This window comes from Coregonus lavaretus (genome assembly GCF_964263955.1).
Source record: "Coregonus lavaretus genome assembly, contig: HAP1_SCAFFOLD_740, whole genome shotgun sequence".
In the NCBI taxonomy this organism is placed as follows: domain Eukaryota; kingdom Metazoa; phylum Chordata; class Actinopteri; order Salmoniformes; family Salmonidae; genus Coregonus; species Coregonus lavaretus.
Genome location: NW_028160820.1, coordinates 7246 through 140000, shown reverse-complemented (window position 1 = coordinate 140000; position 132755 = coordinate 7246). Strand labels below are relative to the sequence as shown.

The 132755-nt window shown below is 45.0% G+C and overlaps 1 pseudogene across 1 annotated transcript; it reads right to left on the bottom strand.

The window, feature by feature from the left end:
* Positions 1-24600: 24600 nt before the first annotated feature.
* LOC311121412 lies at positions 24601-94401 on the bottom strand (annotated as a pseudogene). The gene is made up of 17 exons: positions 94321-94401; positions 94089-94161; positions 93823-93900; positions 93552-93646; positions 93140-93252; positions 92398-92533; positions 91945-92050; positions 90071-90154; positions 67476-67605; positions 28873-28948; positions 28641-28713; positions 28375-28452; positions 28100-28198; positions 27692-27800; positions 26950-27085; positions 26497-26602; positions 24601-24726 (listed from the first exon to the last, which is right to left on the bottom strand). The product of its transcript is annotated as an uncharacterized misc_RNA (transcript).
* Between the last annotated feature and the right edge of the window lie 38354 nt (positions 94402-132755).

The following is a 132755-nucleotide window of genomic DNA, read 5'->3' as shown; positions in this document are numbered from 1 at the left end:
TAAACATTGTTGTGGACATAGAACATCCAATTGTGCTATTTTGCTATTAAAAAGGTGTACTTTTGAGAGCGAAAACCTGCCAAAACAGGGACAAACGGTCAACAGGGAAATCTAAACGGAGAAAAGGGAACTTGGGAATTAACGGAATCAGGCAAAACATTGAAGGGATTTTATAGTGCCCTAATGGACTACAGACATTGACTGTCTCCTAGACTAAAAACAAAGGCTGCATGTACTGCCTATATTTTGAGGGAAACGCACTGTCCATTATTTGATTTGATTTGATCAGGGCAGGGCAGCACACAAACTGCATTTAGTCCAATAACAATCCATGATATTATTAGGGTGATAAATAAAAAGCAGTTGCTCCATGACACAAGAGCACGCTCTACTGGGACAAAAAGCTTACAGCACCTGGTATTCCCAGGCGGTCTCCCATCCAAGTACTAACCAGGCCCGACCCTGCTTAGCTTCCGAGATCGGACGAGATCGGGTGTATTCAGGCTGGTATGGCCGTAAGCGAGGGAACAACTCTTGGTACACTATATAAAGTCAATGTGTCACTCACTCTGAAAGGGACACAGAAACGTATCCACTTTGTGACACAAACTGAAGAAGCTCAACCCTTGCTTACATTTCCAATATATATATATATTTGAGTCTTGTTGGGGGGGGGGGGAAGAGGGCATATCCTATGTTGATTTATGACAAGTTCATTGACTAGGGCCCTATAAAATAGGCGTTGCGGACCGAATCACGGAATCCAGACATTAAACCGAAATTCAACAATATTCAAACATTTATTGAACTTAGTAAGAAATCAACTAAATCTATTCAACTTGTTAGAAAACGCATTCATTTGCCCAAGTCAATCATAAGACATGAACAAAATGCATCAGTGATTCGTATTTCCATGAACTTTCTGAAACGGCACAGGAATGCCCCTGTCTGTGTGCATGTGTGTTGTGCGCGCGTATGTCTACACTTTGTGTAGCCGTTAGCGATGATGCTAATGATAACCTTCTTCTGGTAGGGAAGGAATGGCTTTCCCCAAAACCTTCGCAAGTAAATGTTAACTACAAAGTAGCCTATGCCTGCCTGGCAGAATTATACCGTGATCATTTGCATCACTCCAGTGGCCATTTGTTCTACAGCAACACCGCTTAACCAAACAAAGGTCTCTTCCTGGTGCACGCTTGCATTTAAGGGTAACTACACCCCAAAATCTAAACCTCTTACATTTTTCCCAGACCTCACAAATGGTCACCTGATAGGGTTTAAACATTGTTGTGGACATAGAACATCCAATTGTGCTGTTTTGCTATTAAAAAGGTGTACTTTTGAGAGCGAAAACCTGCCAAAACAGGGACAAACGGTCAACAGGGAAATCTAAACGGAGAAAAGGGAACTTGGGAATTAACGGAATCAGGCAAAACATTGAAGGGATTTTATAGTGCCCTAATGGACTACAGACATTGACTGTCTCCTAGACTAAAAACAAAGGCTGCATGTACTGCCTATATTTTGAGGGAAACGCACTGTCCATTATTTGATTTGATCAGGGCAGGGCAGGGCAGCACACAAACTGCATTTAGTCCAATAACAATCCATGATATTATTAGGGTGATAAATAAAAGGCAGTTGCTCCATGACACAAGAGCACGCTCTACGTGGACAAAAAGCTTACAGCACCTGGTATTCCCAGGCGGTCTCCCATCCAAGTACTAACCAGGCCCGAACCTGCTTAGCTTCCGAGATCGGACAAGATCAGGCGTATTCAGGCTGGTATGGCCGTACAGAGGGAACAACTCTTGGTACACTATATAAAGTCAATGTGTCACTCACTCTGAAAGGGACACAGAAACGTATCCACTTTGTGACACAAACTGAAGAAGCTCAACCCTTGCTTACATTTCCAATATATATATATATATATATTTGAGTCTTGTTGGGGGGGGGGGGAAGAGGGCATATCCTATGTTGATTTATGACAAGTTCATTGACTAGGGCCCTATAAAATAGGCGTTGCGGACCGAATCACGGAATCCAGACATTAAACCGAAATTCAACAATATTCAAACATTTATTGAACTTAGTAAGAAATCAACTAAATCTATTCAACTTGTTAGAAAACGCATTCATTTGCCCAAGTCAATCATAAGACATGAACAAAATGCATCAGTGATTCGTATTTCCATGAACTTTCTGAAACGGCACAGGAATGCCCCTGTCTGTGTGCATGTGTGCGGTGCGCGCGTATGTCTACACTTTGTGTAGCCGTTAGCGATGATGCTAATGATAACCTTCTTCTGGTAGGGAAGGAATGGCTTTCCCCAAAACCTTCGCAAGTAAATGTTAACTACAAAGTAGCCTATGCCTGCCTGGCAGAATTATACCGTGATCATTTGCATCACTCCAGTGGCCATTTGTTCTACAGCAACACCGCTTAACCAAACAAAGGTCTCTTCCTGGTGCACGCTTGCATTTAAGGGTAACTACACCCCAAAATCTAAACCTCTTACATTTTTCCCAGACCTCACAAATGGTCACCTGATAGGGTTTAAACATTGTTGTGGACATAGAACATCCAATTGTGCTGTTTTGCTATTAAAAAGGTGTACTTTTGAGAGCGAAAACCTGCCAAAACAGGGACAAACGGTCAACAGGGAAATCTAAACGGAGAAAAGGGAACTTGGGAATTAACGGAATCAGGCAAAACATTGAAGGGATTTTATAGTGCCCTAATGGACTACAGACATTGACTGTCTCCTAGACTAAAAACAAAGGCTGCATGTACTGCCTATATTTTGAGGGAAACGCACTGTCCATTATTTGATTTGATCAGGGCAGGGCAGGGCAGCACACAAACTGCATTTAGTCCAATAACAATCCATGATATTATTAGGGTGATAAATAAAAGGCAGTTGCTCCATGACACAAGAGCACGCTCTACTGGGACAAAAAGCTTACAGCACCTGGTATTCCCAGGCCGTCTCCCATCCAAGTACTAACCAGGCCCTATCCTGCTTAGCTTCCGAGATCGGACGAGATCGGGCGTATTCAGGCTGGTATGGCCGTAAGCGAGGAAGCAACTCTTGGTACACTATATAAAGTCAATGTGTCACTCACTCTGAAAGGGACACAGAAACGTATCCACTTTGTGACACAAACTGAAGAAGCTCAACCCTTGCTTACATTTCCAATATATATATATATATATATATTTGAGTCTTGTGGGGGGGGGGGGGGGGGGGGAAGAGGGCATATCCTATGTTGATTTATGAAAAGTTCATTGACTAGGGCCCTATAAAATAGGCGTTGCGGACCGAATCACGGAATCCAGACATTAAACCGAAATTCAACAATATTCAAACATTTATTGAACTTAGTAAGAAATCAACTAAATCTATTCAACTTGTTAGAAAACGCATTCATTTGCCCAAGTCAATCATAAGACATGAACAAAATGCATCAGTGATTCGTATTTCCATGAACTTTCTGAAACGGCACAGGAATGCCCCTGTCTGTGTGCATGTGTGCGGTGCGCGCGTATGTCTACACTTTGTGTAGCCGTTAGCGATGATGCTAATGATAACCTTCTTCTGGTAGGGAAGGAATGGCTTTCCCCAAAACCTTCGCAAGTAAATGTTAACTACAAAGTAGCCTATGCCTGCCTGGCAGAATTATACCGTGATCATTTGCATCACTCCAGTGGCCATTTGTTCTACAGCAACACCGCTTAACCAAACAAAGGTCTCTTCCTGGTGCACGCTTGCATTTAAGGGTAACTACACCCCAAAATCTAAATGTCTTACATTTTTCCCAGACCTCACAAATGGTCACAAATGGCTTTGTAGAGCAGTCTGTGCTGTGCTGTGGTCGGGAGAGGTTGTGTTTTCTCTAGCAGGAGGTAAGCTTGAGGTAAGCTTGGCTTCTTATATGGTGTTGAGTAAAGCTTAAACCATGCATTTGATCGTAGGTAGGTAGTTGTAGTTAGGTATTGTAGGTACATTATTTAGGTAGTTATTGTAGGTTTCCGTAGGTAATTATTGTAGGTAAGTATTGTTTACGGCGGAGCCCGGAGAAAGCACGAGGCTAGCTAGCTAGCGGGTAGCTACTGGTAACGTTTAGCAACGGTGGAGAGTTGTTTCCAATGTTAATGTGCTAGCTAGCCAACGTTTAATTTTTGCTGCGTTATGAAAGGAACTAGACACGGACACGAATTATCTGTTTAGTGTGTTAACACACTATTGGTAGTTTGTTGTAACCAAGTATTGGTGCTAAACTGTGTGTTATTGGATGCTAGCATGCTAGTTAGCCATGGCGTCATAGTTAGGCATCGTGGGCTGTTGTGGGTAGTTACTGTAGGTTAGCATTGTTTTTCGGCGGTGCCGGGTCTAGCACGAAGCTAGCTAGCTAGCCGTTCTTCAAACAAAGTCAACACAGTGGCCATTGCTAGCTAGCCAACACGACCAGCTAACTGTACTGTAGTAGCTAAATACAATATACTTATGCTAGCTAGCCAACCTTTAATTATTGCTGCGTTATGAAAGGAACTAGACACGGACGCGAATGATCTGTTTAGTGTGTTAACACACTATTGGTAGTCTGTTGTAACCAAGTATTGGTGCTAAACTGTGTGTTATTGGATGCTAGCATGCTAGTTAGCTATGGTGTCATAGTTAGGCATCGTGGGCTGTTGTGGGTAGTTAATGTAGGTTGGCATTGTCTTCGGTGTAGCACGTTACTGCTATCTTCAACTTAATGGTGCCCACTTTATCTGGGATGGAGTCTCCTCTCCATCTCTCCAAATTTGACATCACACTGGCTAGAGGAACCTGGTGTACCCGCCACCCGCCAGTAGCTGTCATTTGATTTGAACTGTCTAATCAGAGACTTCAACACATTAGTTCCCACAATGAGTTCATCAACCTGCCCATCAACAATAAGCACTGGGACTACATAACAGAAGCCATAAAGTTGAATTTTTAAGTCACACATGCCCACTGGGCTAGTTTGTTCCCACCACAACCCACCAGGATGATGTCTGAAGGAGCTAGAAAGTTCCCCTCTACCACTCCTGCCTCCCTCAACCGAGGTACAATATCTGCGTGCAGAGTAGTAGCCATGGACCCACTATCTAACATCCCCTTCAGCTCAACTTTATCCTGTACTAGCACAGTGGTGTAAAACAAACTGTCATTCTGATTGTGTTCTGAAAAATGACTGTGTTGTTCTTGGGTACTGACTCACAAAAGTAAGAATAAACAGATTGGATATCATCATCAGTGGAGAAAAAATAAGAATGCCCCACATTGCCCTCATTTAGCAGACGCTCTTATCCAGAGCGACTTACAGTTAGTGCATACGTTATTAATTTTTTTCATACCCCCCGTGGGAATCGAACCCACAACCCTGGCGTTGCAAACACCATGCTCTACGAACTGAGCCGGCCATTCCCTCCACTACCCTAGGCGACGCTGGTCCAATTGTGCGCCGCCCCATGGGTCTCCCGGTCGCGGCCGGCTACGATAGAGCCTGGATTCGAACCAGGATCTCTAGTGGCACAGCTAGCACTGCGATGTAGTGCCTTAGACCACTGCGCCACTCACAGACTGAGTATTGCTGACCAGAGCCTTCTCTAACAAAGTCAAAACTTTCTTTAACGTCCCACCCTCAGATACAGATGGTACCTGGTCTGGTTCACGGCCACATTGAGAAAAAGATGACACATTAGGTCTTTTCACAGGACCCACTCCCTCCTGAGGGCAGTCAAAAACAGCAGCAACCTGCTGTGAAAGTTGTGTTCTACATGCTTTACGTTCCCTTAACAGTTCATCCAACCGATCCTGTACCTCACTGGCTGTCCAGTCACGAATGGGTTTGCTCTTGAACACTTGGGCCAACTCTTTATCAGGACAGTTGCATACAAACATGACTGCCAACTCTGAGCACTGATTGGGTAAGGTCCTGCCCTCACTCACAAGGTACTGTTCGGCTGCCTCTGCAGCTTTGTTAAGCCTAATCCAGAAATCTATTGGACCCTCATTAGCATATGGTTTGATTGAATAGAAATCAGCTAATGGCATACCTGAGCAGACAGTATCCCCAAAGTGTTGCTTGAAAACACTGAACACCGCCTTAACATCTGTGACAACAAGGTTGTTACGCTTCCAGACTTTGGTCACATCCCGTGCTCTCCCCATGAGCCTAGACATCACCTCCCCAACATTCCCAGACCCAGTGTAACCCCTCTTCTCTAGGTAGACTTCCATTAACTCCTCCCACTCCAGGACAGAGTACTTATCTGAGCCATCACCCCTAAAAAGAGGTGGAGCACTAACATCTGACTTCACAACCAGATTCAGCTTGGACGCATCAATAAAGGTTGACCCACACTGCTCAGGCAGGGGAAACTGCTGGGGTTGGTGAGGGGGACGGGCAGGAGAAAGACTTGAAACCCCAGGCTGCAGTAAACTCGCTCTGATAGATTCTCCTATCTCTGAACCAATCTGCTTAATAAGGTCACTAAGCTGACTCGGAGGCGTCCCATTATCACCGAGTACTGTGGATGATGGTACATCAAAAGACAGAGGTGGGATACCCTGGTCAGGTGGAACAAACATGTAGCATATTCATTAGATACAGGTATTCGTGCCTCCCAGTGCTTGCAAACTCAGGACTAGCAAACGCTCTACTCCCAGGAGCTGACTGTACAATTGGTGTAAATGGAAGGACACCCCTCCCTCTACCCACACTAAAATCCACAGCATAACACGTCTTATGGATTTGAGAATCTTCCATGGCTCAACAGAGCACTAAAATACAATGTAATTTAGTGCATTCAAATACCAAAAAAAATTAATGCAATAAACAAATTCATCCAAAACATACAAATAAGCACGAATACCTGTATCTAATGAATATGCTACATTCACTTTCACTGTTTACAGTATATATTCACTTACAGTAAGCCATCAACAAATTCACATGCGCAGGTCGTGCACCTCATCCACATGCACAGCTCCGGCGGTCGGCTTGAGCTGACCAGTCGGCAGGTCACGTAATTAGGACACTGCCACAACTGGAATTCTGATGGTTGGATAATTTTTATTCGACCTGCACACGAAGAGACAACACACAATATGTTAGCTCTTGGTGCAGCCACAGCTCTCGGGCACCTTGCTAGTTGAAGGTCAGGCAAAAATGAACAGGTGCTGCATGCACACATTCAGTGCCTAACAACACACTATACAATACAAGTAAAATGATATACAACATAATTCTGACAAAATAAATGACATACCTGTACACGAAGAGACAACACACAATAGCTTAGCCCTTGGTGCAGCCACAGCTCTCGGGCACCTGCGTGAGCACATAGAAACTCACTCAAACACTGACCCAAATACTCCCGAGTTACAATAGGTACCCTAATTAGCGAGCTCGGTGAAAGTTGTTAACATACATCTTTATATTGTCCACATTGTAACAAAACCTGTAGTTGCGTAACAGCACTTTGTGTAACTTTACCACAGTTTTATATCGACAAATTACGGCGCCAAGGACAACATACCTTGCTAGTTGAAGGTCAGGCAAAAGAGAACAATAAGAGGGTACATAAATACAGATAACCCGCGATGGACCAAACCAAAATATACACAACTTTTACAATTAGGTGTATTTGCAATATAGATACATAAAAATGTTTGCACACCAAAAAATAACATTAGCTATGCAGCTTTAATTAAATAAAGAAACCACATTGAATTATTATTATTATTAACTTATTAACATCCCCTCTTGACCTGGCCTACTTGAACTGTCCTTGTGTGCAATTTGGTGCATAATCTAGGGGAACAACATCACACTACTACACATATAATTCAAGTCATACCTTTATTGTCATTCATGCTCTTATTTTTAACCTAGTAGTTTTGCAAAAGTGTAACCTGCGTCAATTCTAGGAAATATTGGAATAACGTGCTTAAGAGGAGCCCTGACACGCACAACAGGATAACACAACTACCACATTTTCAATTGACAATCATTGATTTAAATGGATGTGGTCAATAGATTTGTATAGGCATATATACTAATTTAATTTAACTTGTAAGCCAAGGTTGGATTAGTAGGTCTATGCAACATGCACCTGGATAACCGCGTCATGAATCGGAACGGGCTCCAACGTCCTCATATACACATTATGACAAAATAAAGATCTTAATATTTCACGAAATAAAGACATAGAAGAAAACAGGTTCTAGAAACTCAATTTCTCCATGGCAATAGAATGTAAACATGTAAATTGCGCCAAACATATCCAAATATCGCCTACAACTCAATTCTCAGCGCAGCATATTGGACGACTCCACAGGCATTGATCATTCGCGACTTTAAGTCATTCCTGTTATCTCTAGAGCATCCCGTATATTTATAGCGCTGCATTTCGTCCCCCTCTGACCATGGATAGGGTTGGGAGCATTCCTGAGTTCACTTATGGTCCCACTAAGGTAATCTTAGGAGATATTCCTTTTGGCATACTGTAAATGCCTGTGCATAATGTACCTAATAAAGCATAATTGTTTTAATTATCTTCAAAGGAATTCTGTAGAAGCAGCCTTTATTTTCAGACTCTGCAGGCCTGCTGGGAGGAAGCATCTTACAATAAACAGGTAAGATTCATCCCACAAAAAAAGTAACCACAGAAAAAAAGAGATAGATTTAATCCCAAAACAAGAGTTTTATTTCAAGACAGTTTAGAGAAGATGGTCATAAGAGTTTTTAATATCACTTGCAAATTGTGAGACATGAGCAGTTGTGAAATGTTGCGAGAGGCCCTTCTGAAAGCACATTATATGGTCTTTAGTGGCACGGTCTCACACCTTACCTCATCTTGCAGAAGAAGTTCATGGTCCACTATCTGCTGCTCCAGAGTCGAGGCCAGGTCTCGCCCCATGTCACCATGGAGCACATGAGCGACTGGCTGGTGTCTCAGGGCAAAAAATCCCTTAGGGAGAGGTGAGTACCACGTCAGCTCTCACCTTCACTGCCATTCTCTGTCACCAGCAGCACTCCAGGAGGTGTGGGTAAAATAAACAACAGATAAATAGGAAGCCAGGAAAGTTGAAATGCTTTGTGTTTTATTTGAAGGGTGTGGAAGGAAACCCTGGAGGAGGGGAACGAACTCGCTCGGCTGGTAAGAGAATGAGAGTTAGAGACTTAGACTATCAGTCAGTGAGCTCCTTTCTAGCCTTTCAACAACTAGTCAGTACAGCAGAATATATCTGTTGTGAAATTACACTAATGGGACTTCCTGTTTCCTACGGCAGACCTGGGAAGTAAACACCTGCCTAAAAATGATTGACATGGAGCACAAGGCTGTCTGCAAGCTCCGCCGCTCTATGCACACCACCTCTCCAGCTGGCGCTGACATGTGAGTTCCATGTATTGCCCTGCATACAGCTTGCTCCATTCATCTACACATCTGGAGCTATGCAGAAAATAACTAGGGCAGTGTTCTCTGTGTGAACATTGCACATCGTTTAGCTTTCTCTGCTGCTTTTTGTTGATTTCAGCGACCCCAAGGTCCACATCATCGTGGAGAGAGCTGTGAGGAGCATTCTGGACAAGCTGTCCAATAAGCCCTGTAGCAACCTGCTCAGCCCATCCCAGGTGGTGGTGGAGCTGGTGCCTAGGATCCTCCTGGCCCTGTGGCTTCAGCCAGAGGAAGGCCATTCAGATCACCCCATCCTCCTAAGCGGGATGGCTGTGAGTATGGTGGTGGCCGTAGGGGAGAAGCTCTCCAACACGTTGAAGGCCTCTTCTCCTCACACCCCTTTCTCCCGGGCTGCTGCTTTTGACTCTGTGAGGTCGATCCTCGGGAGAATCAGCCAGTCCTTCTCCCTGGATGACCTCAAGACCCCTTTTTTTATGAGCTCTGTCTGTGCCTTTGTGGCGGACGAGGTGAAAAGCTACTTCCAGCCTACTGCAGACACCCTGCGAGTTCCCCCTGTCCTAGTGGTGGCCTTCTCCGCCACACTACCAGCTGATATCCAAGCAGGTGAGTAGCACTCATAGAAAGCACTCTGACAGATGCCTTTTGTCATGACATCCTGGTGCCTTGTAGTAGTAGAGCCAATCAGGATTTTAATTGTCACCCCTAACACAGATGCAGACCAGGCTTCTTCCCACCTGGAGGTTGTGGAAATCCCCCATAACAAAGAGGCAGACCCAGCTTCTTCCCACCCGGAGGTTGTGGACATCACCCCTAACACAGAGAAAGACCCGGCTTCTGCCCACCTGGAGGTTGAGGGATTCACCCCTAACACAGAGTTTGACCCAGCTTCTCCCCACCTAGATGTTGTTGACATCACCTGTAGCAGAGAGGAAGACCCGGCTTCTTCCCACATAGTGGTTTTGGACATCACCCCTAACACAGAGGCACACCTGGCTTCTTCCCACCTGGAGGTTGCTGACAAAACCCGTAGCACAGAGGCAGACCCGGTATCTTACCACCTGGAAGTTGAGGACATCACCCCTAACACAGAGGCACACCTGGCTTCTTCCCATCAGGAGCTTGTGGACATCACCCCAAACACAGAGGCAGACCCGGGTTCTTCCCACCTAGAGATTGCGGTCATCAACCCTAACAAAGAGATACACCTGGCTTCTTTCCACCTGGAGGTTGTGAACGTCACCCCTAACACAGAGGCTGAGGCGGTTTCTACCCACCTGAAGTTTGTGGACATCACCCCTAACACAGAGTCAGACCCTGCTTCTTCCCACCGTATGGTTGTTGACATCACCCATAACTCAGAGGCAGACCCAGCATCTTCCCACCTGGAGGTTGTGGACATCACCCCTAACACAGAGGCAGACCCGGCTTCTTCTCACCTGGAGGTTGTGGACATCACCCCTAACAAAGAGGCACACCTTGCTTCTTCCCACCTGGAGGTTGTGGACATCACCCCTAACAAAGAGGCACACCTGGCTTCTTCCCACAAGGAGCTTGTGGACATCACCCCTAACACAGAGGCTGAGACGGCTTCTACCCACCTGAAGTTTGTGGTCATCACCCCTAACAAAGAGTTAGACCCGGCTTCTTCCTATCAGGAGGTTGTGGAAACCACCCCTAACACAGAGACAGACCCGGCTTCTTCCCACCTGGAGCTTGTGGACATCACCCCAAACACAGAGGCAGACCCGGCTTCTTCCCACCTAGAGATTGCGGACATCAATTCTAACAAAGAGGCACACCTGGCTTCTTCCCACCTGGAGGTTGTGAACATCACCCCTAACAAAGAGGCAGACCCGGCTTCTTCCCACCTGAAGGTTGTGGACATCAACCCTAACACAGAGGCAGATCCTGCTTCTTCCCACCTGGAGTTTGTGGACATCACCCCTAACACAGATGCAGACCCGGCTTCTTACCACCTAGAGGTTGTGGACATCACCCCAAACACAGAGGCAGATCCTGCTTCTTCCCACCTGGAGCTTGTGGACCTCACCCCTAACACAGATGCATACCCTGCTTCTTCACTCTTGGAGGTTGTGGACGTCACACCTGAAGAAAAGCCTCTCATGGTGGCCGTCTACGCCACTCTGCCATCTGACATCCAAGCAGGTGAGTAAGACTTATAGAAAGCACTCTGACAGGTGCCGTTCATCATGATAACATGTAAAGTGTTGGTCCCATGTTTCATGAGCTGAAATAAAAGATCCCATTCAACTGGCCAGTGTTTAGAACCTACGGTTTGCATTTATTTACATTCTGTCCCGCTTTTGTCCCTTTCCAGAGGATGATGCTGTGGTCACCCTGGACGTCACCCCACACGTCACCAAGGACGTGACCCTGGATGTTCCATCCAGGGCGAGGAAAGGGGCAGTCCAGCGTTTTTTTTGCAGGCTTTGGAGGGCAGTGTGCTGCTGCGCTTGCCACAAGGAAGAGGAGGAACAATATTAACTATTCATTAGACCAGAAACAGGATTGAACCATATACCATTAAATTCTTTGCATTATAGTTGCCTTCAATTCTGATTTTCTTCTGTTTAATTCTTAATTAATTTCAGAACATTTCTCTAAACTTTGTGGAGTAGGTTGTATAAATAGGTGGGAAACATCCCAATCCCAATTTTAATGCTTTTAATAATTAACTTATTACATTTTTTTTAGATGTATTATTTGACAAAAAAGTGGAGGGCGCGACAAAAAAACTTTAATCATCATAGAAAACTCTTGCTCACTATTAAAAATGCATTGTTTTATTTAAGCAAGGTTAAAAGATTAACGTTTCGGCCTAGTCTATGACAATATGCAAGTTGTGTTTGCCCAGTTAAAGGGGGACCCAGACTCACCCTGGTTCTTGAGGGTTGCAGACACTGAATAATTATCATTTGAAATAAATGGCACTTTTCAAGTCTTGACTAAAAATCTTTAATGAATATGAATTTAAATACAATTGACTTGAGGATCAGAGCAGGCAGGCTGACTGGCTTGCCCTGAAGGCCCTCTGCCTCTACCTCTGTGTGGTTAATCTCAGCCAAGAGGTTGTATGGGTTGTCTGTCTCTCTCTGGGTGTGAATCACTATCACTATGACCTCTCGCTCCGCCTGCCCGTTGGCCTGATTAGAAGGCTTCCCCTCTCATTCCTTGTTCACAGGAGCAGGGGTGATGGCATCCGGGGTAACCTCCTCCTCTCCTGTATCTAACCCATCTTTCTGGCTGTGAGTTCGACTGAGGTCACTCGTTCTCTCTCCCAGGGTGTTGGATAGTGGATGAAATGGACATGGAAAGGTAGTGGAATGATAGTGGTCCTGTAATGGACAGATAACAGGGGTAATGAATATGCACAATATCTGATAGCACAAGTAGAGCAACAACGCTATTAACAAAGGAAGGGCTGTATTAATGGCATAATGCTACCTGCGGAGTATTACACAACACAGTAAAACACAGAGAGGCAACTTACAATAGGCAATGGTAGTAAATATAAAGAACAACAAGTAAGAATGATATACATGTTACAAACTCACTTTGTGCACGTACACTATCCCACGGTATATCTGTGCATTCAAATTGTCATCGATAAATGCAATTGTGTTCATTGTCTGTAGCTTATGCCTGCCCATACCATAACCCCACTGCCACCATGGAGCATTCACAACGTTGACATCAGCCAACAGCTCGCCCATACGCTGCTTTACAAGTGGTCTGAAGTCGTGAGGCCAGTTAGAAGTACTGCCAAATTCTCTAAAGCCGCCTTGGCTTATGGTTGAGAAATTAACATAAACATATCTGTTAACAGCTCTGGTGGACATTCCTGCAGTCCGTAAGCCAATTGCACGCTGCCTCAAAACTTGAAACATCTGTGCATTGTGTTGTGTGACAAAACTGCACATTTTAGAGTGGCATTTTATTATCCTCAGCACAAGGTGCACCTGTGTAATTATCATGCTGTTTAATCAGCTTCTTGATATGCCATATTTGTCAGGTGGATGGATTATCTTGGCAAAGGAGAAATGCTCGCTTACAGGGATGAAAACAAATTTGTGCACACAATTTGAGAAAAATAAGCTTTTTGTGCGAACAAAATATTTCACGCTTTTATTTCAGCTCATGAAACATGGGACCAACACTTTACATATTGCGTTAATATTTTTGTTCAGTGTAGTTATTAGGTTGGGAGAATGGGATCCTATCTGGGCTAGCTAAAGCCAACTTCATGGTTAGTAGTATGACAGAGAAAAAATAACAAGACAAATTTAAACATCACAAATCTGAGGGGGCAGGTGACCCTGTGCCCCCTTTGGGCATGACGTCTCTGCTATCAACCACATCATTCTGTCTCCGTGAATATTCAAAACAGACACATTCATTCAGGTCTGGTACAGTTCCTACCATATAGATCAGGGATGGACAATTCCTGTCCTTGGGGGCCGGAGTGGTGTCACACTTTTTCCGCACACTCTAGGAGCTCAGATGCAATAATTTAATAACCTAATAACCAAAGTTTCGACAGACAAGCTGTCTTCATCAGGGTATCCTGACGTTGGTTATTAAGTTATTAAATTATTGCATCTGAGCTCCTAGAGTGTGCGGCTCTCCTTTTCTTTTTCAAGTGTTCTACTCCGATAGCCAGCATCTCGCCTAAATAGGTGTGCGTTTCTTTCGCCTCCATATTAATCTGGTACTGGTCCTACCATATAGATCAGGCATGGACAATTCCAGTCCTTGGGGGTCGGAGTGGTGTCACACTTTTTCCCCATCCCTAGCAAACACAGCTGATTAAACGTATTGCATTCTAAACTGAAGCCCATGAGTAATTGATTATTAGAGTCAAATGTGTTAGCTGGGGCTGGGGAACAAGTGTAACACCAATCAGGTCCCGAGGACTGGAGTTGCCCATCCCTGATATAGATGCTCTGTTTGCACACATCGAGGGATGTGGTGACAGTGGAGACAAGGGAACACACATAAACAGCTTTGTCCTTTTAGAAGGTCGTCATAATCCTTACATAAATATGATGTGTATGCAAGAAATGCAGAGCCACTTCCAAAAACATATTGACAGAGTCTAGTATCTAGTAATCTAATCAATTAGTTTTCAACCCCTTTGTTATGGCAAGCCTAAATAATCTCAGGAGTAAAAATGTGCTTAACAAGTCACATAATCAGTTAGATGGACTCACTATGTGTGCAATAATAGTGATTTTCAAATGACTACATAATCTCTGTACCCCACACATACAATTATCTATAAGGTCCCTCAGTCCAGCAGTGAATTTGAAACATAGATTCAACCACAAAGACCAGGGAGGTTTTCCAATGCCTCGCAAAGTAGGGCACCTTTTGGTAGATGGGTACAATTAAAGCAGACATTGAATATTCCTTTGAGCATGGTGAAGGTATTAATTACGCTTTGGATGGTGTATTAATACACCCAGTCACTACAAAAATACAGGCGTCCTTCCTAACTCAGCTGCAGGAGAGGAAGGAAAACTATCAGGGATTTCACCATGAGGCCAATGGTGGCTTTAAAACAGTTAGAAAGTTTAATGGCTTTGATAGGAGAAAACTGAGGATGAATCATCAACATTGTAGTTACTCCACAATACTAACCTAATTGACAGAGTATGCACTCACTAACTGTAAGTCGCTCTGGATAAGAGCGTCTGCTAAATGACTAAAATGTAAATGTAAAAGAAGGAAACCTTACATGCATTGTGTTTGCAATAAGGCACTAAAGTAAAACTGCAAATAATGTGGCAAAGAAATTAACTTTATGTCCTGAATACAAAGTGTAATGTTTGGGGCAAATCCAACACAACACATCACTGAGTACCACTCTTCATATTTCCAAGCATGGTGGTGGCTGCATCATGTTATGGGTATGCATGTCATTGGCAAGGACTAGAGACTTTTTTAGGATAAAAAGAAACAGAATAGAGCTAAGTACAGTCAGAATCCTAGAGGAAAACCTGGTTCAGTCTGCTTTCCAACAGACACTGGGAGACAAATTCCCTCTTCAGCAGGACAATAACCTAAAACACAAGGCCAAATATTCACTGGAGTTGCTTACCAAGATGACATTGAATGTTCCTGAGTGGCTTAGTTACAGTTTTGACTTAATTTGGCTTGAAAACTTATGGCAAAAAAAAAAAATGGCTGTCTATATAATGTATATTGCATATATTTTACAATCCAGTTGTGCAAAGCTCTTGGAGACTTACCCAGAAAGACACAGCTTTAATCGACTCAGGGGTGTGAATACTTATATAAATGAGATATTTCTGTATTTCATTTCCAATACATTTGCAAAAATTTCAAAAACGTGTTTTCACTTTGTCATTATGGGGTATTGTATGTAGCTGCGTGAGAGAAAATATTATAATTGAATCCATTTTGAATTCAGGCTGTAAGAAAACAACATGTGGAATAAGTTAAGGGGTATGAATACTTTCTGAATGTACTGTATATCTGCAAGAAAATGATAAATATGTGAATGTTTGAAAGGGGGTCATATAAACATTGCCTTATTTATATTTTTACAGACAATATTAAGTGAATTCTGTCTGAAATAGTCATGCTATAATGGGCATAGTTTCTCAGACCAAATTTCCATTCTGGCTGAAACAAAGCAATCTGATCATGCTCCAGTCAAATATAGCTATAGGGAATGCCTATACATTGTCCAATCTCCTTCCACACATTGATTTCATTCTTCGCATCTTTATTCAGAAACAAACAAACTTGAAATTAAGTGCTGTTTCAGTGTCTTGTTGCAGGTTGTGCAATGTTCAAAAGTGTGTGTGATATTAGCATTAACTTGTGTGTGTGGTGTCAAGTGTGGATGGTCCTATGTATGCAAATAGCCGAGATTGGATATTTCAGCACCATGGACAGCAGCGACATTGGGATAGCGAGATCTGTAATTCAGCAACACATGACACTGGATAGCGGCTGTCTCAGGTGAACTTGGCATTGGGAAAATCCCATCTAATAGGAAACGAGGCATAGGAGGCAAAAAGACTGAAGGAGAAGACTCCCACAGGAACTCTATGCTTAACTGTTCTGCCACATTCATTTCAAATGTTACATTTTTCGATTTGTAAATAAAAGGGAACACATCTGCAAATAATGTAAATTGACTTTTCTAACTACACTGTACAGCTTTAGTGTGTCTGTGTGTCATAGGTACAACTGCAAGCAATTCGCTTCTCAAATCCTTCTCAAATGTCTGTTTAATGTGAGAAACTAAATTAAAAACAACCGTTAGACTAATACAATGCGTACTGTCACAAATTATTACTATTCCCAACAAGACAACGAAGTGATGGTCTTTACCCACCATGGAGACTTATAAAGTCTACTTCCCCCCCACCAAAAGTTCCCACGCAGAGCGATGTTGTTTACTACATCATTATGCATATGCAGCGTGGTTCGTTCTGCGTTGTGTACTTTTAATTAGGACACTGCCACAACTGGAATTCTGATGGTTGGATAATTTTTATTCGACCTGCACACGAAGAGACAAAAAAATGATGTTAGCCCTTGGTGCAGCCACAGCTCTCGGGCACCTTGCTAGTTGAAGGTCAGGCAAAAGAGAACAGGTGCTGCATAAACACATTCAGTGCCTAACAACACACTATACAATACAAGTAAAATGATATTCAACATAATTCTGACAAAATAAATGACATACCTGTACACGAAGAGACAACACACAATAGGTTAGCCCTTGGTGCAGCCACAGCTCTCGGGCACCTGCGTGAGCACATAGAAACTCACTCAAACACTGACCCAAATACTCCCGAGTTACAATAGGTACCCAAATTAGCGAGCTTGGTGAAAGTTGTTAACATAAATCTTTATATTGTCCACATTGTAACAAAACCTATAGTTGCGTAACAGCACTTTGTGTAACTTTACCACAGTTTTATATTGACAAATTACGGCGCCAAGGACAACATACCTTGCTAGTTGAAGGACAGGCAAAAGAGAACAATAAGAGGGTACATAAATACAGATAACCCGCGATGGACCAAACCAAAATATACACAACTTTTACAATTAGGTGTATTTACAATATAGATATATAAAAATGTTTGTACACCAAAAAATTACATTAGCTATGCAGCTGTAATTAAATAAAAACCACATTGAATTAATATTATTATTATTATTATTATTAACTTATTAACATCCCCTCTTGACCTGGCCTAGTTGAACTGTCCTTGTGTGCAATTTGGTGCATAATCTAGGGGAACAACATCACACTACTACATTCACCCCTACTGTTTTACACTATATTATAAACACAAAACAAAACACATAACCTCGAAGGTAACAAAGCAAAGAAAGAAAAAAAACATTCCACACCCACAGGGCGACAGAGTAACCCAGTGTAGTCCCTTAATTCTAGACCCACAAATGGTCGATCAGCTGGAAAGCTATCCCGTGAAGGATTAGGAAAAATAAGAGGTAGCTAATCCCTTATTCAACCCTATACAAAAAATGCCAAATACATTTTATGCTGATGAACTACACACAAAGTTACATGAATTGTCAAAAATATTAGACAAACCCACAAATCACTCTAAGACCCACTTAGATTACCACATACACACAACAAAGAAAAGGTAGGCAATATCCTACCATCACTGAGAAACCAAGAATTGTTTCATTTCCTGTGTAGACATAGTTTGGATTAGCCTATTCACTGGATTAATAAATCTACCTAGTCTAGTCCGAACACCCTCACCCAAAAACCTAGCAGGAATGTCACGGACAGCACCAACCGTGCTCAAAGGTCTAACCTCAGGTTGGGGAGTACTACAGATCAGCATATCCGGAGCCAGCACACTTTCAATTTCCGACTCAACACTAGTAGTGTCAGACGACTGATCAGAATCCTGGTAGATTGTCACAGACCAGACTGACAAAGCATCTTCAACCAAGTTAACAACATCAGGCACAGCACCATCCCAGCTGAGTGGAGTTTCACTATCAGAATTCTTGTAGGCTTTGGGGATCTCAGCCCCGAAACCTGAAGGATCTGGAGAAGGTCTGTATGGAGGAGTGGGCCAAAATCCCTGCTGCAGTGTGTGCAAACCTGGTCAAGACCTACAGGAAACGTATGATCTCTGTAATTGCAAACAAAGGTTTCTGTACCAAATAATAAGTTCTGCTTTTCTGATGTATCAAATACTTATGTCATGCAATAAAATGCAAATTAATTACTTAAAAATCATACAATGTGATTTTCTGGATTTTTGTTTTACATTCCGTCTCTCACAGTTGAAGTGTATGTATGATAAAAATTACAGACCTCTACATGCTTTGTAAGTAGGAAAACCTGCAAAATCGGCAGTGTATCAAATACTTGTTCTCCCCACTGTATGTACTGGATATCATTTTTATTTTACATTTTTAGTCATTTAGCAGATGCTCTTATCCAGAGCGACTTACAGTTAGTGAGTGCATACATCATTTTTATTTTTCATACTGGCCCCCCGTGGGAATCGAACCCACAACCCTGGCGTTGCAAACGCCATGCTCTACCAACTGAGCAACATCCCTGCCGGCCATTCCCTCCCCTACCCTGGACAACGCTGGGCCAATTGTGCGGCGCCCCATGGGTCTCCCGGTCGCAGCCGGCTACGACAGAGCCTGGATTCGAACCAGAATCTCTAGTGGCACAGCTAGCACTGCGATGCAGTGCCTTAGACCACTGCGCCACTCAAAGGGTGCCAGCTTTGCAACCCATCTCTGCTCGCATGCATCGTCTCAGCTTTGTAAGAATATATTTGAGTGGATCGTTGTCGGTCCACACAGTAAACGTATGCCCTCGCAGCCAATGGCTGAATTTATCATGAATGGCCCATTTCATGGCTAGAAATTCCAGCCGGTGAGCAGGATACTTGGATTGTGCATGATTAAGAGATTTACTAGCAAAAGCTATCGGCCTGGCTATGTCCTTCCCATCTTGCACTTGTGATAGTACAGCTCCCAAAACACTAGTAGATGCATCCACGGAAAGTAGAAATGGCTGAGAAAAATCTGGATGAACCAGCAGTGCCTGGTCAACTAGTGCTGATTTCAAAGCTTCAAAAGCGAGTCGACATTCGGCAGTCCAGTCTGCAGCAGTGAGCCTGCGAGGGGGACCAGGCCTCTTCCTACCCTTGCCTCTCCTAGGCTTCTTCTGACCTGTAGTTAGCTGAAACAATGGCCTAGCAACCATGGAACAATTCTCAATGTAGTGCTAATAGTATACTACCATACCAAGGAAAGAACCTATTTTGATAGGAGACGGTGTGACACCATCAGCTTCACTCTCAGCTTCACTCTCAGTCACATTCAAAATGGTTTGAACTTTAGCAGGGTCAGTGGCTACACCCTCCTGAGAAATGATGTGGCCCAAAAACTTTACAGACCTCCTCAGAAACTTGCACTTAGACGGAGACAGTTTAAGGTTGTGCGCCTGCAACCGCTGAAAAACCATCTCAAGTCTCTGCAGACTCTCTTCCTCCGTCTTAGCAAAAACCATCAGATCATCCAAGTAACAAAGGAGACTTAGAACGTTTTGGTCACCAAAGATGGTCAGCATCATTCTCATAAAAGTAGCCGGGCTGTTGCAGAGGCCCTGAGGTAACCGATTGTACTCGTGCAGACCTAAAGGGGAGGAAAAGGCAGTGTATTTCTTGTCCTCTTCATGCAGTGGCACGTTGTAATACCCTGACGTCAAATCCATTGTGCTGAAGAAGGCATTACCTCCCAGTGCGGCCAGTACATCAGCCTGATGAGGCAGGGGATGAGCATCCTTTACTGTGCGGGCATTTAACCACCTGAAGTCAGTACATAGGCGCAAGTCCCCATTCTTTTTCCATACCAGCACCAATGGTGAGGCATACTCGCTGCTGGATTTTCTGACGATTTCCTTTTCCTCCATATCATCCAGTGTTTCCCTGAGTTTTTGGTAATGAGCTGGAGACAGCCTACGATAAGGTCATCGAAATGGGCGGTCATCAGTCAGCCGTATGCGAAGGCAGAACTCCTTTGCCTCGCCACAATCTAGGCTATGTCTAGAGAACACTGTGTCATACTTCCCAATTAAGTTGACAAGTTTATCTTTCCAGAACTGTGAAACTGGACACTCCTCAACAGACAGGCCTTGAAGTCCAAGATTCCTCAGTGTACTGTTGCCATTATCTACACTGCCACCAACTGAACTCTTAGCTGTCAGACTGCCATGTGATCTGTCACATTGAGCCTTTGCCACATTCTGATGAGCTGCTTGCTGCTTGACATCATTAAAATACTCCAATGCAATGCAAGGGTACACATCCGCCACTTTAGCATTTCGTCTCAGGGTAACTGCCGATGTTGTTGGATTCACAATCTTCACAGGGAGCCATCCATCCCCCCACAGAGGCGTAACTACTCTCCCCACTAGTATGTGTCGATTCACACAACGAGACGTGCTGGGCTCGACAACAACAGTACTGCCCACAGAGAGTTTTGTCTTTGGCGGTAGGCGGCCCCACACCAGATGCTCACTCATGGGTTGGAGCGTTACTGCTATCTTCAACTTAATGGTGCCCACTTTATCTGGGATGGAGTCTCCTCTCCATCTCTCCAGATTTGACATCACACTGGCTAGAGGAACCTGGTGTACCCGCCACCCGCCAGTAGCTGTCATTTGATTTGAACTGTCTAACCAGAGACTTCAACACATTAGTTCCCACAATGAGTTCATCAACCTGCCCATCAACAATAAGCACTGGGACTACATAACAGAAGCCATAAAGTTGAATTTTTAAGTCACACATGCCCACTGGGCTAGTTTGTTCCCACCACAACCCACCAGGATGATGTCTGAAGGAGCTAGAAAGTTCCCCTCTACCACTCCTGCCTCCCTCAACCGAGGAACAATATCTGCGCGCAGAGTAGTAGCCATGGACCCACTATCTAACATCCCCTTCAGCTCAACTTTATCCTGTACTAGCACAGTGGTGTAAAACAAACTGTCATTCTGATTGTGTTCTGAAAAATGACTGTGTTGTTCTTGGGTACTGACTCACAAAAGTAAGAATAAACAGATTGGATATCATCATCAGTGGAGGAAAAATAAGAATGCCCCACATTGCCCTCATTTAGTAGACGCTCTTATCCAGAGCGACTTACAGTTAGTGCATACGTTATTAAATTTTTTCATACCCCCCGTGGGAATCAAACCCACAACCCTGGCGTTGCAAACACCATGCTCTACGAACTGAGCCGGCCATTCCCTCCACGACGCTGGTCCAATTGTGCGCCGCCCCATGGGTCTCCCGGTCGCGGCCGGCTACGACAGAGCCTGGATTCGAACCAGGATCTCTAGTGGCACAGCTAGCACTGCGATGTAGTGCCTTAGACCACTGCGCCACTCACAGACTGAGTATTGCTGACCAGAGCCTTCTCTAACAAAGTCAAAACTTTCTTTAATGTCCCACCCTCAGATACAGATGGTGCCAGGTCTGGTTCACGGCCACATTGAGAAAAAGATGACACATTAGGTCTTTTCACAGGACCCACTCCCTCCTGAGGGCAGTCAAAAACAGCAGCAACCTGCTGTGAAAGTTGTGTTCTACATGCTTTACGTTCCCTTAACAGGTCATCCAACCGATCCTGTACCTCACTGGCTGTCCAGTCACGAATGGGTTTGCTCTTGAACACTTGGGCCAACTCTTTATCAGGACAGTTGCGTACAAACATGACTGCCAACTCTGAGCACTGATTGGGTAAGGTCCTGCCCTCACTCACAAGGTACTGTTCGGCTGCCTCTGCAGCTTTGTTAAGCCTAATCCAGAAATCTATTGGACCCTCATTAGCTTATGGTTTGATTGAATAGAAATCAGCTAATGGCATACCTGAGCAGACAGTATCCCCAAAGTGTTGCTTGAAAACACTGAACACCGCCTTAACATCTGTGACAACAAGGTTGTTACGCTTCCAGACTTTGGTCACATCCCGTGCCCTCCCCATGAGCCTAGACATCACCTCCCCAACATTCCCAGACCCAGTGTAACCCCTCTTCTCTAGGTAGACTTCCATTAACTCCTCCCACTCCAGGACAGAGTACTTATCTGAGCCATCACCCCTAAAAAGAGGTGGAGCACTAACATCTGACTTCACAACCAGATTCAGCTTGGACGCATCAATAAAGGTTGACCCACACTGCTCAGGCAGGGGAAACTGCTGGGGTTGGTGAGGGGGACGGGCAGGAGAAAGACTTGAAACCCCAGGCTGCAGTAAACTCGCTCTGATAGATTCTCCTATCTCTGAACCAATCTGCTTAATAAGGTCACTAAGCTGACTCGGAGGCATCCCATTATCACCGAGTACTGTGGATGATGGTACTTCAAAAGACAGAGGTGGGATACCCTGGTCAGGTGGAACAAACAGCCTACCCCTCCCAGTGCTTGCAAACTCAGGACTAGCAAACGCTCTACTCCCAGGAGCTGACTGTACAATTGGTGTAAATGGAAGGACACCCCTCCCTCTACCCACACTAAAATCCCCAGCATAACACGTCTTATGGATTTGAGAATCTTCCATGGCTCAACAGAGCACTAAAATACAATGTAATTTAGTGCATTTAAATACCCCCAAAAATTAATGCAATAAACAAATTCATCCAAAACATACAAATAAGCACGAATACCTGTATCTAATGAATATGCTACATTCACTTTCACTGTTTACAGTATATATTCACTTACAGTAAGCCATCAACAAATTCACATGCGCAGGTCGTGCACCTCATCCACATGCACAGCTCCGGCGGTCGGCTTGAGCTGACCAGTCGGCAGGTCACGTAATTAGGACACTGCCACAACTGGAATTCTGATGGTTGGATAATTTTTATTCGACCTGCACACGAAGAGACAACACACAATATGTTAGCTCTTGGTGCAGCCACAGCTCTCGGGCACCTTGCTAGTTGAAGGTCAGGCAAAAGAGAACAGGTGCTGCATGCACACATTCCGTGCCTAACAACACACTATACAATACAAGTAAAATGATATACAACATAATTCTGACAAAATAAATGACATACCTGTACACGAAGAGACAACACACAATAGCTTAGCCCTTGGTGCAGCCACAGCTCTCGGGCACCTGCGTGAGCACATAGAAACTCACTGTCTAATCAGAGACTTCAACACATTAGTTCCCACAATGAGTTCATCAACCTGCCCATCAACAATAAGCACTGGGACTACATAACAGAAGCCATAAAGTTGCATTTTTAAGTCACACATGCCCACTGGGCTAGTTTGTTCCCACCACAATCCACCAGGATAATGTCTGAAGGAGCTAGAAAGTTCCCCTCTACCACTCCTGCCTCCCTCAACCGAGGTACAATATCTGCGCGCAGAGTAGTAGCCATGGACCCACTATCTAACATCCCCTTCAGCTCAACTTTATCCTGTACTAGCACAGTGGTGTAAAACAAACTGTCTTTCTGATTAATTCTCATTGTGTTCTGAAAAATGACTGTGTTGTTCTTGGGTACTGACTCACAAAAGTAAGAATAAACAGATTGGATATCATCATCAGTGGAGGAAAAATAAGAATGCCCCACATTGCCCTCCTCAGAACGGAGGCTTTCTAGTTTTCCTGAGACCTGCCAGTCTGTCCACATCCAGGGTTCTGTCGCTGCCCAGCCTCACTACAGTCAAAGCTCATGTGGCCCGGAGAAAAGCACTTGACGCACAGCTGGTGCATCTGACAGTGAGCTTTGGTCCAGTGATTAGTGCTTCCACAGTCAGCGCACTCATGCTGACGTTTGTGGAACTGTTTACGGGGCCCTCTACATTTAACATGTTTAAGTCATTTAGCAGACGCTCTTATCCAGAGCGACTTACAGTTAGTGCATACGTAACTTTTTTTTTTTCATACCCCCCGTGGGAATCGAACCCACAACCCTGGCGTTGCAAACACCATGCTCTACGAACTGAGCCGGCCATTCCCTCCACTACCCTAGGCGACGCTGGTCCAATTGTGCGCCGCCCCATGGGTCTCCCGGTCGCGGCCGGCTACGACAGAGCCTGGATTCAAACCAGGATCTCCAGTCCCCCAGGACTGTGTTGTGTTACCTGCTTGACAATAGTATTGATGTCCCCCAGGAGAGCAGCAGCAGGTTGCACGTTGTTCCCCATCTCCTCAGCACACAGATCAACCTTGACATTGACCTTGACATAAATAACGTATGTGGAACGTTACTACAACATACCAGCAACGACACGACAGGAAGAGCGCCGTGCGTGACACATGTAACAGCAGCTGGAGGAGTGGCCAAACCTCAAGCTAAACACAACAGAAATAACCAGGCACCACCACATAATGCTAAGGCTGACACACACACGTTCCCTTTTATAAACCGGGTGACTCGAGCCCTGAATGCTGATTGGCTGAAAGCTGTGGTATATCTGACCGTATAACATGGGTCACGTTGAGGGAGGAGGTCAGAGACCTGGCCGTGTTGTGCCAGGATAACAACCTCTCCCTCAACGTGACCAAGACAAAGGAGATGATTGTGGACTACAGGAAAAAAAAGAGGACTGAGCACGCCCCCATTCTCATCGACGGGGCTGTAGTGGAACAGGTTGAGAGCTTCAAGTTCCTTGGTGTCCACATCACCAACGAACTATCATGGTCCAAACACACCAAGACAGTCGTGAAGAGGGCACGACAAAGCCTATTCCCCCTCAGGAGATTGAAAAGATTTGGCATGGGTCCTCAGATCCTCAAAAAATTATACAGCTGCACCATCGAGAGCATCCTGACTGGTTGCATCACCGCCTGGTATGGCAACTGCTTGGCCTCCGACCGCAAGGCACTAAAGAGGGTAGTGTGTACGGCCCAGTACATCACTGGGGCCAAGTTTCCTGCCATCCAGGACCTCTATACCAGGCGGTGTCAGAGGAAGGCCCTCAAAATTGTCAAAGACTCCAGCCACCCTAGTCATAGACTGCAAGCGGTACCGGAGTGCCAAGTCTAGGTCCAAAAGACTTCTCAACAGCTTCTACCCCCAAGCCTTAAGACTCCTGAACAGCTAATCATGGCTACCCGGACTATTTGCACTGCCCCCCCACCCCATCCTTTTACGCTGCTGCTACTCTGTTAATTATTTATGCATAGTCACTTTAACTCTACCCACATGTACATATTACTTCAACTACCTCAACTAGCCGGTGCCCCCGCACATTGACTCTGCACCGGTACCCCCCTGTATATATAGCCTCCCTACTGTTATTTTATTTTACTTCTGCTCTTTTTTTCGCAACACTTTTTTTGTTGTTGTTTTATTTTTACTTTTTTGTTTAAAATAAATGCACTGTTGGTTAAGGGCTGTAAGTAAGCATTTCACTGTAATGTCTGCACCTGTTGTATTACGGCGCATGTGGCCAATAAAATTTGATTTGATTTGATTTGAAATTTATTTTGACTGTTCAAATTACGTTGGTAACCAGTTTATAATAGCAATAAGGCACCTCTGGGGTTTGTGGTATAGGGCCAATATACCACGGCTAAGGGCTGTATCGTCAAGGCACTCTGCGTTGCATCGTGCTTAAGAACAGCCCCTAGACGTGGTATATTGGCCATATACCACACCCCCTCGGGCCTTATTGCTTAAATATAGATGTACTGTACAGCACTAAGACAGCCATGACATTATTTGGAGAGACCACAAAGACTTATAGAGAAGCTATATAATTGATAGACTAAATCCAATAGACTGAGTCAAATACCTTTATACCTGGTTACAATGAAATGTAGTTCACTATGAAATGACCTGTGACTAGGGTTGCAAAATTACAGTTACTTTCCCCAAATTCCCAGAAATCCCTGTTGGAAGATTCCAGAAATCAGAACGGAATAAGCAGAAAATCTGGAATCCGAAAAAAAGAAGGAAAAAAAAGAAACCCTACTGGTGACCTTTGACCTAGCTGGATGACCTTTACTTGGGTGTCAAACCTGGGGGGAAGGCCAAAGTGCAGGATCCAGTTGAGTCTGGCACCAAGTAGGACCACAACATCAGACTGGAGCAGAGCTCTGCAGTCCCCACCAAGACCATAGAACCAGGAGGATAGGAAGAGGAGGAGGAGGAGGAAGAGAGGAGGAGGAGGATAGGAAGAGAGGAGGAGGAGGATAGGAAGAGAGGAGGAGGAGAGCAGGGACAAAACAAAATGTAATGAAAAGAGGCTAGTTATAGGAGTAGTGTAGTTGTTTGATTGACACCAGTTTACATTGACATGACCTGGCCAGGAGAGACTAGTTATAGATAGGGATTTCAGGAGTTTCGTGGTCCGTTCAAATGGTCAGGGAAATTCTTGGTCCTACTTATACAGTCAATGGTCTGTACATGAATATGATGCCAGCTGAGAGAAGGAGAGGCTGACCTGGAGCGGGCAGCAGCAACACAGTTGGGGTGATCGTCAGGCAGCACCCCTTTACCCATGGGGGTGGGCAGGAAGGGCAGGTCACACCCCTCCACCAGCTCCTTCAGAGCCCCCTCTGCTCTTCAATGGGCTGCACCTGCAGAGGGACACAGACAGAGGGCACTGCCACACGGATTTCAACAGACTGGTCTTCACAACTGGGATGCATTCAGCTGAGCAAAACGTTGTGCAACGTTCAGATAGAAATATAGCATGTAGAACGAACGTGCCTCTCAGACAGGTAGAATGAGAAATCATGTCAACAACATTTGTCGACTGAACGTGGCCCAGTTTTCAACTGAACCGTGGTACAGTGCTATATGTGTTACAGTGCGTCTCAGCTGGCTATTGATCTCTCTTGGACAGACGCACGTAACATAACTGGAAGTAGCGTCTGTCAACAGAATGGGATGTGACAACTTTGTTCCGGTACGCTGATTTTTCACCACTAATCATTTGGACAAATCCCGATTTCGCAGGTGCTCGCATCTTTTCAATTTCAGAACGGGAGGGGACATTTGGCCCATAAACTTGCCGGAAACTTGCAGAGAGTTTCCGTTTAGGGGGGTGGAGAGTTCGCAAGTGGCGTTAGTATCTTTCTCTTAACATCTCCCCAGACCTTATCCAAGTATCTGACGCAATTATGCAAGATTTTAGTTCTGTTTCCCCCAGATTATCTGGCTATTAAAAAAGCAATGCCTACCTTTGCCAATGATGAGTAAAGTCCGTTTGGCTCCTTTCAGGACCGCCAGTGCTTCTGTGATCACCATATGGTCAGCCATACTCACAGGAGGAGGTGGACTACAGGGCACCTCTCTGACAAAGGAAATAATAAATAATAGGTCAAACATTAAACATGTTACCTAGCAACTTTATTGCATATGTAAATAAACCATGAAGGTCTATCGAGGCTTATTGCTATTCTCTGATGAGAATATTTTGATATAGTGCTATATTTTCTAAGTAATTTAATTTCTGGTTCACTTCAGACGTTAAAAGGTATAACAAGATAAAATAAAAATGACTACGGTGATGTGAATTCAGAGGTATACATATTCAACAGTAACACATTAGTATACATTTTAAATGGATGAAAGACAGTGATGGCCACTAACCTGGCTCTGCTCCTGTCCAATTTAGCATTGACCATGTCCCCAGATATGTCTACGTATACAGCACCTGGACGTCCATACATGCTAGTGCGTGCTGCCTTAGACATACCAAACACCCTTAAATTCAGATCAATTAAGGCTGTGCTGTGCTCTTATGAAGCAGTTAAGGTACCTTGCTAAGCTGGAAAATTAGAGGTCAGAAAAAAGACAATTGCAGGTGATACCAAATGATATGAAGAGGACTACACAGAGGGAGTCAGAGTAGACTGTATACCTTCTCTACCACTGAGGAGATCATATCCAGACTGCTAGACCTAGCAGAGAACTTACTGTACAATCTGCATGCCTCCACCTGACAGAGAAAGAGGACCACAAATAACAAATTATTTCCTCTTTCAGCAATTAAACTGCTAGGGCCAGTTTCCCAGACAGAGATTCTCTATTGAGTTTGCTTTTTAGGCCATGACTAGGCTTAATCTGTGTCCTGGGAAACAACCCCCTAATGTTCAAAAGTCATAAATATCATGGTTCAATCGGTACCTGTGGAAACTCTTGAAACGCCCCAGTGGTCTCTTGGTTTTGATCGGAGGAGCCTCCAATAACAATCACAGGCCTACAGAGAGAGAGGTATCACACAATGACATCAACTGACAATCTGAGATAGTTTGGAGTCCTCAGATCATTTTTTGCAGTGTGCGGATAGCATCCCTTCTTTTGAAAGGACCACTGAACATGAGTAGTAGGGTCTTCTGTTTGTGGAGTTCTAGCATACCAGCAGTTCATGTTAGCGTTGGCCATTCCACCAAGTGCATGGATGAGTCCCGGTCCAGACACAACCAGACACGCACCTGGACTGGAGAGGAACAGACAGACAGAGGGACAGACAGGAAGACAGGCAGACAGACACACAAAGGGTCAGACAGACAGGCAGACATAATTAGCAATGCAAAAAAGCTATGAAACTGACCCTCACACACTACACGCTCCTGTAGTCTATGTACGGGTAGTTAATATCACATGATTTGGGGAGAGCTGGTTTAGTAATAAAAAGGTGGCTTATGGCTTGTTCATTGCGCATTCCCACATACTTGATTCCTGAGGCTTGAGCTGCCTTAGCTACTTCAATGACTGGAACACCAACTATTCCAAACATATATTCTACATTCTGTAGAGAGTTACATGTAGATACAGTATATTTACCTTTTTTTAAACATTTTTAGTCATTTAGCAGACGCTCTTATCCAGAGCGATTTACAGTTAGTGAGTGCATACATTTTCATACTGAATTGTATATGAATTGTTACAATGTAGTTTAGATTTTCTTTGCATTGACACACACATTGGCATGCATCAACAAGGGTGTTAACATATACTATTCCACATAAACATCTAAATGTTTTTCTACAACAATATTAATAGTTAGCTATACCAGTGCAATGACCTATGGCACACTTTCACAACTCATAGTGTTACATTCTCACTGCCAAGGACATGATCAGCGACTAATATATTATTAGCAACACGGTTACACAGTATAACACTGTTTTATATATATTGCACACACTTCACCTGAGCTTTTAGTGCCTCTGCAATGAGCTGAGCCCCAGTCACATCTTCCATTATTATTGTCGAGAAATCTGTTCAAAGTGCAAACGCGGTTAGCAATGATTTCTTGGACTTGTTGTTCAGTAGCTTATAAATCGTGTTTAGATCTCTTGCAAATCATTAGTTTTGTCTGCTTTCCAGCATGCATTACATGAGTAGCTTTTTCTTCTTCAGTGGGGTTTATAGGCAGTTGGCATCCAACGTTATGGTGCATTACTGCCCCCTATTGTACAGAAGTGTGGACATGAGCCGTGCAATAGCAGTCATGAATATTTAATAAACTAGTAGCATTTTTCTTTTTTTATTGCAAGAAATACATAATAAGCCCTCATTATGTGTTTATAACTGCACTTTACTTAACACTTAACTCAGTTAAGTCATTATGAGTGTATGACAGTATGAAAAAAAAAATGTATGCACACACTAACTGTAAGTCGCTCTGGATAAGAGCTTCTGCTAAATGACTAAAATGTAAAATGTAAATGACTTGAGTGTATGCATTATAGATATAGGCTTCATAGAAAGTGTTACAAATGTTCTCCTGTCATCTTATAGGAGATCCATTCATGGATTTAGTTATGGCTTGAGAATGTGACTGGTCTACGGAGTTCTCCTTTATGTCTGTCTTTATATGTGACAACAACTTTTCTGTATTATGTGTATTTCCACAATCAATAATCATAAACGGTACTTCACTATGAATACTTTTGACTATGTGGTTTGAAGTACTTTACCGTTATCTTGCACATACATGAAGACTACTATAGACAGAAATCAATGCAGTAATGTTTTATTAAATAAAGGCTCTGATTAAAATATCATATTAATAAAATCAGGCATTTGGCTAATTCTTCTTCCCAGAAGCTCCTGTGAATGGTTTGGAGATGGCTCTGGAGAGAGCGTGTAACACCCTGACTATGAGTGGGCGTTTACGGGACTGGGACTCCTGGGGAGCAGGGGCCGGTGTGGTTGTCAGGTCCTCCTTGGGTGGGGAAGTGGATGGAACCTCTGGAACCTCACACTCAGCATCTGTCATGAGAACATTTCATAATCAGAAAATGAATGTGTGTGTTTGTGTCTGTCCGTCTGTCCGTCTGCCTGTCCGTCTGTCTGCCTGTCTGCCTGTCTGTCCGTCTGCCTGTCTGTCCGTCTGTATGCCTGTCTGCCTGTCTGTCTGTCTGTCTGTCTGTCCGTCAGTCTGTCTGTCTGTCTGCCTGCCTGCCTGTCCGTCTGCCTGTCCGTCTGTCTGTCTGCCTGTTTGCCTGTCTTTTTGTCTGCCTGTATGTCTGTCTGCCCGTCCGTCTGCCTGTCAGTCTGCCTGTCTGTCTGCATGTCTGTCCGTCGGTCTGCCTGTATCTGTTGTCACTGTTTTAACAAGCTTGTCATAGGGTGATACATCAATATGACATTATCGATGCTTATCACTTACCCTGTGAAATATGAGTCTCTCTGAGATGTTTGGTAGGCAGCGCATCCTGTTCAGGGTGTCTCTTCGGTTCCCCTTTTGTCTTGAACAGCTGTTGACAAAACACATCAGGACAACTGAGCCTGTGTAAAATACAGAGTGTGCATCCTAAAAGGCACCCTATTCGCTACGTAAGGCACTACTTTTGACAAGGGCCCAGAGAGCTCTGGTAAAAAGTCGTGCACTATATAGGGAATAGGGTGCCATTTGGGACTCTCCCATGTGTATTAGGATTGCATTACAGCGTCCTCACTCAACCTCCTAAAGACAATGACAACAGTTTTGTTCTAATGCTGAGAGACAATAGGGGTGTAGTGAATCTGTAGGGTAAATTTCAGCCCTGCCTTACAGAGGTAATCTCAAAACACAGAGCACCCTACCTTAATCATGATCTTTGGAAACTTATGCATTTTCGGTAGGAAACGCCACTTCCTGTTCTTCTTAGTCTCTTCCCCTCTGGCAGAGGGAAGACGGGCCATGCCGTCAGCCTTTACATCAGCCGGGCTAAGGCTCCTGGCAGGGAATTCCTCAGTAGCATTAAGGTCAGCTACAACACCATGAGTGATGTCACTTGTGGCATTGCTGGTGTCTGAGTGAGAAGAGCACGCTAGTGTGACCGACCTGTGTACAATAACTGGGAGAAGAGGACGCAGCCATTGAAGTCAGTCACTGCATCCCAAATGGCATTCTCTTCACTTTATAGTGCACTACTTTTGACCAGGGCCCATAGGGTCTGGTCAAAAGTAGTGCACTAAATATGGAAGAAGGTGCCATTTTGGACACAACCAGTGAATTTCACATCATAAAACGCAATGTATTGAGCATCATGTTACAATTAAGTCCTATGCAGATGAAAATAGGTACTTTCACTTACCATCCTCCATTGTAGACTTGGACACATAAGTCAGGCTGTCCATCACCACGTCTGTCATCAACTTGATGACCTGATCCAAAACCATTTCAGCCGATGGTGGCATAGGCCTTCCCATACACTGCCCCAGGAGTCTCCTAACAGAAGTCTGGGCAAAGTTGTAAATGAGCTCTGAGGCATCGTCCTTTGACAGCTTCCTCAGGGCTGGTTTAGGCAGCGCTGGTTGAGAGAGGCTTCTGTGGCCAACCATGGATTGAAGCTGGCGGTTTATGGTTATCTCCTGAATGAGACCATGGACCTTTGCGATCAGGTTGCCAGATGCACCTTGAAGGGCTTCAACTGACAGGAGCCTATCCAGATGTTCTTCTGCTGAAGTCATCTCTGGGTCGTCCGTCTTCAATGTGTCCATTATAGTTTTCACTATGATATTGGTGTCAGATATGTTTATTTCTTGTTGGCTCACAAGCGTTGACCGTGAACCTGTCTCGTCCATTGCGATAGAGGTATGGGATTCTGTCCTTGTGATTTCATCGGCAGCGCTCATGTCAGGCAACTGGTCAAGGCTCTCCAGTACAGAGTCTAACATGTTAGTGGCTATCAGACACTCCTCACTTGCAATCTGCCCAACAGATGAACTCTCAGAGTTGGCCACTCTACACTTGATCACATTTAGGATCAAGCTGAGCGTCTTCTTTGCAGTTTTGCTAAAGCCTTCTTGGCTGACTGCCACTGTTACGTCTTTTAGAGCCACAAGAGGTTTGCAACTTTCACTCAATCCACTGCCGTGGAGAGGAGAGGCTCTCTTCAAACTGTTGTTGCTCACAACTGACATACTCCTGGTGGGCAGAGTGACATCCTCACTGCATGTGTCAATTATATGGTGGTCTGTTGAAGAGCCACTCGAAGACACAAGGGCTTTAGACCTTTTAGCCAAACAGACTTTTGACAAAGGCTTCTCACTTCTCACAGACGGAGGGCGGCTCCTGTCCTCAACAAGAGCAGTGTCAGCGGACTTAGAATGTCTGAGTGTCTCCACAGGGGCGGAGTCCAGCACATATTTGGCTGTGGTGACTGACACTGGTGGAAAAGAGAAAAAGATGTTCAGTCTATCCTTTACTCTGTGGTACATGGTTTGAGCAGCATCCAATAAGTTGTCAAAGACAACTCTGGGTTTGAGCTGGAACTCCAGCTTTTTCTCTCCTAGTGGGAAGGAGTCTGCGTCGTCCACAGTGTACTGGGATACACTTTCAAGGTCTTGCATGATAATATTTACTATATCTTCGGCTGTAGAAACCGCATGGTGTGAGAAGGTGGTGCTAGGCATGCTCTGTAGCAAAGAATGGCTGGCTTTGCTAGCAGCTCTGAGAATGGTCTCACTCACAATGTGTTTGGCCTTAGCTCGGAACTCAGCACTGTGAAAGCTCTGGATGGAAATGTTAGAGGTTCTGCTGGCTGCACTAAGAGATCGCGTGAGTGTGGCAATCTCGGCTGATGTCACATCACTCGAAATGGTGAGGTCCTCCAATTTCGAAATTATCGAGTCCAACTTCTGGTTGAAGTCGAAGGATGAATTTGACGTGCTCTCCCCAACGGAAGCGGAGCAGTCTTCCTTTGAAGTGTCCACCCTCAGCACCGAGATCACCTGTTTGATTACCCCTTTAGTGCAGGTGTCGAGGGTGAGCTGGTAGGCTGAGGCTGGGGACTTAGAAGGGTCTTACTGTCTGTCTTCTGTACAGGAGACACTGCCAAAGTGGCCTCAGTTACAGGAGATTCCTGCACAGTGGCCTCAGTTACAAGTAGTCCAGTTGCAGAAAGCTCGATTTGCACAGGAGTATTTTTTCCCTCAGTGAGATGGTGGGAGGTGAACAGCTTCCTTAGTTTGTCCAGGGTTTTGGTATAAATCTTCTGGGAACCTGAACTCACTTCCACCCAGAACATTTTGCGACCTGATTTCGTACGCATGGAGGCCTTATTGACCTCAGATACCTCATGCAGGTCGGAAATAATTCCACCAAAGAGATCAGAGGATGCCTCCTCAATATTCTCTGAGGAAACATGGACAGATAGGATTTCCGACAGTTTCCCACAAGTGTCGGTTTTATCCAGCGCAGCAGTATATGTCACAGCTGCATCCTGAATGACCTGAGTGATGCATTGCTCAGCTTTGACAATATACTCCTCCACTGGTTGACCATGGAGGATGTCAACTTTATATTGTCGAGGTGGACATCTCTGGGTGCTTTATCACAGCAGCCTCCTCCAAAATGGCCGACGGGCCCTGGAGGATGTCAGAGATATCCATGTCCTCAATGGTCTCTACCAGAGACGATAGTAGGTCTCTGGCTGCCAGGTTGGTAGGTCTCTGGTTCTCAAGCTCTGTTTTGATTGCTTGACAGGCAGTTGCCAGAGCAACAACAGAGCGAGAACACAACTGCTTCAAGGTGGAGTCAGAAAAAGATGATGACAGATCTGTCATGGACATGGTGGAGAGTTGACTCTCAGAGACAAATGGGCTGAGTTTGACAGACACCTGTCTGACCAAGTCCCCAGCAAGAGCTCTCATATCTATTGCTCCACTAGCTGAGTTGTGGGAGCAGGCACTCTGTGGCCTTGACGGGTTCCTGTTATCCAAAAATCCTGTTATCCAAAAAACCTCAAGTACAAGATCCACAACATCGGATGACACTTCTGTCACTCTGTTGTCGGACAGAAATGTACTTGGATGAATGGTGCCTGCATTCACAGTCCAGTCGCAAATGGAGTTGTTGGACTGACTCTGGACTAGTGGAACTAGACAGGTTTCACTTGGACCTTGGCCAAAGAGCTCTGCCATTTTGAGCAGAACTGATCTTAAGACCTTTGACTTGGAAATGTTCAGCAGTGGGTCGTTGTTGGACAGTCTGGTGGATGGTCTGCTAGCCGATCTGTGAACCACTAGGCTTTGTATTTCTGCCGAAATGGCAGTTAGAAAATAGGTCAAGGGGCTGGACGCTCTCCCCTCATTTCCTCCGTTGGCTTTAGCCTTGATGATGCTATCTATGATGATGACTATGACCTGTCCAGCCAGAGGACCCAAGATGGCCTCAAGCTCCCTCTCTAACTCAAGGGGAGACTTGTGGCCGAGCGCAATATGCTCTATGGCATGGGAATACATCTTAGAAGTCGCCATGCTTAGCATCTCTTGGGCAAACTGTTGACTTGCTGAGATACTTCCAGTCAGCAGAACTAGAGTTCCCTGACTGACACTTCGCATTAGCTCAGCCAATCTGGAGTTGAGAAGGTTTATAACCAACTCGACAATACCCATCATAAACTTGCCGTCCGTTGACATTTTGCTAGGTCTGTATTTCTCCTGTCTACTCCGTTTGGGCAGCGGTACGATGTCACCCTGCGACTGGCCGCTCTGGACCATGTCGAAGACAGAGTCCTCAGAGATGCCAAACACAGATCTCAGTGGTGCTGAGTGTTGTCTGTGTCTCATCTCTCTATCGCCACCCTCAGGTGAGGAGACATATCGCTCTTCGTTCTCACTTAGCAAAGAGGTCATGGACCTGCAGAATGCACAACATAAATGAATAGTATATGGTAACAAAATAAAAAATATGATCCAAGAATTTGGGACACAAACTCAACCTTGTTATTATTATTCAAAGGAAGCATTGTGAACCATCTCAAACCACACTCAGAGCAAACATTAACATTCAGAGTAAACGTTGCCTAGCACCACGAGTGGTTGTGTAGTATCTAAGTAGTATTTCTCACTAAGTGGATCTGGAATGGATATTTGTACCTATAACAGGAAATACCTGCAAAAAGAGGAGGGGATAGAGCTAGGTATCTGTGAGAGGAGGGGATAGGGCTAGATACCTGTGAGAGGAGGGGATAGGGCTAGGTACCTGTGAGAGGAGGGGATAGGGCTAGGTACCTGTGAGAGGAGGGGATAGGGCTAGGTACCTGTGAGAGGCGTGGATAGGGGTAGGTACCTGTGAGAGGAGGGGATAGGGCTAGGTACCTGTGAAAGGAGGGGATAGGGCTAGGTACCTTTGAGAGGCGTGGATAGGGGTAGGTACCTGTGAGAGGAGGGGATAGGGCTAGGTACCTTTGAGAGGCGTGGATAGGGGTAGGTACCTGTGAGAGGAGGGGATAGGGGTAGGTACCTGTGAGAGGAGAGGATAGGGCTAGGTACCTTTGAGAGGAGGGGATAGGGCTAGGTACCTGTGAGAGGAGAGGATAGGGCTAGGTACCTTTGAGAGGAGGGGATAGGGCTAGGTACCTGTGAGAGGCATGGATAGGGCTAGGTACCTGTTAGAGGCATGGATAGGGCTAGGTACCTGTGAGAGGCATGGATAAGGCTAGGTACCTGTGAGAGGCGTGGATAGGGCTAGGTACCTGTGAGAGGAGGTGATAGGGCTAGGTACCTGTTAGAGGCATGGATAGGGCTAGGTACCTGTGAGAGGAGGGGATAGGGCTAGGTACCTGTGAGAGGAGGGGATAGGGCTAGGTACCTGTGAGAGGCGTGGATAGGGGTAGGTACCTGTGAGAGGAGGGGATAGGGCTAGGTACCTGTGAGAGGCGTGGATAGGGGTAGGTACCTGTGAGAGGAGGGGATAGGGGTAGGTACCTGTGAGAGGAGGGGATAGGGCTAGGTACCTGTGAGAGGAGGGGATAGGGCTAGGTACCTGTGAGAGGAGGGGATAGGGCTAGGTACCTGTGAGAGGCATGGATAGGGCTAGGTACCTGTTAGAGGCATGGATAGGGCTAGGTACCTGTGAGAGGCATGGATAAGGCTAGGTACCTGTGAGAGGCGTGGATAGGGCTAGGTACCTGTGAGAGGAGGTGATAGGGCTAGGTACCTGTTAGAGGCATGGATAGGGCTAGGTACCTGTGAGAGGAGGGGATAGGGCTAGGTACCTGTGAGAGGAGGGGATAGGGCTAGGTACCTGTGAGAGGCGTGGATAGGGGTAGGTACCTGTGAGAGGAGGGGATAGGGCTAGGTACCTGTGAGAGGCGTGGATAGGGGTAGGTACCTGTGAGAGGAGGGGATAGGGGTAGGTACCTGTGAGAGGAGGGGATAGGGCTAGGTACCTGTGAGAGGAGGGGATAGGGCTAGGTACCTGTGAGAGGAGGGGATAGGGCTAGGTACCTGTGAGAGGCGTGGATAGGGGTAGGTACCTGTGAGAGGAGGGGATAGGGCTAGGTACCTGTGAAAGGAGGGGATAGGGCTAGGTACCTTTGAGAGGCGTGGATAGGGGTAGGTACCTGTGAGAGGAGGGGATAGGGCTAGGTACCTTTGAGAGGCGTGGATAGGGGTAGGTACCTGTGAGAGGAGGGGATAGGGGTAGGTACCTTTGAGAGGAGGGGATAGGGCTAGGTACCTGTGCGAGGAGAGGATAGGGCTAGGTACCTTTGAGAGGAGCGGATAGGGCTAGGTACCTGTGAGAGGCATGGATAGGGCTAGGTACCTGTTAGAGGCATGGATAGGGCTAGGTACCTGTGAGAGGCGTGGATAAGGCTAGGTACCTGTGAGATGCGTGGATAGGGCTAGGTACCTGTGAGAGGAGGGGATAGGGCTAGGTACCTGTGAGAGGAGGGGAAAGGCGTGGGAGTGCGTGTGCTGCAGGCAGTTCTGGCGCTGGTGCACCTGCTGGGTCCTCCACTACAGCTGAATCTGACGCTGCGGCCAAGAGAGGTCACCTCTCCTGCCTCATTACTTCCTGATCCAGAAGAGCTTGGCGAATCAGAGAGCTCTATCTGCATGGTGAGGTCAAGGGCGGGAACAACCACAGTGGATGTAGACTCCATCACCCATGCTACAATATCCATGCACTTGGCACTAAACTCATGTCTGCTCATCTGCAATGTTAAAAGACCATACAGAGTTAGTTTGTTAAAGGGGCTGCACTGATATAAAATGTAGAACCATTTACTCAAGCTAGTCAATTAAAGCAGTGGTTCAGGATTAAAGGTCCTGCAGGATTTCCACAAATGAATGTTTGGTCCATTTTACCAACATTAACTACTTTAGAGGTGACTATAACTCACCCCGGCACGCATATTCTCACTCAGCAGATTCCAATGGCTGAAAAGTAAATAAATGCAAGTACACAATGAACTACATGACATTACCTCTATTATCTTAGACTATGTTATGGATGGACATTACCTCTATTATTTTAGATTACGTTATGGATGGACATTACCTCTATGATTTTAGATTACGTTATGGATGGACATTACCTCTATTATTTTAGATTACGTTATGGATGGACATTACCTCTATTATTTTAGATTACGTTATGGATGGACATTACCTCTATTATTTTAGATTACGTTATGGATGGACATTACCTCTATTATCTTAGATTACGTTATGGATGGACATTACCTCTATTATCTTAGACTACGTTATGGATGGACCTCTATGGAACTAGGCCACACCCAGACATCCCTGATTGGTTATTTGGTCCGTTGAGTCCTTTGTATTGGCCCGAGACTATGGGAGACTCTCAATCTCCTCGCCTCCTTCTCAAAACCCATTGGATGAGAAGGTCAGAAGGGCGGGACCTCTGGCTTTCTCATCCAATGGGTTTTGAGAAGAGAGGACACGAGGAGTATGCAATTGAGATAGGGAACATATCTAGGGGATGCATGGGGAAGCCAAAGAGCAACTTACTCGTCCTTCATGTCCTGCACAAAGGTGTGTAGGTCTGGGTAGCTTCTCTTTCCCCTGCTGAGGGTGAGGCTGGTCTGGGAAGTTTCATCCTTGTGGGTCACGGTAGTGAAGGTCACCACTGCAGCCTGATGGCGACAACAGAAAGCAGAGTTAGGCTGTAATTCAATTTTGCGTCATTAAAACACAAAATATCTCAATGAAATGTCATACATGTAATAGAAAAATACATCAAATACATCAACTTGTCCGAGAGAGATTTACATGGTTACAAAAACGTCACGCCACTTTTTTCCAAGATGGCGAAGTAGTGCAGTCCTGTTTCTGTCGTGTGTCTGTAAATAGCCTGTAAATACCCTGTTTTTTGTATTTTTCGTACATATTTCCCTATCAGACTTTTCATCCTTCTACAAAATATACTTTCCTGCAACCCGCCTCACTCAATGTGGAACGGATTCTATTATCGACTTACCTTTATCTAGAATCTAGAATCTCCAGTTGAAACTAGCTAGCCAGCTAACTAGCTACTTGCTATTAGCCACAGCTAGCGGTGTTTCACCCAGAACATTGGATTTTTTTCCACGGGATTAATTTTAATCACTGGACATTGATCACCGGATATTCGGCCAGTCTGCACAGCGCGTTATCGACCCAGAACATATCAGTTTTTCCGCCGGAATCACTGAATCACTGGACCTTTAACTCCGGATTCATCGCTACCAGCTAGCTACCACCAGCCAGCTACAACAAAACGGACGCTGTGGTCTGGCTAATCATCCTGAGCTAGGCCCATCGCCCATCTCCCGGCTATCTACCTCTCTGTCAACCGGACGGGACCACCTAGTGTTGACACGGAGCCCCGCCGATCCTACACGACTGGTCTGCCGACGAAATCGTCTGATGTGGTTACGACGTTAACCACGAAGATTCCATCCATCTGCTAGCCCTGGCCCGCTAGCACACGCTAGCCGTGGCCTCTTACTAGTGCTTCACCACCGGACCTTATGATAACTCAGATATACAGCTGATATCTGCTGGACTGTTCCTTTTTACGGTACTACATCCTGTTTATGTTTAGCCTCAGCCCAAACATGGTTAATTTATTGTTGTTTCGGTTATTTCTAATTGTACTATATCACTGTAGACCCCCCAGCCTAGCTAAACCTGCCTTAGATAGCTCCTTTGCACCTTCCCCTATACACGCGGAGACCGACTCAATTGATGACTCCAGCGATGCTATCTCTTTCATTGTTACCCAACGCTTAGGTTTACCTCCACTTTACTCATATCCTTCCATATCCTTGTCTGTACATAATGCCCTGAATCTTTTCTATAACACCCGGAAATCTGCCCCCTTTATTCTATGTACCCAACGCACTAGAAGACCAGTTCTTAAAGCCTTTAGCCGTATCCTTATTCTAGTCCTCCTCTGTTCCTCTGGTGATGTAGAGGCTAACCCAGGCCCTGCAGCCCTCAGTATCACTCCTACTCCCCAGGCGCTATCATTTGATGACTTCTGTAATCGCAAAAGTCTTGGTTTCTTGCACATAAATATCAGAAGTCTACTTCCTAAGTTTGAGTTATTCACTGCGTTAGCACACTCTGCCAACCCTGATGTTCTAGCAGTGTCTGAATCCTGGCTCAGGAAGGCCACCAAAAATTCTGAAATGTCCATCCCCAACTATAACATTTTCCGTCTAGATAGAACTGCCAAAGGGGGTGGAGTTGCAATCTACTGTAGAGATAGCCTGCAGAGCTCTATCATACTATCCAGGTCTGTGCCCAAACAGTTTGAGCTTCTACTTCTAAAAATCCACCTTTCCAGAAATAAGTCTCTCACTGTTGCCGCTTGCTACAGACCCCCCTCAGCCCCCAGCTGTGCCCTGGACACCATATGTGAATTGATTGCCCCCCATTTATCCTCAGAGTTTGTACTGCTTGGTGACCTAAATTGGGATATGCTTAATACCCCAGCCATCCTACAATCCAAGCTAGATGCCCTCAACCTCACGCAAATTATCAACGAACCTACCAGGTACAACCCTAAATCCGTAAACATGGGTACCCTCATAGATATCATCCTGACTAACATACCCTCTAAATACACCTCAGCTGTCTTCAACCAGGATCTCAGCGATCACTGCCTTATTGCCTGCGTCCGTAACGGGTCCGCGGTCAAACGGCCACCCCTCATCACTGTCAAACGCTCCCTAAAACACTTTAGCGAGGAGGCCTTCCTAATTGACCTGGCCCAGGTATCCTGGATGGATATAGATCTCATTCCGTCAGTAGAGGATGCCTGGTTGTTCCTTAAAAGTAATTTCCTCTCAATCTTAAATAAACATGCCCCATTCAAAAAATACAGAACTAAGAACCGATATAGCCCCTGGTTCTCCTCAGACTTGACTGCCCTTGACCAGCACAAAAACATCCTGTGGCGTACAGCATTAGCATCAAATAGCCCCCGCGATATGCAACTTTTCAGGGAAGTTAGGAACCAATATACACAAGCAGTCAGGAAAGCAAAGGCTAACTTTTTCAAACAGAAATTTACATCCTGTATCACTAACTCCAAAAAGTTTTGGGACACTGTAAAGTCCATGGAGAATAAGAGCACTTCCTCCCAGCTGCCCACTGCACTGAGGCTAGGAAACACTATCACCACCGATAAATCTACAATAATCGAGAATTTCAACAAGCATTTTGCTACAGCTGGCCATGCTTTCCATCTGGCTACCACTAACCCGGCCACCAACTCTGCACCCTCTGCTGCAACTTGCCCATGCCCCCCCCGCTTCTCCTTCACACAAATTCAGACAGCTGATGTTTTGAAAGCGCTGCAAAATCTGGACCCCTACAAATCAGCTGGGCTAGACAATCTGGACCCTTTCTTTCTAAAACTAGCCGCCGAAATTGTCGCAACCCCTATTACTAGTCTGTTCAACCTCTCTTTCATAACGTCTGAGATCCCCAGAGATTGGAAAGCTGCCGCGGTCATCCCCCTCTTCAAAGGGGGTGACACTCTAGATCCAAACTGCTACAGACCTATATCCATCCTGCCCTGCCTTTCGAAAGTATTCGAAAGCCAAGTTAACAAACAGATCATCGACCATTTTGAATACCACCGTACCTTCTCCGCTATGCAATCCGGTTTCCGAGCTGGTCACGGGTGCACGTCAGCCACGCTCAAGGTCCTAAACGATATTATAACCGCGATTGATAATAGACAGTACTGTGCAGCCGTCTTCATCGACCTGGCCAAGGCTTTCGACTCTGTCAACCACCGCATTCTTATTGGCAGACTAAATAGCCTTGGTTTCTCAAATGACTGCCTCGCCTGGTTCACCAACTACTTCTCAGATAGAGTTCAGTGTGTCAAATCGGAGGGCCTGTTGTCTGGACCTATGGCAGTCTCTATGGGGGTGCCACAGGGTTAAATTCTTGGGCCGACACTTTTCTCCGTGTATATCAATGATGTCGCTCTTGCTGCTGGTGACTCTCAGATCCACCTCTACACAGACGACACCATTTTGTATACATCTGGCCCTTCATTGGACACTGTGTTAACAAACCTCCAAACGAGCTTCAATGCCATACAACAATCCTTCAGTAGCCTTCAACTGCTCTTAAACACTAGTAAAACTAAATGCATGCTTTTCAATCGAACGCTGCTAGCACCCGCCCACCCAACTAGAATCACCACTCTCGACGGGTCTGACCTAGAGTATGTGGACAACTACAAATATCTAGGTGTCTGGTTAGACTGTAAACTCAACTTCCAGACTCACATAAAGAATCTCCAATCCAAAGTTAAATCTAGAATCGGCTTCCTATTTCGCAACAAAGCCTCCTTCACTCATGCTGCCAAACATGCCCTCGTAAAACTGACTATCCTACCGATCCTTGACTTCAGCGATGTCATTTACAAAATAGCCTCCAACACTCTACTCAGCAAACTGGATGTAGTCTATCACAGTGCCATCCGTTTTGTCTCCAAAGCCCCATACACTACCCACCACTGTGACCTGTACGCTCTTGTTGGCTGGTCCTCACTACATGTTCGTCGTCAAACCCACTGGCTCCAGGCCATCTATAAATCACTGCTAGGCAAATCCCCGCCTTATCTTAGCTCATTGGTCACCATAGCAGCACCCACCCGTAGTCTGCGCTCCAGCAGGTATATCTCACTGGTCATTCCCAAAGCCAACACCTCCTTTGGCCGCCATTCCTTCCAGTTCTCTGCTGCCAATGACTGGAACGAATTGCAAAAATCTCTGAAGCTGGAGACTCTTATCTCCCTCAATAACTTTAAGCATCAGTTGTCAGAGCACCTTACCGATCACTGCACCTGTACACAGCCCATCTGAAATTAGCCCACCCAACTACCTCATCCCTATATTGTTATTTATTTTGCTCTTTTGCACCCCAGTATCTCTATTTGCACATAATCTCTTGCACATCTAGCATTCCAGTGTTAATACTATTGTAATTATTCTGCACTATAGCCTATTTATTGCCTTACCTCCATAACTTGCTACATTTGCACACACTGTATATATATTTTCTGTTGTATTTCTGACTTTATGTTTTTTTACCCCATATGTAACTCTGTGTTGTTTTTATTGCACTACTTTGCTTTATCTTGGCCAGGTCGCAGTTGTAAATGAGAACCTGTTCTCAACTGGCTTACCTGGTTAAATAAAGGTGAAATAAATAAAAATAAAATAAAAATAAAAGCCTACACGAAATACAGCCCTTATTTTATGTGTTTCTAAAATCGCCTATGGGAAAAATTAATGGTGGAAAAACGATTGGAACCATTTCCCTGTTTGACCGCTAGGTTTTATGGGTATTATCACACCTCCACTGTAACACTCTATAGAGGGGTTGGTTGTTTAGCAACAAAACTGGCATGCAACTATGGGGCAAAATAGACAGGGTTTGACTTAGACAACATGTAAACTATATTTAGTCTCTAAATGTTTAATGCAAACATAAATACATTTGAACAATGAACTCGTCTCAAATACATTGTTACAGTTGTTGTTGGTTAGCTAGGTAGCGAATTCTAGTCATTGCATAGACATGATATCAGTCAAAACACCTCAAAACAAGACATGGTATCAATAACACCATACAACGAGCTGAAACATGCCATAGAGCTACGATTCCCCACATGGCAGCTTGTTGTTAGCTGAGGTACAGAATCATAACAAGATACACGACTTCCGGCCATCGATGCGCGAGCATCATTTTCGTGACGTCAGCCAACCCTTCTATGGCTCCTGGTCAAAAGTAGTACACTAGCCTACATAGGGAATAGGGTGCCATTTTGGACGAATTTATGAAGGTGCTGTCATAACCTTTGACCCCCATTTGACCCTACTGTACCTTTAGCCAACTCTCATGACTCCCCGGCCATATACTTTCTAGTTTGATATTACAGCATGAATAGCACATTATTTCATTTGTTAAACAATATTTAATCCACAGTAATTAATATAATTGAAGATTTAAAAATAAATAACATGTCTACCTTGAACTCTTTATTCTCCATCTCCTTGCAAAATCAGCACATTTCCTTGCCAAAATGAACGCGCATCCAGAGCGAAAACAAACGCAATCCTCCAGCACTAGGGAGGATTAGACTGAACTGCTCCAGCGGTTTTTGATCAGTTTCAACATTTATCAGTGATGACGTAACAATGACCTGTACAGATTTGACACACTTTCGATCTCGTGCTGATGCAACACTCTGTGTTGTTGAAAGCTCATGTATGGAAATCCTGCGAGTTGTAAACAAATGTAGGCTATTGTTGCCCTTAAAACTGTAATGTTGAGGACGCCATGAAAAATAAAATACATAACCCACACCGTTAGGCCAAGGTACATGCAATATTCATCACTTTGCCAATAGACTTCTTGTTCCTTGTTGTATGTAGCCTTTCTTTTGGGATTAGCACCACTGTCACCTAGAAATTGATACTGCGGTTGTCACATAAAACAGATAACCCATAGTTCATTATTAAATAACATAACTCATTTCTTTATTTTATTACTCATAAAATATACAGCAATCTTCAGATACTGAAAGAATTCATGGGAGTTTCGAATTCAGTCACTATTTCATATGTACATGCTAGTTTCATCCTTTTAAAGAAAAAAAAGGACACGAAAAAACCTGTGAACCTCCTGATCCTGATTTGACGAACATAGCATATGTATTGTACATATTTCCAGTTAAAATTATTTTCAAAGAGACAAAAACGGGGGTTTGAACAAGCAATCACATAAAAGGATTGAGTGGTTTCATTTTTTTGAAGAAGTTAAGCAAGCAAAACCTGTCAAAATACATTGATTATAAGACCAAGACAAATAATATATATATATTTTTTTCAACAGAAGAAAATCTAAATGCTGCTGTCCTACCATTGGTTTACAGTGTTTCTCCTCTCCAAGGGAGGCATGTTTTCCCCCTCGTATGCCTCGGAATAGTATCAGTGCTTTTCACAAACGTTGTAGTACTTAGTGTGCATCATTGTTTTCGCTCATACAGCTGCCCCTACTCTCCTAACCTCCCCTCAGTAACTAAAGAAGGCACAAAATGATGACATAAATATCACAAGAAAGAATACATGAATTAATAATTTACTTTCTAAAATATTTTCTAGAGGGCAAAGGACAGGTAGGTTTAATAACGCAAATGTAAAAAGTCCTGTCGCTCACATACAAATGCAAAATCTAAATGGCACCCTATTCTTTATAGAGTACACTACTTTTGACCAGAACCCTATGGCCCTGGTCAAAAGTAGTGTACTATAAAGGGAATAGGGTGCCATTGGGGATGGAAATTCTTTGAAATTACTCATGAGAGCAAATACTACGATTCTTTGGTTCCCACAGAGGGTCAGGAGCTTAAGACATGAATGATTTTATTAAAATGTTTGTTCATAAAAAATAAATGATTTCCCCTCCTCCCACATGGATTACAGACAAGAGGCTAGGTGCGTTCTGACTGTCTTAGTGTGCGGATAAACATGACCATCACTCTCATAAAACTTTAAATGAAACATCACTCCTTATGTTTTTTCTCAGGCCAAAACGCTCAATCCCATTTCTACTGTCAAAACAGGTTTTGAAAAGGCTTCTTCCACATCTTTTGGTCCATGTCTGTTTTTCACTCAGTGAAGTGCTACTATCCCCTTGGACTACAGGTTATTGCCGTCATAAGGTGTCCGTCTGTCTGTTGGCTGGACAGTTTCTACCGTTTAGGACCTTTGTGGGTAAAGGTAAAGGTGGGGTATAGCAGCAGCAGTTCCTCTGAAGTCCAGTATCTGCTGGAAGGACACCTGGTGGTATGAGAGGATGAGTGTGGCCAGCCAGCCTGTTGTGCCTCCCCCTCTCCCTCCCTCCCTCCCTCCATTTCTCTCTCTCCAACTGCGGGACTCTTAAGGCTCCTGTGCGGACTGTCTCGGCTCGTGCCCTCCCAAAGCTGGCTGTGGTGATTTAAGACACGGTGTGTATGTGTGGATTTGTTTGTGGCCTCTGCCCCACTTCACTGTCCATCCGCCTGCCCTTGGCTCCTCTCCTGGGCAGCGACCACCACCCCCCTCAGTATGTCTTTGAGTCTGAGTCGTTGAGTTCCTCATCCTTGTAGAAGCCTCCATCGTGGTCGCGGTGGCCGATGTTGTTGAAGCTGCAGTAGGAGCTGTGCTCGCTGCGCAGCACGGGCAGGCTGTCGAAGGTCACACTCTTGGAGGGGCTGGTGGTGTAGTGGTTAATGGCACTGAAGGACAGGCTGGGCGCCGGGTTGCAGGGGGACACGGGCATCATGGTGGCCAGGATCAGCGCCAGGCAGTCCGCCACGTCTTTGTTGGGGGCGCAGGCCAAGGCAGGCGTGTAACCTGAGGGGTTCAAACAGAACAGCAGAGGGTCACTTCAGGAGCATCACCGTTTACTATAACACTTTTGGTGAAAAACATGAAATAACACCAGGCTAGGAGATACAAAGTTAAGACAATAACCAAGCAGTGGACTAGAGAGAAACATTTGTGGACACATTGAGAAGAGAAGTACAGAAGAAAACGGTGTTAGCGTTATGGATCTTACCATTCTCATCGACTGCGAGCACACTAGTAGCTCCTGAACCACCACCGTCAGACCATTTCTGGCTGCAACGTGTAACGGCCTGAGGAGAAAGTACCGTCAGATTAGCCAGCAGCAAATGAGGATACCTCCCAAATGCCAGACTATTCCCTATATAGTGCACTTCTTCTAATTCTTCTGGCCCAATTAATACAGCTGAACCATACGTACGTCTGTAAGGCTGCGTTAGTCGAGTTGATGAGGTTCCTGTCTGTAATCTTCTCCAATATCAACAAAGCACTGGTTTCATGCCCCTTTAAAAACCAGAGTCAAACATGTCAGACCAACATTTCAACCAGAGAGAGCCAACTGTTCAGATGAACGTCATCTTCATGTGGGGATGCTCACCTTACTGCAGGCCAGATGAAGAGCAGTGTTCTTGACTGCATCCTGCAGGGTGAGCTCTGCTTTGGCACTGCTCACCAACAGCTCTGACACAGACAGAGAAACATAAAGAAACTCAATTAGGAAATTAAGCGACTTATTAAAATGTAAAACAGACATGTTGAACTTAAGCCGGCTGGGCGAGGCAAAGCGGAGGAGAGGGGGCTGCGTACCGACAGCGTTGGTTTGTCCGTTCTCAGCAGCCATCATGAGGGAGGTCTTCCCGGAGGCATCGGGGGAGTTGACCTGGGCGTTGTGGCCTAGCAGCAGCTGAAGACACTCCACGTGGTCCGTGAAAGCCGCCGCATGCAGGGGGGTCCTGGAGAGAGAGGAAACTTATTTCACCGATATCATGTAGGACTGTTGTAAACAAGTTTGTTCAATTAACCCTGTTTATACCATAGAAATATAAAATCACTAATAGATGTATTAAAAGTAATCTACAATCCCTCATCCAACCCCAGAGGTCATTTTATTCCCAAGACAACATTATTCTCCAGAAGAAAAGGACTTTGTCATGTGCTGTAGTTACCGGTTCTTGGTGTCAGTGGCGTTGACAATGGCCGGCCCCAGAGTGTCAATCAGCATCTCTGCAGCCCCCTCGTTGTCATTGATCACAGCTCAGTGGAGGGGGCTGAACGAGTTGCCCTCGGTCTTGTGGAAAACCTCCTGTTCCAGCAGCACCTCTACACACGTGTCATGGCCTAGTGGAAGATTGATTCATACCGGAAAAAGATGACGTCGCTGCAGACCACAACAATACTCTCAGAGAAAGCTACACATCTGACAATGGTGAAGTCACAAAATATGTTTTAGCTACAACATATGCTATGTCAATCCCTGACAAAGTCCTGTTTCAGTGTAAGGTCCTCCACTGAGAGTCATAACCCCTAATTCTGTTGTAGTCTTGTTCATTCCCCCACATGGCTCCGTCCACACCAATCGAATGCTTTTCAAGCCACAAGAGGGAGTGAATGAGTGTACACTTCATGGAGGAGAGAACAGAGCTACAGTCCAGTTAGTCAGTACGTACCGTTGTATGTAGGGGTGTAACGATCCATCTACTACATCGATGTATCGATTTATATTCCTATGATCCAACTACATCGATCTGTGCTCGGCGAGTTGGCCTTTTGGACAACATATATCACTCTAACATCGTTTTAAAATGTAATAAATCGATTGTATCGATACTAGGAAATAACCCATTGGATTTAAGCACGTCAGACTTTATATGGATGTTTTTTCTTAGCACTTTTAATGATAAAGGCTTTAAACATTACTCGATTCAGTCTGCCTATCCGTGACGTCATCGCCCCACGCCAGCAGCAGCGCAAAGGCGCAAAGACAACAAAACATAGCATGGCGGACGACAGAGGAGAAGCCGACGAGCGAGAAATTATCAAGCCACCATTGCGGTCCTTACAAGGAACAGGAATCTAGGAAACTTCACCTGCACTGTCCAGTATCCAGGTATTTATTTCAGTCACACTGGTTGAATTTTTGGCTAAAAGGTTACTGAATCGATTTCAAGTCACTGAATCGTTTCGGATCGTATCGTTCTAAATGAACCAATATCGTCCTTGAATCGTATCGACAACCACGAATCGTGATACAAATCGAATCGTTACACCCCTAGTTGTATGGCCTGCCTAATTCAGGGACATGTTTACGGTGCTGAAGAGAGAAAATCAGAAAAGATCTAGTGTTCCGTTAGTCCAGTACGTACCGTTGTAGCAGGCCCAGTGTAGTGGCGTGTAGCCCTGGTTGTCTGTGATGACGGGGAGGGTCTCCACTGACTGGGCGGCGTGTAGGAGCCCCCCCAGCACCCCGATGTGTCTGGATGCCGCCGCCAGGTGGACAGGGGTCCGCCCCTTACAGTCCCGAACCAGGAAGCTGGCGCTGTGCTGCAGCAGGGCCTCCACACACTCCTCATGACCCGTCAACGCCTGGGAGGAAGGGCGGGGAGACAAGAATGGATTTGAATAACTAATAATCAATGATATAATAATGAATCATCAATTATTACAAATGATGTCTGGAGGCAGGTCCCCCTACAGGGATGAATACACCACTACCCATGGACAACTACTTTTCTGAAGATAATATGTATATTTGAGCCTCCCCGTCTCTTTCTGTGTGTGAGCGTATACAGCCAGCTCTCCTCCTCACCCCTCTGTGTAGCGCTGTTCTGCCCCACTTGTCTTTGGCTTCTACGCTGGCTCCCTTGTTGAGCAGTGAGTACACACAGTCTGTGTGTCCGCTCAGCACCGACAGCATCAGAGGGGTTCTGATACACAAGACAACAAGGTCATATTACAAACTGGTAATAACCAGGCTGAGTCCCAAATGGCAACCTATTCCCTATATGGTACACTACTTTTGACCCGAGCCCATAGGGTTCTGGTTTAAAGTAGTGCACCAAGTAGGGCATAGGGTGCCATTTGGGACGTAGACCTAGTGTCAAAATCTCTTTATTTCAGGAATTGTATCCAAAACCCAATTGACTTACTGTCCATTCCCGTCTTGAACGTCCACTGCACTCTGGAGGTCAGCATTTCCAATCAGCAAACGCAAACACTCCGAATGACCGTTGGTAGCTAGAGGAGGATAAACAGAGAGGATATAAGAATGTGAGATGATTGACCGTTGGTAGCTAGAGGAGGCTAAACAGAGAGGATATAAGAATGTGAGATGATTGACCGTTGGTAGCTAGAGGAGGCTAAACAGAGAGGATATGAGCTGATTGCTGGACGACTATTACCTTCACATGAACAGACAGATTTCTAGAACAGTGGTATTGGTAGATGACATCCTCATGATGTTAACACAGCAGATAATAAAACATTTTGGGGCTGAGGCCCTCGAAGCCTGTCACCTGCTAGCTGTGTACCTGGCTCTGGATAGAAGTCCCCCTGTGCACTGATCTAGGATCAGCTTACCCTCCCCAGATCCTCAGCAATAATGACAAAAAATGACCTTAGATCAGTGTGTAGTGGGCATTTTCACACTATGCTATATAATATCCCTAGAGTGGACATTGGCGTCCTAGCAACATGACCAAACAAATGTCCATCTTGGTAAGGAAAACTTTTGAATTACAGAATCTCTAGGTCTTACGTGATATCCTATGCGTACCTGCAGCGTGGATGGGGGTCCTCTTCAGGGTGAAGTCTTTAACCAGGATGGAGGCTCCCTGGTTGATGAGGACGTCAACACACTCCACATGGCCTTTAAAGGCATTCAGGTCCAGAGGGGTGCGCCCCTGGCTGTTCCTCACGTCTAGATCCAGCAGAGACTGAACCAGGACCTCCATAGCATGGTGGTGGCCGTGGTACGCCTGAATGGAAACAAACACACAGTCTGAAGCAAAGTCCAGTGGTATGCCTGAACAGATATACACTCCTAATATAATCAATGTCCTATAGTAGACCAGTGGTATGCCTGAACAGATATACACTCCTAATATAATCAATGTCCTATAGTAGACCAGTGGTATGCCTGAACAGATATACACTCCTAATATAATCAATGTCCTATAGTAGACCAGTGGTATGCCAGAACAGATATACACTCCTAATATAATCAATGTCCTATAGTAGACCAGTGGTATGCCAGAACAGATATACACTCCTAATATAATCAATGTCCTATAGTAGACCAGTGGTATGCCTGAACAGATATACACTCCTAATATAATCAATGTCCTATAGTAGACCAGTGGTATGCCAGAACAGATATACACTCCTAATATAATCAATGTCCTATAGTAGACCAGTGGTATGCCAGAACAGATATACACTCCTAATATAATCAATGTCCTATAGTAGACCAGTGGTATGCCAGAACAGATATACACTCCTAATATAATCAATGTCCTATAGTAGACCAGTGGTATGCCAGAACAGATATACACTCCTAATATAATCAATGTCCTATAGTAGACCAGTGGTATGCCAGAACAGATATACACTCCTAATATAATCAATGTCCTATAGTAGACCAGTGGTATGCCAGAACAGATATACACTCCTAATATAATCAATGTCCTATAGTAGACCAGTGGTGCGCCTGAACAGAAATACACTCCTAATATAATCAATGTCCTATAGTAGACCAGTGGTGCGCCTGAACAGATATACACTCCTAATATAATCAATGTCCTATAGTAGACCAGTGGTATGCCAGAACAGATATACACTCCTAATATAATCAATGTCCTATAGTAGACCAGTGGTATGCCAGAACAGATATACACTCCTAATATAATCAATGTCCTATAGTAGACCAGTGGTGCGCCTGAACAGAAATACACTCCTAATATAATCAATGTCCTATAGTAGACCAGTGGTATGCCTGAACAGATATACACTCTTAATATAATCAATGTCCTATAGTAGACCAGTGGTATGCCTGAACAGAAACAGTCCTAGACCTCTAAAGTAGACCAGTGTCTCTCAAATCGGGTGCCCATTTTTTCTCCCGCCCAGCATCAACATCGAAGGTCCCTGCCAAGCGTGAGATTTAGAAACAAACACACTACTACTCCTCTGTTGGAGGTTGATTAACTCAAATGGCAAAATAAGGAAATCATCCTCATCATCACCGTGTCAAAATATGCATGTATTTTACACTAATCAGGAACAGATAGGAACATGGTGTGTGAGTGTCTGGACAATCAACTTTTCGTGGAAAAACAACACCATGCCTGCATCCCAGATAGCACCCTATTTCCCATGTAGTGCAGTACTTTTGATCTGGGCCCATAAGGTTCTGGTCAAAAGTAGTGCACTAAATAGGGAATAGGGTGCCATTTGTCATGTGGCGAGACCCCTACAGGAGCAGGTAGGCTTTACTCACAGCTAAGTGTAGGGGGCTGATGGGAGCTCTGACATCAGAGTCGTTCAGGATGTCTGTCCCTGAGGTTTCCATTAGCTGGGGAAAGACAAGGACGGGCCAGTTTAGACTTGTAACATATTTACTTTGAAGGTTAGTCTAGTAGCATGTTTCATGTTGTAAATCTCAGTGACCAGCCCCTGCAGACATACTGGGGTGTTGCATTCGTATCTTAAACAAGCTAGTGTGAGGAAAAGTAACCAACTGGTACTTACCACATCTAAAGGTGTTTCACTTGCAATCTGGAAAAAGAACATCAAGAGTGACGATGCGGCCACGACAAACATGCAACCACACCTTAAAACCTACTGAATATCAACGTCTGTCCCAAATGGCACCCTATTCCCTATATAGTGCATTACTTTTGACCAGAGCCCTATGGGCCCTACATCCATTTGGGACGCAGACAAAATGGTCTGTGAATGCAGGGCGTCTAGTCCCCTGTGGTTCTGACTCACCAGCTCCAGACAGAGGCGGTGTCCGTACGCAGACGCGTAATGGACTGCGTTGTAGCCCTGATTGTCCCTGATCCCTGGGTTAGCGTCGTTTCGCAGCAAATATTCCAGACACCTAGAGGTCAGAGGTCAAGAGTTCACTAATCATTATACCAACATCAAGACAGACAGATAAGCAAGCAGAGACACTTTCCCAAAGGAGACGTGGCCAAGCTTTCACACTGCAGATTTAACACTAGTATGTATTCAAACACGGCCAACAACATACTCTAGACTACAGTGAAATGTGAAAGGTCATGGCACCACAACATACTCTCCAGACTACAGTGAAATGTGAAAGGTCATGGCACCACAACATACTCTCCAGACTACAGTGAAATGTGAAAGGTCATGGCACCACAACATACTCTCCAGACTACAGTGAAATGTGAAAGGTCATGGCACCACAACATACTCTCCAGACTACAGTGAAATGTGAAAGGTCATGGCACCACAACATACTCTCCAGACTACAGTGAAATGTGAAAGGTCATGGCACCACAACATACTCTCCAGACTACAGTGAAATGTGAAAGGTCATGGCACCACAACACACACAACAGTAAGAGAGGTGTGAGACGTACTTTCCGTCTGTGTCGGAGGCAGCAGCGTAGTGGAGCGGGGTGCAACCCCTTTTATCCAGATCGTTCACACTGGCCCCAGACCCCACCAAGGCAAACAGACACTGGTAGTTACAATTGGCTGCCGCATAATGCAGAGGACTCCTAGAAGAACGCACAGAAACCATTCAACATCAACAACAGAAACAACTTATTGGAGCTGTAAAACATTTACATTTTACATTTACGTCATTTAGCAGACACTCTTATCCAGTGCGACTTACAGGAGCAATTAGGGTTAAGTGCCTTGCTGCAGTGCACATAGACACATTTTTCACCTAGTCAGCTAGGGGATTTGAACCAGCAACCTTTCGGTTACTGACCCAACGCTCTTAACCGCTAGGCTACCTGCCGCACAATATTTCCCATAATAATTCCTATATGCCCCTATACTATATTCCCCATTATCATAAAGATCACATATGAAAGTTATTTGATGCCACAGACAGACCTTCCGAAGCTGTCCTTTATGTTGAAGTCTGCCCCTGTGTTGAGCAGCAGATTCAGACAGTCCAGGTTCCTGGTAACAAGATATCAAGTTCAGAAAGGCCCTCGTACATCTGAGCTATCAGGTGAATGGTAACAAGATATCAAGTTCAGAAAGGCTCTCGTACATCTGAGCTATCAGGTGGATGGTAACAAGATATCAAGTTCAGAAAGGCTCTCGTACATCTGAGCTATCAGGTGGATGGTAACAAGATATCAAGTTCAGAAAGGCCCTTTCACATCTGAGCTATCAGGTGGATGGTAACAATGAGAACCTTAAAGAAAAGAGAAACCCGTACACTGCTCTTGCTAGTATCACTGTTTTTATAATGCTAATAAAAGCAATAATAAAAAGTGATACTAGTAAGAGCAGTTTGCAGGTTTCTCTTCTCTTTCAAGAAGATATAAAGACAATTTAGACCAGAGCGCAAGTCAATACCACCATGGCATGGAACCACATTATACAGAAATTATACTGCACTAATGATCTATACGATTTTTTTATACTGCTAAACAATGTGAAATGTAAGAGTGTGAATATGTGTTTGTTCTTTCTGGTGGCTTTCCAGTTCATGAACTAAATATTCCTTGGTGTAAAGCCTGGACCAGTCCACTCACCCAACAGCTGCTGCAGCATGTAAACAGGTCCTTCCAAAGTCGTCAGGGGTGTCTATATCAAAGCCTGATGAGAGGAGCTTCCGACAGCAGTCAGAGAACCCACTGAGAGCAGACAGGTGGAGGCGGAACATCCCATGGACGCCTCGCCTGCAACACATTTTTACATTTTAGACTTTAAGCAGACACTCTTATCCAGAGCGACTTACAGTTGATTCAGCTAAGATTGGAAACAGCACCACATCACAGTCCTCATTAAACCCCACAGCAGATCAACACATCAGCATGCTGCAATGCCCTGTCTATCAACCCCCCACACACCACAATGTGTTGAGCATAGTCTCCAAGCGGGAATTCGGTCAATGACAGAATTGCAGATGCATGTTGCATTTTTGCTGGAAACTGTGTGTGTTCTCACTTGGCTGTGTCAGCTCCGTTCGTGATGAGTGTATTGATGAGTAACTCATGGCCGTAGCGAGCAGAGATGTGCAGAGGTGTGTTTCCATTCTTTTCTTCACAGTCGATCTCAGCACCTACAGAACACACACACACACAGACACACACAGACACACACAGACACACACAGACACACACACATACACACATACACACACACAGACACACACACACGTCAACCACTTGACCCTAGAGGCCTCATGAAGCTTCATGTTCAACCACATTGCAAGTAACATTGCTCTGTGCCAGTGAATCATGGTTTGAAGACAAAAGACAATGCTGAAGAGCCTACTGGTTCATATATATTCAGTTGAGAGCATTCACAGCGACTCACCATTCTGGATGATGGCTTGAGATCTGGAGAAGCGTCCGTGGATGGCCGTCATGTGGAGGGGGGTCTTTCCATCTTTACTCTGCAGATAGAAAGACAAAGATGGTTCACACGGCAGTCTGTGCTGCTGACCACAGGCAAAATCAAACACGTATTGGAGGAGCGCTTGATGGCATTTAGTTTGCATTGTTAGGCCTATTCCATTGGTATTTGAATGTAGACCAGGGCCAAATACTAAGCCATGTGCTGCGTCAGTGTGTGCGTCCCAAATGGCACCCTATTTATAAGTACACTACTTTTTGAACCAAAGTAGTGTACTTATAAAGGGATCAGGGTGCCATTTGGGACACAGGCAGTGTCATCACGGCTCCTTGCTCTATGGGCCCCTGGTCAAAAGTAGTGCACTACATAGGGAATAGGGTGTTATTTAGTTCAGACACAGTGTTGGTCATCCGGTCTCCTCACCTTGATGTTGACGAGGGCCCCGTTGCCCACCAGCAGCTCCAGGCAGAGCGCCCCATGGCGCGAGGCGGCCATGAAGTGGAGTGGGGCGAAACCCTTCTCGTACACCTGGTTCACGTTGGCGCCACACTCGATCAGCTCATTCACCACCACATCATGCCCGTTGTAGCATGCCACGTGGAGGGGGGTGTTACCGTACCCATTGGGCTAATTTATCTGGAGGGAGCAAGGGAGGGAAAAGAGTGGAGAGAGAGAGAGAGGGGGGGGAGAGAACAAAACAATACATTCCTGATCAGGTCACTTGGTTCTGAAAACCCCCTGGTCCAACCTCTCTCTCTTCATTACTTGGTTCTGAAAACCCCCTGGTCCAACCTCTCTCTCTTCATTACCTGGTTATGAAAACCCCCTGGTCCAACCTCTCTCTCTTCATTACTTGGTTATGAAAACCCCCTGGTCCAACCTCTCTCTCTTCATTACTTGGTTATGAAAACCCCCTGGTCCAACCTCTCTCTCTTCATTACTTGGTTATGAAAACCCCCTGGTCCAACCTCTCTCTCTTCATTACTTGGTTCTGAAAACCCCCTGGTCCAACCTCTCTCTCTTCATTACTTGGTTATGAAAACCCCCTGGTCCAACCTCTCTCTCTTCATTACTTGGTTATGAAAACCCCCTGGTCCAACCTCTCTCTCTTCATTACTTGGTTCTGAAAACCCCCTGGTCCAACCTCTCTCTCTTCATTACTTGGTTCTGAAAACCCCCTGGTCCAACCTCTCTCTCTTCATTACTTGGTTATGAAAACCCCCTGGTCCAACCTCTCTCTCTTCATTACTTGGTTATGAAAACCCCCTGGTCCAACCTCTCTCTCTTCATTACTTGGTTATGAAAACCCCCTGGTCCAACCTCTCTCTCTTCATTACTTGGTTCTGAAAAACCCCTGGTCCAACCTCTCTCTCTTCATTACTTGGTTATGAAAACCCCCTGGTCCAACCTCTCTCTCTTCATTACTTGGTTCTGAAAAACCCCTGGTCCAACCTCTCTCTCTTCATTACTTGGTTATGAAAACCCCCTGGTCCAACCTCTCTCTCTTCATTACTTGGTTCTGAAAACCCCCTGGTCCAACCTCTCTCTCTTCATTACTTGGTTATGAAAACCCCCTGGTCCAACCTCTCTCTCTTCATTACTTGGTTCTGAAACCCCCCTGGTCCAACCTCTCTCTCTTCATTACTTGGTTATGAAAACCCCCTGGTCCAACCTCTCTCTCTTCATCACTTGGTTATGAAAACCCCTTGGTCCAACCTCTCTCTCTTCATTACTAAGCTAGCTAGCTAACTCACCTCCTGGATTAGCTGGTGAGTTGCTAATAGCAACGGTTGCAACTAAAAACAATATCCTTTTAGCCAGCTACATTCGTTCGCAGCGACGCCGTTTTTCAAACAAAGTCAACACAGTAGCCATTGCTAGCCAGCCAACACTACCAGCAGGCTGTGGTAGCTAAATACAATATCTTTGTGCTAGCTACCCAACGTTTAATCGTTGCTGCGTTATGAAAGGTAAGCTTGGCTTCTTATATGGTGTTGAGTTAAGCTTAAACCATGTATTTAGATTGTAGGTAGGTATTGTAGTTTGGTATTATAGGTAGCTTACTCAGGTAGTTATTGAAGGTTATTGTAGGTAATTATTGTAGGTAAGGACTGTATTCGGCGGACTCCGGCGAAGCACGAGGCTAGCCTACCCACTACTTGGACCAACAAAGCTAGCTAGCTAGCTAGCGGGTAGCTACTGGTAACTCTTTGCAACTATGGTTAATTGTTTCCAATGTTATTTCATGGTTAAGAGTGCCTGTGATTGAGCCAGCTAGCTGCTACCATTCAGCTGTTTTTCTAACCTCATCCGAGGCATTAACGTTAGGTGGTTGGTAGCTGCTGTACTTAATTATAGCTACTGATAACAGTCTGCTGTAGTTTACAACAATTCTAATTTCTAAAGTGGAAGTTGGGAGAGTTTTACTCGGGTGGTTCAGTGAAACAATTATAGTTTCTGAGGTGGAAGTTGGGAGAGTTATATATATATTTTTTTTTTTGGTGAGGGAGGCCTGCTCTCTCCTTGATGTTTAGTTCATTTCATCCCGATCTCCTCTGCATTATTGTAGCCATCTGCTGCAGCCTGTCAACTATGCCTCTGCCTATCCCTGTTCTCTCCTCTCCGCACAGGCTACACAAACGCCCCACACCGCGTGGCTGCTGCCTCTCTAACCTGGTGGTCCCTGCACGCACCACACACCTCAGGCAGCCTCTGGAACTGCCGTTCTGCCGCCAACAAGGCTGACTTCATCCCAGCCTATGCCACCCTCCAGTCCCTCGACTTCCTGGCACTGACGGAAACATGGATTACCACTGAAAACACTGCTACTCCTACTGCCCTCTCCTCGTCTGACCATGTGTTCTCGCATACCCCGAGAGCATCTGGTCAGAGGGGTGGTGGCACAGGAATCCTCATCTCTCCCAAGTGGTCATTCTCAATTTTTCCCTTAACCCATCTGTCTATCTCCTCATTTGAATTCCACGCTGTCACAGTCACTAGCCCATTTAAGCTTAATATCCTTGTCATCTATCGCCCTCCAGGTTCCCTTGGAGAGTTCATCAATGAGCTTGACGCCTTGATAAGTTCCTTTCCTGAGGATGGCTCACCCTTCACAGTTTTGGGGGATTTCAACCTCCCCACGTCTACATTTGACTCATTTCTCTCTGCCTCCTTCTTTCCACTCCTCTCCTCTTTTGACCTCACCCTCTCACCATCCCCCCCCACTCACAAGGCAGGCAATACGCTTGACTTCATCTTTACTAGATGTTGCTCTTCTACTAATCTCACTGCAACTCCCCTCCATGTCTCCGACCACTACTTTGTATCCTTTTCTCTCTCGCTCTCCTCCAACACTACTCACTCTGCCCCTACACAGATGGTAACGCGCCGCCGCAACCTTCACTCTCTCTCTCCCACTACTCTCTCCTCTTCCATCCTATCATCTCTTCCCTCTGCTCAATCCTTCTCCCTCCAATCTCCTGATTCTGCCTCCTCAACCCTCCTCTCCTCCCTTTCTGCATCCTTTGACTCCCTGTGTCCCCTATCCTCCCGGCCGGCTCGGTCCTCCCCTCCAGCTCTGTGGCTTGATGACTCATTGCGAGCTCACAGAACAGAGCTCCGGGCAGCTGAGCGGAAATGGAAGAAAACTAGACTCCCTGCCGACCTGGCATCTTTTCACTCCCTCCTCTCTACATTTTCTTCATCTGTTTCTGCTGCTAAGGCCACTTTCTACCACTCTAAATTCCAAGCATCTGCCTCTAACCCTAGGAAGCTCTTTGCCACATTCTCCTCACTGCTGAATCCCCCCCCCTCTCTGTGGATGACTTTGTCAACCACTTTGAAAAAAAGGTTGACGACATCCGATCCTCGTTTGTTAAGTCTAATGACACTGCTGGTCCTGCTCACACTGCCCTACCCTATGCTTTCACTTCTTTCTCCCCTCTCTCTCCAGATAAAATCTTGCGACTAGTGACTGCAGGCCGCCCAACAACCTGCCCGCTTGACCCCATCCCCTCCTCTCTTCTCCAGACCATCTCCGGTGACCTTCTCCCCTACCTCACCTCGCTGATCAACTCATCCTTGACCGCTGGCCATGTCCCTTCCGTCTTCAAGAGAGCGAGAGTTGCACCCCTTCTCAAAAAACCAACACTCGATCCCACTGATGTCAACAACTACAGACCAGTATCCCTTCTTTCTTTTCTTTCCAAAACTATTGAGCGTGCCGTCTTTAGCCAACTCTCTTGCTATCTCTCTCAGAATGACCTTCTTGATCCAAACCAGTCAGGTTTCAGGACTGGTCATTCAACTGAGACTGCTCTTCTCTGTGTCACGGAGGCTCTCCGCACTGCTAAAGCTAACTCTCTCTCCTCTGCTCTTGTCCTTCTAGACCTGTCTGCTGCCTTTGATACAGTGAACCATCAGATCCTCCTCTCCACCCTCTCCGAGCTGGGCATCTCCGGCGCGGCTCACTCCTGGATTGCGTCCTACCTGACCGGTCGCTCCTACCAAGTGGCGTGGCGAGAAGCTGTCTCCGCACCACGTGCTCTCACCACTGGTGTCCCCCAGGGCTCAGTTCTAGGCCCTCTCCTTTTCTCCCTATACACCAAGTCACTTGGCTCTGTCATATCCTCACATGGCCTCTCCTATCATTGCTACGCTGACGATACACAACTAATCTTCTCCTTTCCCCCTTCTGATAACCAGGTGGCGAATCGCATCTCTGCATGTCTGGCCGACATATCAGTATGGATGACGGATCACCACCTCAAGCTGAACCCTGGCAAGACGGAGCTGCTCTTCCTCCCGGGGAAGGACTGCCCGTTCCATGATCTCGCATTCACGGTTGACAACTCCGTTGTGTCCTCCTCCCAGAGTGCGAAGAGCCTTGGCGTGACCCTGGACAACACCCTGTCGTTCTCCGCCAACATCAAGGCGGTGACCCGATCCTGCAGGTTCATGCTCTACAACATTCGGAGAGTACGACCCTGCCTTACACAGGAAGCGGCACAGGTCCTAATCCAGGCACTTGTCATCTCCCGTCTGGATTACTGCAACTCGCTGTTGGCTGGGCTCCCTGCCTGTGCCATTAAACCCCTACAACTCATCCAGAATGCCGCAGCCCGTCTGGTGTTCAACCTTCCCAAGTTCTCTCACGTCACCCCCCTCCTCCGCACACTCCACTGGCTTCCAGTTGAAGCTCGCATCCGTTACAAGACCATGGTGCTTGCCTATGGAGCAGTGAGGGGAACGGCACCTCCGTACCTTCAGGCTCTGATCAGTCCTTACACCCAGGCGAGGGCATTGCGTTCATCCACCTCTGGCCTGCTGGCTCCCCTTCCTCTGCGGAAGCATAGTTCCCGCTCAGCCCAGTCAAAGCTGTTCGCTGCTCTGGCACCCCAATGGTGGAACAAGCTCCCTCACGACGCCAGGACAGCGGAGTCACTCACCACCTTCCGGAGACATTTGAAACCCCACCTCTTTAAGGAACACCTGGGATAGGATAAAGTAATCCTTCTACCCCCCCCCCCCCCCCCCCCAAAAAAAAAAAAAAAAAAAAAAGTATAATTGTAAAGTGGTTATCCCACTGGCTATAGGGTGTTTGTAGTCGCTCTGGATAAGAGCATCTGCTAAATGACGTAAATGTGCCCTTGAGCAAGGCACTTAACCCTAATTGCTCCTGTAAGTCGCTCTGGATAAGAGCGTCTGCTAAATGACTAAAATGTAAATGTAAATTACTTGGTTCTGAAAACCCCCTGGTCCAACCTCTCTCTCTTCATTACTTGGTTATGAAAACCCCCTGGTCCAACCTCTCTCTCTTCATTACTTGGTTATGAAAACCCCCTGGTCCAACCTCTCTCTCTTCATTACCTGGTTATGAAAACCCCCTGGTCCAACCTCTCTCTCTTCATTACTTGGTTCTGAAAACCCCCTGGTCCAACCTCTCTCTCTTCATTACTTGGTTATGAAAACCCCCTGGTCCAACCTCTCTCTCTTCATTACTTGGTTATGAAAACCCCCTGGTCCAACCTCTCTCTCTTCATTACTTGGTTATGAAAACCCCCTGGTCCAAATCACTGGCTCTAACCTATCTCTCTTCATTACTATTATGAAAACCCCCTACACATTTGAATGCGTGTTGACTCACATCCACACCAAGGTCCAGGAGGTACTTGACCACACTGATCATTCCACTGGAGGCTGCAGAGTGGAGAGGGGTGTAGGCCTTCTTGTTTTTACAGGACACCTCTGATCCATGAGAGGCCAGCAGTTTCACCACCTCAATGTGCCCTATGGTAGAGAGAGAGGGGGAGGGATAAATAGAGAGAGAGAGAGAGAGAGAGAGAGAGAGAGAGAGAGAGAGAGAGAGAGAGAGAGAGAGAGAGAGAGAGAGAGAGAGGGGAGGGAGATAGTAAGGGGGTTAAGAGAGAAACAGAGATACAAACACAGAGAGATAGGCAGAGAGAGGGAGAGATAGATTAGTTTACAGTGGTACACAGCACCATAAGCAACACCTACATCATGTTAGTACAACTGAAAACATCTAATCAACCTACTTAGTACATGATTCTGACATAATAACACACTAGACGTGGCTCATACAGCTGAGCTGTGAGACTAACACACAGTCCATTCATTCATTCATTCATTGGTATAAAGGACATTAGTCAGAATGTAAATGATGTGGTAAACTCATCACCCATGTAAGCAGCCCAGTGGATTGCTCGGCGATCCTTCTTGTCAAAGGCATTAATGTTGGCTCCTCTGGAGAGAAGCAGCCTCACCATCTAACAGGGAGAGGAGAGAGAAACAAAACACAGGTTGAGGAAAACTAAACAGCAAAATCCGCTAAATCTGGCTTCAAAGCCTTCCCTTTAAAATTATATATTTTGTATTCACAATGAATGAAAGATAACATGTAAAGACATGGTACATTTCTCCCCTTTTAGTCCCCCTTTGACCTCCCCCTCCCCCCAGAATGCCTCCAAACACATTTAAAAAGAAAGGGAAAGTAATTGAGTTACATGTCAGAAAACAAAACAAAAGTATACAACAACGTTACTTCAAGCAAAAATGTAATAGCCTAACAATTTCAGGTGATTAAGTGATTTTATAGGCCTATATAGCAGTAATCTCAAGGTGGGGCCAAGAGTACTAATCTGGAGGAAGTGTTTGGAGCTGTTCAAAATAGGATATCATCGGGTCCCAGGAGGAATAAAATGAGTTGGTTGACCCTCGAATGGTAACTTCATTTTTTCTCATTTTAGGAACAGCTTCAGATCTTTGAGCCAAAGAGAGGCTAAGGGAGGATTGATAGATTTCCAATCCAATAAAATCCTTCTGCGGGCTAACATGGAGGCAAAGGCAATGGCATCTAGCTGTCTATTGGTCAGAGAAGGATTGTTGTTTGGTACTCCAAAAATAGCAATTTCTGCACTAGGCTGCAACTTTATATCAAATGCTTCAGAAAGGGTTTTAAATAGTGGACAAATAATCTGCCAGACGGGGACAGGACCAGAACATGTGGGTCAAGTCCGCCAAGGAGCTTTTACACCTGTCACATGTACCATCAATATTTGGGTAGAATTTGGACAATCTGGCCTTACTGAAATGGATACGGTAAAGTACCTTAAACTGTATAAGGCTGAGCCGGGCACAAGAGGAGCTTCCATTTACCCTCAGTAAGGCATTTCACACTCAGATCGGATTTTATTAAAAGCCTCCTCTGAACAAACTCAAGCATACAACTAGGGCTGTGATGGTCATGGAACTTCAGGTGTCGGTGATTGGCGTGTCTTATGTACGTGGTCATCGACAAAACTGACAGCTGACAGGGGGGCGGGACGGACATTAGCAAAGGAAAACATTAGCGCGTTTAGGCCAGTCTTGCTCTCAAGTTTGGGGAAGCTAATTTTCTCCATGAAAAATATCAAGCATTCCATGCATCATCACATTTGCAAACTTATTTAAAAAAAAAAAAATTGTTCACCTTTATTTAACCAGGTAAGCCAGTTGAGAACAAGTTCTCATTTACAACTGCGACCTGGCCAAGATAAAGCAAAGCAGTGCGATAAAAACAACACAGAGTTACATTTGGGGTAAAAAAACATAAAGTCAAAAATACAACAGAAAATATATATACAGTGTGTGCAAATGTAGCAAGTTATGGAGGTAAGGCAATAAATAGGCTATAGTGCAAAATAATTACAATAGTATTAACACTGGAATGCTAGATGTGCAAGAGATTATGTGCAAATAGAGATACCGGGGTGCAAAAGAGCAAAATAAATAACAATATAGGGATGAGGTAGTTGGGTGGGCTAATTTCAGATGGGCTGTGTACAGGTGCAGTGATCGGTAAGGTGCTCTGACAACTGATGCTTAAAGTTAGTGAGGGAGATAAGAGTCTCCAGCTTCAGAGATTTTTGCAATTCGTTCCAGTCATTGGCAGCAGAGAACTGGAAGGAATGGCGGCCAAAGGAGGTGTTGGCTTTGGGAATGACCAGTGAGATATACCTGCTGGAGCGCAGACTACGGGTGGGTGCTGCTATGGTGACCAATGAGCTAAGATAAGGCGGGGATTTGCCTAGCAGTGATTTATAGATGGCCTGGAGCCAGTGGGTTTGACGACGAACATGTAGTGAGGACCAGCCAACAAGAGCGTACAGGTCACAGTGGTGGGTAGTGTATGGGGCTTTGGAGACAAAACGGATGGCACTGTGATAGACTACATCCAGTTTGCTGAGTAGAGTGTTGGAGGCTATTTTGTAAATGACATCGCCGAAGTCAAGGATCGGTAGGATAGTCAGTTTTACGAGGGCATGTTTGGCAGCATGAGTGAAGGAGGCTTTGTTTGCGAAATAGGAAGCCGATTCTAGATTTAACTTTGGATTGGAGATTCTTTATGTGAGTCTGGAAGGAGAGTTTACAGTCTAAACAGACACCTAGGTATTTGTAGTTGTCCACATACTCTAGGTCATACCCGTCGAGAGTGGTGATTCTAGTCGGGTGGGCGGGTGCCAGCAGCGTTCGATTGAAAAGCATACATTTAGTTTTACTAGTGTTTAAGAGCAGTTGGAGGCTACTGAAGGAGTGTTGTATGGCATTGAAGCTCGTTTGGAGGTTTGTTAACACAGTGTCCAATGAAGGGCCAGATGTATACAAAATGGTGTCGTCTGCGTAGAGGTGGATCTGAGAGTCACCAGCAGCAAGAGCGACATCATTGATATACACGGAGAAAAGTGTCGGCCCAAGAATTGAACCCTGTGGCACCCCCATAGAGACTGCCATAGGTCCAGACAACAGGCCCTCCGATTTGACACACTGAACTCTATCTGAGAAGTAGTTGGTGAACCAGGCGAGGCAGTCATTTGAGAAACCAAGGCTATTTAGTCTGCCAATAAGAATGCGGTGGTTGACAGAGTCGAAAGCCTTGGCCAGGTCGATGAAGACGGCTGCACAGTACTGTCTATTATCAATTGCGGTTATAATATCGTTTAGGACCTTGAGCGTGGCTGAAGTGCACCCATGACCAGCTCGGAACTTATGTAAAATAGCTGACTATTCCTAATGTGATTAGTAAATTGGATAGTCATAATTTAGGCTAATAATATAACTCAATCACAGGCTGTTCAATGCAGCGGGTGGTGGAGTAGGTTTCTTTTCACTGAAAAATGTGGCCTTTTATTATTTTAAAATCACGCAATTCTACTACACTTTATATGACTAGAGAGATTAGCAGAATCTTTTTCAACACGACTTTCAAGTGGCACTGACCCAGTGATAAAGACAGTGAATATGCACACTCACCGGGGATATAGCCGATGCCAATAATACTGTTCCCTCAATTAAGTTGAGGATTTTGATCATTAAAAAGACATTAGTATTTTCATCTTCTTCTCTTTGAAGCAATAAGCCAATTGCTTTCCAAACTGTTTTCCCTCCATTGTATTTTGAAAAATTGCGATATGCCTGGTTGAGCCTCTCTTTCACTGACATTCACAACTCAACAGTCATCTATTTGGAAGCCTATTCGCCGCACCCGCTGCCTTCCGACAGGCTACGCGATTTAAAACAATCCAGAAGAAGCTAATGATCATGCTTTCTGGTATAGTATACACACGTAACATGTAGGATTCCCAGAATATGTTCTATATTCTCATTATTAACTCATTATAATCAGTGGTTTAATTAGAGTATGATTGGCTAAATAAAACAATGGGCCTATGGTAATGCAACATTAAGTGATTCAAGGAAACTAGCCTATTTTGTTTGTTTATTTGCTCGGGCATCTGAATTACAATTATTCATGAACAATAATTTTGCATAGCTTATTCTTTTAACATTGAATAGCCTATAAATGGTTATTACAGCTTAGTTATTAAAACTTCATTTCTCACAAGAATGAGGTTGTGAATTGGGAGGTTCAGCTCGGTCTGGGCCTTACTAGGTCCCTCTTTTAAATCGCCAGCTCTGCTAAAAAGTGCCCACCAGAGTTCTACATAGGCCTAGAACACGGCCTGTGCTCTGGCTTCACATTGATGGTGACAGCGAGATGGAGATTGTGGCCAAAGCAATTTAGCCAAGGCCAGTTCAGTTGCCTCACTTCAGCCACAATGTTGGCCCTGTTGTCTGTGGCGATACAGGACATTAGATTTTCGTCAAGGGCCCAGTCAAGGAATTCCGGAATGTAGGTTGTTTCCAAACAGTTGGATTTCAGTGTCCAGTCTTTCGTCAGATAGTGCACTGTTAGGTTCATGTAAGGAGTCATATTTACACTTGACCACATGTCCATATTCAGTGCAAAAATAAACAAATCTACGTCCTTTAGCTCTGCCTTGTCACGGTGCTGTGTATGGGTGTGGTGTAGAATCAGGCGCAGGCAGCAGAGGGTAAGTCCAACAAGACTTTACTGAGCACGAAAATTAATCCAAAACAGCCCGGAGGCAAAAGACGCACACAGGCGTAAAATACAAGCGCACACACAGGTGCGTAAATCTCTCCTCACAAAACGAGGAGGAAGCTCAGGAAAAATAGCGTACCGACACGGGTAGCGCAACCACGACACGAACAATCACACACAACACAAACCTAACAACAAGGAAACTAAATAGGGTGCTAAATGAGACCTAACACAAAACAGGTGTGACTAACAGACAAAACCAAACAAACAAGAAACATCGAGCGGTGGCAGCTAGAACTCCGGAGACGACGACCGGCGAAACCTGCCCGAACAAGGAGGAGGAGCCGCCTCGGCCGAAACCGTGACATGCCTGAACCTCCCCCTTCACCTTGTTGAACAAGGTAGGGACCGCTGTTTGAGACAAATACTTTCTCCCCGGTAACTCGTATAGTCTGTCAAATTTCCAGAGCATTTATTTGAAGGCGGGTTTCTCCACCGTTCGTAAAGGCACCATTCCTATGACTAAATAACGAGTTCCAGTGTCTGGCAGTGCTCGCCACTTATCGGTGTCCCGTTTGTGGTGCTGGAATTCTTAGTAGGTAGCCTATGGGTTTTGCGCATATTCTGCAAACAGGCTGGCCAAGTCATCTGGTTCTCCATCGTCGTTAGGTGTGAAACTGAAATGTGCCCAAACAGGTTGTTATGTTTTTTTTTTTGCTATGAGAGCCATCTTTTTCACCTCACTCCTCTGATCTACTGTAACAATGAAAAAGGTCAGAGGTGAAGGTCAGAGGTCAGAGGCTACCCACCCACCCCCAGCCTGTAGGCTATAGATCTAGAGGTACTATAGTTACCCCCGGTCCCCACTTTTCACCTCAACCCCCCCCCTCCCCCTCTTCAATTAACCTGAATTGACCTTCAAAGATTCTCTCCTATTCGCGCATAGAGCAGATTTGGTGATTGCGGTGCATCAAAAGATAGTCCATCTATTAAACTGTCTATATCTCCTCCAACTAAGTCAGCAAAACAATACCATATAATCAATAGTTAACACTCCCGCTATGGATAAAGTATATCTACATTAAAATAAAGGTGATAAAACATTTTATGGAGAGAAAATCATACTTCTTTTTGGTTTTGACGGTAATTTTATTTTCATGGTGTTCTTCATCCAAAACCGTCAATGTCACGGTTATCCAATTACCGTCACAGCCCTACATTCAACCATTGTAAGTAATCGGATGCACAGTAAGCTCAACATGGGGATAGGACAGGTATAAAGTGTAGACTACAGTGTGTAATCATGTCCATGCTAATTGCTAACCTCCTGGTGTCCACTGAAGGCTGCATGGTGCAGCGCCGTGCGCCCGGCCCGGTCTGACACGTTCACGTTGCTGAGGAGAGGGACCAGGGCCTCGGCACAGCGGACTGCCTTATTGGCCGCAGCGATGTGGAGCGGCGTTTGCCAGTTCTTGTCCCTGGCGTTCACATCAGCAGAGTGTTTCAATAACACCTGGACAGCCTCCTACAGGAACACAGTTCAAATAATAATAATAATATGCCATTAACAGACGCTTTTATCCAAAGCAACTTACAGTCGTGCGTGCATACATTTTTGTGTATGGGTGGTCCCGGGGATCGAACCCACTACCTTGGCGTTACAAGCGCCGTGCTCTACCAGCTGAGCTACAGAGGACCACAGTCCAAAGTCGAACAAATCATGTTCAACTTTGTTTAAAGTGCATTTAAAAATCACAACACACTTAACAGTCAAACACATATGCACAGGAGTGTGTGTGAGGGCTGACAGTATCACTACACGTACCTCACTGCAGGAAGCCAAGGCCCGGTGCAGAGGAGTGAGCCACTTGTTGTCTTTGGCATTTACTCTGGCTCCTGGGACACAGACAGAAAAACAGGTGACAGACCGACAGGGGGACAGACCGACAGGGGACACATTCAGTGCCTAACAACACACTATACAATACAAGTAAAATGATATACAACATAATTCTGACAAAATAAATGACATACCTGTACACGAAGAGACAACACACAATAGCTTAGCCCTTGGTCCAGCCACAGCTCTCGGGCACCTGCGTGAGCACATAGAAACTCACTGTCTAATCAGAGACTTCAACACATTAGTTCCCACAATGACTTCATCAACCTGCCCATCAACAATAAGCACTGGGACTACATAACAGAAGCCATAAAGTTGCATTTTTAAGTCACACATGCCCACTGGGCTAGTTTGTTCCCACCACAACCCACCAGGATGATGTCTGAAGGAGCTAGAAAGTTCCCCTCTACCACTCCTGCCTCCCTCAACTGAGGTACAATATCTGCGCGCAGAGTAGTAGCCATGGACCCACTATCTAACATCCCCTTCAGCTCAACTTTATCCTGTACTAGCACAGTGGTGTAAAACAAACTGTCATTCTGAGTAATTCTCATTGTGTTCTGAAAAATGACTGTGTTGTTCTTGGGTACTGACTCACAAAAGTAAGAATAAACAGATTGGATATCATCATCAGTGGAGGAAAAATAAGAATGCCCCACATTGCCCTCCTCAGAACGGAGGCTTTCTAGTTTTCCTGAGACCTGCCAGTCTGTCCACATCCAGGGTTCTGTCGCTGCCCAGCCTCACTACAGTCAAAGCTCATGTGGCCCGGAGAAAAGCACTTGACGCACAGCTGGTGCATCTGACAGTGAGCTTTGGTCCAGTGATTAGTGCTTCCACAGTCAGCGCACTCATGCTGACGTTTGTGGAACTGTTTACGGGGCCCTCTACATTTAACATGTTTAAGTCATTTAGCAGACGCTTTTATCCCGAGCGACTTACAGTTAGTGCATACGTTATTTTTATTTTTTCATACCCCCCGTGGGAATCGAACCCACAACCCTGGCGTTGCAAACACCATGCACTACGAACTGAGCCGGCCATTCCCTCCACTACCCTAGGCGACGCTGGTCCAATTGTGCGCCGCCCCATGGGTCTCCCGGTCGCGGCCGGCTACGACAGAGCCTGGATTCAAACCAGGATCTCTAGTGGCACAGCTAGCACTGCGATGTAGTGCATTAGACCACTGTGCCACTCACAGACTGAGTATTGCTGAGTATTGCTGACCAGAGCCTTCTCTAACAAAGTCAAAATTGTATTTAATGTCCCACCCTCAGATACAGATGATGCCTGGTCTGGTTCACAGCCACATTGAGAAAAAGATGACACATTAGGTATTTTCACAGGACCCACTCCCTCCTGAGGGCAGTCAAAAACAGCAGCAACCTGCTGTGAAAGTTGTGTTCTACATGCTTTACGTTCCCTTAACAGTTCATCCAACCGATCCTGTACCTCACTGGCTGTCCAGTCACGAATGGGTTTGCTCTTGAACACTTGGGCCAACTCTTTATCAGGACAGTTCCGTACAAACATGACTGCCAACTCTGAGCACTGATTGGGTAAGGTCCTGCCCTCACTCACAAGGTACTGTTCGGCTGCCTCTGCAGCTTTGTTAAGACTAATCCAGAAATCTATTGGACCCTCATTAGCATATGGTTTGATTGAATAGAAATCAGCTAATGGCATACCTGAGCAGACAGTATCCCCAAAGTGTTGCTTGAAAACACTGAACACCGCCTTAACATCTGTGACAAGGTTGTTACGCTTCCAGACTTTGGTCACATCACGTGCCCTCCCCATGAGCCTAGACATCACCTCCCCAACATTCCCAGACCCAGTGTAACCCCTCTTCTCTAGGTAGACTTCCATTAACTCCTCCCACTCCAGGACAGAGTACTTATCTGAGCCATCACCCCTAAAAAGAGGTGGAGCACTAACATCTGACTTCACAACCAGATTCAGCTTGGACGCATCAATAAAGGTTGACCCACACTGCTCAGGCAGGGGAAACTGCTGGGGTTGGTGAGGGGGACGGGCAGGAGAAAGACTTGAAACCCCAGGCTGCAGTAAACTCGCTCTGATAGATTCTCCTATCTCTGAACCAATCTGCTTAATAAGGTCACTAAGCTGACTCGGAGGCGTCCCATTATCACCGAGTACTGTGGATGATGGTACATCAAAAGACAGAGGTGGGATACCCTGGTCAGGTGGAACAAACAGCCTACCCCTCCCAGTGCTTGCAAACTCAGGACTAGCAAACGCTCTACTCCCAGGAGCTGAATGTACAATTGGTGTAAATGGAAGGACACCCCTCCCTCTACCCACACTAAAATCCACAGCATAACACGTCTTATGGATTTGAGAATCTTCCATGGCTCAACAGAGCACTAAAATACAATGTAATTTAGTGCATTCAAATACCAAAAAAAATTAATGCAATAAACAAATTCATCCAAAACATACAAATAAGCACGAATACCTGTATCTAATGAATATGCTACATTCACTTTAACTGTTTACAGTATATATTCACTTACAGTAAGCCATCAACAAATTCACATGCGCAGGTCGTGCACCTCATCCACATGCACAGCTCCGGCGGTCGGCTTGCCACAGGACACTGCCACAACTGGAATTCTGATGGTTGGATAATTTTTATTCGACCTGCACACGAAGAGACAACACACAATATGTTAGCTCTTGGTGCAGCCACAGCTCTCGGGCACCTTGCTAGTTGAAGGTCAGGCAAAAATGAACAGGTGCTGCATGCACACATTCAGTGCCTAACAACACACTATACAATACAAGTAAAATGATATACAACATAATTCTGACAAAATAAATGACATACCTGTACACGAAGAGACAACACACAATAGCTTAGCCCTTGGTGCAGCCACAGCTCTCGGGCACCTGCGTGAGCACATAGAAACTCACTCAAACACTGACCCAAATACTCCCGAGTTACAATAGGTACCCTAATTAGCGAGCTCGGTGAAAGTTGTTAACATACATCTTTATATTGTCCACATTGTAACAAAACCTGTAGTTGCGTAACAGCACTTTGTGTAACTTTACCACAGTTTTATATCGACAAATTACGGCGCCAAGGACAACATACCTTGCTAGTTGAAGGTCAGGCAAAAGAGAACAATAAGAGGGTACATAAATACAGATAACCCGCGATGGACCAAACCAAAATATACACAACTTTTACAATTAGGTGTATTTGCAATATAGATACATAAAAATGTTTGTACACCAAAAAATAACATTAGCTATGCAGCTGTAATTAAATAAAGAAACCACATTGAATTATTATTATTATTAACTTATTAACATCCCCTCTTGACCTGGCCTACTTGAACTGTCCTTGTGTGCAATTTGGTGCATAATCTAGGGGAACAACATCACACTACTACACATATAATTCAAGTCATACCTTTATTGTCATTCATGCTCTTATTTTTAACCTAGTAGTTTTGCAAAAGTGTAACCTGCGTCAATTCTAGGAAATATTGGAATAACGTGCTTAAGAGGAGCCCTGACACGCACAACAGGATAACACAACTACCACATTTTCAATTGACAATCATTGATTTAAATGGATGTGGTCAATAGATTTGTATAGGCATATATACTAATTTAATTTAACTTGTAAGCCAAGGTTGGATTAGTAGGTCTATGCAACATGCACCTGGATAACCGCGTCATGAATCGGAACGGGCTCCAACGTCCTCATATACACATTATGACAAAATAAAGATCTTAATATTTCACGAAATAAAGACATAGAAGAAAACAGGTTCTAGAAACTCAATTTCTCCATGGCAATAGAATGTAAACATGTAAATTGCGCCAAACATATCCAAATATCGCCTACAACTCAATTCTCAGCGCAGCATATTGGACGACTCCACAGGCATTGATCATTCGCGACTTTAAGTCATTCCTGTTATCTCTAGAGCATCCCGTATATTTATAGCGCTGCATTTCGTCCCCCTCTGACCATGGATAGGGTTGGGAGCATTCCTGAGTTCACTTATGGTCCCACTAAGGTAATCTTAGGAGATATTCCTTTTGGCATACTGTAAATGCCTGTGCATAATGTACCTAATAAAGCATAATTGTTTTAATTATCTTCAAAGGAATTCTGTAGAAGCAGCCTTTATTTTCAGACTCTGCAGGCCTGCTGGGAGGAAGCATATTACAATAAACAGGTAAGATTCATCCCACAAAAAAAGTAACCACAGAAAAAAAGAGATAGATTTAATCCCAAAACAAGAGTTTTATTTCAAGACAGTTTAGAGAAGATGGTCATAAGAGTTTTTAATATGACTTGCAAATTGTGAGACATGAGCAGTTGTGAAATGAGGCCCTTCTGAAAGCACATTATATGGTCTTTAGTGGCACGGTCTCACACCTTACCTCATCTTGCAGAAGAAGTTCATGGTCCACTATCTGCTGCTCCAGAGTCGAGGCCAGGTCTCGCCCCATGTCACCATGGAGCACATGAGCGACTGGCTGGTGTCTCAGGGCAAAAAATCCCTTAGGGAGAGGTGAGTTCCACGTCAGCTCTCACCTTCACTGCCATTCTCTGTCACCAGCAGCACTCCAGGAGGTGTGGGTAAAATAAACAACAGATCAATAGGAAGCCAGGAAAGTTGAAATGCTTTGTGTTTTATTTGAAGGGTGTGGAAGGAAACCCTGGAGGAGGGGAACGAACTCGCTCGGCTGGTAAGAGAATGAGAGTTAGAGACTTAGACTATCAGTCAGTGAGCTCCTTTCTAGCCTTTCAACAACTAGTCAGTACAGCAGAATATATCTGTTGTGAAATTACACTAATGGGACTTCCTGTTTCCTACGGCAGACCTGGGAAGTAAACACCTGCCTAAAAATGATTGACATGGAGCACAAGGCTGTCTGCAAGCTCCGCCGCTCTATGCACACCACCTCTCCAGCTGGCGCTGACATGTGAGTTCCATGTATTGCCCTGCATACAGCTTGCTCCATTCATCTACACATCTGGAGCTATGCAGAAAATAACTAGGGCAGTGTTCTCTGTGTGAACATTGCACATCGTTTAGCGTTCTCTGCTGCTTTTTGTTGATTTCAGCGACCCCAAGGTCCACATCATCGTGGAGAGAGCTGTGAGGAGCATTCTGGACAAGCTGTCCAATAAGACCTGTAGCAACCTGCTCAGCCCATCCCAGGTGGTGGTGGAGCTGGTGCCCAGGATCCTCCTGGCCCTGTGGCTTCAGCCAGAGGAAGGCCATTCAGATCACCCCATCCTCCTAAGCGGGATGGCTGTGAGTATGGTGGTGGCCGTAGGGGAGAAGCTCTCCAACACGTTGAAGGCCTCTTCTCCTCACACCCCTTTCTCCCGGGCTGCTGCTTTTGACTCTGTGAGGTCGATCCTCGGGAGAATCAGCCAGTCCTTCTCCCTGGATGACCTCAAGACCCCTTTTTTTATGAGCTCTGTCTGTGCCTTTGTGGCGGACGAGGTGAAAAGCTACTTCCAGCCTACTGCAGACACCCTGCGAGTTCCCCCTGTCCTAGTGGTGGCCTTCTCCGCCACACTACCAGCTGATATCCAAGCAGGTGAGTAGCACTCATAGAAAGCACTCTGACAGATGCCTTTTGTCATGACATCCTGGTGCCTTGTAGTAGTAGAGCCAATCAGGATTTTAATTGTCACCCCTAACACAGATGCAGACCAGGCTTCTTCCCAGCTGGAGGTTGTGGAAATCCCCCATAACACAGAGGCAGACCCAGCTTCTTCCCACCCGGAGGTTGTGGACATCACCCCTAACACAGAGAAAGACCCGGCTTCTGCCCACCTGGAGGTTGAGGGATTCACCCCTAACACAGAGTTTGACCCAGCTTCTCCCCACCTAGATGTTGTTGACATCACCCGTAGCAGAGAGGAAGACCCGGCTTCTTCCCACATAGTGGTTTTGGACATCACCCCTAACACAGAGGCACACCTGGCTTCTTCCCACCTGGAGGTTGCTGACAAAACCCGTAGCACAGAGGCAGACCCAGTATCTTACCACCTGGAAGTTGAGGACATCACCCCTAACACAGAGGCACACCTGGCTTCTTCCCATCAGGAGCTTGTGGACATCACCCCAAACACAGAGGCAGACCCGGGTTCTTCCCACCTAGAGATTGCGGTCATCAACCCTAACAAAGAGGCACACCTGGCTTCTTCCCACATGGAGGTTGTGAACGTCACCCCTAACACAGAGGCTGAGACGGCTTCTACCCACCTGAAGTTTGTGGACATCACCCCTAACACAGAGTCAGACCCTGCTTCTTCCCACCGTATGGTTGTTGACATCACCCATAACTCAGAGGCAGACCCAGCATCTTCCCACCTGGAGGTTGTGGACATCACCCCTAACACAGAGGCAGACCCGGCTTCTTCTCACCTGGAGGTTGTGGACATCACCCCTAACAAAGAGGCACACCTTGCTTCTTCCCACCTGGAGGTTGTGGACATCACCCCTAACAAAGAGGCACACCTGGCTTCTTCCCACAAGGAGCTTGTGGACATCACCCCTAACACAGAGGCTGAGACGGCTTCTACCCACCTGAAGTTTGTGGTCATCACCCCTAACACAGAGTTAGACCCGGCTTCTTCCTATCAGGAGGTTGTGGAAACCACCCCTAACACAGAGACAGACCCGGCTTCTTCCCACCTGGAGCTTGTGGACATCACCCCAAACACAGAGGCAGACCCGGCTTCTTCCCACCTAGAGATTGCGGACATCAATTCTAACAAAGAGGCACACCTGGCATCTTCCCACCTGGAGGTTGTGGACATCACCCCAAACACAGAGGCAGATCCTGCTTCTTCCCACCTGGAGTTTGTGGACATCACCCCTAACACAGATGCAGACCCGGTTTCTTCCCACCTAGAGGTTGTGGACATCACCCCAAACACAGAGGCAGATCCTGCTTCTTCCCACCTGGAGCTTGTGGACCTCACCCCTAACACAGATGCATACCCTGCTTCTTCACTCTTGGAGGTTGTGGACGTCACACCTGAAGAAAAGCCTCTCATGGTGGCCGTCTACGCCACTCTGCCATCTGACATCCAAGCAGGTGAGTAAGACTTATAGAAAGCACTCTGACAGGTGCCGTTCATCATGATAACATGTCAAGTGTTGGTCCCATGTTTCATGAGCTGAAATAAAAGATCCCATTCAACTGGCCAGTGTTTAGAACCTACGGTTTGCATTTATTTACATTCTGTCCTGCTTTTGTCCCTTTCCAGAGGATGTTGCTGTGGTCACCCTGGACGTCACCCCACACGTCACCAAGGACGTGACCCTGGATGTTCCATGCAGGGCGAGGAAAGGGGCAGTCCAGCGTTTTTTTTGCAGGCTTTGGAGGGCAGTGTGCTGCTGCGCTTGCCACAAGGAAGAGGAGGAACAATATTAATTATTCATTAGACCAGAAACAGGATTGAACCATAGACCATTAAATTCTTTGCATTATAGTTGCCTTCAATTCTGATTTTCTTCTGTTTAATTCTTAATTAATTTCAGAACATTTCTCTAAACTTTGTGGAGTAGGTTGTATAAATAAGTGGGAAACATCCCAATCGCAATTTTAATGCTTTTAATAATTAACTTATTACATTTTTTTTAGATGTATTATTTGACAAAAAAGTGGAGGGCGCGACAAAAAAACTTTAATCATCATAGAAAACTCTTGCTCACTATTAAAAATGCATTGTTTTATTTAAGCAAGGTTAAAAGATTAACGTTTCGGTCTAGTCTATGACGATATGCAAGTTGTGTTTGCCCAGTTAAAGGGCGACCCAGACTCACCCTGGTTCTTGAGGGTTGCAGACACTGAATAATTATCATTTGAAATAAATGGCACTTTTCAAGTCTTGACTAAAAATCTTTAATGAATATGAATTTAAATACAATTGACTTGAGGATCAGAGCAGGCAGGCTGACTGGCTTGCCCTGAAGGCCCTCTGCCTCTACCTCTGTGTGGTTAATCTCAGCCAAGAGGTTGTATGGGTTGTCTGTCTCTCTCTGGGTGTGAATCACTATCACTATGACCTCTCGCTCCGCCTGCCCGTTGGCCTGATTAGAAAGCTTCCCCTCTCATTCCTTGCTCACAGGAGCAGGGGTGATGGCATCCGGGGTAACCTCCTCCTCTCCTGTATCTAACCCATCTTTCTGGCTGTGAGTTCGACTGAGGTCACTCGTTCTCTCTCCCAGGGTGTTGGATAGTTTCTCCTCCTCTGTGTCTTGTGTATTTTCTACATTGTAGAATAATAGTGAAGACATCAAAACTATTAAATAACACATATGGCATCATGTAGTAACCAAAAACGTGTTACACATATCAAAATATGTTTGAGATGTGAGATTCTTCAAAGTAGCCACCCTTTGCCTTGATCACAGCTTTGTACATACAGAATAATACGAAATGTTCTGAGACCAGGTTGCGCTTTCACCTCCCCCGGTAAGAGGGGAATAAGGCAACCTCAGAGTTACATTCAAGGATACTTTATTGACACACACGGATGAAATGGACATGGAAAGGTAGTGGAATGATAGTGGTCCTGTAATGGACAGATAACAGGGGTAATGAATATGCACAATAACTGATAGCACAAGTAGAGCAACAACGCTATTAACAAAGGAAGGGCTGTATTAATGGCATAATGCTACCTGCGGAGTATTACACAACACAGTAAAACACAGAGAGGCAACTTACAATAGGCAATGGTAGTAAATATAAAGAACAACAAGTAAGAATGATATACATGTTACAAACTCACTTTGTGCACGTACACTATCCCACGGTATATCTGTGCATTCAAATTGTCATCGATAAATGCAATTGTGTTCATTGTCTGTAGCTTATGCCTGCCCATACCATAACCCCACTGCCACCATGGAGCATTCACAACGTTGACATCAGCCAACAGCTCGCCCATACGCTGCTTTACAAGTGGTCTGAAGTCGTGAGGCCAGTTAGAAGTACTGCCAAATTCTCTAAAGCCGCCTTGGCTTATGGTTGAGAAATTAACATAAACATATCTGTTAACAGCTCTGGTGGACATTCCTGCAGTCCGTAAGCCAATTGCACGCTGCCTCAAAACTTGAAACATCTGTGCATTGTGTTGTGTGACAAAACTGCACATTTTAGAGTGGCATTTTATTATCCTCAGCACAAGGTGCACCTGTGTAATTATCATGCTGTTTAATCAGCTTCTTGATATGCCATATTTGTCAGGTGGATGGATTATCTTGGCAAAGGAGAAATGCTCGCTTACAGGGATGAAAACAAATTTGTGCACACAATTTGAGAAAAATAAGCTTTTTGTGCGAACAAAATATTTCACGCTTTTATTTCAGCTCATGAAACATGGGACCAACACTTTACATATTGCGTTAATATTTTTGTTCAGTGTAGTTATTAGGTTGGGAGAATGGGATCCTATCTGGGCTAGCTAAAGCCAACTTCATGGTTAGTAGTATGACAGAGAAAAAATAACAAGACAAATTTAAACATCACAAATCTGAGGGGGCAGGTGACCCTGTGCCCCCTTTGGGCATGACGTCTCTGCTATCAACCACATCATTCTGTCTCCGTGAATATTCAAAACAGACACATTCATTCAGGTCTGGTACAGTTCCTACCATATAGATCAGGGATGGACAATTCCTGTCCTTGGGGGCCGGAGTGGTGTCACACTTTTTCCGCACACTCTAGGAGCTCAGATGCAATAATTTAATAACCTAATAACCAAAGTTTCGACAGACAAGCTGTCTTCATCAGGGTATCCTGACGTTGGTTATTAAGTTATTAAATTATTGCATCTGAGCTCCTAGAGTGTGCGGCTCTCCTTTTCTTTTTCAAGTGTTCTACTCCGATAGCCAGCATCTCGCCTAAATAGGTGTGCGTTTCTTTCGCCTCCATATTAATCTGGTACTGGTCCTACCATATAGATCAGGCATGGACAATTCCAGTCCTTGGGGGTCGGAGTGGTGTCACACTTTTTCCCCATCCCTAGCAAACACAGCTGATTAAACGTATTGCATTCTAAACTGAAGCCCATGAGTAATTGATTATTAGAGTCAAATGTGTTAGCTGGGGCTGGGGAACAAGTGTAACACCAATCAGGTCCCGAGGACTGGAGTTGCCCATCCCTGATATAGATGCTCTGTTTGCACACATCGAGGGATGTGGTGACAGTGGAGACAAGGGAACACACATGAACAGCTTTGTCCTTTTAGAAGGTCGTCATAATCCTTACATAAATATGATGTGTATGCAAGAAATGCAGAGCCACTTCCAAAAACATATTGACAGAGTCTAGTATCTAGTAATCTAATCAATTAGTTTTCAACCCCTTTGTTATGGCAAGCCTAAATAATCTCAGGAGTAAAAATGTGCTTAACAAGTCACATAATCAGTTAGATGGACTCACTATGTGTGCAATAATAGTGATTTTCAAATGACTACATAATCTCTGTACCCCACACATACAATTATCTATAAGGTCCCTCAGTCCAGCAGTGAATTTGAAACATAGATTCAACCACAAAGACCAGGGAGGTTTTCCAATGCCTCGCAAAGTAGGGCACCTTTTGGTAGATGGGTACAATTAAAGCAGACATTGAATATTCCTTTGAGCATGGTGAAGGTATTAATTACGCTTTGGATGGTGTATTAATACACCCAGTCACTACAAAAATACAGGCGTCCTTCCTAACTCAGCTGCAGGAGAGGAAGGAAAACTATCAGGGATTTCACCATGAGGCCAATGGTGGCTTTAAAACAGTTAGAAAGTTTAATGGCTTTGATAGGAGAAAACTGAGGATGAATCATCAACATTGTAGTTACTCCACAATACTAACCTAATTGACAGAGTATGCACTCACTAACTGTAAGTCGCTCTGGATAAGAGCGTCTGCTAAATGACTAAAATGTAAATGTAAAAGAAGGAAACCTTACATGCATTGTGTTTGCAATAAGGCACTAAAGTAAAACTGCAAATAATGTGGCAAAGAAATTAACTTTATGTCCTGAATACAAAGTGTAATGTTTGGGGCAAATCCAACACAACACATCACTGAGTACCACTCTTCATATTTCCAAGCATGGTGGTGGCTGCATCATGTTATGGGTATGCATGTCATTGGCAAGGACTAGAGACTTTTTTAGGATAAAAAGAAACAGAATAGAGCTAAGTACAGTCAGAATCCTAGAGGAAAACCTGGTTCAGTCTGCTTTCCAACAGACACTGGGAGACAAATTCCCTCTTCAGCAGGACAATAACCTAAAACACAAGGCCAAATATTCACTGGAGTTGCTTACCAAGATGACATTGAATGTTCCTGAGTGGCTTAGTTACAGTTTTGACTTAATTTGGCTTGAAAACTTATGGCAAAAAAAAAAAATGGCTGTCTATATAATGTATATTGCATATATTTTACAATCCAGTTGTGCAAAGCTCTTGGAGACTTACCCAGAAAGACACAGCTTTAATCGACTCAGGGGTGTGAATACTTATATAAATGAGATATTTCTGTATTTCATTTCCAATACATTTGCAAAAATTTCAAAAACGTGTTTTCACTTTGTCATTATGGGGTATTGTATGTAGCTGCGTGAGAGAAAATATTATAATTGAATCCATTTTGAATTCAGGCTGTAAGAAAACAACATGTGGAATAAGTTAAGGGGTATGAATACTTTCTGAATGTACTGTATATCTGCAAGAAAATGATAAATATGTGAATGTTTGAAAGGGGGTCATATAAACATTGCCTTATTTATATTTTTACAGACAATATTAAGTGAATTCTGTCTGAAATAGTCATGCTATAATGGGCATAGTTTCTCAGACCAAATTTCCATTCTGGCTGAAACAAAGCAATCTGATCATGCTCCAGTCAAATATAGCTATAGGGAATGCCTATACATTGTCCAATCTCCTTCCACACATTGATTTCATTCTTCGCATCTTTATTCAGAAACAAACAAACTTGAAATTAAGTGCTGTTTCAGTGTCTTGTTGCAGGTTGTGCAATGTTCAAAAGTGTGTGTGATATTAGCATTAACTTGTGTGTGTGGTGTCAAGTGTGGATGGTCCTATGTATGCAAATAGCCGAGATTGGATATTTCAGCACCATGGACAGCAGCGACATTGGGATAGCGAGATCTGTAATTCAGCAACACATGACACTGGATAGCGGCTGTCTCAGGTGAACTTGGCATTGGGAAAATCCCATCTAATAGGAAACGAGGCATAGGAGGCAAAAAGACTGAAGGAGAAGACTCCCACAGGAACTCTATGCTTAACTGTTCTGCCACATTCATTTCAAATGTTACATTTTTCGATTTGTAAATAAAAGGGAACACATCTGCAAATAATGTAAATTGACTTTTCTAACTACACTGTACAGCTTTAGTGTGTCTGTGTGTCATAGGTACAACTGCAAGCAATTCGCTTCTCAAATCCTTCTCAAATGTCTGTTTAATGTGAGAAACTAAATTAAAAACAACCGTTAGACTAATACAATGCGTACTGTCACAAATTATTACTATTCCCAACAAGACAACGAAGTGATGGTCTTTACCCACCATGGAGACTTATAAAGTCTACTTCCCCCCCACCAAAAGTTCCCACGCAGAGCGATGTTGTTTACTACATCATTATGCATATGCAGCGTGGTTCGTTCTGCGTTGTGTACTTTTAATTAGGACACTGCCACAACTGGAATTCTGATGGTTGGATAATTTTTATTCGACCTGCACACGAAGAGACAAAAAAATGATGTTAGCCCTTGGTGCAGCCACAGCTCTCGGGCACCTTGCTAGTTGAAGGTCAGGCAAAAGAGAACAGGTGCTGCATAAACACATTCAGTGCCTAACAACACACTATACAATACAAGTAAAATGATATTCAACATAATTCTGACAAAATAAATGACATACCTGTACACGAAGAGACAACACACAATAGGTTAGCCCTTGGTGCAGCCACAGCTCTCGGGCACCTGCGTGAGCACATAGAAACTCACTCAAACACTGACCCAAATACTCCCGAGTTACAATAGGTACCCAAATTAGCGAGCTTGGTGAAAGTTGTTAACATAAATCTTTATATTGTCCACATTGTAACAAAACCTATAGTTGCGTAACAGCACTTTGTGTAACTTTACCACAGTTTTATATTGACAAATTACGGCGCCAAGGACAACATACCTTGCTAGTTGAAGGACAGGCAAAAGAGAACAATAAGAGGGTACATAAATACAGATAACCCGCGATGGACCAAACCAAAATATACACAACTTTTACAATTAGGTGTATTTACAATATAGATATATAAAAATGTTTGTACACCAAAAAATTACATTAGCTATGCAGCTGTAATTAAATAAAAACCACATTGAATTAATATTATTATTATTATTATTATTAACTTATTAACATCCCCTCTTGACCTGGCCTAGTTGAACTGTCCTTGTGTGCAATTTGGTGCATAATCTAGGGGAACAACATCACACTACTACATTCACCCCTACTGTTTTACACTATATTATAAACACAAAACAAAACACATAACCTCGAAGGTAACAAAGCAAAGAAAGAAAAAAAACATTCCACACCCACAGGGCGACAGAGTAACCCAGTGTAGTCCCTTAATTCTAGACCCACAAATGGTCGATCAGCTGGAAAGCTATCCCGTGAAGGATTAGGAAAAATAAGAGGTAGCTAATCCCTTATTCAACCCTATACAAAAAATGCCAAATACATTTTATGCTGATGAACTACACACAAAGTTACATGAATTGTCAAAAATATTAGACAAACCCACAAATCACTCTAAGACCCACTTAGATTACCACATACACACAACAAAGAAAAGGTAGGCAATATCCTACCGTCACTGAGAAACCAAGAATTGTTTCATTTCCTGTGTAGACATAGTTTGGATTAGCCTATTCACTGGATTAATAAATCTACCTAGTCTAGTCCGAACACCCTCACCCAAAAACCTAGCAGGAATGTTACGGACAGCACCAACCGTGCTCAAAGGTCTAACCTCAGGTTGGGGAGTACTACAGATCAGCATATCCGGAGCCAGCACACTTTCAATTTCCGACTCAACACTAGTAGTGTCAGACGACTGATCAGAATCCTGGTAGATTGTCACAGACCAGACTGACAAAGCATCTTCAACCAAGTTAACAACATCAGGCACAGCACCATCCCAGCTGAGTGGAGTTTCACTATCAGAATTCTTGTAGGCTTTGGGGATCTCAGCCCCGAAACCTGAAGGATCTGGAGAAGGTCTGTATGGAGGAGTGGGTCAAAATCCCTGCTGCAGTGTGTGCAAACCTGGTCAAGACCTACAGGAAACGTATGATCTCTGTAATTGCAAACAAAGGTTTCTGTACCAAATAATAAGTTCTGCTTTTCTGATGTATCAAATACTTATGTCATGCAATAAAATGCAAATTAATTACTTAAAAATCATACAATGTGATTTTCTGGATTTTTGTTTTACATTCCGTCTCTCACAGTTGAAGTGTATGTATGATAAAAATTACAGACCTCTACATGCTTTGTAAGTAGGAAAACCTGCAAAATCGGCAGTGTATCAAATACTTGTTCTCCCCACTGTATGTACTGGATATCATTTTTATTTTACATTTTTAGTCATTTAGCAGACGCTCTTATCCAGAGCGACTTACAGTTAGTGAGTGCATACATCATTTTTATTTTTCATACTGGCCCCCCGTGGGAATCGAACCCACAACCCTGGCGTTGCAAACGCCATGCTCTACCAACTGAGCATGCTCTACCTGCCGGCCATTCCCTCCCCTACCCTGGACAACGCTGGGCCAATTGTGCGGCGCCCCATGGGTCTCCCGGTCGCAGCCGGCTACGACAGAGCCTTTGATTCGAACCAGAATCTCTAGTGGCACAGCTAGCACTGCGATGCAGTGCCTTAGACCACTGCGCCACTCAAAGGGTGCCAGCTTTGCAACCCATCTCTGCTCGCATGCATCGTCTCGGCTTTGTAAGAATATATTTGAGTGGATCGTTGTCGGTCCACACAGTAAACTTATGCCCTCGCAGCCAATGGCTGAATTTATCATGAATGGCCCATTTCATGGCTAGAAATTCCAGCCGGTGAGCAGGATACTTGGATTGTGCATGATTAAGAGATTTACTAGCAAAAGCTATCGGCCTGGCTATGTCCTTCCCATCTTGCACTTGTGATAGTACAGCTCCCAAAACACTAGTAGATGCATCCACGGAAAGTAGAAATGGCTGAGAAAAATCTGGATGAACCAGCAGTGCCTGGTCAACTAGTGCTGATTTCAAAGCTTCAAAAGCGAGTCGACATTCGGCAGTCCAGTCTGCAGCAGTGAGCCTGCGAGGGGGACCAGGCCTCTTCCTACCCTTGCCTCTCCTAGGCTTCTTCTGACCTGTAGTTAGCTGAAACAATGGCCTAGCAACCATGGAACAATTCTCAATGTAGTGCTAATAGTATACTACCATACCAAGGAAAGAACCTATTTTGATAGGAGACGGTGTGACACCATCAGCTTCACTCTCAGCTTCACTCTCAGTCACATTCAAAATGGTTTGAACTTTAGCAGGGTCAGTGGCTACACCCTCCTGAGAAATGATGTGGCCCAAAAACTTTACAGACCTCCTCAGAAACTTGCACTTAGACGGAGACAGTTTAAGGTTGTGCGCCTGCAACCGCTGAAAAACCATCTCAAGTCTCTGCAGACTCTCTTCCTCCGTCTTAGCAAAAACCATCAGATCATCCAAGTAACAAAGGAGACTTAGAACGTTTTGGTCACCAAAGATGGTCAGCATCATTCTCATAAAAGTAGCCGGGCTGTTGCAGAGGCCCTGAGGTAACCGATTGTACTCGTGCAGACCTAAAGGGGAGGAAAAGGCAGTGTATTTCTTGTCCTCTTCATGCAGTGGCACGTTGTAATACCCTGACGTCAAATCCATTGTGCTGAAGAAGGCATTACCTCCCAGTGCGGCCAGTACATCAGCCTGATGAGGCAGGGGATGAGCATCCTTTACTGTGCGGGCATTTAACCACCTGAAGTCAGTACATAGGCGCAAGTCCCCATTCTTTTTCCATACCAGCACCAATGGTGAGGCATACTCGCTGCTGGATTTTCTGACGATTTCCTTTTCCTCCATATCATCCAGTGTTTCCCTGAGTTTTTGGTAATGAGCTGGAGACAGCCTACGATAAGGTCATCGAAATGGGCGGTCATCAGTCAGCCGTATGCGAAGGCAGAACTCCTTTGCCTCGCCACAATCTAGGCTATGTCTAGAGAACACTGTGTCATACTTCCCAATTAAGTTGACAAGTTTATCTTTCCAGAACTGTGAAACTGGACACTCCTCAACAGACAGGCCTTGAAGTCCAAGATTCCTCAGTGTACTGTTGCCATTATCTACACTGCCACCAACTGAACTCTTAGCTGTCAGACTGCCATGTGATCTGTCACATTGAGCCTTTGCCACATTCTGATGAGCTGCTTGCTGCTTGACATCATTAAAATACTCCAATGCAATGCAAGGGTACACATCCGCCACTTTAGCATTTCGTCTCAGGGTAACTGCCGATGTTGTTGGATTCACAATCTTCACAGGGAGCCATCCATCCCCCCACAGAGGCGTAACTACTCTCCCCACTAGTATGTGTCGATTCACACAACGAGACGTGCTGGGCTCGACAACAACAGTACTGCCCACAGAGAGTTTTGTCTTTGGCGGTAGGCGGCCCCACACCAGATGCTCACTCATGGGTTGGAGCGTTACTGCTATCTTCAACTTAATGGTGCCCACTTTATCTGGGATGGAGTCTCCTCTCCATCTCTCCAGATTTGACATCACACTGGCTAGAGGAACCTGGTGTACCCGCCACCCGCCACCCGCCAGTAGCTGTCATTTGATTTGAACTGTCTAATCAGAGACTTCAACACATTAGTTCCCACAATGAGTTCATCAACCTGCCCATCAACAATAAGCACTGGGACTACATAACAGAAGCCATAAAGTTGAATTTTTAAGTCACACATGCCCACTGGGCTAGTTTGTTCCCACCACAACCCACCAGGATGATGTCTGAAGGAGCTAGAAAGTTCCCCTCTACCACTCCTGCCTCCCTCAACCGAGGTACAATATCTGCGCGCAGAGTAGTAGCCATGGACCCACTATCTAACATCCCCTTCAGCTCAACTTTATCCTGTACTAGCACAGTGGTGTAAAACAAACTGTCATTCTGATTGTGTTCTGAAAAATGACTGTGTTGTTCTTGGGTACTGACTCACAAAAGTAAGAATAAACAGATTGGATATCATCATCAGTGGAGGAAAAATAAGAATGCCCCACATTGCCCTCATTTAGCAGACGCTCTTATCCAGAGCGACTTACAGTTAGTGCATACGTTATTAAATTTTTTCATACCCCCCGTGGGAATCAAACCCACAACCCTGGCGTTGCAAACACCATGCTCTACGAACTGAGCCGGCCATTCCCTCCACTACCCTAGGCGACGCTGGTCCAATTGTGCGCCGCCCCATGGGTCTCCCGGTCGCGGCCGGCTACGACAGAGCCTGGATTCGAACCAGGATCTCTAGTGGCACAGCTAGCACTGCGATGTAGTGCCTTAGACCACTGCGCCACTCACAGACTGAGTATTGCTGACCAGAGCCTTCTCTAACAAAGTCAAAACTTTCTTTAATGTCCCACCCTCAGATACAGATGGTGCCAGGTCTGGTTCACGGCCACATTGAGAAAAAGATGACACATTAGGTCTTTTCACAGGACCCACTCCCTCCTGAGGGCAGTCAAAAACAGCAGCAACCTGCTGTGAAAGTTGTGTTCTACATGCTTTACGTTCCCTTAACAGTTCATCCAACCGATCCTGTACCTCACTGGCTGTCCAGTCACGAATGGGTTTGCTCTTGAACACTTGGGCCAACTCTTTATCAGGACAGTTGCGTACAAACATGACTGCCAACTCTGAGCACTGATTGGGTAAGGTCCTGCCCTCACTCACAAGGTACTGTTCGGCTGCCTCTGCAGCTTTGTTAAGCCTAATCCAGAAATCTATTGGACCCTCATTAGCTTATGGTTTGATTGAATAGAAATCAGCTAATGGCATACCTGAGCAGACAGTATCCCCAAAGTGTTGCTTGAAAACACTGAACACCGCCTTAACATCTGTGACAACAAGGTTGTTACGCTTCCAGACTTTGGTCACATCCCGTGCCCTCCCCATGAGCCTAGACATCACCTCCCCAACATTCCCAGACCCAGTGTAACCCCTCTTCTCTAGGTAGACTTCCATTAACTCCTCCCACTCCAGGACAGAGTACTTATCTGAGCCATCACCCCTAAAAAGAGGTGGAGCACTAACATCTGACTTCACAACCAGATTCAGCTTGGACGCATCAATAAAGGTTGACCCACACTGCTCAGGCAGGGGAAACTGCTGGGGTTGGTGAGGGGGACGGGCAGGAGAAAGACTTGAAACCCCAGGCTGCAGTAAACTCGCTCTGATAGATTCTCCTATCTCTGAACCAATCTGCTTAATAAGGTCACTAAGCTGACTCGGAGGCATCCCATTATCACCGAGTACTGTGGATGATGGTACTTCAAAAGACAGAGGTGGGATACCCTGGTCAGGTGGAACAAACAGCCTACCCCTCCCAGTGCTTGCAAACTCAGGACTAGCAAACGCTCTACTCCCAGGAGCTGACTGTACAATTGGTGTAAATGGAAGGACACCCCTCCCTCTACCCACACTAAAATCCCCAGCATAACACGTCTTATGGATTTGAGAATCTTCCATGGCTCAACAGAGCACTAAAATACAATGTAATTTAGTGCATTTAAATACCCCAAAAAATTAATGCAATAAACAAATTCATCCAAAACATACAAATAAGCACGAATACCTGTATCTAATGAATATGCTACATTCACTTTCACTGTTTACAGTATATATTCACTTACAGTAAGCCATCAACAAATTCACATGCGCAGGTCGTGCACCTCATCCACATGCACAGCTCCGGCGGTCGGCTTGAGCTGACCAGTCGGCAGGTCACGTAATTAGGACACTGCCACAACTGGAATTCTGATGGTTGGATAATTTTTATTCGACCTGCACACGAAGAGACAACACACAATATGTTAGCTCTTGGTGCAGCCACAGCTCTCGGGCACCTTGCTAGTTGAAGGTCAGGCAAAAGAGAACAGGTGCTGCATGCACACATTCCGTGCCTAACAACACACTATACAATACAAGTAAAATGATATACAACATAATTCTGACAAAATAAATGACATACCTGTACACGAAGAGACAACACACAATAGCTTAGCCCTTGGTGCAGCCACAGCTCTCGGGCACCTGCGTGAGCACATAGAAACTCACTGTCTAATCAGAGACTTCAACACATTAGTTCCCACAATGAGTTCATCAACCTGCCCATCAACAATAAGCACTGGGACTACATAACAGAAGCCATAAAGTTGCATTTTTAAGTCACACATGCCCACTGGGCTAGTTTGTTCCCACCACAATCCACCAGGATAATGTCTGAAGGAGCTAGAAAGTTCCCCTCTACCACTCCTGCCTCCCTCAACCGAGGTACAATATCTGCGCGCAGAGTAGTAGCCATGGACCCACTATCTAACATCCCCTTCAGCTCAACTTTATCCTGTACTAGCACAGTGGTGTAAAACAAACTGTCTTTCTGATTAATTCTCATTGTGTTCTGAAAAATGACTGTGTTGTTCTTGGGTACTGACTCACAAAAGTAAGAATAAACAGATTGGATATCATCATCAGTGGAGGAAAAATAAGAATGCCCCACATTGCCCTCCTCAGAACGGAGGCTTTCTAGTTTTCCTGAGACCTGCCAGTCTGTCCACATCCAGGGTTCTGTCGCTGCCCAGCCTCACTACAGTCAAAGCTCATGTGGCCCGGAGAAAAGCACTTGACGCCAGTGGCGGCTCCTGAAAAAATTCTCAGGAGGGGCAATTTTTCTGATGATTTAGGTGACCTACACACATTTTAAAAAAGATATGTCCAGCAACAACATGAAGACAGGGGCAGCATATAAGTCAATACCAGAAGCATTTATTGACTGATCTGGGGAGATGGATTCCAGTTTCTGTGACAGATTATAAATAATCTCTGATGCCTTTGTTATATTAGCTTTTGGTTGAATGTACTGTCGTAGTAAATATATAATGTTATAGCTTGGTCTGACTAAAATCTTGTGCATGACCCATTTTGTGTTGGGCCTTTGTATTCAATACAATGAACAAGAGTCCTATCTTGTCAGCCTTGTCAGCAGGTGGCTAAGGATAACACCCACGCCATAGGTCTCTCAGTTCTTCCAACTCACGAGTTCTTGCCCTGAGGACACACACACACACACCACACACACACACACACACACACACACACACACACACACACATCATCACTGATAAACACACACACACACACACATCATCACTGATACACAACACACACACACACACACACACACACACACACACACACACACTGATAACAAACACACACACACACACACAAATCCTCTTCTCTTAGGCTGAACATCTGAAGACAGAGAACCCGACTCAGAGCCAATGCAACAGTGACACTAGCCTGGAGGTGACCTCGCCCAACTCATCAGGACCAATCAGAAGATCAGAACTACTAGATTCAACCTACTTCATTTTATTGTATAAAATGTCAGCACACAATGTTTAGGGGCTCTTCTGATAAACTCCCTACGAGTTTGACGAACGGGTCCGTGCACGCGATTCCAGATATCTTTACCTCTGAATAAACTGCCTTATATTATACAATTATCCACCTTGTCCAAAAGTCTCTACTTGGTCTCCGTTCTCCAGTAAACTTGTTTTATCAACAATAGTAAGGTTCAATGACACAGAAAGCAGTTCAATGTCGGGGTACAGAGTCGCTCTCTTACCAGGATCGCGGTCCTCTGACCAGGGTGAAGCCGGCCGGCTCCACCTCTCTGTCCGGGACTCTGTCATCAAGCCAAGTCTCCCAGCTGTATTGGGATTCCGCTGCCAGCAGCGTTTTCATTATTTAGTCCGTTCGTAGCGGGTATGTACACGATCAACAAGATCAGTCCAAAACCGAAGATCAGTCCAAAGCAGAATGTTTGCAGAATGTTTGTAAACTAAGTCTACAAATTAAAAACATAAAATAACGCCACACTGCAGGTCGCAACATAGACGCTGCTAGCCGCCATTGTCTTAGTTACGTTCAACGTTACGTCACGTATGACGAAAGCGCGTAAGTGCATGCCCACAGACACCCATAGAGAATGTATTGAAAGCTTTGAAATGTGAAAAAAATAGATTTTACATGACAGGCTATGAGAGACTTCTGGGCGATTTTCAACCTGACTGAAATCGCCCAAAAAACGGGCGGGGCCATTTGAAGCACGACTTTAGCCTGATTTGACATTTAGTGGCTGGCAGATCAGACGTGAACACTGATAACTGCTGTTGCCGTGATATAATTGATTAGAAAAAAAATCCCTTCCTTTTCCCGTTTGGCAGTGCGTCGCCCATATCGCCCTATTGAACAAGCCGTCCCTGCTTGACGCACAGCTGGTGCATCTGACAGTGAGCTTTGGTCCAGTGATTAGTGCTTCCACAGTCAGCGCACTCATGCTGACGTTTGTGGAACTGTTTACGGGGCCCTCTACATTTAACATGTTTAAGTCATTTAGCAGACGCTCTTATCCAGAGCGACTTACAGTTAGTGCATACGTAACTTTTTTTTTTCATACCCCCCGTGGGAATCGAACCCACAACCCTGGCGTTGCAAACACCATGCTCTACGAACTGAGCCGGCCATTCCCTCCACTACCCTAGGCGACGCTGGTCCAATTGTGCGCCGCCCCATGGGTCTCCCGGTCGCGGCCGGCTACGACAGAGCCTGGATTCAAACCAGGATCTCCAGTCCCCCAGGACTGTGTTGTGTTACCTGCTTGACAATAGTATTGATGTCCCCCAGGAGAGCAGCAGCAGGTTGCACGTTGTTCCCCATCTCCTCAGCACACAGATCAACCTTGACATTGACCTTGACATAAATAACGTATGTGGAACGTTACTACAACATACCAGCAACGACACGACAGGAAGAGCGCCGTGCGTGACATATGTAACAGCAGCTGGAGGAGTGGCCAAACCTCAAGCTAAACACAACAGAAATAACCAGGCACCACCACATAATGCTAAGGCTGACACACACACGTTCCCTTTTATAAACCGGGTGACTCGAGCCCTGAATGCTGATTGGCTGAAAGCTGTGGTATATCTGACCGTATAACATGGGTCACGTTGAGGGAGGAGGTCAGAGACCTGGCCGTGTTGTGCCAGGATAACAACCTCTCCCTCAACGTGACCAAGACAAAGGAGATGATTGTGGACTACAGGAAAAAAAAGAGGACTGAGCACGCCCCCATTCTCATCGACGGGGCTGTAGTGGAACAGGTTGAGAGCTTCAAGTTCCTTGGTGTCCACATCACCAACGAACTATCATGGTCCAAACACACCAAGACAGTCGTGAAGAGGGCACGACAAAGCCTATTCCCCCTCAGGAGATTGAAAAGATTTGGCATGGGTCCTCAGATCCTCAAAAAATTATACAGCTGCACCATCGAGAGCATCCTGACTGGTTGCATCACCGCCTGGTATGGCAACTGCTTGGCCTCCGACCGCAAGGCACTACAGAGGGTAGTGTGTACGGCCCAGTACATCACTGGGGCCAAGTTTCCTGCCATCCAGGACCTCTATACCAGGCGGTGTCAGAGGAAGGCCCTCAAAATTGTCAAAGACTCCAGCCACCCTAGTCATAGACTGTTCTCTCTGCTACCGCACGGCAAGCGGTACCGGAGTGCCAAGTCTAGGTCCAAAAGACTTCTCAACAGCTTCTACCCCCAAGCCTTAAGACTCCTGAACAGCTAATCATGGCTACCCGGACTATTTGCACTGCCCCCCCACCCCATCCTTTTACGCTGCTGCTACTCTGTTAATTATTTATGCATAGTCACTTTAACTCTACCCACATGTACATATTACTTCAACTACCTCAACTAGCCGGTGCCCCCGCACATTGACTCTGCACCGGTACCCCCCTGTATATATAGCCTCCCTACTGTTATTTTATTTTACTTCTGCTCTTTTTTTCTCAACACTTTTTTTGTTGTTGTTTTATTTTTACTTTTTTGTTTAAAATAAATGCACTGTTGGTTAAGGGCTGTAAGTAAGCATTTCACTGTAATGTCTGCACCTGTTGTATTACGGCGCATGTGGCCAATAAAATTTGATTTGATTTGATTTGAAATTTATTTTGACTGTTCGAATTACGTTGGTAACCAGTTTATAATAGCAATAAGGCACCTCTGGGGTTTGTGGTATAGGGCCAATATACCACGGCTAAGGGCTGTATCGTCGAGGCACTCTGCGTTGCATCGTGCTTAAGAACAGCCCCTAGACGTGGTATATTGGCCATATACCACACCCCCTCGGGCCTTATTGCTTAAATATAGATGTACTGTACAGCACTAAGACAGCCATGAAATTATTTGGAGAGACCACAAAGACTTATAGAGAAGCTATATAATTGATAGACTAAATCCAATAGACTGAGTCAAATACCTTTATACCTGGTTACAATGAAATGTAGTTCACTATGAAATGACCTGTGACTAGGGTTGCAAAATTACAGTTACTTTCCCCAAATTCCCAGAAATCCCTGTTGGAAGATTCCAGAAATCAGAACGGAATAAGCAGAAAATCTGGAATCCGAAAAAAAGAAGGAAAAAAAAGAAACCCTACTGGTGACCTTTGACCTAGCTGGATGACCTTTACTTGGGTGTCAAACCTGGGGGGAAGGCCAAAGTGCAGGATCCAGTTGAGTCTGGCACCAAGTAGGACCACAACATCAGACTGGAGCAGAGCTCTGCAGTCCCCACCAAGACCATAGAACCAGGAGGATAGGAAGAGGAGGAGGAGGAGGAAGAGAGGAGGAGGAGGATAGGAAGAGAGGAGGAGGAGGATAGGAAGAGAGGAGGAGGAGAGCAGGGACAAAACAAAATGTAATGAAAAGAGGCTAGTTATAGGAGTAGTGTAGTTGTTTGATTGACACCAGTTTACATTGACATGACCTGGCCAGGAGAGACTAGTTATAGATAGGGATTTCAGGAGTTTCGTGGTCCGTTCAAATGGTCAGGGAAATTCTTGGTCCTACTTATACAGTCAATGGTCTGTACATGAATATGATGCCAGCTGAGAGAAGGAGAGGCTGACCTGGAGCGGGCAGCAGCAACACAGTTGGGGTGATCGTCAGGCAGCACCCCTTTACCCATGGGGGTGGGCAGGAAGGGCAGGTCACACCCCTCCACCAGCTCCTTCAGAGCCCCCTCTGCTCTTCAATGGGCTGAACCTGCAGAGGGACACAGACAGAGGGCACTGCCACACGGATTTCAACAGACTTGTCTTCACAACTGGGATGCATTCAGCTGAGCAAAACGTTGTGCAACGTTCAGATAGAAATATAGCATGTAGAACGAACGTGCCTCTCAGACAGGTAGAATGAGAAATCATGTCAACAACATTTGTCGACTGAACGTGGCCCAGTTTTCAACTGAACCGTGGTACAGTGCTATATGTGTTACAGTGCGTCTCAGCTGGCTATTGATCTCTCTTGGACAGACGCACGTAACATAACTGGAAGTAGCGTCTGTCAACAGAATGGGATGTGACAACTTTGTTCCGGTACGCTGATTTTTCACCACTAATCATTTGGACAAATCCCGATTTCGCAGGTGCTCGCATCTTTTCAATTTCAGAACGGGAGGGGACATTTGGCCCATAAACTTGCCGGAAACTTGCAGAGAGTTTCCGTTTAGGGGGGTGGAGAGTTCGCAAGTGGCGTTAGTATCTTTCTCTTAACATCTCCCCAGACCTTATCCAAGTATCTGACGCAATTATGCAAGATTTTAGTTCTGTTTCCCCCAGATTATCTGGCTATTAAAAAAGCAATGCCTACCTTTGCCAATGATGAGTAAAGTCCGTTTGGCTCCTTTCAGGACCGCCAGTGCTTCTGTGATCACCATATGGTCAGCCATACTCACAGGAGGAGGTGGACTACAGGGCACCTCTCTGACAAAGGAAATAATAAATAATAGGTCAAACATTAAACATGTTACCTAGCAACTTTATTGCATATGTAAATAAACCATGAAGGTCTATCGAGGCTTATTGCTATTCTCTGATGAGAATATTTTGATATAGTGCTATATTTTCTAAGTAATTTAATTTCTGGTTCACTTCAGACGTTAAAAGGTATAACAAGATAAAATAAAAATGACTACGGTGATGTGAATTCAGAGGTATACATATTCAACAGTAACACATTAGTATACATTTTAAATGGATGAAAGACAGTGATGGCCACTAACCTGGCTCTGCTCCTGTCCAATTTAGCATTGACCATGTCCCCAGATATGTCTACGTATACAGCACCTGGACGTCCATACATGCTAGTGCGTGCTGCCTTAGACATACCAAACACCCTTAAATTCAGATCAATTAAGGCTGTGCTGTGCTCTTATGAAGCAGTTAAGGTACCTTGCTAAGCTGGAAAATTAGAGGTCAGAAAAAAGACAATTGCAGGTGATACCAAATGATATGAAGAGGACTACACAGAGGGAGTCAGAGTAGACTGTATACCTTCTCTACCACTGAGGAGATCATATCCAGACTGCTAGACCTAGCAGAGAACTTACTGTACAATCTGCATGCCTCCACCTGACAGAGAAAGAGGACCACAAATAACAAATTATTTCCTCTTTCAGCAATTAAACTGCTAGGGCCAGTTTCCCAGACAGAGATTCTCTATTGAGTTTGCTTTTTAGGCCATGACTAGGCTTAATCTGTGTCCTGGGAAACAACCCCCTAATGTTCAAATGTCATAAATATCATGGTTCAATCGGTACCTGTGGAAACTCTTGAAACGCCCCAGTGGTCTCTTGGTTTTGATCGGAGGAGCCTCCAATAACAATCACAGGCCTACAGAGAGAGAGGTATCACACAATGACATCAACTGACAATCTGAGATAGTTTGGAGTCCTCAGATCATTTTTTGCAGTGTGCGGATAGCATCCCTTCTTTTGAAAGGACCACTGAACATGAGTAGTAGGGTCTTCTGTTTGTGGAGTTCTAGCATACCAGCAGTTCATGTTAGCGTTGGCCATTCCACCAAGTGCATGGATGAGTCCCGGTCCAGACACAACCAGACACGCACCTGGACTGGAGAGGAACAGACAGACAGAGGGACAGACAGGAAGACAGGCAGACAGACACACAAAGGGTCAGACAGACAGGCAGACATAATTAGCAATGCAAAAAAGCTATGAAACTGACCCTCACACACTACACGCTCCTGTAGTCTATGTACGGGTAGTTAATATCACATGATTTGGGGAGAGCTGGTTTAGTAATAAAAAGGTGGCTTATGGCTTGTTCATTGCGCATTCCCACATACTTGATTCCTGAGGCTTGAGCTGCCTTAGCTACTTCAATGACTGGAACACCAACTATTCCAAACATATATTCTACATTCTGTAGAGAGTTACATGTAGATACAGTATATTTACCTTTTTTTAAACATTTTTAGTCATTTAGCAGACGCTCTTATCCAGAGCGATTTACAGTTAGTGAGTGCATACATTTTCATACTGAATTGTATATGAATTGTTACAATGTAGTTTAGATTTTCTTTGCATTGACACACACATTGGCATGCATCAACAAGGGTGTTAACATATACTATTCCACATAAACATCTAAATGTTTTTCTACAACAATATTAATAGTTAGCTATACCAGTGCAATGACCTATGGCACACTTTCACAACTCATAGTGTTACATTCTCACTGCCAAGGACATGATCAGCGACTAATATATTATTAGCAACACGGTTACACAGTATAACACTGTTTTATATATATTGCACACACTTCACCTGAGCTTTTAGTGCCTCTGCAATGAGCTGAGCCCCAGTCACATCTTCCATTATTATTGTCGAGAAATCTGTTCAAAGTGCAAACGCGGTTAGCAATGATTTCTTGGACTTGTTGTTCAGTAGCTTATAAATCGTGTTTAGATCTCTTGCAAATCATTAGTTTTGTCTGCTTTCCAGCATGCATTACATGAGTAGCTTTTTCTTCTTCAGTGGGGTTTATAGGCAGTTGGCATCCAACGTTATGGTGCATTACTGCCCCCTATTGTACAGAAGTGTGGACATGAGCCGTGCAATAGCAGTCATGAATATTTAATAAACTAGTAGCATTTTTCTTTTTTTATTGCAAGAAATACATAATAAGCCCTCATTATGTGTTTATAACTGCACTTTACTTAACACTTAACTCAGTTAAGTCATTATGAGTGTATGACAGTATGAAAAAAAAAAATGTATGCACTCACTAACTGTAAGTCGCTCTGGATAAGAGCTTCTGCTAAATGACTAAAATGTAAAATGTAAATGACTTGAGTGTGTGCATTATAGATATAGGCTTCATAGAAAGTGTTACAAATGTTCTCCTGTCATCTTATAGGAGATCCATTCATGGATTTAGTTATGGCTTGAGAATGTGACTGGTCTACGGAGTTCTCCTTTATGTCTGTCTTTATATGTGACAACAACTTTTCTGTATTATGTGTATTTCCACAATCAATAATCATAAACGGTACTTCACTATGAATACTTTTGACTATGTGGTTTGAAGTACTTTACCGTTATCTTGCACATACATGAAGACTACTATAGACAGAAATCAATGCAGTAATGTTTTATTAAATAAAGGCTCTGATTAAAATATCATATTAATAAAATCAGGCATTTGGCTAATTATTCTTCCCAGAAGCTCCTGTGAATGGTTTGGAGATGGCTCTGGAGAGAGCGTGTAACACCCTGACTATGAGTGGGCGTTTACGGGACTGGGACTCCTGGGGAGCAGGGGCCGGTGTGGTTGTCAGGTCCTCCTTGGGTGGGGAAGTGGATGGAACCTCTGGAACCTCACACTCAGCATCTGTCATGAGAACATTTCATAATCAGAAAATGAATGTGTGTGTTTGTGTCTGTCCGTCTGTCCGTCTGCCTGTCCGTCTGTCTGCCTGTCTGCCTGTCTGTCCGTCTGCCTGTCTGTCCGTCTGTATGCCTGTCTGCCTGTCTGTCTGTCTGTCTGTCTGTCTGTCCGTCAGTCTGTCTGTCTGTCTGCCTGCCTGCCTGTCCGTCTGCCTGTCCGTCTGTCTGTCTGCCTGTTTGCCTGTCTTTTTGTCTGCCTGTATGTCTGTCTGCCCATCCGTCTGCCTGTCAGTCTGCCTGTCTGTCTGCATGTCTGTCCGTCGGTCTGCCTGTATCTGTTGTCACTGTTTTAACAAGCTTGTCATAGGGTGATACATCGATATGACATTATCGATGCTTATCACTTACCCTGTGAAATATGAGTCTCTCTGAGATGTTTGGTAGGCAGCGCATCCTGTTCAGGGTGTCTCTTCGGTTCCCCTTTTGTCTTGAACAGCTGTTGACAAAACACATCAGGACAACTGAGCCTGTGTAAAATACAGAGTGTGCATCCTAAAAGGCACCCTATTCGCTACGTAAGGCACTACTTTTGACAAGGGCCCAGAGAGCTCTGGTAAAAAGTCGTGCACTATATAGGGAATAGGGTGCCATTTGGGACTCTCCCATGTGTATTAGGATTGCATTACAGCGTCCTCACTCAACCTCCTAAAGACAATGACAACAGTTTTGTTCTAATGCTGAGAGACAATAGGGGTGTAGTGAATCTGTAGGGTAAATTTCAGCCCTGCCTTACAGAGGTAATCTCAAAACACAGAGCACCCTACCTTAATCATGATCTTTGGAAACTTATGCATTTTCGGTAGGAAACGCCACTTCCTGTTCTTCTTAGTCTCTTCCCCTCTGGCAGAGGGAAGACGGGCCATGCCGTCAGCCTTTACATCAGCCGGGCTAAGGCTCCTGGCAGGGAATTCCTCAGTAGCATTAAGGTCAGCTACAACACCATGAGTGATGTCACTTGTGGCATTGCTGGTGTCTGAGTGAGAAGAGCACGCTAGTGTGACCGACCTGTGTACAATAACTGGGAGAAGAGGACGCAGCCATTGAAGTCAGTCACTGCATCCCAAATGGCATTCTCTTCACTTTATAGTGCACTACTTTTGACCAGGGCCCATAGGGTCTGGTCAAAAGTAGTGCACTAAATATGGAAGAAGGTGCCATTTTGGACACAACCAGTGAATTTCACATCATAAAACGCAATGTATTGAGCATCATGTTACAATTAAGTCCTATGCAGATGAAAATAGGTACTTTCACTTACCATCCTCCATTGTAGACTTGGACACATAAGTCAGGCTGTCCATCACCACGTCTGTCATCAACTTGATGACCTGATCCAAAACCATTTCAGCCGATGGTGGCATAGGCCTTCCCATACACTGCCCCAGGAGTCTCCTAACAGAAGTCTGGGCAAAGTTGTAAATGAGCTCTGAGGCATCGTCCTTTGACAGCTTCCTCAGGGCTGGTTTAGGCAGCGCTGGTTGAGAGAGGCTTCTGTGGCCAACCATGGATTGAAGCTGGCGGTTTATGGTTATCTCCTGAATGAGACCATGGACCTTTGCGATCAGGTTGCCAGATGCACCTTGAAGGGCTTCAACTGACAGGAGCCTATCCAGATGTTCTTCTGCTGAAGTCATCTCTGGGTCGTCCGTCTTCAATGTGTCCATTATAGTTTTCACTATGACATTGGTGTCAGATATGTTTATTTCTTGTTGGCTCACAAGCGTTGACCGTGAACCTGTCTCGTCCATTGCGATAGAGGTATGGGATTCTGTCCTTGTGATTTTATCGGCAGCGCTCATGTCAGGCAACTGGTCAAGGCTCTCCAGTACAGAGTCTAACATGTTAGTGGCTATCAGACACTCCTCACTTGCAATCTGCCCAACAGATGAACTCTCAGAGTTGGCCACTCTACACTTGATCACATTTAGGATCAAGCTGAGCGTCTTCTTTGCAGTTTTGCTAAAGCCTTCTTGGCTGACTGCCACTGTTACGTCTTTTAGAGCCACAAGAGGTTTGCAACTTTCACTCAATCCACTGCCGTGGAGAGGAGAGGCTCTCTTCAAACTGTTGTTGCTCACAACTGACATACTCCTGGTGGGCAGAGTGACATCCTCACTGCATGTGTCAATTATATGGTGGTCTGTTGAAGAGCCACTCGAAGACACAAGGGCTTTAGACCTTTTAGCCAAACAGACTTTTGACAAAGGCTTCTCACTTCTCACAGACGGAGGGCGGCTCCTGTCCTCAACAAGAGCAGTGTCAGCGGACTTAGAATGTCTGAGTGTCTCCACAGGGGCGGAGTCCAGCACATATTTGGCTGTGGTGACTGACACTGGTGGAAAATAGAAAAAGATGTTCAGTCTATCCTTTACTCTGTGGTACATGGTTTGAGCAGCATCCAATAAGTTGTCAAAGACAACTCTGGGTTTGAGCTGGAACTCCAGCTTTTTCTCTCCTAGTGGGAAGGAGTCTGCGTCGTCCACAGTGTACTGGGATACACTTTCAAGGTCTTGCATGATAATATTTACTATATCTTCGGCTGTAGAAACTGCATGGTGTGAGAAGGTGGTGCTAGGCATGCTCTGTAGCAAAGAATGGCTGGCTTTGCTAGCAGCTCTGAGAATGGTCTCACTCACAATGTGTTTGGCCTTAGCTCGGAACTCAGCACTGTGAAAGCTCTGGATGGAAATGTTAGAGGTTCTGCTGGCTGCACTAAGAGATCGCGTGAGTGTGGCAATCTCGGCTGATGTCACATCACTCGAAATGGTGAGGTCCTCCAATTTCGAAATTATCGAGTCCAACTTCTGGTTGAAGTCGAAGGATGAATTTGACGTGCTCTCCCCAACGGAAGCGGAGCAGTCTTCCTTTGAAGTGTCCACCCTCAGCACCGAGATCACCTGTTTGATTACCCCTTTAGTGCAGGTGTCGAGGGTGAGCTGGTAGGCTGAGGCTGGGGACTTAGAAGGGTCTTACTGTCTGTCTTCTGTACAGGAGACACTGCCAAAGTGGCCTCAGTTACAGGAGATTCCTGCACAGTGGCCTCAGTTACAAGTAGTCCAGTTGCAGAAAGCTCGATTTGCACAGGAGTATTTTTTCCCTCAGTGAGATGGTGGGAGGTGAACAGCTTCCTTAGTTTGTCCAGGGTTTTGGTATAAATCTTCTGGGAACCTGAACTCACTTCCACCCAGAACATTTTGCGACCTGATTTCGTACGCATGGAGGCCTTATTGACCTCAGATACCTCATGCAGGTCGGAAATAATTCCACCAAAGAGATCAGAGGATGCCTCCTCAATATTCTCTGAGGAAACATGGACAGATAGGATTTCCGACAGTTTCCCACAAGTGTCGGTTTTATCCAGCGCAGCAGTATATGTCACAGCTGCATCCTGAATGACCTGAGTGATGCATTGCTCAGCTTTGACAATATACTCCTCCACTGGTTGACCATGGAGGATGTCAACTTTATCAGCAGGGAGCTCCTTCTGAATACTCACATTCTCCTCTGATGGGCATGGGTTGTTGAAGATAATGCTCTCAGTGACCATCTTAGAGGAGGCGAGAGATGAGTCGAGAAGCAGAGATCTGTATATTGTCGAGGTGGACATCTCTGGGTGCTTTATCACAGCAGCCTCCTCCAAAATGGCCGACGGGCCCTGGAGGATGTCAGAGATATCCATGTCCTCAATGGTCTCTACCAGAGACGATAGTAGGTCTCTGGCTGCCAGGTTGGTAGGTCTCTGGTTCTCAAGCTCTGTTTTGATTGCTTGACAGGCAGTTGCCAGAGCAACAACAGAGCGAGAACACAACTGCTTCAAGGTGGAGTCAGAAAAAGATGATGACAGATCTGTCATGGACATGGTGGAGAGTTGACTCTCAGAGACAAATGGGCTGAGTTTGACAGACACCTGTCTGACCAAGTCCCCAGCAAGAGCTCTCATATCTATTGCTCCACTAGCTGAGTTGTGGGAGCAGGCACTCTGTGGCCTTGACCGGTTCCTGTTATCCAAAAATCCTGTTATCCAAAAAACCTCAAGTACAAGATCCACAACATCGGATGACACTTCTGTCACTCTGTTGTCGGACAGAAATGTACTTGGATGAATGGTGCCTGCATTCACAGTCCAGTCGCAAATGGAGTTGTTGGACTGACTCTGGACTAGTGGAACTAGACAGGTTTCACTTGGACCTTGGCCAAAGAGCTCTGCCATTTTGAGCAGAACTGATCTTAAGACCTTTGACTTGGAAATGTTCAGCAGTGGGTCGTTGTTGGACAGTCTGGTGGATGGTCTGCTAGCCGATCTGTGAACCACTAGGCTTTGTATTTCTGCCGAAATGGCAGTTAGAAAATAGGTCAAGGGGCTGGACGCTCTCCCCTCATTTCCTCCGTTGGCTTTAGCCTTGATGATGCTATCTATGATGATGACTATGACCTGTCCAGCCAGAGGACCCAAGATGGCCTCAAGCTCCCTCTCTAACTCAAGGGGAGACTTGTGGCCGAGCGCAATATGCTCTATGGCATGGGAATACATCTTAGAAGTCGCCATGCTTAGCATCTCTTGGGCAAACTGTTGACTTGCTGAGATACTTCCAGTCAGCAGAACTAGAGTTCCCTGACTGACACTTCGCATTAGCTCAGCCAATCTGGAGTTGAGAAGGTTTATAACCAACTCGACAATACCCATCATAAACTTGCCGTCCGTTGACATTTTGCTAGGTCTGTATTTCTCCTGTCTACTCCGTTTGGGCAGCGGTACGATGTCACCCTGCGACTGGCCGCTCTGGACCATGTCGAAGACAGAGTCCTCAGAGATGCCAAACACAGATCTCAGTGGTGCTGAGTGTTGTCTGTGTCTCATCTCTCTATCGCCACCCTCAGGTGAGGAGACATATCGCTCTTCGTTCTCACTTAGCAAAGAGGTCATGGACCTGCAGAATGCACAACATAAATGAATAGTATATGGTAACAAAATAAAAAATATGATCCAAGAATTTGGGACACAAACTCAACCTTGTTATTATTATTCAAAGGAAGCATTGTGAACCATCTCAAACCACACTCAGAGCAAACATTAACCTTCAGAGTAAACGTTTTAGAGTGGTTGTGTAGTATCTAAGTAGTATTTCTCACTAAGTGGATCTGGAATGGATATTTGTACCTATAACAGGAAATACCTGCAAAAAGAGGAGGGGATAGAGCTAGGTATCTGTGAGAGGAGGGGTTAGGGCTAGATACCTGTGAGAGGAGGGGATAGGGCTAGGTACCTGTGAGAGGAGGGGATAGGGCTAGGTACCTGTGAGAGGAGGGGATAGGGCTAGGTACCTGTGAGAGGCGTGGATAGGGGTAGGTACCTGTGAGAGGAGGGGATAGGGCTAGGTACCTGTGAAAGGAGGGGATAGGGCTAGGTACCTTTGAGAGGCGTGGATAGGGGTAGGTACCTGTGAGAGGAGGGGATAGGGGTAGGTACCTGTGAGAGGAGAGGATAGGGCTAGGTACCTTTGAGAGGAGGGGATAGGGCTAGGTACCTGTGAGAGGAGAGGATAGGGCTAGGTACCTTTGAGAGGAGGGGATAGGGCTAGGTACCTGTGAGAGGCATGGATAGGGCTAGGTACCTGTTAGAGGCATGGATAGGGCTAGGTACCTGTGAGAGGCATGGATAAGGCTAGGTACCTGTGAGAGGCGTGGATAGGGCTAGGTACCTGTGAGAGGAGGTGATAGGGCTAGGTACCTGTTAGAGGCATGGATAGGGCTAGGTACCTGTGAGAGGAGGGGATAGGGCTAGGTACCTGTGAGAGGAGGGGATAGGGCTAGGTACCTGTGAGAGGCGTGGATAGGGGTAGGTACCTGTGAGAGGAGGGGATAGGGCTAGGTACCTGTGAGAGGCGTGGATAGGGGTAGGTACCTGTGAGAGGAGGGGATAGGGGTAGGTACCTGTGAGAGGAGGGGATAGGGCTAGGTACCTGTGAGAGGAGGGGATAGGGCTAGGTACCTGTGAGAGGAGGGGATAGGGCTAGGTACCTGTGAGAGGCGTGGATAGGGGTAGGTACCTGTGAGAGGAGGGGATAGGGCTAGGTACCTGTGAAAGGAGGGGATAGGGCTAGGTACCTTTGAGAGGCGTGGATAGGGGTAGGTACCTGTGAGAGGAGGGGATAGGGCTAGGTACCTTTGAGAGGCGTGGATAGGGGTAGGTACCTGTGAGAGGAGGGGATAGGGGTAGGTACCTTTGAGAGGAGGGGATAGGGCTAGGTACCTGTGCGAGGAGAGGATAGGGCTAGGTACCTTTGAGAGGCGTGGATAGGGGTAGGTACCTGTGAGAGGAGGGGATAGGGGTAGGTACCTTTGAGAGGAGGGGATAGGGCTAGGTACCTGTGCGAGGAGAGGATAGGGCTAGGTACCTTTGAGAGGAGCGGATAGGGCTAGGTACCTGTGAGAGGCATGGATAGGGCTAGGTACCTGTTAGAGGCATGGATAGGGCTAGGTACCTGTGAGAGGCGTGGATAAGGCTAGGTACCTGTGAGATGCGTGGATAGGGCTAGGTACCTGTGAGAGGAGGGGATAGGGCTAGGTACCTGTGAGAGGAGGGGAAAGGCGTGGGAGTGCGTGTGCTGCAGGCAGTTCTTGCGCTGGTGCACCTGCTGGGTCCTCCATTACAGCTGAATCTGACGCTGCGGCCAAGAGAGGTCACCTCTCCTGCCTCATTACTTCCTGATCCAGAAGAGCTTGGCGAATCAGAGAGCTCTATCTGCATGGTGAGGTCAAGGGCGGGAACAACCACAGTGGATGTAGACTCCATCACCCATGCTACAATATCCATGCACTTGGCACTAAACTCATGTCTGCTCATCTGCAATGTTAAAAGACCATACAGAGTTAGTTTGTTAAAGGGGCTGCACTGATATAAAATGTAGAACCATTTACTCAAGCTAGTCAATTAAAGCAGTGGTTCAGGATTAAAGGTCCTGCAGGATTTCCACAAATGAATGTTTGGTCCATTTTACCAACATTAACTACTTTAGAGGTGACTATAACTCACCCCGGCACGCATATTCTCACTCAGCAGATTCCAATGGCTGAAAAGTAAATAAATGCAAGTACACAATGAACTACATGACATTACCTCTATTATCTTAGACTATGTTATGGATGGACATTACCTCTATTATTTTAGATTACGTTATGGATGGACATTACCTCTATGATTTTAGATTACGTTATGGATGGACATTACCTCTATTATTTTAGATTACGTTATGGATGGACATTACCTCTATTATTTTAGATTACGTTATGGATGGACATTACCTCTATTATTTTAGATTACGTTATGGATGGACATTACCTCTATTATCTTAGATTACGTTATGGATGGACATTACCTCTATTATCTTAGACTACGTTATGGATGGACCTCTATGGAACTAGGCCACACCCAGACATCCCTGATTGGTTATTTGGTCCGTTGAGTCCTTTGTATTGGCCCGAGACTATGGGAGACTCTCAATCTCCTCGCCTCCTTCTCAAAACCCATTGGATGAGAAGGTCAGAAGGGCGGGACCTCTGGCTTTCTCATCCAATGGGTTTTGAGAAGAGAGGACACGAGGAGTATGCAATTGAGATAGGGAACATATCTAGGGGATGCATGGGGAAGCCAAAGAGCAACTTACTCGTCCTTCATGTCCTGCACAAAGGTGTGTAGGTCTGGGTAGCTTCTCTTTCCCCTGCTGAGGGTGAGGCTGGTCTGGGAAGTTTCATCCTTGTGGGTCACGGTAGTGAAGGTCACCACTGCAGCCTGATGGCGACAACAGAAAGCAGAGTTAGGCTGTAATTCAATTTTGCGTCATTAAAACACAAAATATCTCAATGAAATGTCATACATGTAATAGAAAAATACATCAAATACATCAACTTGTCCGAGAGAGATTTACATGGTTACAAAAACGTCACGCCACTTTTTTCCAAGATGGCGAAGTAGTGCAGTCCTATTTCTGTCGTGTGTCTGTAAATAGCCTGTAAATACCCTGTTTTTTGTATTTTTCGTACATATTTCCCTATCAGACTTTTCATCCTTCTACAAAATATACTTTCCTGCAACCCGCCTCACTCAATGTGGAACGGATTCTATTATCGACTTACCTTTATCTAGAATCTAGAATCTCCAGTTGAAACTAGCTAGCCAGCTAACTAGCTACTTGCTATTAGCCACAGCTAGCGGTGTTTCACCCAGAACATTGGATTTTTTTCCGCGGGATTAATTTTAATCACTGGACATTGATCACCGGATATTCGGCCAGTCTGCACAGCGCGTTATCGACCCAGAACATATCAGTTTTTCCGCCGGAATCACTGAATCACTGGACCTTTAACTCCGGATTCATCGCTACCAGCTAGCTACCACCAGCCAGCTACAACAAAACGGACGCTGTGGTCTGGCTAATCATCCTGAGCTAGGCCCATCGCCCATCTCCCGGCTATCTACCTCTCTGTCAACCGGACGGGACCACCTAGTGTTGACACGGAGCCCCGCCGATCCTACACGACTGGTCTGCCGACGAAATCGTCTGATGTGGTTACGACGTTAACCACGAAGATTCCATCCATCTGCTAGCCCTGGCCCGCTAGCACACGCTAGCCGTGGCCTCTTACTAGTGCTTCACCACCGGACCTTATGATAACTCAGATATACAGCTGATATCTGCTGGACTGTTCCTTTTTACGGTACTACATCCTGTTTATGTTTAGCCTCAGCCCAAACATGGTTAGTTTATTGTTGTTTCGGTTATTTCTAATTGTACTATATCACTGTAGACCCCCCAGCCTAGCTAAACCTGCCTTAGATAGCTCCTTTGCACCTTCCCCTATACACGCGGAGACCGACTCAATTGATGACTCCAGCGATGCTATCTCTTTCATTGTTACCCAACGCTTAGGTTTACCTCCACTTTACTCATATCCTTCCATATCCTTGTCTGTACATAATGCCCTGAATCTTTTCTATAACACCCGGAAATCTGCCCCCTTTATTCTATGTACCCAACGCACTAGAAGACCAGTTCTTAAAGCCTTTAGCCGTATCCTTATTCTAGTCCTCCTCTGTTCCTCTGGTGATGTAGAGGCTAACCCAGGCCCTGCAGCCCTCAGTATCACTCCTACTCCCCAGGCGCTATCATTTGATGACTTCTGTAATCGCAAAAGTCTTGGTTTCTTGCACATAAATATCAGAAGTCTACTTCCTAAGTTTGAGTTATTCACTGCGTTAGCACACTCTGCCAGCCCTCATGTTCTAGCAGTGTCTGAATCCTGGCTCAGGAAGGCCACCAAAAATTCTGAAATGTCCATCCCCAACTATAACATTTTCCGTCTAGATAGAACTGCCAAAGGGGGTGGAGTTGCAATCTACTGTAGAGATAGCCTGCAGAGCTCTATCATACTATCCAGGTCTGTGCCCAAACAGTTTGAGCTTCTACTTCTAAAAATCCACCTTTCCAGAAATAAGTCTCTCACTGTTGCCGCTTGCTACAGACCCCCCTCAGCCCCCAGCTGTGCCCTGGACACCATATGTGAATTGATTGCCCCCCATTTATCCTCAGAGTTTGTACTGCTTGGTGACCTAAATTGGGATATGCTTAATACCCCAGCCATCCTACAATCCAAGCTAGATGCCCTCAACCTCACGCAAATTATCAACGAACCTACCAGGTACAACCCTAAATCCGTAAACATGGGTACCCTCATAGATATCATCCTGACTAACATACCCTCTAAATACACCTCAGCTGTCTTCAACCAGGATCTCAGCGATCACTGCCTTATTGCCTGCGTCCGTAACGGGTCCGCGGTCAAACGGCCACCCCTCATCACTGTCAAACGCTCCCTAAAACACTTTAGCGAGGAGGCCTTCCTAATTGACCTGGCCCAGGTATCCTGGATGGATATAGATCTCATTCCGTCAGTAGAGGATGCCTGGTTGTTCCTTAAAAGTAATTTCCTCTCAATCTTAAATAAACATGCCCCATTCAAAAAATACAGAACTAAGAACCGATATAGCCCCTGGTTCTCCTCAGACTTGACTGCCCTTGACCAGCACAAAAACATCCTGTGGCGTACAGCATTAGCATCAAATAGCCCCCGCGATATGCAACTTTTCAGGGAAGTTAGGAACCAATATACACAAGCAGTCAGGAAAGCAAAGGCTAACTTTTTCAAACAGAAATTTGCATCCTGTAGCACTAACTCCAAAAAGTTTTGGGACACTGTAAAGTCCATGGAGAATAAGAGCACTTCCTCCCAGCTGCCCACTGCACTGAGGCTAGGAAACACTATCACCACCGATAAATCTACAATAATCGAGAATTTCAACAAGCATTTTGCTACAGCTGGCCATGCTTTCCATCTGGCTACCACTAACCCGGCCACCAACTCTGCACCCTCTGCTGCAACTTGCCCATGCCCCCCCCGCTTCTCCTTCACACAAATTCAGACAGCTGATGTTTTGAAAGCGCTGCAAAATCTGGACCCCTACAAATCAGCTGGGCTAGACAATCTGGACCCTTTCTTTCTAAAACTAGCCGCCGAAATTGTCGCAACCCCTATTACTAGTCTGTTCAACCTCTCTTTCATAACGTCTGAGATCCCCAGAGATTGGAAAGCTGCCGCGGTCATCCCCCTCTTCAAAGGGGGTGACACTCTAGATCCAAACTGCTACAGACCTATATCCATCCTGCCCTGCCTTTCGAAAGTATTCGAAAGCCAAGTTAACAAACAGATCATCGACCATTTCGAATACCACCGTACCTTCTCCGCTATGCAATCCGGTTTCCGAGCTGGTCACGGGTGCACGTCAGCCACGCTCAAGGTCCTAAACGATATTATAACCGCGATTGATAATAGACAGTACTGTGCAGCCGTCTTCATCGACCTGGCCAAGGCTTTCGACTCTGTCAACCACCGCATTCTTATTGGCAGACTAAATAGCCTTGGTTTCTCAAATGACTGCCTCGCCTGGTTCACCAACTACTTCTCAGATAGAGTTCAGTGTGTCAAATCGGAGGGCCTGTTGTCTGGACCTATGGCAGTCTCTATGGGGGTGCCACAGGGTTAAATTCTTGGGCCGACACTTTTCTCTGTGTATATCAAGGATGTCGCTCTTGCTGCTGGTGACTCTCAGATCCACCTCTACGCAGACGACACCATTTTGTATACATCTGGCCCTTCATTGGACACTGTGTTAACAAACCTCCAAACGAGCTTCAATGCCATACAACAATCCTTCAGTAGCCTTCAACTGCTCTTAAACACTAGTAAAACTAAATGCATGCTTTTCAATCGAACGCTGCTAGCACCCGCCCACCCAACTAGAATCACCACTCTCGACGGGTCTGACCTAGAGTATGTGGACAACTACAAATATCTAGGTGTCTGGTTAGACTGTAAACTCAACTTCCAGACTCACATAAAGAATCTCCAATCCAAAGTTAAATCTAGAATCGGCTTCCTATTTCGCAACAAAGCCTCCTTCACTCATGCTGCCAAACATGCCCTCGTAAAACTGACTATCCTACCGATCCTTGACTTCGGCGATGTCATTTACAAAATAGCCTCCAACACTCTACTCAGCAAACTGGATGTAGTCTATCACAGTGCCATCCGTTTTGTCTCCAAAGCCCCATACACTACCCACCACTGTGACCTGTACGCTCTTGTTGGCTGGTCCTCACTACATGTTCGTCGTCAAACCCACTGGCTCCAGGCCATCTATAAATCACTGCTAGGCAAATCCCCGCCTTATCTTAGCTCATTGGTCACCATAGCAGCACCCACCCGTAGTCTGCGCTCCAGCAGGTATATCTCACTGGTCATTCCCAAAGCCAACACCTCCTTTGGCCGCCATTCCTTCCAGTTCTCTGCTGCCAATGACTGGAACGAATTGCAAAAATCTCTGAAGCTGGAGACTCTTATCTCCCTCAATAACTTTAAGCATCAGTTGTCAGAGCACCTTACCGATCACTGCACCTGTACACAGCCCATCTGAAATTAGCCCACCCAACTACCTCATCCCTATATTGTTATTTATTTTGCTCTTTTGCACCCCAGTATCTCTATTTGCACATAATCTCTTGCACATCTAGCATTCCAGTGTTAATACTATTGTAATTATTCTGCACTATAGCCTATTTATTGCCTTACCTCCATAACTTGCTACATTTGCACACACTGTATATATATTTTCTGTTGTATTTCTGACTTTATGTTTTTTTACCCCATATGTAACTCTGTGTTGTTTTTATTGCACTACTTTGCTTTATCTTGGCCAGGTCGCAGTTGTAAATGAGAACCTGTTCTCAACTGGCTTACCTGGTTAAATAAAGGTTAAATAAATAAAAATAAAATAAAAATAAAAGCCTACACGAAATACAGCCCTTATTTTATGTGTTTCTAAAATCGCCTATGGGAAAAATTAATGGTGGAAAAACGATTGGAACCATTTCCCTGTTTGACCGCTAGGTTTTATGGGTATTATCACACCTCCACTGTAACACTCTATAGAGGGGTTGGTTGTTTAGCAACAAAACTGGCATGCAACTATGGGGCAAAATAGACAGGGTTTGACTTAGACAACATGTAAACTATATTTAGTCTCTAAATGTTTAATGCAAACATAAATACATTTGAACAATGAACTCGTCTCAAATACATTGTTACAGTTGTTGTTGGTTAGCTAGGTAGCGAATTTTAGTCATTGCATAGACATGATATCAGTCAAAACACCTCAAAACAAGACATGGTATCAATAACACCATACAACGAGCTGAAACATGCCATAGAGCTACGATTCCCCACATGGCAGCTTGTTGTTAGCTGAGGTACAGAATCATAACAAGATACACGACTTCCGGCCATCGATGCGCGAGCATCATTTTCGTGACGTCAGCCAACCCTTCTATGGCTCCTGGTCAAAAGTAGTACACTAGCCTACATAGGGAATAGGGTGCCATTTTGGACGAATTTATGAAGGTGCTGTCATAACCTTTGACCCCCATTTGACCCTACTGTACCTTTAGCCAACTCTCATGACTCCCCGGCCATATACTTTCTAGTTTGATATTACAGCATGAATAGCACATTATTTCATTTGTTAAACAATATTTAATCCACAGTAATTAATATAATTGAAGATTTAAAAATAAATAACATGTCTACCTTGAACTCTTTATTCTCCATCTCCTTGCAAAATCAGCACATTTCCTTGCCAAAATGAACGCGCATCCAGAGCGAAAACAAACGCAATCCTCCAGCACTAGGGAGGATTAGACTGAACTGCTCCAGCGGTTTTTGATCAGTTTCAACATTTATCAGTGATGACGTAACAATGACCTGTACAGATTTGACGCACTTTCGATCTCGTGCTGATGCAACACTCTGTGTTGTTGAAAGCTCATGTATGGAAATCCTGCGAGTTGTAAACAAATGTAGGCTATTGTTGCCCTTAAAACTGTAATGTTGAGGACGCCATGAAAAATAAAATACATAACCCACACCGTTAGGCCAAGGTACATGCAATATTCATCACTTTGCCAATAGACTTCTTGTTCCTTGTTGTATGTAGCCTTTCTTTTGGGATTAGCACCACTGTCACCTAGAAATTGATACTGCGGTTGTCACATAAAACAGATAACCCATAGTTCATTATTAAATAACATAACTCATTTCTTTATTTTATTACTCATAAAATATACAGCAATCTTCAGATACTGAAAGAATTCATGGGAGTTTCGAATTCAGTCACTATTTCATATGTACATGCTAGTTTCATCCTTTTAAAGAAAAAAAAGGACACGAAAAAACCTGTGAACCTCCTGATCCTGATTTGACGAACATAGCATATGTATTGTACATATTTCCAGTTAAAATTATTTTCAAAAAGAGACAAAAACGGGGGTTTGAACAAGCAATCACATAAAAGGATTGAGTGGTTTCATTTTTTTGAAGAAGTTAAGCAAGCAAAACCTGTCAAAATACATTGATTATAAGACCAAGACAAATAATATATATATATTTTTTTCAACAGAAGAAAATCTAAATGCTGCTGTCCTACCATTGGTTTACAGTGTTTCTCCTCTCCAAGGGAGGCATGTTTTCCCCCTCGTATGCCTCGGAATAGTATCAGTGCTTTTCACAAACGTTGTAGTACTTAGTGTGCATCATTGTTTTCGCTCATACAGCTGCCCCTACTCTCCTAACCTCCCCTCAGTAACTAAAGAAGGCACAAAATGATGACATAAATATCACAAGAAAGAATACATGAATTAATAATTTACTTTCTAAAATATTTTCTAGAGGGCAAAGGACAGGTAGGTTTAATAACGCAAATGTAAAAAGTCCTGTCGCTCACATACAAATGCAAAATCTAAATGGCACCCTATTCTTTATAGAGTACACTACTTTTGACCAGAACCCTATGGCCCTGGTCAAAAGTAGTGTACTATAAAGGGAATAGGGTGCCATTGGGGATGGAAATTCTTTGAAATTACTCATGAGAGCAAATACTACGATTCTTTGGTTCCCACAGAGGGTCAGGAGCTTAAGACATGAATGATTTTATTAAAATGTTTGTTCATAAAAAATAAATGATTTCCCCTCCTCCCACATGGATTACAGACAAGAGGCTAGGTGCGTTCTGACTGTCTTAGTGTGCGGATAAACATGACCATCACTCTCATAAAACTTAAATGAAACATCACTCCTTATGTTTTTTCTCAGGCCAAAACGCTCAATCCCATTTCTACTGTCAAAACAGGTTTTGAAAAGGCTTCTTCCACATCTTTTGGTCCATGTCTGTTTTTCACTCAGTGAAGTGCTACTATCCCCTTGGACTACAGGTTATTGCCGTCATAAGGTGTCCGTCTGTCTGTTGGCTGGACAGTTTCTACCGTTTAGGACCTTTGTGGGTAAAGGTAAAGGTGGGGTATAGCAGCAGCAGTTCCTCTGAAGTCCAGTATCTGCTGGAAGGACACCTGGTGGTATGAGAGGATGAGTGTGGCCAGCCAGCCTGTTGTGCCTCCCCCTCTCCCTCCCTCCCTCCCTCCATTTCTCTCTCTCCAACTGCGGGACTCTTAAGGCTCCTGTGCGGACTGTCTCGGCTCGTGCCCTCCCAAAGCTGGCTGTGGTGATTTAAGACACGGTGTGTATGTGTGGATTTGTTTGTGGCCTCTGCCCCACTTCACTGTCCATCCGCCTGCCCTTGGCTCCTCTCCTGGGCAGCGACCACCACCCCCCTCAGTATGTCTTTGAGTCTGAGTCGTTGAGTTCCTCATCCTTGTAGAAGCCTCCATCGTGGTCGCGGTGGCCGATGTTGTTGAAGCTGCAGTAGGAGCTGTGCTCGCTGCGCAGCACGGGCAGGCTGTCGAAGGTCACACTCTTGGAGGGGCTGGTGGTGTAGTGGTTAATGGCACTGAAGGACAGGCTGGGCGCCGGGTTGCAGGGGGACACGGGCATCATGGTGGCCAGGATCAGCGCCAGGCAGTCCGCCACGTCTTTGTTGGGGGCGCAGGCCAAGGCAGGCGTGTAACCTGAGGGGTTCAAACAGAACAGCAGAGGGTCACTTCAGGAGCATCACCGTTTACTATAACACTTTTGGTGAAAAACATGAAATAACACCAGGCTAGGAGATACAAAGTTAAGACAATAACCAAGCAGTGGACTAGAGAGAAACATTTGTGGACACATTGAGAAGAGAAGTACAGAAGAAAACGGTGTTAGCGTTATGGATCTTACCATTCTCATCGACTGCGAGCACACTAGTAGCTCCTGAACCACCACCGTCAGACCATTTCTGGCTGCAACGTGTAACGGCCTGAGGAGAAAGTACCGTCAGATTAGCCAGCAGCAAATGAGGATACCTCCCAAATGCCAGACTATTCCCTATATAGTGCACTTCTTCTAATTCTTCTGGCCCAATTAATACAGCTGAACCATACGTACGTCTGTAAGGCTGCGTTAGTCGAGTTGATGAGGTTCCTGTCTGTAATCTTCTCCAATATCAACAAAGCACTGGTTTCATGCCCCTTTAAAAACCAGAGTCAAACATGTCAGACCAAAATTTCAACCAGAGAGAGCCAACTGTTCAGATGAACGTCATCTTCATGTGGGGATGCTCACCTTACTGCAGGCCAGATGAAGAGCAGTGTTCTTGACTGCATCCTGCAGGGTGAGCTCTGCTTTGGCACTGCTCACCAACAGCTCTGACACAGACAGAGAAACATAAAGAAACTCAATTAGGAAATTAAGCGACTTATTAAAATGTAAAACAGACATGTTGAACTTAAGCCGGCTGGGCGAGGCAAAGCGGAGGAGAGGGGGCTGCGTACCGACAGCGTTGGTTTGTCCGTTCTCAGCAGCCATCATGAGGGAGGTCTTCCCGGAGGCATCGGGGGAGTTGACCTGGGCGTTGTGGCCTAGCAGCAGCTGAAGACACTCCACGTGGTCCGTGAAAGCCGCCGCATGCAGGGGGGTCCTGGAGAGAGAGGAAACTTATTTCACCGATATCATGTAGGACTGTTGTAAACAAGTTTGTTCAATTAACCCTGTTTATACCATAGAAATATAAAATCACTAATAGATGTATTAAAAGTAATCTACAATCCCTCATCCAACCCCAGAGGTCATTTTATTCCCAAGACAACATTATTCTCCAGAAGAAAAGGACTTTGTCATGTGCTGTAGTTACCGGTTCTTGGTGTCAGTGGCGTTGACAATGGCCGGCCCCAGAGTGTCAATCAGCATCTCTGCAGCCCCCTCGTTGTCATTGATCACAGCTCAGTGGAGGGGGCTGAACGAGTTGCCCTCGGTCTTGTGGAAAACCTCCTGTTCCAGCAGCACCTCTACACACGTGTCATGGCCTAGTGGAAGATTGATTCATACCGGAAAAAGATGACGTCGCTGCAGACCACAACAATACTCTCAGAGAAAGCTACACATCTGACAATGGTGAAGTCACAAAATATGTTTTAGCTACAACATATGCTATGTCAATCCCTGACAAAGTCCTGTTTCAGTGTAAGGTCCTCCACTGAGAGTCATAACCCCTAATTCTGTTGTAGTCTTGTTCATTCCCCCACATGGCTCCGTCCACACCAATCGAATGCTTTTCAAGCCACAAGAGGGAGTGAATGAGTGTACACTTCATGGAGGAGAGAACAGAGCTACAGTCCAGTTAGTCAGTACGTACCGTTGTATGTAGGGGTGTAACGATCCATCTACTACATCGATGTATCGATTTATATTCCTATGATCCAACTACATCGATCTGTGCTCGGCGAGTTGGCCTTTTGGACAACATATATCACTCTAACATCGTTTTAAAATGTAATAAATCGATTGTATCGATACTAGGAAATAACCCATTGGATTTAAGCACGTCAGACTTTATATGGATGTTTTTTCTTAGCACTTTTAATGATAAAGGCTTTAAACATTACTCGATTCAGTCTGCCTATCCGTGACGTCATCGCCCCACGCCAGCAGCAGCGCAAAGGCGCAAAGACAACAAAACATAGCATGGCGGACGACAGAGGAGAAGCCGACGAGCGAGAAATTATCAAGCCACCATTGCGGTCCTTACAAGGAACAGGAATCTAGGAAACTTCACCTGCACTGTCCAGTATCCAGGTATTTATTTCAGTCACACTGGTTGAATTTTTGGCTAAAAGGTTACTGAATCGATTTCAAGTCACTGAATCGTTTCGGATCGTATCGTTCTAAATGAACCAATATCGTCCTTGAATCGTATCGACAACCACGAATCGTGATACAAATCGAATCGTTACACCCCTAGTTGTATGGCCTGCCTAATTCAGGGACATGTTTACGGTGCTGAAGAGAGAAAATCAGAAAAGATCTAGTGTTCCGTTAGTCCAGTACGTACCGTTATAGCAGGCCCAGTGTAGTGGCGTGTAGCCCTGGTTGTCTGTGATGACGGGGAGGGTCTCCACTGACTGGGCGGCGTGTAGGAGCCCCCCCAGCACCCCGATGTGTCTGGATGCCGCCGCCAGGTGGACAGGGGTCCGCCCCTTACAGTCCCGAACCAGGAAGCTGGCGCTGTGCTGCAGCAGGGCCTCCACACACTCCTCATGACCCTTCAACGCCTGGGAGGAAGGGCGGGGAGACAAGAATGGATTTGAATAACTAATAATCAATGATATAATAATGAATCATCAATTATTACAAATGATGTCTGGAGGCAGGTCCCCCTACAGGGATGAATACACCACTACCCATGGACAACTACTTTTCTGAAGATAATATGTATATTTGAGCCTCCCCGTCTCTTTCTGTGTGTGAGCGTATACAGCCAGCTCTCCTCCTCACCCCTCTGTGTAGCGCTGTTCTGCCCCACTTGTCTTTGGCTTCTACGCTGGCTCCCTTGTTGAGCAGTGAGTACACACAGTCTGTGTGTCCGCTCAGCACCGACAGCATCAGAGGGGTTCTGATACACAAGACAACAAGGTCATATTACAAACTGGTAATAACCAGGCTGAGTCCCAAATGGCAACCTATTCCCTATATGGTACACTACTTTTGACCCGAGCCCATAGGGTTCTGGTTTAAAGTAGTGCACCAAGTAGGGCATAGGGTGCCATTTGGGACGTAGACCTAGTGTCAAAATCTCTTTATTTCAGGAATTGTATCCAAAACCCAATTGACTTACTGTCCATTCCCGTCTTGAACGTCCACTGCACTCTGGAGGTCAGCATTTCCAATCAGCAAACGCAAACACTCCGAATGACCGTTGGTAGCTAGAGGAGGATAAACAGAGAGGATATAAGAATGTGAGATGATTGACCGTTGGTAGCTAGAGGAGGCTAAACAGAGAGGATATAAGAATGTGAGATGATTGACCGTTGGTAGCTAGAGGAGGCTAAACAGAGAGGATATGAGCTGATTGCTGGACGACTATTACCTTCACATGAACAGACAGATTTCTAGAACAGTGGTATTGGTAGATGACATCCTCATGATGTTAACACAGCAGATAATAAAACATTTTGGGGCTGAGGCCCTCGAAGCCTGTCACCTGCTAGCTGTGTACCTGGCTCTGGATAGAAGTCCCCCTGTGCACTGATCTAGGATCAGCTTACCCTCCCCAGATCCTCAGCAATAATGACAAAAAATGACCTTAGATCAGTGTGTAGTGGGCATTTTCACACTATGCTATATAATATCCCTAGAGTGGACATTGGCGTCCTAGCAACATGACCAAACAAATGTCCATCTTGGTAAGGAAAACTTTTGAATTACAGAATCTCTAGGTCTTACGTGATATCCTATGCGTACCTGCAGCGTGGATGGGGGTCCTCTTCAGGGTGAAGTCTTTAACCAGGATGGAGGCTCCCTGGTTGATGAGGACGTCAACACACTCCACATGGCCTTTAAAGGCATTCAGGTCCAGAGGGGTGCGCCCCTGGCTGTTCCTCACGTCTAGATCCAGCAGAGACTGAACCAGGACCTCCATAGCATGGTGGTGGCCGTGGTACGCCTGAATGGAAACAAACACACAGTCTGAAGCAAAGTCCAGTGGTATGCCTGAACAGATATACACTCCTAATATAATCAATGTCCTATAGTAGACCAGTGGTATGCCTGAACAGATATACACTCCTAATATAATCAATGTCCTATAGTAGACCAGTGGTATGCCAGAACAGATATACACTCCTAATATAATCAATGTCCTATAGTAGACCAGTGGTATGCCAGAACAGATATACACTCCTAATATAATCAATGTCCTATAGTAGACCAGTGGTATGCCAGAACAGATATACACTCCTAATATAATCAATGTCCTATAGTAGACCAGTGGTATGCCTAAACAGATATACACTCCTAATATAATCAATGTCCTATAGTAGACCAGTGGTATGCCAGAACAGATATACACTCCTAATATAATCAATGTCCTATAGTAGACCAGTGGTATGCCAGAACAGATATACACTCCTAATATAATCAATGTCCTATAGTAGACCAGTGGTATGCCTAAACAGATATACACTCCTAATATAATCAATGTCCTATAGTAGACCAGTGGTATGCCAGAACAGATATACACTCCTAATATAATCAATGTCCTATAGTAGACCAGTGGTATGCCAGAACAGATATACACTCCTAATATAATCAATGTCCTATAGTAGACCAGTGGTATGCCAGAACAGATATACACTCCTAATATAATCAATGTCCTATAGTAGACCAGTGGTGCGCCTGAACAGAAATACCCTCCTAATATAATCAATGTCCTATAGTAGACCAGTGGTGCGCCTGAACAGATATACACTCCTAATATAATCAATGTCCTATAGTAGACCAGTGGTATGCCAGAACAGATATACACTCCTAATATAATCAATGTCCTATAGTAGACCAGTGGTATGCCAGAACAGATATACACTCCTAATATAATCAATGTCCTATAGTAGACCAGTGGTATGCCAGAACAGATATACACTCCTAATATAATCAATGTCCTATAGTAGACCAGTGGTATGCCAGAACAGATATACACTCCTAATATAATCAATGTCCTATAGTAGACCAGTGGTATGCCAGAACAGATATACACTCCTAATATAATCAATGTCCTATAGTAGACCAGTGGTATGCCAGAACAGATATACACTCCTAATATAATCAATGTCCTATAGTAGACCAGTGGTGCGCCTGAACAGAAATACACTCCTAATATAATCAATGTCCTATAGTAGACCAGTGGTGCGCCTGAACAGATATACACTCCTAATATAATCAATGTCCTATAGTAGACCAGTGGTATGCCAGAACAGATATACACTCCTAATATAATCAATGTCCTATAGTAGACCAGTGGTATGCCAGAACAGATATACACTCCTAATATAATCAATGTCCTATAGTAGACCAGTGGTGCGCCTGAACAGAAATACACTCCTAATATAATCAATGTCCTATAGTAGACCAGTGGTATGCCTGAACAGATATACACTCTTAATATAATCAATGTCCTATAGTAGACCAGTGGTATGCCTGAACAGAAACAGTCCTAGACCTCTAAAGTAGACCAGTGTCTCTCAAATCGGGTGCCCATTTTTTCTCCCGCCCAGCATCAACATCGAAGGTCCCTGCCAAGCGTGAGATTTAGAAACAAACACACTACTACTCCTCTGTTGGAGGTTGATTAACTCAAATGGCAAAATAAGGAAATCATCCTCATCATCACCGTGTCAAAATATGCATATATTTTACACTAATCAGGAACAGATAGGAACATGGTGTGTGAGTGTCTGGACAATCAACTTTTCGTGGAAAAACAACACCATGCCTGCATCCCAGATAGCACCCTATTTCCCATGTAGTGCAGTACTTTTGATCTGGGCCCATAAGGTTCTGGTCAAAAGTAGTGCACTAAATAGGGAATAGGGTGCCATTTGTCATGTGGCGAGACCCCTACAGGAGCAGGTAGGCTTTACTCACAGCTAAGTGTAGGGGGCTGATGGGAGCTCTGACATCAGAGTCGTTCAGGATGTCTGTCCCTGAGGTTTCCATTAGCTGGGGAAAGACAAGGACGGGCCAGTTTAGACTTGTAACATATTTACTTTGAAGGTTAGTCTAGTAGCATGTTTCATGTTGTAAATCTCAGTGACCAGCCCCTGCAGACATACTGGGGTGTTGCATTCGTATCTTAAACAAGCTAGTGTGAGGAAAAGTAACCAACTGGTACTTACCACATCTAAAGGTGTTTCACTTGCAATCTGGAAAAAGAACATCAAGAGTGACGATGCGGCCACGACAAACATGCAACCACACCTTAAAACCTACTGAATATCAACGTCTGTCCCAAATGGCACCCTATTCCCTATATAGTGCATTACTTTTGACCAGAGCCCTATGGGCCCTACATCCATTTGGGACGCAGACAAAATGGTCTGTGAATGCAGGGCGTCTAGTCCCCTGTGGTTCTGACTCACCAGCTCCAGACAGAGGCGGTGTCCGTACGCAGACGCGTAATGGACTGCGTTGTAGCCCTGATTGTCCCTGATCCCTGGGTTAGCGTCGTTTCGCAGCAAATATTCCAGACACCTAGAGGTCAGAGGTCAAGAGTTCACTAATCATTATACCAACATCAAGACAGACAGATAAGCAAGCAGAGACACTTTCCCAAAGGAGACGTGGCCAAGCTTTCACACTGCAGATTTAACACTAGTATGTATTCAAACACGGCCAACAACATACTCTAGACTACAGTGAAATGTGAAAGGTCATGGCACCACAACATACTCTCCAGACTACAGTGAAATGTGAAAGGTCATGGCACCACAACATACTCTCCAGACTACAGTGAAATGTGAAAGGTCATGGCACCACAACATACTCTCCAGACTACATGAAATGTGAAAGGTCATGGCACCACAACATACTCTCCAGACTACAGTGAAATGTGAAAGGTCATGGCACCACAACATACTCTCCAGACTACAGTGAAATGTGAAAGGTCATGGCACCACAACATACTCTCCAGACTACAGTGAAATGTGAAAGGTCATGGCACCACAACATACTCTCCAGACTACAGTGAAATGTGAAAGGTCATGGCACCACAACATACTCTCCAGACTACATTGAAATGTGAAAGGTCATGGCACCACAACATACTCTCCAGACTACAGTGAAATGTGAAAGGTCATGGCACCACAACACACACAACAGTAAGAGAGGTGTGAGACGTACTTTCCGTCTGTGTCGGAGGCAGCAGCGTAGTGGAGCGGGGTGCAACCCCTTTTATCCAGATCGTTCACACTGGCCTCAGACCCCACCAAGGCAAACAGACACTGGTAGTTACAATTGGCTGCCGCATAATGCAGAGGACTCCTAGAAGAACGCACAGAAACCATTCAACATCAACAACAGAAACAACTTATTGGAGCTGTAAAACATTTACATTTTACATTTACGTCATTTAGCAGACACTCTTATCCAGTGCGACTTACAGGAGCAATTAGGGTTAAGTGCCTTGCTGCAGTGCACATAGACACATTTTTCACCTAGGGGATTTGAACCAGCAACCTTTCGGTTACTGACCCAACGCTCTTAACCGCTAGGCTACCTGCCGCCCAATATTTCCCATAATAATTCCTATATGCCCCTATACTATATTCCCCATTATCATAAAGATCACATATGAAAGTTATTTGATGCCACAGACAGACCTTCCGAAGCTGTCCTTTCTGTTGAAGTCTGCCCCTGTGTTGAGCAGCAGATTCAGACAGTCCAGGTTCCTGGTAACAAGATATCAAGTTCAGAAAGGCCCTCGTACATCTGAGCTATCAGGTGGATGGTAACAAGATATCAAGTTCAGAAAGGCTCTCGTACATCTGAGCTATCAGGTGGATGGTAACAAGATATCAAGTTCAGAAAGGCCCTCGTACATCTGAGCTATCAGGTGGATGGTAACAAGATATCAAGTTCAGAAAGGCCCTTTCACATCTGAGCTATCAGGTGGATGGTAACAATGAGAACCTTAAAGAAAAGAGAAACCCGTACACTGCTCTTGCTAGTATCACTGTTTTTATAATGCTAATAAATGCAATAATAAAAAGTGATACTAGCAAGAGCAGTTTGCAGGTTTCTCTTCTCTTTCAAGAAGATATAAAGACAATTTAGACCAGAGCGCAAGTCAATACCACCATGGCATGGAACCACATTATACAGAAATTATACTGCACTAATGATCTATACGATTTTTTTATACTGCTAAACAATGTGAAATGTAAGAGTGTGAATATGTGTTTGTTCTTTCTGGTGGCTTTCCAGTTCATGAACTAAATATTCCTTGGTGTAAAGCCTGGACCAGTCCACTCACCCAACAGCTGCTGCAGCATGTAAACAGGTCCTTCCAAAGTCGTCAGGGGTGTCTATATCAAAGCCTGATGAGAGGAGCTTCCGACAGCAGTCAGAGAACCCACTGAGAGCAGACAGGTGGAGGCGGAACATCCCATGGACGCCTCGCCTGCAACACATTTTTACATTTTAGACTTTAAGCAGACACTCTTATCCAGAGCGACTTACAGTTGATTCAGCTAAGATTGGAAACAGCACCACATCACAGTCCTCATTAAACCCCACAGCAGATCAACACATCAGCATGCTGCAATGCCCTGTCTATCAACCCCCCACACACCACAATGTGTTGAGCATAGTCTCCAAGCGGGAATTCGGTCAATGACAGAATTGCAGATGCATGTTGCATTTTTGCTGGAAACTGTGTGTGTTCTCACTTGGCTGTGTCAGCTCCGTTCGTGATGAGTGTATTGATGAGTAACTCATGGCCGTAGCGAGCAGAGATGTGCAGAGGTGTGTTTCCATTCTTTTCTTCACAGTCGATCTCAGCACCTACAGAACACACACACACACACACACAGACACACACAGACACACACAGACACACACACATACACACACACAGACACACACACACGTCAACCACTTGACCCTAGAGGCCTCATGAAGCTTCATGTTCAACCACATTGCAAGTAACATTGCTCTGTGCCAGTGAATCATGGTTTGAAGACAAAAGACAATGCTGAAGAGCCTACTGGTTCATATATATTCAGTTGAGAGCATTCACAGCGACTCACCATTCTGGATGATGGCTTGAGATCTGGAGAAGCGTCCGTGGATGGCCGTCATGTGGAGGGGGGTCTTTCCATCTTTACTCTGCAGATAGAAAGACAAAGATGGTTCACACGGCAGTCTGTGCTGCTGACCACAGGCAAAATCAAACACGTATTGGAGGAGCGCTTGATGGCATTTAGTTTGCATTGTTAGGCCTATTCCATTGGTATTTGAATGTAGACCAGGGCCAAATACTAAGCCATGTGCTGCGTCAGTGTGTGCGTCCCAAATGGCACCCTATTTATAAGTACACTACTTTTTGAACCAAAGTAGTGTACTTATAAAGGGAACAGGGTGCCATTTGGGACACAGGCAGTGTCATCACGGCTCCTTGCTCTATGGGCCCCTGGTCAAAAGTAGTGCACTACATAGGGAATAGGGTGTTATTTAGTTCAGACACAGTGTTGGTCATCCGGTCTCCTCACCTTGATGTTGACGAGGGCCCCGTTGCCCACCAGCAGCTCCAGGCAGAGCGCCCCATGGCGCGAGGCGGCCGTGAAGTGGAGTGGGGCGAAACCCTTCTCGTACACCTGGTTCACGTTGGCGCCACACTCGATCAGCTCATTCACCACCACATCATGCCCGTTGTAGCATGCCACGTGGAGGGGGGTGTTACCGTACCCATTGGGCTAATTTATCTGGAGGGAGCAAGGGAGGGAAAAGAGTGGAGAGAGAGAGAGAGGGGGGGGGGAGAACAAAACAATACATTCCTGATCAGGTCACTTGGTTCTGAAAACCCCCTGGTCCAACATCTCTCTCTTCATTACTTGGTTCTGAAAACCCCCTGGTCCAACCTCTCTCTCTTCATTACTTGGTTATGAAAACCCCCTGGTCCAACCTCTCTCTCTTCATTACTTGGTTCTGAAAACCCCCTGGTCCAACCTCTCTCTCTTCATTACTTGGTTCTGAAAACCCCCTGGTCCAACCTCTCTCTCTTCATTACTTGGTTATGAAAACCCCCTGGTCCAACCTCTCTCTCTTCATTACTTGGTTATGAAAACCCCCTGGTCCAACCTCTCTCTCTTCATTACCTGGTTATGAAAACCCCCTGGTCCAACCTCTCTCTCTTCATTACTTGGTTCTGAAAACCCCCTGGTCCAACCTCTCTCTCTTCATTACTTGGTTATGAAAACCCCCTGGTCCAACCTCTCTCTCTTCATTACTTGGTTATGAAAACCCCCTGGTCCAAATCACTGGCTCTAACCTCTCTCTCTTCATTACTATTATGAAAACCCCCTACACATTTGAATGCGTGTTGACTCACATCCACACCAAGGTCCAGGAGGTACTTGACCACACTGATCATTCCACTGGAGGCTGCAGAGTGGAGAGGGGTGTAGGCCTTCTTGTTTTTACAGGACACCTCTGATCCATGAGAGGCCAGCAGTTTCACCACCTCAATGTGCCCTATGGTAGAGAGAGAGGGGGAGGGATAAGAGAGAGAGAGAGAGAGAGAGAGAGAGAGAGAGAGAGAGAGAGAGAGAGAGAGAGAGAGAGAGAGAGAGAGAGAGAGAGAGAGAGAGAGAGGGGAGAGAGAGGGGAGAGAGATAGTAAGGGGGTTAAGAGAGAAACAGAGATACAAACACAGAGAGATAGGCAGAGAGAGGGAGAGATAGATTAGTTTACAGTGGTACACATCACCATAAGCAACACCTACATCATGTTAGTACAACTGAAAACATCTAATCAACCTACTTAGTACATGATTCTGACATAATAACACACTAGATGTGGCTCATACAGCTGAGCTGTGAGACTAACACACAGTCCATTCATTCATTCATTCATTGGTATAAAGGACTTAGTCAGAATGTAAATTATGTGGTAAACTCATCACCCATGTAAGCAGCCCAGTGGATTGCTCGGCGATCCTTCTTGTCAAAGGCATTAATGTTGGCTCCTCTGGAGAGAAGCAGCCTCACCATCTAACAGGGAGAGGAGAGAGAAACAAAACACAGGTTGAGGAAAACTAAACAGCAAAATCCGCTAAATCTGGCTTCAAAGCCTTCCCTTTAAAATTATATATTTTGTATTCACAATGAATGAAAGATAACATGTAAAGACATGGTACATTTCTCCCCTTTTAGTCCCCCTTTGACCTCCCCCTCCCCCCAGAATGCCTCCAAACACATTTAAAAAGAAAGGGAAAGTAATTGAGTTACATGTCAGAAAACAAAACAAAAGTATACAACAACGTTACTTCAAGCAAAAATGTAATAGCCTAACAATTTCAGGTGATTAAGTGATTTTATAGGCCTATATAGCAGTAATCTCAAGGTGGGGCCAAGAGTACTAATCTGGAGGAAGTGTTTGGAGCTGTTCAAAATAGGATATCATCGGGTCCCAGGAGGAATAAAATGAGTTGGTTGACCCTCGAATGGTAACTTCATTTTTTCTCATTTTAGGAACAGCTTCAGATCTTTGAGCCAAAGAGAGGCTAAGGGAGGACTGATAGATTTCCAATCCAATAAAATCCTTCTGCGGGCTAACATGGAGGCAAAGGCAATGGCATCTAGCTGTCTATTGGTCAGAGAAGGGTTGTTGTTTGGTACTCCAAAAATAGCAATTTCTGCACTAGGCTGCAACTTTTATATCAAATGCTTCAGAAAGGGTTTTAAATAGTGGACAAATAATCTGCCAGACGGGGACAGGACCAGAACATGTGGGTCAAGTCCGCCAAGGAGCTTTTACACCTGTCACATGTACCATCAATATTTGGGTAGAATTTGGACAATCTGGCCTTACTGAAATGGATACGGTAAAGTACCTTAAACTGTATAAGGCTGAGCCGGGCACAAGAGGAGCTTCCATTTACCCTCAGTAAGGCATTTCACACTCAGATCGGATTTTATTAAAAGCCTCCTCTGAACAAACTCAAGCATACAACTAGGGCTGTGATGGTCATGGAACTTCAGGTGTCGGTGATTGGCGTGTCTTATGTACGTGGTCATCGACAAAACTGACAGCTGACAGGGGGGCGGGACGGACATTAGCAAAGGAAAACATTAGCGCGTTTAGGCCAGTCTTGCTCTCAAGTTTGGGGAAGCTAATTTTCTCCATGAAAAATATCAAGCATTCCATGCATCATCACATTTGCAAACTTATTTAAAAAAAAAAAATTTGTTCACCTTTATTTAACCAGGTAAGCCAGTTGAGAACAAGTTCTCATTTACAACTGCGACCTGGCCAAGATAAAGCAAAGCAGTGCGATAAAAACAACACAGAGTTACATTTGGGGTAAAAAAACATAAAGTCAAAAATACAACAGAAAATATATATACAGTGTGTGCAAATGTAGCAAGTTATGGAGGTAAGGCAATAAATAGGCTATAGTGCAAAATAATTACAATAGTATTAACACTGGAATGCTAGATGTGCAAGAGATTATGTGCAAATAGAGATACCGGGGTGCAAAAGAGCAAAATAAATAACAATATAGGGATGAGGTAGTTGGGTGGGCTAATTTCAGATGGGCTGTGTACAGGTGCAGTGATCGGTAAGGTGCTCTGACAACTGATGCTTAAAGTTAGTGAGGGAGATAAGAGTCTCCAGCTTCAGAGATTTTTGCAATTCGTTCCAGTCATTGGCAGCAGAGAACTGGAAGGAATGGCGGCCAAAGGAGGTGTTGGCTTTGGGAATGACCAGTGAGATATACCTGCTGGAGCGCAGACTACGGGTGGGTGCTGCTATGGTGACCAATGAGCTAAGATAAGGCGGGGATTTGCCTAGCAGTGATTTATAGATGGCCTGGAGCCAGTGGGTTTGACGACGAACATGTAGTGAGGACCAGCCAACAAGAGCGTACAGGTCACAGTGGTGGGTAGTGTATGGGGCTTTGGAGACAAAACGGATGGCACTGTGATAGACTACATCCAGTTTGCTGAGTAGAGTGTTGGAGGCTATTTTGTAAATGACATCGCCGAAGTCAAGGATCGGTAGGATAGTCAGTTTTACGAGGGCATGTTTGGCAGCATGAGTGAAGGAGGCTTTGTTTGCGAAATAGGAAGCCGATTCTAGATTTAACTTTGGATTGGAGATTCTTTATGTGAGTCTGGAAGGAGAGTTTACAGTCTAAACAGACACCTAGGTATTTGTAGTTGTCCACATACTCTAGGTCATACCCGTCGAGAGTGGTGATTCTAGTCGGGTGGGCGGGTGCCAGCAGCGTTCGATTGAAAAGCATACATTTAGTTTTACTAGTGTTTAAGAGCAGTTGGAGGCTACTGAAGGAGTGTTGTATGGCATTGAAGCTCGTTTGGAGGTTTGTTAACACAGTGTCCAATGAAGGGCCAGATGTATACAAAATGGTGTCGTCTGCGTAGAGGTGGATCTGAGAGTCACCAGCAGCAAGAGCGACATCATTGATATACACGGAGAAAAGTGTCGGCCCAAGAATTGAACCCTGTGGCACCCCCATAGAGACTGCCATAGGTCCAGACAACAGGCCCTCCGATTTGACACACTGAACTCTATCTGAGAAGTAGTTGGTGAACCAGGCGAGGCAGTCATTTGAGAAACCAAGGCTATTTAGTCTGCCAATAAGAATGCGGTGGTTGACAGAGTCGAAAGCCTTGGCCAGGTCGATGAAGACGGCTGCACAGTACTGTCTATTATCAATTGCGGTTATAATATCGTTTAGGACCTTGAGCGTGGCTGAAGTGCACCCATGACCAGCTCGGAACTTATGTAAAATAGCTGACTATTCCTAATGTGATTAGTAAATTGGATAGTCATAATTTAGGCTAATAATATAACTCAATCACAGGCTGTTCAATGCAGCGGGTGGTGGAGTAGGTTTCTTTTCACTGGAAAAATGTGGCCTTTTATTATTTTAAAATCACGCAATTCTACTACACTTTATATGACTAGAGAGATTAGCAGAATCTTTTTCAACACGACTTTCAAGTGGCACTGACCCAGTGATAAAGACAGTGAATATGCACACTCACCGGGGATATAGCCGATGCCAATAATACTGTTCCCTCAATTAAGTTGAGGATTTTGATCATTAAAAAGACATTAGTATTTTCATCTTCTTCTCTTTGAAGCAATAAGCCAATTGCTTTCCAAACTGTTTTCCCTCCATTGTATTTTGAAAAATTGCGATATGCCTGGTTGAGCCTCTCTTTCACTGACATTCACAACTCAACAGTCATCTATTTGGAAGCCTATTCGCCGCACCCGCTGCCTTCCGACAGGCTACGCGATTTAAAACAATCCAGAAGAAGCTAATGATCATGCTTTCTGGTATAGTATACACACGTAACATGTAGGATTCCCAGAATATGTTCTATATTCTCATTATTAACTCATTATAATCAGTGGTTTAATTAGAGTATGATTGGCTAAATAAAACAATGGGCCTATGGTAATGCAACATTAAGTGATTCAAGGAAACTAGCCTATTTTGTTTGTTTATTTGCTCGGGCATCTGAATTACAATTATTCATGAACAATAATTTTGCATAGCTTATTCTTTTAACATTGAATAGCCTATAAATGGTTATTACAGCTTAGTTATTAAAACTTCATTTCTCACAAGAATGAGGTTGTGAATTGGGAGGTTCAGCTCGGTCTGGGCCTTACTAGGTCCCTCTTTTAAATCGCCAGCCCTGCTAAAAAGTGCCCACCAGAGTTCTACATAGGCCTAGAACACGGCCTGTGCTCTGGCTTCACATTGATGGTGACAGCGAGATGGAGATTGTGGCCAAAGCAATTTAGCCAAGGCCAGTTCAGTTGCCTCACTTCAGCCACAATGTTGGCCCTGTTGTCTGTGGCGATACAGGACATTAGATTTTCGTCAAGGGCCCAGTCAAGGAATTCCGGAATGTAGGTTGTTTCCAAACAGTTGGATTTCAGTGTCCAGTCTTTCGTCAGATAGTGCACTGTTAGGTTCATGTAAGGAGTCATATTTACACTTGACCACATGTCCATATTCAGTGCAAAAATAAACAAATCTACGTCCTTTAGCTCTGCCTTGTCACGGTGCTGTGTATGGGTGTGGTGTAGAATCAGGCGCAGGCAGCAGAGGGTAAGTCCAACAAGACTTTACTGAGCACGAAAATTAATCCAAAACAGCCCGGAGGCAAAAGACGCACATAGGCGTAAAATACAAGCGCACACACAGGTGCGTAAATCTCTCCTCACAAAACGAGGAGGAAGCTCAGGAAAAATAGCGCAACCACGACACGAACAATCACACACAACACAAACCTAACAACAAGGAAACTAAATAGGGTGCTAAATGAGACCTAACACAAAACAGGTGTGACTAACAGACAAAACCAAACAAACAAGAAACATCGAGCGGTGGCAGCTAGAACTCCGGAGACGACGACCGGCGAAACCTGCCCGAACAAGGAGGAGGAGCCGCCTCGGCCGAAACCGTGACATGCCTGAACCTCCCCCTTCACCTTGTTGAACAAGGTAGGGACCGCTGTTTGAGACAAATACTTTCTCCCCGGTAACTCGTATAGTCTGTCAAATTTCCAGAGCATTTATTTGAAGGCGGGTTTCTCCACCGTTCGTAAAGGCACCATTCCTATGACTAAATAACGAGTTCCAGTGTCTGGCAGTGCTCGCCACTTATCGGTGTCCCGTTTGTGGTGCTGGAATTCTTAGTAGGTAGCCTATGGGTTTTGCGCATATTCTGCAAACAGGCTGGCCAAGTCATCTGGTTCTCCATCGTCGTTAGGTGTGAAACTGAAATGTGCCCAAACAGGTTGTTATGTTTTTTTTTTTGCTATGAGAGCCATCTTTTTCACCTCACTCCTCTGATCTACTGTAACAATGAAAAAGGTCAGAGGTGAAGGTCAGAGGTCAGAGGCTACCCACCCACCCCCAGCCTGTAGGCTATAGATCTAGAGGTACTATAGTTACCCCCGGTCCCCACTTTTCACCTCAACCCCCCCCCTCCCCCTCTTCAATTAACCTGAATTGACCTTCAAAGATTCTCTCCTATTCGCGCATAGAGCAGATTTGGTGATTGCGGTGCATCAAAAGATAGTCCATCTATTAAACTGTCTATATCTCCTCCAACTAAGTCAGCAAAACAATACCATATAATCAATAGTTAACACTCCCGCTATGGATAAAGTATATCTACATTAAAATAAAGGTGATAAAACATTTTATGGAGAGAAAATCATACTTCTTTTTGGTTTTGACGGTAATTTTATTTTCATGGTGTTCTTCATCCAAAACCGTCAATGTCACGGTTATCCAATTACCGTCACAGCCCTACATTCAACCATTGTAAGTAATCGGATGCACAGTAAGCTCAACATGGGGATAGGACAGGTATAAAGTGTAGACTACAGTGTGTAATCATGTCCATGCTAATTGCTAACCTCCTGGTGTCCACTGAAGGCTGCATGGTGCAGCGCCGTGCGCCCGGCCCGGTCTGACACGTTCACGTTGCTGAGGAGAGGGACCAGGGCCTCGGCACAGCGGACTGCCTTATTGGCCGCAGCGATGTGGAGCGGCGTTTGCCAGTTCTTGTCCCTGGCGTTCACATCAGCAGAGTGTTTCAATAACACCTGGACAGCCTCCTACAGGAACACAGTTCAAATAATAATAATAATATGCCATTAACAGACGCTTTTATCCAAAGCAACTTACAGTCGTGCGTGCATACATTTTTGTGTATGGGTGGTCCCGGGGATCGAACCCACTACCTTGGCGTTACAAGCGCCGTGCTCTACCAGCTGAGCTACAGAGGACCACAGTCCAAAGTCGAACAAATCATGTTCAACTTTGTTTAAAGTGCATTTAAAAATCACAACACACTTAACAGTCAAACACATATGCACAGGAGTGTGTGTGAGGGCTGACAGTATCACTACACGTACCTCACTGCAGGAAGCCAAGGCCCGGTGCAGAGGAGTGAGCCACTTGTTGTCTTTGGCATTTACTCTGGCTCCTGGGACACAGACAGAAAAACAGGTGACAGACCGACAGGGGGACAGACCGACAGGGGACACATTCAGTGCCTAACAACACACTATACAATACAAGTAAAATGATATACAACATAATTCTGACAAAATAAATGACATACCTGTACACGAAGAGACAACACACAATAGCTTAGCCCTTGGTCCAGCCACAGCTCTCGGGCACCTGCGTGAGCACATAGAAACTCACTGTCTAATCAGAGACTTCAACACATTAGTTCCCACAATGACTTCATCAACCTGCCCATCAACAATAAGCACTGGGACTACATAACAGAAGCCATAAAGTTGCATTTTTAAGTCACACATGCCCACTGGGCTAGTTTGTTCCCACCACAACCCACCAGGATGATGTCTGAAGGAGCTAGAAAGTTCCCCTCTACCACTCCTGCCTCCCTCAACCGAGGTACAATATCTGCGCGCAGAGTAGTAGCCATGGACCCACTATCTAACATCCCCTTCAGCTCAACTTTATCCTGTACTAGCACAGTGGTGTAAAACAAACTGTCATTCTGAGTAATTCTCATTGTGTTCTGAAAAATGACTGTGTTGTTCTTGGGTACTGACTCACAAAAGTAAGAATAAACAGATTGGATATCATCATCAGTGGAGGAAAAATAAGAATGCCCCACATTGCCCTCCTCAGAACGGAGGCTTTCTAGTTTTCCTGAGACCTGCCAGTCTGTCCACATCCAGGGTTCTGTCGCTGCCCAGCCTCACTACAGTCAAAGCTCATGTGGCCCGGAGAAAAGCACTTGACGCACAGCTGGTGCATCTGACAGTGAGCTTTGGTCCAGTGATTAGTGCTTCCACAGTCAGCGCACTCATGCTGACGTTTGTGGAACTGTTTACGGGGCCCTCTACATTTAACATGTTTAAGTCATTTAGCAGACGCTTTTATCCCGAGCGACTTACAGTTAGTGCATACGTTATTTTTATTTTTTCATACCCCCCGTGGGAATCGAACCCACAACCCTGGCGTTGCAAACACCATGCACTACGAACTGAGCTGGCCATTCCCTCCACTACCCTAGGCGACGCTGGTCCAATTGTGCGCCGCCCCATGGGTCTCCCGGTCGCGGCCGGCTACGACAGAGCCTGGATTCAAACCAGGATCTCTAGTGGCACAGCTAGCACTGCGATGTAGTGCATTAGACCACTGTGCCACTCACAGACTGAGTATTGCTGAGTATTGCTGACCAGAGCCTTCTCTAACAAAGTCAAAATTGTATTTAATGTCCCACCCTCAGATACAGATGATGCCTGGTCTGGTTCACGGCCACATTGAGAAAAAGATGACACATTAGGTATTTTCACAGGACCCACTCCCTCCTGAGGGCAGTCAAAAACAGCAGCAACCTGCTGTGAAAGTTGTGTTCTACATGCTTTACGTTCCCTTAACAGTTCATCCAACCGATCCTGTACCTCACTGGCTGTCCAGTCACGAATGGGTTTGCTCTTGAACACTTGGGCCAACTCTTTATCAGGACAGTTCCGTACAAACATGACTGCCAACTCTGAGCACTGATTGGGTAAGGTCCTGCCCTCACTCACAAGGTACTGTTCGGCTGCCTCTGCAGCTTTGTTAAGACTAATCCAGAAATCTATTGGACCCTCATTAGCATATGGTTTGATTGAATAGAAATCAGCTAATGGCATACCTGAGCAGACAGTATCCCCAAAGTGTTGCTTGAAAACACTGAACACCGCCTTAACATCTGTGACAACAAGGTTGTTACGCTTCCAGACTTTGGTCACATCACGTGCCCTCCCCATGAGCCTAGACATCACCTCCCCAACATTCCCAGACCCAGTGTAACCCCTCTTCTCTAGGTAGACTTCCATTAACTCCTCCCACTCCAGGACAGAGTACTTATCTGAGCCATCACCCCTAAAAAGAGGTGGAGCACTAACATCTGACTTCACAACCAGATTCAGCTTGGACGCATCAATAAAGGTTGACCCACACTGCTCAGGCAGGGGAAACTGCTGGGGTTGGTGAGGGGGACGGGCAGGAGAAAGACTTGAAACCCCAGGCTGCAGTAAACTCGCTCTGATAGATTCTCCTATCTCTGAACCAATCTGCTTAATAAGGTCACTAAGCTGACTCGGAGGCGTCCCATTATCACCGAGTACTGTGGATGATGGTACATCAAAAGACAGAGGTGGGATACCCTGGTCAGGTGGAACAAACAGCCTACCCCTCCCAGTGCTTGCAAACTCAGGACTAGCAAACGCTCTACTCCCAGGAGCTGAATGTACAATTGGTGTAAATGGAAGGACACCCCTCCCTCTACCCACACTAAAATCCACAGCATAACACGTCTTATGGATTTGAGAATCTTCCATGGCTCAACAGAGCACTAAAATACAATGTAATTTAGTGCATTCAAATACCAAAAAAAATTAATGCAATAAACAAATTCATCCAAAACATACAAAAAAGCACGAATACCTGTATCTAATGAATATGCTACATTCACTTTCACTGTTTACAGTATATATTCACTTACAGTAAGCCATCAACAAATTCACATGCGCAGGTCGTGCACCTCATCCACATGCACAGCTCCGGCGGTCGGCTTGAGCTGACCAGTCGGCAGGTCACGTAATTAGGACACTGCCACAACTGGAATTCTGATGGTTGGATAATTTTTATTCGACCTGCACACGAAGAGACAACACACAATATGTTAGCTCTTGGTGCAGCCACAGCTCTAGGGCACCTTGCTAGTTGAAGGTCAGGCAAAAATGAACAGGTGCTGCATGCACACATTCAGTGCCTAACAACACACTATACAATACAAGTAAAATGATATACAACATAATTCTGACAAAAATAAATGACATACCTGTACACGAAGAGACAACACACAATAGCTTAGCCCTTGGTGCAGCCACAGCTCTCGGGCACCTGCGTGAGCACATAGAAACTCACTCAAACACTGACCCAAATACTCCCGAGTTACAATAGGTACCCTAATAAGCGAGCTCGGTGAAAGTTGTTAACATACATCTTTATATTGTCCACATTGTAACAAAACCTGTAGTTGCGTAACAGCACTTTGTGTAACTTTACCACAGTTTTATATCGACAAATTACGGCGCCAAGGACAACATACCTTGCTAGTTGAAGGTCAGGCAAAAGAGAACAATAAGAGGGTACATAAATACAGATAACCCGCGATGGACCAAACCAAAATATACACAACTTTTACAATTAGGTGTATTTGCAATATAGATACATAAAAATGTTTGTACACCAAAAAATAACATTAGCTATGCAGCTGTAATTAAATAAAGAAACCACATTGAATTATTATTATTATTAACTTATTAACATCCCCTCTTGACCTGGCCTACTTGAACTGTCCTTGTGTGCAATTTGGTGCATAATCTAGGGGAACAACATCACACTACTACACATATAATTCAAGTCATACCTTTATTGTCATTCATGCTCTTATTTTTAACCTAGTAGTTTTGCAAAAGTGTAACCTGCGTCAATTCTAGGAAATATTGGAATAACGTGCTTAAGAGGAGCCCTGACACGCACAACAGGATAACACAACTACCACATTTTCAATTGACAATCATTGATTTAAATGGTGGGGTCAATAGATTTGTATAGGCATATATACTAATTTAATTTAATTTGTAAGCCAAGGTTGGATTAGTAGGTCTATGCAACATGCACCTGGATAACCGCGTCATGAATCGGAACGGGCTCCAACGTCCTCATATACACATTATGACAAAATAAAGATCTTAATATTTCACGAAATAAAGACATAGAAGAAAACAGGTTCTAGAAACTCAATTTCTCCATGGCAATAGAATGTAAACATGTAAATTG